At 41.0% G+C, this 121896-nt stretch overlaps 2 protein-coding genes and 1 long non-coding RNA gene across 3 annotated transcripts in view; 2 read left to right on the top strand and 1 right to left on the bottom strand.

Annotated features, from left to right (window-relative positions):
- Positions 1–725: 725 nt before the first annotated feature.
- On the top strand, positions 726–71000 carry nsmfa (NMDA receptor synaptonuclear signaling and neuronal migration factor a). The gene is made up of 15 exons (XM_030066103.1): positions 726–820; positions 18893–18954; positions 19259–20281; positions 21161–21227; positions 23130–23135; positions 36898–36950; positions 40070–40159; positions 55482–55612; positions 56436–56519; positions 56808–56841; positions 58224–58294; positions 58832–58911; positions 59484–59586; positions 65018–65093; positions 68763–71000. Exons 1-15 carry the CDS (start codon positions 750–752, stop codon positions 68858–68860), a joined length of 2049 nt encoding a protein of 682 aa, XP_029921963.1. The 5' UTR covers positions 726–749; the 3' UTR covers positions 68861–71000.
- LOC115369488 (uncharacterized) lies at positions 33938–40142 on the bottom strand. The gene is made up of 3 exons (XR_003929166.1): positions 40061–40142; positions 35358–35402; positions 33938–34072 (listed from the first exon to the last, which is right to left on the bottom strand). It is a non-coding gene; the product is annotated as an uncharacterized LOC115369488 (long non-coding RNA).
- A 49034-nt stretch (positions 71001–120034) lies between the features above and the next one.
- Positions 120035–121896, top strand: part of LOC115369451 (prostaglandin E2 receptor EP4 subtype-like) — a 2822-nt gene continuing 960 nt past the window's right edge. Inside the window, exon 1 of the mRNA XM_030066064.1 lies at positions 120035–121026. Within this exon, the coding sequence (XP_029921924.1) occupies positions 120250–121026 (777 nt within the window). The 5' untranslated portion in view covers positions 120035–120249. The remainder of the gene's footprint in view (positions 121027–121896) is intronic.

Below are 121896 nucleotides of genomic sequence, written 5' to 3'. Positions count from 1 at the left end.
CGAACAAAATCAAAAGGCTTTCTCCTCCCCTGTGGCTGAATTTTTCTGTTGTCCACAAGTGTGTATGTGAATGTGAGAAAGTGTGTGTGCGTAAGTGTGTGTGAGAGAGGAGAGAGACCTCATCAGAAATTTCATAAACTGAGACAGTAATAAGATAATAAGAGCACTCAAATGAACTGTGACTGAAACATATCCCACAGCATTAGTTAAGCTGTCTGCTCTGAGTCTAAATATGGAATTCACAGGGATGAAGGGGGAATGGGGGCAGTTACATATATGGCACTGGCTTCCTTGTTTATTGCCTCCAACCTACCCCTTCTGTACACACACACACACACACACACACAGGTGATGATAATGATCCCGCCACCGGTCCAACCCCCTACTGTCCTCCCATTCCATTTTCAGATCAATGAGAGAGAGAGAGAGAGAGAGAGAGAGAGAGAGAGAGAGAGAGAGAGAGAGAGAGAGAGAGAGAGAGAGAGAGAGAGAGAGGAGGTGCGTGTGTATTTTTCATCAGACTCCACGTTGACAGAGTGCCGCTACCTCACGTACACGCTCATATCCGGATAGAGGGAGACAGGTTGCACAGCTGTCCCTTGCATCACCGTCCAGCTTTCGGGTTCCCGTCGCTCTGCGGGCGTGTGGATTTCCCTTCAGCCTCTTTGTATTGTTTTCTTGTCGCATTCCTCGGTCCTTTGGGTCTTTGGAATGAGCTGTTTTCCTGCCTGCATCGTTTCCATGTCAGCATGGGAACTGCCGTGTCCAAAAGGAAGAATTTAAGAAACGATGCGATATCCTCTGTGGCAGCAAAAGTTAGGTGAGTGCCCTCCCTACACCCTTTAGAAGTCGCAGGAGACACCCGGGCATTGCAGCCCATACATTTTGAAGCCTTGACAGAAATCTAACCGGACCGACCCAAATGAAGTTACCATTTTGCACACCATCCCATCTATGCGCACACGCACAACTTGCCAGATTCTCGGCCGACTGCGATCCGAGTAATTATCCTGTATCATGCACGTAGCCTAGATTATTTCTGTAGTGCGCAGTAGTCTGTTGCATTTTTCGCACATCTGCCGACTGTCCCTCCAGGCATTCGGCAAAAATCAGCATTCGTGCAGCGTGCACTGGCTGTGGAGCAAATGTGTGCAAATTGCAATTTAATCCCTCCAAAATGCATCTTCGATCTAATCTACAAATGCATAAAGTGCAGTGGTGTAGGTATAGCCTCTGCTTCCCCCCCTGAGATTTATCTGTCTGGGCCAATTTAGATGCCAAGAAAATGCATTTAGCTCCATGGCTTCAGAGATCGGATTGATGCTGTGAATGAGGCATCATTATGTGATGAAAGTCATTCAGAGGCAGAGCCGCAGCTATACATTCTCTTAGTTTTTTTTTTTTTTTTTGCACAACCAAAATGTCTACCATCGTTCAGGCTATTAGTGCAGGATAGAGAAACAAAAACGTGGTTCTGTCTGGCCGCATCGACTAGACCGGGCAGGACAGTGAAGTGCTGCCTTCACACCCCGCCGGGCAACTCATCCGACTATCAATTTATCAATCAATCACTGCAACTGACTTGGCCGCACGGGCCAATAGAAAGCCTGTTGGTCCGCCGCCGTCATTTGATTCACTCTGCAAAAGCACGAGGACTGGCAGGAGTCCAGGGCTTCAAGTTAACGACTCGCACGAGCTAAATGTCACCTCGGCTAATAGGCTTCCAGTGTGGACTCCAGCCCGCAGCCCGCAGCCCGCACCCCGCAGCCCGCAGGCTGGGCGCACGCTGGCAGTGTGGAGCCCCGCAGACACCGCAGCGGCTCAGGGAGGCTGCTGTCTCCTCTGAAATGTGATTCCATCTGAGGCTGAGCTGAACCGCAATTTGCTGACAAGCATGTGTGGTTGTGTTTTCATCTGTGTGATTCAGTTAGGACGGAAAGCGCGTTCAGCTGCAGGCCTGTGTCTGCCGGGGCACAGGAGCGTCTCCACAGCAGGTGCTGTTGTTTCAAATGCAAGTCAATGGAATGACCTTGACTTGGACTTGTAGACTCCAGTATCCACAGATGTGTGGGGATGTGCTCTTACGTCATTCTGTCAGTGTGTAATGTATGTGTGTGTGTGTGTGTGTGTGCTCCTTAGGTTACATATGTGAGCTTTCTTGGTATGCAGTGCAGTGTGAGAGATTGTGTGCATCATGTGTGAATATGCGTGCGCCACCTTGACAGAGAAGCGAGAATGTGTTGCTCATAAGCAATGAGCAATGACTGAAAAAAAAAAAAAAAAAAAAAAAAATATATATATATATATATATATATATGTATGTATTAGAAATATAAGGCTGTCCTGTAGGAATTACTGTAGGAAAAGAAGAGAGAGACTGAGTCACTGACTGTTTCCTTCATGTGGATTGGCACAGGAGTAAATTTGTTATAATATATTAGACATCTGAGGCAACTGGGTTACTGAGATGGACACACACACACACACACACACACACACACACACACACAGTTATTCAAACACTTTTCTCTATACCATTGCCTGTGTCCATGTGTCTCCCTTTATCCTCCGCATTTTGTTGCTCTTTCTCTCTTTCTCTGACACACACACACACACACACACACACACACACGCACAGACACACACAACACATTTATCCAACCAGAGAAATTCAGCACAGTTTATTTTAACTTATAATTTCAGCACCCGCACCTGACCTCATGAGTGTCCAAACAGCATTCAAAAGCTCTTGTAACGCAGGTAGTCTATAGGGTCCAATGCAGAAACATTGCCACCTCGCTACTGGCCCTCTCTGCTCGGTAATTTATTGGACTTGAGACTTGTTCATTCTTTAACATAGTGGGTGCATTTGTTTCAAGGCCTTGTGGTATAACAAAGCTAAAATTGGTGTTGCATATATTTTAAGGCTGTAAAAGATGAAGATGAAGTTTGTTATGTGTAATGTTTGTTGGCAACATAGAGGTAAAAATAGACCAGTATGTCAAGTTATGATGGTCAAATGAATTTTTGACTACAGTGGGCCAGACAAGCAGGTAAGAAAACACTTCTCGGATGTACCTGCAGTTCTAGTCAACCATCTGGCTCACCCCCATGCTCCTGCAAGCTGGAGACTGTGTGGTGACGGAGACCAGCTGTGCCTGGCACTGGGTGACTCAAGCATTTCTCATCCGCGCCTGTAGTTTTCTTCTAGTTAGCGCCAGGATACACAGCATCACGTCAGAGTTCATGCTGTATTACAGCACATATCAAACAGTAATACTTGTCAAAAAGTAGACTCTGACTGAGAAGTCAGATTCAGGTGCACGGATTCACACTTTGTGTGCTGAAAAAGCTCCTATGTCTCTATCTTTCATTCCTCTATCTATGCTCTTGTCTTTCCTGTCTCACCCTCTACACACACACACACACACACACACACACGCACACGCGCACACACACATGCACAGTCACACATAATTAGTGGCTTAGAGGCACAGGACAGCCGGTGTGTGTCTAAATGAAAATCTGAGTCATCACTCTCTTACATTAGCCTACATATAACACCACCAGCGGCAAACAACAGTAATCATATCTATATCTTGTCTCTTTCACACACATGCACATGAAAATAGACACACACACAGACACACACATACACAAAATAACACCACACAGACATTTGCTACATTCTGCACAATTTCTGTAATCAGATTCTCTTGCATAGAACATTAGCCTCATGGAAATAAATGAAACATTTATTGCAAAAGCAGACTTGTTTGAGGAGTTCATGGCACAGACTCGTCAGCCTGTGTTTATCACATTGGGACTGTCTGGGCGAGCAGTGAATCTGACAACCAGTCTGAGTACAATAGACTGTGAAGTATCTGGAGGACACAGCAGCAAGACAGACACATAGGAAACACTGAAGAGACACCTGCTCCCCTTGTTTGTGTGTGGAGCCTGTGTGTGTCTGCGTGTTTATGGATTGCTGGTTATGAAACAGGTCACACTCTGCCCTTAGGCAGCTCATGAAAAATAGTGAGAGAGAGAAAAAAAAGTGAGCGAGAGATTACCTCCAATTTACAGCCCCTCCCTGTAAAATTCTGGGACACTGAGTGGAAAAGCAAACGCTTTGATCTTTCTATCACAGAGAGAGGGGCTGCAGCAGATCAGCTGAAGGGCATTGGACACAACAGCATTCGCCGAGCTGTGGGGATGTGACAGATGAGGTGAGAGATGAAAGGATTTGTTCTGCAGGCAGATGCAAATGAGTTAATGGGTCCTAGTTTCTGCAGGACAGTAGACAGGTGCGACTGTTTTTGATATAGGCCTACAGTGCGGAGTTACAGCTCTGTTACGTCATTGCTTTCATGATGTGCAAACAGTAGAGAGCACTTAACTGCAAGTCTTACATTTCTACAGTAGTTATATGTTTTGCAATTTGTGCTGCTTTGCTACTTCACAATATCTCTCGATCTGAAGATTTGGTCAATCTTTGCAAAAAACTTGTTTGTATGTTCTCACTCCCATATTTACCTTCTTATTTCTTTATTTACAATAATGAAATTCTACCCAAGCATTACTTTGAACGTATTTTGAAAGATTGGCTGCTATAGAGAAAGTGTGGCATGTACTGTGTGTCTGTGAGTGTATGTGTGTGTGTGTCAGTGTGTGAATCGGCTGCATCACTCAGCTTTGAATGTGGTGGTGGTGGTGAGCCTTTAGTGTGCTGGTGTTTTAATCAGCTTCCTGATCAAGCGTTTTGGCCCCAGATGTGCCATCATGCACAAGATGCTGCAAATGACATTCCCAAAGTCCCATCAGGCCCCAGCGGGCACAGCAGTCCTCACAACAGGTTCTCATTGCCGTATAAGTGTGTGTGTCTTGGAAAAAAAAAAAACAATTTAATTAGTTCACGAGAAGAAAATTCAGTTAAGCAGCGTTAGGAGTGAGGAATGCCTTTACTGGCTAGCCCGTTGTTTGCGATGGAGAGAGGACTGGCGAGAAATCACCTCAGATGATATTTAGACTAATGGGAACACTGCCAAGGAGGTGATGTCCTGAATTCAGATATGAGCTGCTTGTCCTCAAACGATACAGGGTCACATCATTTAATCGCATTGAAATTCAAAAGTGAAATGTCATGGGAATGATAAGATATGGTTCGACAGTGGAAGGAGAGGAAAATACTCAGTGAGCTTAATAACAAGCACCTCTCTGCGGGTGACTTGATAAAAAGGACTGCACAATATTTTCATCTATAGCCATTAGCAGACATGGAGATAATGTGTTTAATGTGTGTTAATGGCTACAATGAAAGTGCAAAGAACAATGAGTTGTTTTGTTAAGTATTTGCTAGTTCTTGCTCCTGTGTAGTACACAAAGTGGCAGCTGGGAGGACAACATGTTGACCAGAGGTCCATCATCAGGTCTGAGCCATGGAGTCATGGTTGTATGGTGTGTGGCTTAGGAATGAATTGTTTTGCCTTTGATGTCGAGGTTTTTTTTTTTTTTTTATGTGGAATTTTTTCATATTGCTATGTGTGTTTTTACCAGCTGTTCTTTTTCTTAACTTTGTATTTCTTGAGATGTAAAGGCTGAAGGCTTTAATGAAGACTTTTAGAGAGTAAAAAAGTAAAAAAAGCAGAAAAAGTAGAAAAAAAAGCTGAACTGTCAGCCTTAGGGTTAGGGTTACTCACAGTAGACTGTTTAGCACAAACTGGAAATTGAACCTAGTGTACCAGAATTGAACTTTATTATATCCACCCACCACAGCACAGTATTTAATTGTCAAACTACTGTCTGTTCCTATTCATGTCTCTTTTATGTAATCCTTTTGCAGTGGGAAAACGTTTTTTCCCTTTTGAAAATATGCTCATTTCACAAATTATGGGAGATCAGTGTCAATGAGATACACTGAGCTGCAGGTGTGGAGAACCACCACAGATTTAGACAGCCGCTTAAGACAGAGCTGAAAATGGCCCTGAACCAAACAGATCTTTACCTCTTTACCTTGAGCAGAGAAATGCCTAAATGTAACTATCTCTAACCAGTTTAAAATGGTCACAACGAAAACGCGGTTTGGTTCAAAACCCTCACTGTACCTGCAGCTCGATGATACTGGAGCTCAGTGGCCCGGCTCCTTATTAGGCGTGAGCCACATTTTGCCTGGCAGAGCAGCTCCAGTCCTGCTTTGAATGCTGTCAGGGAGTCCTGTGTGTGTGTGTGTGTGTGTGTAGTTTGAAAGAGAGAGGGAGAGAGCAAGAAAGAGGTATGGATTTAGCTTAGCTCCAGCTTTCTACAGGAGTTCACTCAGCATGCCTAGCTGTTCAGCACAGCATCATGATGCAACCTGCCTCAAGAAGGAGGAGACAAGATACAAATGTTAAAATCCTGCAACACACCGCAACACACTGATCTGAGCCCCAAACCTGCCGACTGTGCCACGTATTTTACTTCTCTGCCTCCATTCTGCTACTTAGTAAACACGTGAAGGCTACTACTAGTTTATATAATTTGCACAGATAGCATGTTTGAGTTACTATGAGGGGTATTTGTTGCCTGCCTTTTATTTGTTAACTCTTCTATCATGTACAAATTGCAGTTGCTGTGCATGTTAAAACACTGAAATACATGATTGCTGCTTATTGGGAAATTATTTAGCTCCAGGGTATTTTTTCTTCTTCAGTTACAGATATCATGATGTATTATAGCTGATTACCTTAACAATATACTGCATATTTCAGAATCACCTCTAATGTGATTCCATTATTACTGTGGGTAAAATATTATGATGGTATTGTATAGCCAGTTAGCCGGTGACCCCCACCCCTATCTATTTGTTAGAAGAAATCTGAAGAGACAGAATGCAAGAATAAATGGCTTGTTTACATATTTGTAATATTCTCATCTGCCAGGTATCCATTAATGCATTGTTCCCTGTAGCTCCACTGCAAAGAGCTGAAGTGCTGAGGTGTTATCTGCCTTTCGTTGAGGATCTATTTATGTGGCTGTGTGTGTGTGGAAGTGGCTTACAGAGTTGGTGGCAGAATGAGTTCAGGATGTGGTGTGTGTAATTGTGTCTGGCTCACTCATTTTGTGAAATGCTAAGTACACCATTTCCTGGACCAGCAGACACACACACACACACACACACACACACACACACACACACACACAGGACACAATGTTAGCATATATTCACTTACTTGCTTGTTCACTTACTCACTCACTTACTCATCTCTCTCTCTCTCTCTCTCTCTCTCTCTCTCTCTCTCTCTCTCTCTCTCTTGCTGCCTCCATCACTGTCAAAATGTCTAATGCATTCTGTTTGTGCAGGACCCTTACCTGCTCATTCTGTGTCAATCCCGTCTGACCGTAGTGCTGACATCACCAGCAAAATGTGTAAAATCGAAATTCATCTGCAAGATATTTCACCTCCATTGACAGAATCCCACATCATGTATGCATAATGCACTTAATGTACCTGTAGTGACCTCTGAGAATCTCGCAGGCTCCTGAGAGGAAGACTGCATTAAGACTGCACTGCATGTTGCTCCAGTTACTCTGGAGTTATAAATTAAACAGGTCAAAAGAAACTGAGTGATGGGGAAATGAGGCCTGAGTTGGTTTTCAGCGGTTGCAGCCCCCCCCTAAGGAGCAGATGGAGACGGCTGCTGTCAGTTTTATGTCTTCCTTCCTCACTGTCCTGACTGTGGTCCTACTGCCTTGTGCTCTCGTTCACTCTTTCTCTCAATTTTCAGTTCATGTGACATAGGCTATGAGGTATTCGTAAAACATGGACATATTTTTCATGTAATTATACCTATGTTAAAGACAAATTCAACGAACTAATCTACACAACAGTGGATATCTACAAATAAATGAAATGAGTGGAATATACCATAGAAAACTATGATATTGCTTATACTCTGCATCCTCACCTTGAACTTTTGCCAATGCTATAGCCTAAATTTATCTTGATCTTTATTTATCCTGTCCTAAAATAGGAGGGAGGCAGAAGTTGGGTATTAATGATGCAAAGTGTGGAAAACAGTTGTTATGAATATTAACATGCTTGGGGCAAGAAATTTATTAGGCACTATAAGACTTAGCTTACACAAACTGCATTTTTAAATTAAAGATGCAACCCTCTGGGTTTCCCTACCTGCCATTTTAAAGCATATTCCTGATCTTAAAAACATTTTCCACAACAGTCAGTTTGGTTTAAACTCGGACAGAACTGTGAGCATCACACCAACTAGTCATCATTTGTGTGGGCTGCTTGAACTGATGATATAAATGTTTTGTGTTTTATTATGTTTTGTTTTGTTTGTCTCTTTGGTGTTCTCTGTTTGTGTGTTGTCATGGATGGTTGTCATTCCGATTTTATTATTGTATGCACAGATTTTAAATTCTAACATGTAATTGTAATGATTGCTTGGACTATCATTTCCCATAAAGAGGCTGGTGTTGGAAATTTAGGCTATCCACACACGTACAGTAGATCTGACACTGCTTTTGCATCTGCCAGTGTTCTTTATATCTGTCCCTTACAAATAACCTGATGAAATAAATAAATAAAATAAGATAGAAGAGTAATTTCAGTCGTTGGCTCCGGAAGTCACATATTCTCTTGTCCTGTGGCAGCCAAGATTTGAAGTGCCTCTGCCTTTCAGTTTCCAGGTTGTGATCACACAGATAGAAGTTTCCTTTCTTTAAGATTTTGAAGTTCTGGGTATTTTGCAAAGTCAACCTTTCTGTTTGAAATTTGATAACAGAATAATGTATCTTTATTTAATTTCAGATTCCCATCTTTTTTGTGTAGTCTTTTTTCTCTCTCTCTGTCTCCTTTTATCTCCAAATTTACTCTACCCTTCATTTTTAATATGTCCTCATCCCTCTCTGTACACTTTCTCTCTGCTGTAGCCGCACATTTCCTCAGATACTCACCCTCCCTGATGGGTTTCTTTCCCAAACCCCCCTCACATGTTTGGGAGCATGCAGCATGCATTTCAAATCTGACTGTCAAGTTTTCCTTTTTTTTTTTTAAATGTTTTTTTCTCCATTACTTTCTCTCTCACCGTCTCTTGCTCTCTCTCACTTCTGCCTGTTGCTGATCACTTTCTTCTTCATCGCTATCTTCTCTCTCACTCTTCTCTCCCTCCTCCAGCTGGCTTCACATTCCCCTCGTATCACTTCACACCACTTGTACTGTATCTCCTCCCCACTGTGTCACTTAACTGTATCCCACATGTGCCGTATTCACATATCACTCTCTTGGGTGCAAGGGGCGAGAGGAGACCAAAGAAAGAAAGATGTATTACAGGGAGACAGTGAGGGCCGTGTATGTGTGTGTGTTGGGGGGTCACAGACAGACAGAGTGGGTGTGTGAAAGAGAGTATGAGACAGAACACAATGCCGAGAGAGGGGGCTTGTTTAATGGATGGACTGAGAGACATTTTGCTCTATCCCTTTCCAACTCAGTTTCCTCTCATGTATAATGGATGAAGCGAGTCTCTTTCACCATTGTTTGCTGATTCTAATCAGAGTGCCTGGCCTCTTGAATAATAAAACAGGAGGGCAAAATGAAACTGTCTAAAAGCTTCAGAGGGACACCTGATGATTAGCTAGGACTAGATTAATCCAAGCAGTCTTCGTGGACACTGGTTTATGCCATGGCCACAAAAACACACGCACATGCACACATGCACTAGCACAGGGACACACACATATACAAACAGCTGGTCTCTTCCCAGTCTTATCTCTATTTTTAGTTCTGTCTTTTCTTCGCCCTCGGACATATGCACAGACTCAGACATGCACGTGCCCACGCACACAGTCTCTCTCTTGCATTTACACAAGTGCACACAGATTATCATAAGAGGGAAAGCATCGGAGGATTGCCAGGGAGGAAGGTGCAGTGACAGAATTGCAGTGACATGCATGGTGGGCTATTTTTAGATGTGTATGGGGGCTGGATGGTGGCGCAGCACGTGCTGAGTCTCCCCGTAGTCAGTAACACCCCCAAACTCTGAGGGAGTCGAGCTGACTTTGGCTGTGTTGTGCGCCAATAAAATCGAACACGAGAGGACTCTGGGTCCTCTCGTGTTTGTACAGGCACATGCTGTCACTTTCAGATTTAACTATTGGCACTACAAAGAAATAGAAATTAGATTGATGTAAAACTTCCAGCAAATGTTCTCAGTTTGTCTCGTCTTCCAAATGGAACAGATTAAAAGGATGGGCTCCAATCTTTTATTGTGAAATGATCACAGCTTAGAAGGATAGTTCAGGTTTATTGGCACAAGGTGGCAAATGAGTAAGCAAGTAAAGCTTTATTTCTATTGCACTTTTCAAAACACACAGTAACAAAATGCTTCACACACATGGAAAATGGAACAAACATAATAAAAAAATATATTAACAAAAAAGGTGCACAGACGGAGAAGACATATAGATCCTAAGTCACTCCAAGATCTTCCATAGAGATCTATGGAAAGGTTTACCTTTTAAAATGAGTCTCAAGAAGCTGCTTAAAACAGTCCAGGGATTCAACAAAATGAATTGGTTGGGGAAGATTATTCCACAGAGTTGGGGCTTAAACTGTCGAGGCGCAGTTACCTTTTGCATTTGGAGTTGGGGCTGGATAAAAGATCTGATGATCGGAGTGGTTGAGAAGTGGTATGGGGAATAAGGAGATGGAAGATGTAACTGGGGCAATGTTATGTAGTGCTTTATATGTAATCAATAGAATCTTGTAGTTTATTCTAAATTTTATGAGGAACCAATGGAGGGAAGCTAGAACAGGGTTTATGTGGGACCTATAACTAGTTCTAGTTAATGATCTGGCAGTGACATTCTGAATGAACTGTGAACAAATTACAGTGTCTTGACTTAGGCATGTGTAGAGGGAATTACAATAATCTAGATGAGAAAAAATGAAAGAGAATTAAAAATTCGAGGTCCCAAGAAAACAAGATTTTTCTGATTTTTGCGGTGTTTCTTAGTTGAAGAAAACAGGACTGGACAAGCCTAGCAACATGGAGGTCAAAAGACATACACTGCCCAGGGTTTGATATTAGAGTGGAGTGGGCCAATAAACAGATCTATTGAGATGGCATTAACCAATTAAATTCACTTCTGTTTTATCAGGTTTAACGTGGAGGAAATTAAGGGACATGCAAATTTTGGTGGCAGCTAAGAAGTCATAGAGGGAAGATAACTGATTCAGGTTATTGGGTTTGACAGAGAGATAGATCTGTGTATCATCTGCATAATGGTATGATATGTCTTGAGCGCAGCTGAACAGATGACACAGAGGAAGAATGTATAGTGAGAGGAGGGCTGGTCCAAGGACAGACCCCTGAGGTACTCCACACAGCAGGGCATGAGGACATGTAATTATTCATACAAACATTAAAATATCTATTTTTCAAATAAGAATGAAACCAGTTTAATTTTGTACCAGAAATGCCAACCCAGTGTTCTAACTAAGCAAGATGGCATAGCCGATGGTATCAAAGGCATCAGTTAAATCAAGAAAAATTAGGATAGAGAATTCACCTTTATCTGCATGCATAACAATGTTGCTGGTCACTCTTAGTAAGGCAGGCTCAGCACTGTGGTTGTGGCGAAAGTTGGATTGAAATTTGTCAAAAAATATTAGGTTCAGGAGTTGGTCCACAAGATTTTTCAAGGATTTTGGATAAAAGAGCAAGTTTGGAGATCAGTCTATAATTCTCTAATTTTGCCAGATCGAAGGAGGTTTTTTTTTTTTGAGGAGGATGGATACTAACAACTTTAAAATAGGTACAGAACCCGATGTGAGAGAGTAATTGATGACAGATAGCAGCTGGGACCTAAGCCAGGGAAGAAGGATTTTAGAAATTTAGTGGGAGTTACATCAGTAGGAATGTAGGAGGGATGCATATGCGCTACAGTATTAAAAAAGAGGTAGGGTGAATGGGAGAAAATTTGGACATTAAAATAGGATGGCTGAAAAGGGCTGAGGGTAAAACAGTGGAGGTGAAACTGGACTACATAAACCTCGGTTTGTGTTTTATTATTATTATTAATGAAATTGGAAAAATAAGCAGCTTAATTCTAAGACACAAAAAACTCACTAACAAAATTTAAAGCTCCCCTCCAGAGGTTTCATGACCTCAGTTCTTTTCAATACTCTTACTTCAACAGTTCAGTGATTGATATTAACTTGACTAGTTACAGTTTCAAGCAAAATGACTATCATCTCTGCAACAGGTGCAACATCACCCTTTCGTTTACTGAGTAAAATGGGAGTAACAACTATTTACAGACAGCTGGCACAAGCTGTTCAGGCCTTATCAGCCCATTGCACATGTAAGACTCACTGTGATTGAAAGAGATAATCATACATCACTTCCCGAGATTAACATTTCAAGAAAGGTTTCAAAAATGATTGATGTCGCCTTAACATCGGGTATTCACTATCATTACCATCTTCCAACTTTTAAGTAGTGTTCATGTTAATGTCCTACTAATGTCCAATAAGGAATATTGTATTTTTCTGAAAACTGTGATGCATAACACGTACGTATCTGAAAAATGGCAATGGTTAATGCAAATAAACCTAAATGTAATGCAGCTTTTAACCATCAAACCAATTCTACCTGTCATAAAACCGAGCATCTTTTGTTAAATTAACGGTTTAGTAGTGTTACCTTTTTATGTGGACTTGAAGGGTAATGTATAAAATTTTGAAAAGTCAAATCTTTACTTCTCTGAGTAGACTAGGCTCTGCTAATGTTGAAATGTGTCAGAAATCTCCTGTACATCTCCACTCTCTCCACTCCAATCTCCACTTTTTTTTTTTTTTTTTGCATATTAACATGTAAAATAGTGAATTGATCACCTTTTTGCAAGAGAGGACTACTGCTACACTGTCAGCTGGCAGTTGTGTAGTTCCCAGTCTACTTCTTAGTCAGGATGGTGGTCCCTAGTAAACCCTGTCTTTAAACATTATTCAGTGACCAAAATAGTTCCACGATATAAGCTTTAGAATCCATTATTGTCATTGCATATTATTGTGGAGGTTTTAAACCAGGGGTTTCCAAAGTCTGAGACTGTGGGCCTCCCCTCAAAAGAAGATTATAAAAATGCCCTGTGCCCTTATCTCAGCTAGAAGCTACATAATCCCATAGACATCCAGGGATTAAATATCCGGTAAGCGCCTAATATTTCTCTGCAACATAAAGTCAAATTGCATGCAAATACATGCAATATATGTACATATATATATATATATATATATATATAAACAGAGCTGAGTGCAAAGGCATCTAATCAGAAAGCTGATGATCTCCAAAGGTCAGAGCAGACAGGTGAATTGCTGTGGCCAGATTTCTGACCACTGAGAGAACAGTTGATTGCACATGGCAGCTTTGGATGGCTGTTGAATGTTGCACTAATGAATCATGGGACAAATGCGTCAATTGTAGCATGCAAGCCCCTGAATTGGAACAAAACAAACGAGCCTGTGTGAAAACAGCCAAACCTATTGTGCAGCTTTTGATCATTAATAAAAAATCATTCATGAAATTTTCACCTTAACTGCCTGTGTGTCTCCTGAAATTGTTTGGTACCCCCCTGAGGAGGAATGCACACACTTAGAAAAACTCTGGTTTAACACATTTTTGCATTTTTTGTGGCTTTAAGTGTTAGCCATTAGCTGACCCTGTTGACAGCTATTAATTAGCTGCAACTCCAAGCAAGAATCGCCCCGAGATAATGTCCATGCATCTCTATCACTAGCACCTTGTTTCAATAAATCCAGACTATCCCTTGAAGGTGTGGTCTCTCAGTAAAAGATTGGAGACTTGGTTCTCTTCTTTCTACAGCTTCGGGAGAGACTTTTGTATATTTAATACCGATCGACCTGTGTTACATAAAAGAAAAATCATTTGTGACTTCTGTTTAATGTTGTGGTTCCTTTTAAATTTTAAAGCAGCTTTATTTATACAAGATGTCCCCGGAAGAGTCCCACTGAGATGAGAAAAAAAAAAAAAGAAAATAGACGCAAGAGAAGAAGACAGAGACAATATGGGTCAGTGTTTAAAGAGGAGGACAGCAAGTGAGATGATAGAGAGAGATGGTGGATCAGAGGAACGCTGGGAAAAAAAAAATCTTATTATGTTGTCACTGCTTTTTCTCTCTCTTTCTGTGTGTGTGTGTTTGCCGGCCATGTTGGCTACGATTTAATAATTGAGAGAGCTGCCAGGGAGGAGGCACACACCCACAGATTCTCCTGTATACAAGGGATTCCTCTGCACAGATAAGTGTGTGTGTGTGTGTGTGTGTGTGTGTGTGTGTGTGTGTGTGTGTGTGTGTGTGTGTGTGTGTGTGTGTGTGTGTGTGTGCGTGCGTTCTTCATTGTGTGTGGGTGAGCAGTCACCATCAACATTAGCTGCAGTGGAAACAACAAACCAGCAGGAGCATCAGGCTTTTGTACCTGAATGCAAACTACTAGTTACACCACAAAGACTGCAGCTGTGGACACAGGGTCACATCAGGTTTAATTTGATGAAGTACAGTACAGGCCAAAAGTTTGGACACACCTTCTCATTCAATGCGTTTTCTTTATTTTCATGACTATTTACATTGTAGATTCTAACTGAAGGAATCAAAACTATGAATGAACACATGTGGAGTTATGTACTTAACAAAAAAAGGTGAAATAACTGAAAACATGTTTTATATTCTAGTTTCTTCAAAATAGCCACCCTTTGCTCTGATTACTGCTTTGCACACTCTTGGCATTCTCTCGATGAGCTTCAAGAGTTGCCCTGCGTTATCCAATACCCATACTACCATACTATTTAGTAGGGAAAAAAAGAATTAGTATGTCCCAATACATACTAAACTACAAACTTTTTAAGGGCAGCTGCAGTACATACTAAAAGTAAAAAGTATAAGTATGCGATTTGGAACGCAGGGGTAGTCACCTGAAATGGTTTTCACTTCACAGGTGTGCCTTATCAGGGTTAATTAGTGGAATTTCTTGCTTTATCAATGGGGTTGGGACCATCAGTTGTGTTGTGCAGAAGTCAGATTTTTAGACCAGGTTTTTCAAATCAACACAAGAATGTGAAATGCCGAGATATTGTGGTCAGCCACTAAACCTGTAGACCCACGAGCTGACTTTCATCAAGCCACAAACTCTCATTTGAGGTTTTGGTTTGTGTTCAGTTTAATTATCATAGCTGAATACTGACAGATAGATTCAAAGTGGTGAGATTAAACAGGCCAGTATCAGGGTAAAATGTGTAGTAGAGCCGCTGCTCCACCAGAGGAAAGTGTGTCAGTGTGACTGTGTGTGTGTCTGATGTGTGAAAAACAGACGGTTGTGTGAAAAAGCAGTAACGTGACGGAGTGTAAAGGGAGCGGCAGAGTCTCCAGAATGAGGCAGGTAATTTACGGTGGTGGACTTTACCATGAGAAACCTGAATTCAAATCAACGTCCAAGCATAACCCACTTGTTTTTAGTGTGTTTGCTAATGTCTGCTAACCTTTACCTTAACTGTAACCTCAACCTCATTAGTGTTTTAGCTAATATTAGCTAACGAGCTAAGAAGCTAACGATTAGCTAAGAAGCATTCACACGTGCAAATGTTACACTGGACCTGATAAATGACGTGTGTAGTGTAGGCAATGCAAAAGTGACACTGACAAACAAAATAATCCCTTTCTTAAATTTTGTTTTTTTATTTCCTCTTATAAAACAGAGAAATTACGACACATTTGTTTACAAAATGACTTCCCTGTGTTAGCATGAGAAAGACTATAGTGTAAGAAAACTGTAGAACGACACCTGCTGCGTGAGGTTTGGAAACCAGCCTCACTGTTTTCAGCGCAAAGTTCGTCTCTCATGCAAGGTACATTTATTATATATCAGAATATATACATCGGGTAAATAAAATGATTTAATGAGATATACAATGGACTGGGCTGGAGAGGAGGGTTAGGGTCACTGAAGAATGTCCCACTGTCTGGTGCAGAACATAGCTCTGCTGAGGTGAGCAGGGGGGCTGGCTGATGGCTGGGCGCTCTGTCTGGGCAGGTGGGGAGCAGGTTGGGTAGACTCGGTGTGGTGGAGCCGACCTGGGCAGCTCATTCTGGTTCTGGGTGGTCCGCTGGGCTGGTGCTCAGTGGATCTGGGCCGTATGACTAAGCAGCACCACTCAGGGCCCGCTCTTGGCGTAGGCGGTATAGGCGGTCGCCTAGGGCACCAACATGGCTAGAGCCGGCCCTGGCACGACTCAAAGATATGATGGAAACTACTTTTTTGGTGCTTCTCTGGATACCACACTGGCTTTGGTGGTGTTGTTTATTTGGTTGCCATGCAACAGGATGCATGCTTCAGCTGGATGAGAGACATCATCAGGGCAAAAAAAAAAAAAAAAAATTCTAAAGAAAAAAGAAAGCAAGGCCTGCTCGCTTCTCTCTATTAGGATCTTGGCAGCAGCTGAATCTCCTCTGCTTTTTTTCCTGTTCAGTGCACAGAACTAGACAAAAGGGTCCAGACAAAGATGAAGCTGGTCCTTTCAAAAAAAGTGCCATTTTGTGGGGGCCTCCTCTTTCATTGAAGCCTCTAATAACTTAAATTGATTGTAGCTGTTCTAACTAGAACAGTTAGAATGCAGAATACGTCAGGTGAGCAGGCTGAAACAAAGTCATATATTGAAGGCAGGATACACAGGAGCACAAAAAAATACAAAATTCAGAAACTAGACTGGCAGACATAAACAATGATCTGACAACGGGTACTGGCAAGACCTCAGGTACACAGGAGACAAATGGCAAAAGTAGAAACACCTGGTGAAGGGGTTGGGTCAAAGACTGGAGGGACAAGAGGATTGGCTGAATGTGGCTTACAAGACTAATGCAGGGCAGGTGTGCAACAACAGCAAGCTAACAAGACTATGGAAGGACATGAGGGACAAAAGAGCTCAGACTGAGGGGGCAAAAATCTCAAACTAAAAACCAGAGCATAATGAGCCACACACAGCGCAAATACAGAAAACCAAAACATAACCAAATTCCATACACCATGAACCCATCTGTGAACACAAAAGTCCATAAACCACAGAACCATAACAAAATTAGTCATGATTTATGCTATCAAATAACATCAAACATGAGACACTGTCCAACCCAGCCTGAGTTATTAAAACACCGTATAATATTCATCATACAGGTGACAAGCATAGTTAAAATGCCAAATCATATTAAAATGAACGTGGAAGTGATTGCAGCACATATGATCATGTAGTTCCCCATGTTAGTGTCTTTTCTGTGTCTTTGTGTGATGCCGCCTTGTTGAGCTGACTTTTATGGAACCGTTTTGAGTGCCCAAACCTCTCAGGAATGTGACTTTATTTGGCGGTTTGGTGCTAAAAGTGTCACTCGAGGTTCTGGGTGATGTTGTCAGTTGCGCGGTGATTGGAGCTGATGTGAGATCTGCAGGTCTCCGTAGCTCCTAGAGCAGACATTCAAAGGTGTTTTGTGTCTCTCCACGGCTGTCAGCCACACATGGTGGTTAAGAGTTTAGCAAACACAATATCCCGTTTTGAGTACTTTCTGTGTGTGCATGTGGGTGTGTGTGTGTGTGTGGAGAGACAGACAGACAGGTAGGTAGGTCGTGGCGTCCAATGAAGTTAAATTGGCTAACAGTAACAGTAATTTGGGAAAGTGTTATCCCATCACGATCCTTGGCATCTTCATGAAAAAAAATCTCTTTTGGAAACGTTCACGTGGTCTCTCGCTCCTCCTTTTCTCTCCTCTTGACATTGACGGCATGCCTTTCAAGTTTTCCCATCTTTTTTTTCTCTCTCCACATTCTCTCTCTTTTTGCTCTTTTATCCACTCCACTCCAGTCGCGCAATGACGACAAGTACATCAGAAGGTCGGCGTCATTCAAGTGCTGAACCTAGAGCTTTTTTGTTTAGAGGAAAAGCTTTCTGTGATATTGAGTCTTTTGTGGTTGGATGTGTGTTGACTTTGTACAGTATTTTACAGTATTTATGTTAGTGTAGAGACCTAATCATTTTTATTTGTACTTTTTGCTGTGTTATCACTGCTGTTTATTTTGGCAATACCATATTTGTGTACAGTCATGTCAATAAAGCCACACTGAGCTAAGCTTTATTGAACTAAGAAAAGGAAAAGAGTGAGAGAAAGAGCACCCAGCATACTGTACTGTGGTTATGGATCATACCTATTTTCAGCACATCTGTCTACGCTCAGTTGTCATGAGTGCTAAATGTTTCTTTGGCACACAGATTCATACACATACTTGAAATATATTAATTTATTGCCTCATTAAAAGAAGTAATTCTTTTTTTTTTTTTTTTTTCAAAATTGTCTCACACACAAGTAGTAAATGCATTTACTGCACTCATTCACACACATGCACACACACACACACACACACACACACATATGGTGTGCTGGCTTCACTGACATCTAAGATTTCCGTTTATCTCCTCCTCCTACAGTACTTACCTCTCTCTCTCTCTCGCTCTTTCTCTCTCTAACTCTCTCTCTCTCTCTCACTGTCTCTCTCTTTCTCTCTCTAACTCTCTCTCTCTCTCTCACTGTCTCTCTCTCTGAGACTGCCTGGAGTATGAAGATAAAACAGCTGCATCTTAATCTGTGGGTGGCACAGTGCTACAAAGAAGGCAATTAAGTGTACAATTCCCTTATCCTCCCTCCCTCCCTGTGCCACTCCCTCTCCCTCTTTCTCTCTCTCTCTCTCTCTCTCTCTCTCTCTCTCTCTCTCTCTCTCTCTCTCCCTCCGACTCTCCCCTTTCCACCCATAACTTAATGTCTATATGTGTGTCATGTGTCCCTACAGAGCAGCACGTGCATTTGGAGAGTACCTGTCCCACACACACCCTGAAAACAGAAACGGATCAGGTCAGCGTCAATGCCATCCCGTCATCACTCCATCTCTCCACCCTGCTCTGCATATTCTCTAGTGGTGTTTAATCCCTCCTTCACTCCTCCACCACCTGACCTTATCCTCTGCTGAATTGCCAGGCTGCGGTTATTAGCCTTTTATCATAGCAGCTGGTAACAGAAGAAAGAGTGATACGTTAATCTGCGTCATCTTCTACTTTGCTCCTCTTCTTCCTGTTTCTCATGTACTTTAGCACTTCTGTCTGTCGTCCTTTAATACTCTCTGTTTCTCTCTCTCTCTCTCTCCCTCCTCTGTCCCCAGCTCACCTCCTGTGTGAAACATTGGTGGGTCCAGACCCGGAGTCACCAAGCGGCACCATTGGCCCAAACAACAACAACCACTTGCATCCCTTCTCCGATCACCACTCCAGCACCAGCAACACCAAGGGCTTGGAGGCCGACCCGGAGCCCAGTCTCGTGAAACCCGCGCTGGGCTTGCTGCAGCCACCTCCCCCCTCTATCACTGTCACCACCAAGCCAGCCCGGCTGTCCTTGGAGCGCAGCTTCTCTGCGGAGGAAGACCAGCAGAAGTGCGTCGAGTGCACCCTGCAGCCTGCCCGCGTCTACACCATCACCACCCAGCACGGCATGCTGATGAGCGGCGGCCGGGAGAGCAAGGAGAGTGTAGAACTGGATGTCCTGAAGGAGAGGTCAGGGAGCGGAGCCGTTGGATCCAGGAGCAGAGGTGGCGGCTCAGGCAGCGGCGATCCACACCTCCAGACCACGCTGATCCAGCCCTCAACTTCCCCTACCTCCACCTCATCCTCTCCGACCCAGTACCACCAAGCCAGCAGTGGCCGTGGAAGCAGCGGCTGTGGCGGCGGCCACCACCACAGCAACCATCACCACAGCAACCACCACCACTCCGTCTCTGGCACCGGTGCGTCCTCGAGTAGCGGAGCAGGCAGCAGCAGCAGCGGTGGTGGCAGCAGTGGCAAGAGTGGTGCCAGCGGAAGCAGCAGTGGCGGCAGCAGCAACAACCAGCACCAGCATGCTGTATCTGTCAGTGGGTCCCACGGCCATCACGGCTCCCACCATCACGCCCACCACCATCTGTCCCAACCCCCGCTGCAGTCCTCCGTTAGCGCCCACAACATCCGAAGCTGGGGCGAGGGGGCGAAAGGGGAGCCGGAGTGTAGTGGCCTGGCCTGTGACTCGTGCAGCGGCGCCCCCTCACGCAGCCAGGGCTCCCTGGACCTGGAGAGCACGTCCCGTGAGGCAGGCAAGCAGCACCGACGCCTAGAGCGGATGTGGAGTGTGGACCGGGTGACTGGGCTGGAGAGAGGTGAGAGGGCGGAGGACACAGAGAAAGGGAGAGGCACTGCAATCCAAACAGGGGAGTTTGTTTCTAATGTGCTGTGGGCGGGTGCGGGTCCAGACCAAGGTTGAAATACCATTTGAATATTTTCAAGTACTTGAGGAAAAAAATATGTACATGTTTACTCTTATAGAGTAAACATGGGGCAATGAGTTTACAGCTTGTAGTGTTTAATTTTTTGCTTTTGTCATTTTGACAGCAGCATCTGCTGTTCTTTTGCCTCATCATTATCTTCTGATGTAAAATATTTAGTTTGTGAATGAGTTTCCAATACACAGGATTCATTTAAACTCACTTCTCCATTAGTCTGGGAAATTAAAGAGGCACCTCACTGAAAAACAAGTAACAAACTACTTTATTTCACAAGCTACTATTTGGAAAAATTAGCATGTTTTACAGTTATTATTTCATTTTAGTAAGTTGTCTTCTTCATGGGGGTGAATTAGACTTTTTAAGGATGCAGTTGAAAATATTAGTACATATCTAAAAAGATGAACAAAAAAGGTTGGATGTACTAAAATACAATTGCAATACTATTGGTTGAACTATTTGGAAAGTTTTTCAAATGTATTTCTTCTAGGTCTGGTGGGGATTGGTGAGGGTTTGATGTTGGATGTGACGTGGTGGTCTGTATTTCTGACTCTTCGTCTCTCTCATCTGCTGTCTCTCCCTGTGTGTCTCCCTCTCTCCCTTTGTGGAGTGGTGGACTGTGGAGTGGTGGTGCTGTCGCTGGTTTTGTGCTCTCATATTCCTACTTTATTCATGATGACCTTTGACAATACATATACACCTTTTGTTTTAACACGGACTTTAACTTGCAATCAATATCTTTCTCTCTCTCTGCAGAGGACAATAACTGGTTCCCCAAAGAAAATATGTTCAGCTTTCAGACTGCCACAACAACTATGCAGGCGTGAGTGTCCAAACACACAATTGCACTAAACACGTACAAACACAGTCACAGCCAGAGTGCATGTATTGCCTGAAAGGATGCAGGTGTGTTGAAAGCCACAGTAAAAGGAATATCTAATTCTGGTATATCTTAGCTGCACTATACATGGTTTTCAGCTTGAAATATTTTAATGGAGTAGACAATTCTGAATAAAAGGTGTCTGTTTATTTTGATATCTGAAGATGATGTGGATGATGCAGAGCAATGACAGTTTGAAGTTAATTACTAATTGGTGATGTTATACATAGTGCCTGGGAAAAAAAATGAGTCCTCTATTGATAGTTACTGGTAGCTTAAATAGCAAATTAGGCCATCAAAACAGTTAGGAGCCAGAAAAAAATATTTAATTGATTTCCAAATTGCTGTAGTTAGTTTATACTTCAGGACTGTTAGTTTGGACAAAGACTTGAAAATGAATAGGAATGGATTGGAAATTTTGAATGAATGGAATTACACTTCCGTACCATTATTTTGGACAAAGACTAGAAAACAAATAGAAATGGATTGGAAATTTTGAATGAATGGAAATGGATGGAAAGGGACCAGGAGAAATGGTGATACTGACAACAGAGAGTCATTAGAAACTTTTGAATGTGTTTACATTGTGGAAAGCGTGATAAAAACTAAACAAACCAATTATTTTTTGTATCATTTACACACCCAATAGGATGACTTGAATTTCTGATATTGACTTGGTTTCAGAGCCTCATGCCTCACAGAGAGCAAATTTACAAGTTGGCAATGTTGACAAACAGCAGAGAAAAAAGATATGAAAATGTCTGTTCCAGATTCTCAGAATCTTCATGCAGCATAGTGCAAGTGTCAGTGCTCCATTTGTATGTTCAGCATGTCTTGAAACCAGTGTCATTGAGGTAAAACGGTACCACATAAACTTTTTTCAGGAAAATGCCTCATTCACCGCCACATGTGTGCAGCTGGCCTGTAGGTCCAGCTAACTGAAGATCTGCCTCTGGTTGGTTCATTGACCTTCCACAAAGTGGCTTATTCAACAATATTTCACCATAATTACATTGGTTTGGCGCATACTGAGCACACAAATGGAAAGTCAAGGCTTGAATTATGTTGCACAATAAGTTTTAGAATTTGGTACAGATTTTTTGTTTGTTTGTTTGTGTTTTTTTATCCTTTTTGCAGTTGTTTGTGGAGATTGCCAGTCTTTTCCATTTGAACAGAAATGGTGTTTGGGACCTTTGTTCTCCGTGAGGCATGCAATTAAATTATGTCAGATACAGAGGGCAACTCAGGTGTGAGTAAAAATACAAAATCTATAGTTTATGAGTGAAGTTCTTCTGTAAAGTGACTTAAGAGAGCAGCAGTATGTGTGCATATGGTAGGTGTGTGTGTGTGTGTGACCTGAGGCTATGTCTCAGTGAACACCTTGGTCTGTTTACGAATGCATCCAAATTCAAAGCCTTTCTTTTTTTTTTTTTTTCCAATTTCTTGCAATCTGTTTCTGCCTAATTTTCACTGCCTTTGTACTGCCTTTTTAAAAACAATCCTTTGTGCTTTTGTTGTCTCTGCGTCTCACCTTTTATTCCTTCACATTTTATCAGATGCTCATTAGACTGTGTACAAAGTCATACTCAGTCAATATATGAAACTGGATGTTCCCTCAGCCCATTAAATGAGCTCTAAATGAGCGGTAGCATTTGTCATGTGGCATTACAAGTTGACTTTATTCATGGAGGTCAAACAGGGACTGCAGAGACTGTTTATGTCTTTGTCAACCCTCTCAGTGTTTTTCCTCTCTGTCTCTTCTCCACTTACTGCTTACTGGTGCCTAAATTATGTGTTTCTTCTCCTTTCTTATTGCATGCTAATTAATCTTGGGACGCTCAACAGGATATCGTGAGTATCGTCTCCTGCCTGCATTTTTTTTTTCTTGCACCTCTCTCTCCTTAACTGCCGTTCCTTAACCTTTGATGTCTAACATTTAACTTTCATCCTTGGGCTGGGTGTTTGAAGTTACAGCTGAAAACAAACCGATCATAACGAAGCAGATCCAGGAAGCATACAGAGACATAGAGCATAGAGCTAACACCGGTGTATCTGTCTGTGTGTGTGTGTGTGTGTGTGTGTGTAGGTTGAAGGTGAGGGGGTTGGGGTGGAAGTTTCAACCATCAATGTGAAACTTGCTCAGAAACAAACAGCAAGTGCAGTGCTGTATTTGGAGGAAAATCCCATATCCAAAAAATATTTATCCAGTAATATTTATTTGTAATATGGGTCTTTGAAATTACACAGTAGCTTTGAATGGGTTTTCATGGCTCTTGGTCCTGAAAGCTACTCAACACAAATGACCAGTTTTTCCCATTCAAGTTCAAAAGGCAAAGGGGAAAAAAGAAAATTGGAGTTATAAGATTTTCATGCAACAGCAGAGATAAAGTCCCGTGGTAATCCACTGCAACAAAGTTATTCTGCTAAACTGAAGTCACAGAAATGGTGTGTGCTGTGTGTGTTGACTGGCCTAAGCTCTGTCTGTACGGCTAAACCCTGTGCTAATCCACCCCGGAGCTCCGTTACTTTGGCACCAATCATAGCTTAGGACAGAGCAACACATAGAGTAGACTTTGGCCATTTAAGTTTTCAGTGGCACCTTCGCTGCCCAATCCTGCTCCATGGCTATTGCTTTTCTATCACTGAATATGCGCAAGCTTACTTTAACAACATTTAGAAGCTTACCATTTTCAATGTTTTGGAGAGAATTGTAATATATTTGCTGGTAATTATATGCTGATATTTGCTGATATTTATAAGTCCATCTGCTCCAACTATTTCACCATTAATTCTATTTTAACAAGAGAGGTGGGTAGTCAGTGTCATTACAGGGGTCTGACACTTAAATGTGGTACTCGTGCACATGCATTTTTAGTTTTATAGTCAATAATTTTAATAGGTGAATAAATTTCCACTGAAAATGTGTTGTATGCTACTAGCTAACGACCCTCAGATCCTTCCTTCTTCTCTTAGCCTGTAGCTCAGAACTAGGCTTAGTAGTCAGATTAATGCTAACAGTGACAATGGTAATGAATTATGAGCATAATGAATTACAACTAAATCAGCCAAGCTAAGCCAATGACATTTTGCACTGCATTCCCCCCACCCTGCCTAACTAAACCAAACTAACCCAAACTGCTTTAAACCCAGACCTTTTCAAGTTCCCCAATGCTATGTTGATCTAATTAACCTTTAACTACAAGCTCAAATCACAGTGTAAATGCAAGGGATTTATTCAGATGTCTTCCAACAACTGCTGCTGGATGAAAACCATGTAGCTCCAATTTTGGGTATTTTCTTATTTAAACTGAAATTGTGGTTCGCATAGTCCTCTATAGCATTGTAAAATCGTGTAACTCTTGTTCTTATGAAATCCTTTCAAAACCAATTGGATAAACCTAAAATTGCATGGCCACAAAGCTAAAGCTAAACCAAGCTAAACAAGGATGATTTTTTTGATCTGAAAATTTCATTAAAGGCTTTTTGGAGATACAAGGTTTTCACCTGACAGCAGCAAAATAATAATTAAGAATTTCTGGTCATGTTGCAAGACCAAAAACACAAACCCGTCATATGCAAGATGCTTGACATCGTGCACTATATGGACAGAAGTATTGGGCCACAGCTCTTAATCATCGAATTCAGGTGTTTCATTCAGTCCCATTGTCACAGGTGTATAAAATCCAGCATGCTGCTGTATTAGTAATGTAACAGGATGCTACCAATGCAACAAGTCAGTTGGTGAAGTTTTTTCCCTCCTAGATATTCCACTATCATCTGTAAGTGGTATTATTGCAAAGTGGAAGTGTTTAGGAACCACAGCAACTCTGCCACCAGGTGGCAGCACCACGTAAAGTCACAGAGCAGGGTCGCTGAGCGCTGAGGCTCATAGTGCGTAAAAGTGGCCAACGTTCTGCTGACTCAGTAACTGCAGAGCTCCAAACCTCCTCTGGCATCAACATCAGCACAGAAACTGAGCGCCGGGAGCTTCATGGCATGGGTTTCCATGGCTGAGCAGCCGCACGCAAGCCTTACATCACCAAGCACAATGTCAACCATCAGATGGAGCGGTGTAAAGCACGCCACCACTGGACTCTGGAGCGGTGGAAATGTGTTCTATGGAGTGACCAATCACGCTCCTCTATCTGGCGGTCTGATGGACGAGTCTGGGTTTGGTGAACGCCAGGAGAACGTTCCCTGTCTGACTGCATTGTGCCGACTGTGCAGTTTGCTGGAGGAGGGATAACACTGTGGGCTGGTTTTTCTGGGCTCGGCCTCGGCCCCTCAGTTCCATTGAAGGGAAATCTTAATGCTTCAGCTCACCAAGACATTTTGGACAAGTCTCTGCTTCCAGCTTTGTAGGACCAGTTTGGGGAAGGAAGGCCCTTTTCTGTCCCAGCATGACTGAGCCTCAGTGCACAAAGCAGCTCCATAAAGGCATGGCTGGCTGAGTTTGATGTGGAAGAACTGGCCCACACAGAGCCCTGACCTCAACCCCATCCAACACCTTTGGGATGAACTAGAACGTAGATTGTGAGCCAGGTCCTCTGATCCAACATCAGTGTCTGACCTCACAAATGCTCTTCTTGATGAACGGGCAAAAATTCCCACAGACACACTCCAAAATCTGGTAGAAAGCCTTCCCAGAAGAGAGGAAGCTGTTCTAGCTGCAAAGGGGGGACCTACTCCATATTAATGCCTATGGATTTAGAATACGATGTCGTAAAAGCTCCTGTAGGGGTAATGTGTAGGTGGCCCAAATACTTTTGTCCATGTAGTGTATGTGGAGTGTAGACTGTCTCACACCGGTGAACAGAAATCAGATTTGAGCTGGTGGCTTGAATTTACTTTTTGGTCAGTAGTCAAAGCTAGCTGCGCCCTACCCGCTACAACAGAGTTGCTCAGAGCCAACCAAACCCTGCAGCTAAAGGGCCTGGCATCAGCCTCCCTGCACTGTTCTACCCCATGCTAAGCCAACATTCTCCCTTTCTCATCCCTTTAATACTGTGCCACGTCCTGGCAGGGCTTTCCGGGGATTTGTGGAGAGAAAAAGGAGAGAGAGGGAGCTGGAAACGGCCGAAGTCATTCAGAGGTACGGAGTGTTCCTGCCCGAATGTGCTTTGCCATGGTGCTATAGTTTGCAATCGTTTCCAATGCAACAGACCAGCTTTGTTCACACTTTTTTGCAGCCACGTCTCCTCCAACTAAGCAAGTGAGAGAGTTGGAACATGGCACTTGGAAGTGCAAGGAGGTCTGCAGCACTCAAAAATGACAGCATGTGATTTGTTAAGCAACATTTGGACTGCTAGTCAAATATGATTTCTCACTCATAGTAAATGAATAAATAAATATGTTTTTTCTGTTATATATATATAAAAAAAGAAACATTGTTTAATCAGATTTTTGTCCTTAGATAGCACTGAAAAGATCAGAACAGTACAGTGTTGGGTGGTCAGAAAAACATGATGAGCCAGCAGTGTAATTTCCCCCTTAAGTTCTCCTAAGTCATTCCTAGGTTGGGTCTTTTTTTTTTTTTCAATTATAAATTCATACAATAAGAGAACAGTTTTGTAAAAGTTTTGGAAGTTGAGTTGAAGGATTGTTATATGAAAAATAAGAGATTTCATTAGCTGCAAGGTTCTGACCAGACCATGTGTTCATGGTTTGGATTGTTCTGTAAAGCCCAAGGCTGTTTTTTTTTTTTTTTTTTTTTTTTTTTTTAAATATTTATTTATTTGGTAAAGGACAAGGACAAGTACATTGTACACAAGTGTGTAGCCAAAGTAATCAGTCCCATAGGTTTGTCTCTAATATAGTTGTCCCCTCACAAAGCAGGGTACATGTTGATAGCGTCCCCTAATTATTCAAAAACCGTTTTGGACAAGAAGAAAGACACATTTTGTAAATGTAGGTACTCACAAACAGTATTTGACATCGGGAGTCAAATTCTGCTGCACAGTGACACCAGTAACAATTATAGTACCAAAGCAACTAAAACAGCCCGCTAAGGGCCAGATGCTCTGTGGCACAAGGGCAGATGGTGAATGTGACACCGTGCCATACATCTCCTTTCCTGTGACATCTCTGTGTCATCCATCTGCAGTGTCACTTTATTATACACTCTGTAATGCACCATGTTGCTGATCAAAATTAGCACACAAGAAAAAAAAAATACTTGGAGTTAAAGTCTTGGGTCATATCATTTCAATAATTTAAAACAATGGAAAATGTTATATATTTTACCATTTTTGCACAAAAAAACTGCTTGAAAAATAATAGTGATCCTGCTTTAAAATTTTAAACTACTGTCATGGCCCATAGACATGCAGATTTTTTTCATTTCTACTAGGATTTAATAAAAATTGTATTTGCAGCTTACCTCTACTATTCTATGTACATGTGTGATTATATCATCGAGAGAGGCTTGGAAGTACAGTAAAGCTTTATTTTCCCCCATACTTCTACCTGGAATTGTCAGTCATAACGATACATTTCTTTATTTTTAGCAGGTATAATCCCCCACCTACCCACTGCGCTGAATGTTACCACTCTATTTAAAAATAATGGCTCAGCCAAAATATTTTAAGCCATTTTTGCCTCTTTGGAGCAAAGGGCTGTTATTTACCAGAAGGTCAGTTCTACCTCAAGGCACAGCAAGAACAAAGAACAAAACGCATCATACACAGAACACTACAGAAATGATTATCCTCAAGTAGTAATCCTGCTCTTCGGCAAGTGTTGTTTTCATTAAGTAATGATCGCGACAGAAGATCCTGCCTCATCCTCTTGCAGATGACTCCTGCTGTGTTCTACCAGTCAGTATTGGTGGACAGATGTGACGGTCCTGTCAGATGGCTAGAGCACAGATAGATGTGTCCCAGAATACCTGGCTGCTGCAGCAGACAGTTGCTGTGACACAAAGTGGACTGGTTGATGGAGCAGCAATAGTGCAAAGCTTTCTGTCGGGGCATACTTTAGGAAAGAAGACATGAAGAGGGGGGTGCATAAAATATTAGAGTCAAGATGGTGTCAGGGCAAGGAGTGAACCTTGGCTGAGCAAAAGGGCATGTAGGAGAGGGTGATAAGAAAGAGAAGTGTGCTTTCTGCTGTAGACTTTATCAGAGAAAGGCAAAGTCATGAGAGAAAGGAGGTAAAGATATACGTTACATAGCTACACCAGTAGTGATATCAGTGTGTGTGTTGATATGTGCCTTGTCTTATTATCACAAAACCAAATCCATTAATGCAGACTAGCTGAAAATTGGCAACTTTTAAGCACTGTATGCCATGTCTGCATCACTATTCTTCCTACCTTCTCATTTTGGAAAACAATGCTGAAATACACTGTTTTGATTACTGATAGCAGCTTTTCTTTTTCCTTGGAAATTCTGGCAGTGATGAAGAAAGATAATGGGAAGAGGGAGAGGAGGGAGCAAAACACAGAGATGGGATGTGAGCACAAACAATTTGTAGGGTAGAACGTGGGTGACAGTAGTACTGTATCCCAAATGCCCAGATCTGTCTGGAAAATCTGGGTGAGGGAGGTAGTGCTGTCCCTCCAAAATTTACTAGAAACTGCAAGGCAAGACATGGTAGCATCAAGTGCTCCAGTGGAACCTAACAGCTCCTAAAATAAAGTCTGAAGCAGCATGTTGCTGAAAAAGAGCACAACACTCTTAGTTGCACACAAATAGAAAGACCGGCATGTGTAAGGCTTGGTTACTTGTTCAAACCCTGGATGGTGCATCTGTTTTGTAAGGGCCCTTGGGAACAACTCCAAACCTTATGCACTCCTTCTTCCTTCTGAGAGAGCCAAGATCAAAGAGAGTCATATTGACCTGGACATCGTCCGGATTAACAAGATCCATATCAAGATCCAACAACTACTTGACTGAGACTGTAATGGGCGAGAGCAGAAAACCTGGGGGCGTATGTATTAAGGGTGAAAAAGATGGCAAGCAACAATCTACAAAAGATCGGTATGAATCAACGGGAAACTTGACGTGTGAAGGTGGTACCTCTGCTCACACTCCACAGGTGGCGCACACAGCAGCTGCGTACTCGGAGAGATTATGCAGGAACAATTCCAAATGTGGTATTTTTACCGTTCTTACTCACAGTCTGTGTTCTGTGTCCAATAAATTTCATGGCAACATTGATGTTTGTGCGGTTTAAATCGCTGTATTTTGCCCAAGATCAGATACGATTATATTAATTGCTCATTATATGTGGCAGAAATGTGGCATTATGGTAAAACAGACAGTTAAAACACACAGTTACTGCAGGGTGTTTGTGAAAAAAAAAAAAAAGTTTTTGGACGTTTTTATTTTAGAAAATTCATCAGAACCACAGTGTCCCAAAACATATTGGTATCTATTTTAGTCTTTCAAAGTCATTTAAGTAGCGTGACATTTTCACTCAGCCATGCGATGTCAAGTTCATGCCTTGTCTTTCCCTCATCCAGACACAGAAGATGTGATCATTTACAACAAAACCAAATGTTAAATGCCAAGATGCCAGAATTAAATTCCCCAGTGCTCATTACGGTGCTGTGGATAGACATAGCAACAAGTCACTGTTTAATTCAGCTCAGTGTACAGTCTACTGCATCATCATGGAGCCTGGATGCGCTGCCATCTCTACTGTCACTCACTGTCAAGTCCACTTCTGGTTTTATTGTTTTTGCACTACAGACTGTTCTCACGTTGTGGCATAGAGTTTTTAATAGCCCATTTTATTTTAGATATTTTATATGGTCTGTGGGTGAGGCAGCATAAACCACGATGAGGGGGATACATTTCTGTGCCCACCAAAGATAAAAATAATTCAGCAGAGGGTGGATGTGTAGACCGGAGGGGAGGTAAATCCCTGCCATCCCCCTGGCAAATTGCAATCATACAGATATACATCAGATATTCAAATCTGAAATCCAAATCAAATTATTATGAATAAATAAGTCGTTAATTAACTTTGGGTGTCTAGCCCAAGATGCAAATGTGTATAGGCTTCACTAATGTTAATAGTCATATAATGGAAGGTGTCACTTATTCAAATGGAGAATATCTCATTTTGAAATACCACGTCATAAAATATACAGTGTAGGAAATCCAAAGCAGCAATTACAGTAGGAGGGCCTGGAGTAGAGCAAGGGCAAGCAGATTAAATGAAATGTAGAAATGAAAAGGAGAGAAAATGAGGCACAGATATTAAACTAGATAAAAACAAAAGAATGGCAAGAGAGAAAAGAGAGAGGGGGCTGGAGTGAGGTACAGGGAGATAGTGTCAGACTTTCTCAACGGGTGAAAGTGGATTCTCTCACTCTTTCTCTCATCTCATTAACTCTCCGCACCTCCTCTGTGGGATAAAAGGACAGGGGGATCAGAGAAGGGAGGTCTTTCTGAAGCCAAGTCGAAAGATGGTTTTTCAGACATTTACTCAAAAGGATGAGTTTACTCTGGCTCTCTTTGATTATGCACTGAGTTACAGTATGCTCCCTGTTTATTACAACATATTTAGAGTTCAGTTGTGAGACATAAAGAATGTGTTTGTACATGATATGAAACTGAGTGTTTAATTGGCACATTAATTAGCCAAGTGCAGTGAACTTCAGTGCTTGGCATTGCACACTGAATCTTGTTCTTCCTACAACAACTCAGCCTGACAGATTTCCATAGCCAGGGTGTCAATGGCTGACATGACAATAACCAGACCCACTGGCCAATATAAATCCTTAGGAATAAATTGGAGTCCTTAAAGCATCTTCAGATTAATGAACTGTGCAGTTATACAAGCATGACACCTATGTGTATGCGTTTTACTGTATCAGGGGCCTATAGCACTCTGCTGTGCTACAAACCTTATGAAGGGTAAACACAATACTGTACATGTTTAGTTAAACCACTTGTTCAATGTTGCTTTTCTTTCTGCCCTGAAAAGAATAAACATGCCACCACCAAATCAACACCTAATTCATTATTTGAGGGGATGGTAAGCCCAGCTGAAATGCAGTTTTAGGGGCTGCGATTTCTACAGTAATACGTTCTAGCAGCACTGGGTGGGCTTTATTTCCCTTTGCAGGGTAATGATAATGTATAGTCCCTGGTAAGACCAACCAACTGCCCAGCAAAGTGAAAATATCCCACTTATTGGAAATGAAATAGCGATGAGTCTAGAGCTCTGCAACAATACGTCAGCAATTGGTTTCATAACTAAGATCACTGTGGAACTCACTTTCTAAAATCTTAGACTTTGGAGGCTTGTAGTTGCAGGGTTGATGTGAGAAAGTCCATTACTGATGCCATCACTAGCAAAGAAGAGCACAGCCTCATTTATTCGATAGAAGCTCTTTGCCAGCTCCCACCTTTCTGATAAAACGTTAGAGCGGTAAAACAATCCTTGGTATAATGGTAGTTTTATTTCCGGCAACAGCGTAAAATTGGCATTCTGTGCCCTCATTCTTACATGTGGAGGAAGCGTTCTAGTCCCTCCCCGGCAAAACCACCGATCTGATTCAGGAGAAATCAGCCATCAGGCCTCTCTCTCTGCAGAAAAAGGACCTCAGATTCTTGCAGTTTTACAATGTTTTTGACACCCAGTAATGACAATAAAAGTATTTATAAGGAGAAATTACATATTTTAGTTTCCTTCTCTGTAAGGAGATAGGGGAAGTAAGATGGATGGAGGAGGGCCTACTTCTCTGCCTTAGGGCCCAAATACATCACCTGGGATGTCAGGAGCAGGACTCGTGTACAGTGCCCTTGTTCCCTAAAGGCAGAAAGGCGCAGGCAGCAGAATGTTAATGGCTGCACTTGCGCCACTAATTCCTGCCGACCTATATTCTTAACAGTAGTGTTTTTAAAGTCTCGTGCGGACTTTTCCCTGGGAATGCCACTGATTGGGCTATGTTTTCATGCTTAAGGCAGCACTGAAGAGAACATTTATTAAGAGTTGGGCTGTGTGTAATAATTTTGCTGAAATGAACGTCATCCACCCCACAGCAGCTCTGCTCACTGTCTGTAGTCACCTTTCACGCCACCTTTACTTTAACTGAGTAATGCGACACAAAAATAGTACAATAATTTCTATTTTATTACAGTAGGTGGAATGATTCTAGATGAAAATGTGATTATCTTATAGAGCAAAGAAAAACAACCCCTAAGAACAAGTTAAGGCTGGTACATTACATAACCTGTTGTACTGCCTCTCCGCCCAGCCTAGACCACACTGTCACTCTCTGACTGTTCCTAGAAAAGCACCATATGTCACAGTGCTGTGTTTTGACTTGTGTTTTTGGACTGTGGTTGTGTTCCGTGTGTTGGGTGTAGTTTCCTTTGCCCTGCCGTGTCACTCACCAGTGTTTTCACCTGGGTCTTGTTACTCAGCCTTCTATGCCCCTCCCACTTCCCACACCTGTCCTGAGTTGTGTATCAGCTCTGATTGTTCTGATCCCTCCTAGTGCTTCCCTCGGCCTCTCCTCTGTGTTCTCCAGTGTGGTGTTGCAGCCCCTTCCCCTGGTGTGTCTTGTTTCCTAATTGGTTCCTAGAGTATTTAAGGCTACGTTTACACGTAGTCGGGTATTTTGAGAAACGAATATTTCCCTCCCTCCGTTTTCCAAAATAACAGCGTGCACACGGCATCGTTTTCAAAAAAAGTTTTCGTTTTCATCAACCCGCATAAATACGCCGTCGAGCGCCATCATAACTACCCCAAGCCTATGGGCGGTGGTGTAGGAAGAAGGAGAAAACCATGCAAGCCAATCAGAAGCCAAACCTGACAGCAGTCTGCCCAGGTCGGACCCAAGCGATGCTGGCGGTGCCGCTGACTGGCTCTTTGTATTGGAGGGAGGAGACTGACCTCCGAGCCCTCATTCATCTCTGCTCCTCGATATAAAAAAGCTGCTGTATTTGAAAATGCAAACATATGGACAGAAATGCGACTGCTACTGTGAATGCATCCATGATCATCACCATTATAGACATAATATACGTATATCATGTCTATGATCACCATAGCCAAATGTAAACACTGCGCGCACTTTTGGCGCATAATGTGACGTCGGCTGCCTGAAACTCTGTATTTCTCCGTTTTTCTCAGTTTACATGCAAACGCGAAACAGGAGTTTTCCTAAATCTCCACTTTGGCCGGAGTTTTTAGAAAGAATCGTTTTCAGAGGCGAATTCGCCGTTTGCGTGTAAACGAAGGGCACAAACGAAGGGAAATATCTCCGTTTTTAAAAATACCCGTGTACGTGTAAACGTAGCCTCAGTCTGGTTTTCAGGTCTATCTTTGTCGGTTCATTGTGTGTGTCATCCTAGTGCTCTCTGTGCCTCTAGTGTTCTTGTATTTGTGGTTTAGTCATTAAACACTGCTACTCTTAAAGCCTGCTTACCTTCCTGTCTTCTAAATTTGGTTCCTCCTGCTCCTCCACATGTGACACCATATGTCCTATTTATGCATATCTCTAACTCGAACTCTCTAAAACCTACAACTGTCCCTCCTGTTACCCTTTGGCTTGCTTTCAGCTTCTGCACAAATCTGTTTTCTTTGCAGCTGAGAACAGAGCTTAAGGTCACATAAGTGTATGTAGATAGGAGCAGTTTATTTCACTTGTTCCGAGAAGAATGGTTATTCAAATGTGCCTGAGATGCTGTGATCTCCATGTTGATGTCCCATCCCAACATAGTCTGCAGATTCTCTTTAGATGGTTTTCTCATTTTCCTCGACTGATGGCGAACAGCAGGGCTTCTCCTTGTTGTTCTGCTGGTAGGACTTTTGGATCCGCACTCCGTCTGAAAAAAAATGTACAGGATGGCAACGTGTTCCCTTCAGTCATTAACTGGCCAATAATGTTTAGGAGCGAAATTGTTTGTCAGTGTGCATTACATAACTGGAGGAATAATTACTGCATATGTATTGTTTTTCATTCATGGATATAAGGAAGGAGCTTGCTTTAAATTATGTTGGCCAATGAATGATTTAGGGGAACATGATGCCATCCTGAACCCCTCTACCCCTGTTTTTAGATCTCTATTCATCCTCATGATTTGTAGAAGCAAATGAGGACAAGGGGCCTCTAGAGACTCTCTCTGGCTTTTCTCACACTCTTTATGTTTTTGTATTTCTATACAGATCTGCATCCCCCACACACACACATACATACATACATACATACATACATATATATATATATATATATATATATATGTATGTGTGTGTGTGTGTGTGTGTGTGTGAGGACACATGCAGAGCTGACCACATCATCATTATCATCAATCATCAGACGACTGGTAACTTGGTGTAGCAACACTGTGCACTGGTGAGACACACGAGGGGGCACAGAAGAATAAAAGGTTGTTGTATCTAGGGCACTTGTGAAGGATATAATGTAAGTAGTGGGCAGCCAATCAGGGACAAAAACACTGATTCTTTGTTGCTGATAATTCCATTCGATGACAGGGCCAGAGCAAGTTTTTTATTTATTATTTTTAATGTAAAATTTACTTTGTGGTAGGAGTGAAGGGACCACATGTGAACCCACAACATGTGACCCAGTTCAGTGAGTCACCATCACACCCGGGGGATTCTCAGATTTATTGGTTCCATAAGTCAAAAATTGGGTCGCATTGTTTTCCTCTTTAACTCTGAACATCCAGCCCAAGAGGTGAATGAATTGCATATGGTGAATATCTATCTATCTATCTATCTATCTATCTATCTATCTATAACAAAAATGTGTTCATTTACCACACAACTGGTGAATGTAGACATTTCACATGGTAAATCCTGTACACATTTCCTGTTGAATGTAAGTGGCAAACAGTATTCACGGCAAAGTGAGGCTCTGTGCATTGTCCAAAATTACTGTTGTGTACTTTTGAGGAATTTAATCAGATTAGGATATCAGCTGTGGCATGCTTTTATTAACAGCTCATTGGCTTTATCATGAAAATTTGCTATGCTAGATTAATTAAAAACCACATTCAAAAAATGTAAATGAGGCATGAGGCATGTTTTGCATACATTCATCTTTTAAACACATGGATGGAAATGAGCAATATAACTCTGTGTACTCACCATAATTTATAATCAGTCAGGCATCAATTTTTGGCCGAACTGCATCTACATAGAATAGCAAAATAAAAGAGCAACCTCTTATCAGCGCACTAGAGGTAAACATAAATAAATGTAAGTAGTAAAAAAAAGTGGAATAACTCATAAAAATAATGTTTTGTTTTCTTTCCAGCATCTGATTAAATAAATGAATAAGAGAGTAAAAACAGGTATATGCTTATACGACAAACAAGCCAGTTTGAAAAAAAAAAAAAAAAAAGGGAAAAAATGTCCTCAGATGCTCTCTGTCCTCACCGAGTGATGAAGGTTAAATGCAGGCATCGTAAAAAAAAAAGGACTTGTATTTGCCTTTTGTTGCATGAATGAGTCTCCCACACCTCACAGTTTAGATGAAGACTTCAACCTCATGATGCGATCCGATTACACTAATTCAGCCTGATTCTCACACAATTTTGTCATGGCTGTCAGATTCCCAGCATTGTGGCTGAATATGAAATATGTAAATGAAGTAAGAAAATGCAGTAGGATATGACAAATGGGGATACGTGAACCCCCATGTGAGAACCACCACGGGTATGTTGGAGTACTGCACGGGTTACGTGAGATTTTATTTTCAAAATGCTAAATTAAACAAGTTTAGTCATTAGTCATGCATAATTTAAAAAAGAATTCACCTATCTTATAATAAGATCAATAAAAAATGTCAGTGTACTACATTTTATATTCAGTTTTCCCTCGGGGTTTCCTGAAGGTGTCAAATGTGTGTGGTGGTGGTTTAAATCTGCTGGGAAGCCGAGACAAAAACAAAACAAAACAAAACAACACAAAAAAACCAACAGAAAATAGATTAGTGTTTGAAACGTAGCAGCGTCACGGATGAAAATAAGGAGAAAAAAGAGAAAAAGAAGCGGAGACAGAGACAATAAAATCTCCTCAGTATCAGGTTGTTGTTGTTGTCTTGGCTGAAAAAAAAAATAGAGGTTACATTATTGAAAAAAGTTTGAGAACCACTGGATTATGACACGTTCCAAGAACTGAAATTTGTAATCCTGGACGGCCCAGCGTAACGTCTAGCATGTCAGCAAGTCGTGTTTTTTTTGGCTTTTGTTGACTAGTGTGACAGCATGACATATGTACTTGATTTTCATATTGCTAATTATCTGACGCTCCCTCCACAATCAATTATGGCCGTTGCACTAGTTGCACTAGATCGTGAAAGACACCATGCAGAGAATTTATATTGGTATAAATGCCTAATCTGACATGATTAGACCATTGTCTCTGATAGAAATATCATGTAATCTGATTGCAGCATTAACCAGGAAATGCATGGCCAGAATTACCTTGGGAAATGTGCACATTTATCATTATCTCATATATATTGTTATCAGGCTCTCTTTTATGAGGACACTTGTGGCTAAACACTTGCCTCACTTTCTTACTTCCTGCCCACCCCCTCTCTCTTTCCCCTGTACCGTCTTTTTCTCACGCTTTGGTTTTTTCCTCTGTTGTCCTTCCTCCGCTTTGATTTCTCTACCCACAGGAACTTCCGGAAACATCTTCGGATGGTGGGCAGCAGGAGAATGAAAGCACAGAGTGAGTCAGAGATGTGTGTGTGTGTGTGTGTGTGTGTGTGTGGTGTGTGTGTTTGTTCAAAGTTATTGTCTTGTTGTTCACCCCCCATCGTCATCTTTTTTCTGTTTTCTTTATGTGTGTTTGTGTGTGTGTGTGTGTGTGTGTGTGTGTGTGTGTGCAAGTGTGTGGTATCATATGCTGCTACTTTCCTGGTGTTTACTGTATAAGTGCTGCATTGCATTATTTGAGCACCATTTTAAGATTATATGTGCGCCAGCGTGTGTCTGATTAGCCAGCTGTATGTGTTTGTGCATGTGTGTGTATGTGTGTGCACATGTACGTGTGCATGTGTATGTATGCAAAGCTGTAGGTGTCTTATGCAAATTCCTGCTGCACTGCTTGGAATATGTTTTTTTTTTTTTAAATTTTTGTTATATTTGTGCAATTTTGAAAAACATAGGTGAAGAGACAAAAAAATATATATATCAAATACACAGTGTTAACAGAACAAATTAGCAGTTTGTCAAGATGAGTCAAAGAAAGAAATCCCAGATGATGTCCAAACAAAGAAATTAACAAATAAATAAAACAACAGCAAAATGACATTAAAACACAACATGGTGGGAAATGAGAGCTACAAAATGCCACAGCACATCAAAATCAAATCAAATAGCCCTGATGCATCAATCAATAAGCTAGTGTGTTTGTTATGGTGGGCAAGCTTGTGTGTGTGTGTGTGTGTGTGTGTGTGTGTGTGTGTGTGTGTGTGTGTGTACATTTGTAACCATTTCCTGAGGCAAAACACAAAACAATTAGGATTGGAATCAAGGAATCTATGGAGAACCTCTAGAAAAACCAATGATTTGATAGCTTGTTTGGTAAGGATTAGGATTGGATCCAGATTGAGTAGCAGTGAAGTAGAAGTGTTCCAGCTGAGATCTTCTGTTTCCAGTGGAGAAGCAACACATCAAGTTGTGTTTGAATCTGTGAAGCTGCAGGATGTTGGCTTGTCTGGTGTTGTATAGGGCTGGGATTACATGTTTATCTCCTGAGTCGATACCATGACAACACTCGGGTGCAGATTTGATATGTATTGAGATTCTTAAGTATTGTGAATTTACAAGTATCACGATTTGGTATTACAATTTATTGCGATTTTTGTTTTTTGAATGATCCTCTTTTCTGGGAATTGCTCAGAAACTCCCCCTTGTTGTCAGCATACCTTGCAAAGCCGTACATCCTCTGCACTAGGTCTCTAGTTTGTGGTTGAAAAGTTTCACGAGGCTATGATTATCTTAAAGGTCACATTTTATACAGAGGTGTCAAGTTTGAAAAAAATGGTCTCAATAAAATGAAATGGCTACTGTGGGGGCCAACATCATCCCACATGAATCAAATGTGGCTCATTGAATCCACAAGAGTCTCAGCTTTCCAGTCAAAGCCAACTGATGCAGCTCCAAGACTGTTTAGGCCCCAGTCTGCACACACACACCATTTTACAACAGGCCACAAGAACACATGTGGACTGCAGGCTTTGGGGCCCAAACTGCATGGGATTAGCAGAAGGTGGGCATGTCTGCAAATAGATATCTACATATATCTGGAGGTCAGAGGTCAAGAGACCTCTTTGAAAATAGGCAAAATTTAGCCTAACTTTTGAGCAATATTTTGGCTGCTTGTTGACAACCTAAGATGACTTGGTATGGATCCCGTAGGTCATCTCGTTTCATATACCAGCATCTTTACTCTGGAATTAAAAGAATTGATTTAAAAATTTAAAAAAAAAAAAAAAAAAAAAAAAAAGAATTTTGATGCTTAATTGATTTTTTTCCCCCCACACCTCTAGTGTTGTACTGTACGAGTCACTTTGTAACAGGGTGTTAAAAGGTGCCTTGCATGAACAAAATCACTGCTTTTTGATGATACGTATCCACATTGTGGCAAAAAAAACATATGTGGTTTTTGTACTACTGGTTTTAGCAATCATGACAACCAGAAAAACTCTCATAACTTGGTTCTCTGTAATGGAACTATAGATATGTGGTTTTGGTTTGAAAAATGTCCTTGCTGTGAACATTGTACAGTTCTTTAATTCAATCAGGAATAATTTGCTTTAGCTGGAATAAATTCTGTCAGTCCAGTATTTCCTTCAGCTTGAACTGAAGACTTTTAACATCGCCATCTTCAAGGTCAAAACAATGCCAGACATGACTTTATGTGGTGTTGCTACTGCTTGCTGCCATTTTCTCTCAGAATTTTTCGCAGCCAGCTTTAGTAGCTCAGCCTAAATTTAAATACAATTTCAAAGCATTAGAAAACACTTTTCTTTTTCATTGTCAGAAGACATAAATTATGTATAATATCAGATCGAAACTGAATTCTATAAGTAATAAATGTTTTCTTTGATGACAAGAGTCCCCAGAGTGAACACATGTAAACGGTGCCGTCCACAGTGGAGTGTTGTGTTTTTCATCATGGCTGGTCACAGTAATATGATCATTGCTGTATCTGATGTCCGTCCAGTAACGACTACAAATTGTTGCCTGTCAGGAATATAATTGTGGCGCCAACTGTGAGGCTGCACATGAAAGAATAGTATAGTGTAATGTTATGATTAACAGTGTCAAACGCTTTTGATGAGTCTATAAATATTCCAAGAGCACACTGATTGCTGTTCAAAGCCGAGTGGGTTTAATCAACAAGTCACAGGGAAACCAAATCCGAGGCTAGTCTCTCTAAATTCATGCTGATGATAATACAGAATGTAATGAGCATTCAGGTGCCTCAGATGCTGCTAAACATTAAATTTTAATCTTTGAAAAGCATGGGAGGACAGAAATAGAGCTCATTTTCGTGGATTCTCTAGTGTGTGTGCGTATGAGTAACTGTATGTGCACATTTATTTGTAATTATAGCTATACTTGTATTTATTTGTCAGTGAGTGTGTGTGTTGGGGGCATAGGGCTGGGGTGTTGTGTGTGTGTGTGTGTGTGTATTTATGTGCCTTTGCGCTTGCATTTGCCTTTGCACTAGTGTGTTATGGGTGGTGGGTGTATATAGGTCACAGCCGATGTGTGTGCCTGTCAGTGTGTACGGTGTGAGTGTGTGTGTGTGTGACAATCTCTCCTCACCTGCACTAGCGTTTGCCGAGCGTAGATCGAAGAGTTTCAGCCGCTCCTGGAGTGACCCCACCCCTGTCAAGACTGACTGTCCTCATGAGCCCAGAGACAGTGAGTTCACACAGACTCACACACCTGCACGCACACACACACACACTCACACACACACATGCAATTGCAGACATACAGAGTTTTGTACAAAAAGACACATCAAATATGATAGTGTATGTAGACCACAGCCATTGACTGCTGTGAGATGGAAAAAAAGAGTGCAGTACAGACATTGGGGGCAGTGGTGAGTAATAAATAGAGTAGAGTATATGGCAGTCAAAGGGGCTTTTTGATTTTTTATGTCTTTTTAATTGTAATAATAATGACAACTAGACTTTATAAAGTTTCTGAAGAAACTTTGATGTGCTTGCCTTGCGACCGCCTGGACATGTGCTAAATCACCAGCCCTGTGCTGTTTGTGGGCTGTGTAGTGTTGTGGCTCTTGCCCAGGCGGGGAGTTGAACCCTGGTCTCCTGCATGGCAGGCAGAGACACTATCCACTGAGCCACTGGGGCTTGTGTGGGCGGAGCCAGAAATGAGGCTCTATGAAGCACACAGCATGAGTGACAGTGCTGCTTCTGTGAAAAATCACCTAAAAGTAGTGGTCAAACAAATGCTTTTTCATCAATGATAGTAAGTCCGAGCAGAAAATAAAAGGTATCATGAGAAAGGCAAGGCTTTGGGCTTTCAAACTGTGTCAAAATTATTTTTCAACTCCCAAAAATGCCCACCTTAGAGCGAGTTGGAAAAGTGTGTCATTCTGCTTCTCTCCCGAGACTTTGCATTCCAGATATAATGGGAGTCTATGGGGGAGAGAGCTGGCACTCCTGCCTCGTTAAGGGTCACAGTTTAAAAAGTTGAAGCTACTTTGCTTTTGTATTTACATTTTTCAAAGCACAACTAGTTGTCCTACTACTTTCCAAAAAATTATGCATGTGGAGTGAAAATTGTGGCCAGGAGAGCAAGTTAAAGACAAAAGTTTTAGGCGAATTTTCAGGGCTGCTCCACTCTAGCCCTCAAGAATGCCACTCTAGCTCACGCAATACACACTCATTCAAAAGTCAGAGGCGGCTCAAAAATAACTCCAAACTTAAACTGTGTTTTATGGCAAACTAAAGCAGACATGAAAAATTGAAGATGACACATATAAAGTTGAACATCTGCTGAGTCATTAAAGCTTTGAATGGAGTCTGTGGGCCAAAGAATGAGGGAGCTGTGAGGCTTTGAAAATGCATGAGTGTCTGCCGATTTCCCATTCTTTTTCTATGAGGGCAAAATCGCGATTTTAAAATTGAATTATGAGAAATTGCAAGGTCCGATCGGTTTGAAAATTGACACACCTCTTCTTCTCCACAAGATGCACATTTTTCGTATTTGGTGCGTGGACGCAGGTCCAAAGCTCTGGGCCCTGGAGCCTTCTGAAGTTTTGGCCATTCATTTCGGATGGCCAGAATTTTCAGGAAAATTGGAATTTTGAGAATTCCGTGGGTCGGATTCCTTATAAAAGTAATAGCACACTTCTCCCAATGGGGCCGCACATTTTCCCAATTCATTGTGGGGGCCTAAAACCAAAGCTGTAGGAGGAGTAGCGCGCCGAAAAAAGAGTGGAATAATAAACTATAATAAAAACTAGACTTTATAAAGTTTCTGAAGAAACTTTGATGTGCTTGCCTTGCGAGCGCCTAGACATGTGTAAAGCGCCAGCCCTATGCTGTTTGTGGGTTGTGTAGTGTTGTGGTTCTTGCCCAGGCGGGGAGTTGAACCCTGGTCTCCTGCATGGCAGGCAGAGACACTATCCACTGTACCACCGGGGCTTGTGTGGGCGGAGCCAGAAATGAGGCTCTATGAAGCACACAGCATGAGTGACAGTGCTGCTTCTGTGAAAAATCACCTAAAAGTAGTGGTCAAAGAAATGCTTTCTTCTCAATAATAGTAAGTCCGAGCAGAAAATAAAATGTACCATGAGAAAGGCAAGGCTTTGGGCTTTCAAACAGTGTCAAAATTATTTCCCAACTCCCAAAAATTCCCCCCCCTAGAGCGAGTTGAAAACGTGTGTCTTTCTGCTTCTCTCCCGAGACTTTGCATTTCAGATATAATGGGAGTCTATGGGGGAGAGAGCTGGCACTCCTGCCTCGTTAAGGGTCACAGTTTAAAAAGTTGAAGCTACTTTGCTTTTGTATTTACATTTTTCAAAGCAGAACTAGTTTTCCTACTACTTTCCAAAAAATTATGCATGTGGAGTGAAAATTGTGGCCAGGAGAGCAAGTTAAAGACAAAAGTTTTAGGCGAATTTTAAGGGCTGCTCCACTCTAGCCCTCAGGAATGCCACTCTAGCTCACGCAATACACACTCATTCAAAAGTCAGAGGCGGCTCAAAAATAACTCCAAACTTAAACTGTGTTTTATGGCAAACTAAAGCAGACATGAAAAATTGAAGGTGACACACATAAAGTTGAAGGTCTGCTGAGTCATTTAAGCTTTGAATGGAGTCTGTGGGCCAAAGAATGAAGGAGCTGTGAGGCTTTGAAAATGCATGAGTGTCTGCCGATTTCCCATTCTTTTTCTATGAGGGCAAAATCGTGATTTAAATTATGAATTATGAGAAATCGCAAAGTCTGATCGGTTTGAAAATTGACACACCGATTCTTCTCCACAAGACGCACATTTTTTGTATTTGGTGTGTGGACGCAGGTCCAAAGCTCTGGGCCCTGGAGCCTTCCAAAGTTTTGGCCATTCATTTCGGATGGCCGAAATTTTCAGGAAAATTGGAATTTTGAGAATTCCGTGGGTCGGATTCCTTATAAAAGTAATAGCACACCTCTCCCAATGGGGCCGCACATTTTCCCAATTCATTGTGTGGGCCTAAAACCAAAGCTGTAGGAGGAGTAGCACGCCGAAAAAGTGCAGAATAATAAAATACTATAATAATAAGAAGAAGAAATATGCAAGATAATAAGATGTGTTGCCTTTTCAAGGCAAGCACATAATAAAAAGTATGCAAGATTTTAAGATGTGTTGCCTTTTCAAGGCAAGCACATAATAATAATAATAACTAGACTTTATAAAGTTTCTGAAGAAACTTTGATGTGCTTGCCTTGCGACCGCCTGGACATGTGCTAAATCACCAGCCCTGTGCTGTTTGTGGGCTGTGTAGTGTTGTGGCTCTTGCCCAGGCGGGGAGTTGAACCCTGGTCTCCTGCATGGCAGGCAGAGACACTATCCACTGAGCCACTGGGGCTTGTGTGGGCGGAGCCAGAAATGAGGCTCTATGAAGCACACAGCATGAGTGACAGTGCTGCTTCTGTGAAAAATCACCTAAAAGTAGTGGTCAAACAAATGCTTTTTCATCAATGATAGTAAGTCCGAGCAGAAAATAAAAGGTATCATGAGAAAGGCAAGGCTTTGGGCTTTCAAACTGTGTCAAAATTATTTTTCAACTCCCAAAAATGCCCACCTTAGAGCGAGTTGGAAAAGTGTGTCATTCTGCTTCTCTCCCGAGACTTTGCATTCCAGATATAATGGGAGTCTATGGGGGAGAGAGCTGGCACTCCTGCCTCGTTAAGGGTCACAGTTTAAAAAGTTGAAGCTACTTTGCTTTTGTATTTACATTTTTCAAAGCACAACTAGTTGTCCTACTACTTTCCAAAAAATTATGCATGTGGAGTGAAAATTGTGGCCAGGAGAGCAAGTTAAAGACAAAAGTTTTAGGCGAATTTTCAGGGCTGCTCCACTCTAGCCCTCAAGAATGCCACTCTAGCTCACGCAATACACACTCATTCAAAAGTCAGAGGCGGCTCAAAAATAACTCCAAACTTAAACTGTGTTTTATGGCAAACTAAAGCAGACATGAAAAATTGAAGATGACACATATAAAGTTGAACATCTGCTGAGTCATTAAAGCTTTGAATGGAGTCTGTGGGCCAAAGAATGAGGGAGCTGTGAGGCTTTGAAAATGCATGAGTGTCTGCCGATTTCCCATTCTTTTTCTATGAGGGCAAAATCGCGATTTTAAAATTGAATTATGAGAAATTGCAAGGTCCGATCGGTTTGAAAATTGACACACCTCTTCTTCTCCACAAGATGCACATTTTTCGTATTTGGTGCGTGGACGCAGGTCCAAAGCTCTGGGCCCTGGAGCCTTCTGAAGTTTTGGCCATTCATTTCGGATGGCCAGAATTTTCAGGAAAATTGGAATTTTGAGAATTCCGTGGGTCGGATTCCTTATAAAAGTAATAGCACACTTCTCCCAATGGGGCCGCACATTTTCCCAATTCATTGTGGGGGCCTAAAACCAAAGCTGTAGGAGGAGTAGCGCGCCGAAAAAAGAGTGGAATAATAAACTATAATAAAAACTAGAGGATAGAAAGTTTCTGAAGAAACTTTAATGTGCTTGCCTTGCGCATGTTGGGTTCCACGCCAAATCGCCAGCCCATTGCTGTTTGTGGGTTGTGAAGTCATGGCTCATGCCCAGCCCGGGGTTTGAACCGCGGCTCTTCTGCATTTCAGGCAGCCTCCCCTACCGCTAGACTATGGAGGCTGCCGTGGGCGGAGCCCGAAATTAGAATCTATGAAGCAGACAGTTTCACTGACACTGGAGCTGGGGGATAAGATCGCCAAAAACTACTGGTCAAACTATCGCATTTTTCTCCGCGATAGTAAGTCCGAGCAGAAAATGGATTGCACCACGAGAATCCTAAGGCTTTGAGCTTTTAAACCATGGTTAAATTATTTTCCAACTCCCGAAAATGCCCAGGAAATGGCGAGTAGAAAACGTGTGTGTTTCTGCTTTTCTCCCGCGACTTTGCTTTGCTGATATAATGGGACTGAATGGGAGAGAGAGCTGGGACTCCCGCCTCGTTAAGAGTCTCAATGAAAAAAGTTGAAGCTATTTTGCTTTTGTCTTTACATTTTTCAAAGCACAACTATTTTTCCTACAATTTGATCCCAAATTTATGCATGTTGAGTGAAAATTGTGGCCAGCAGAGCAAGTTTAAGACAACATTTTGAGGCGATTTTTCAGGGCTGCCTCCCTCTAGCTCTCAGGAATGCATGGAATGACACTGTAGTGCAACTCCATTAGTGTGTATTGCGTGTGTAATTCCGACTTTAAACTGGAATTGCGGAAAAACGGAATGTCGGATCGGTCTGAAAATCGAAACCCTGCTTCTTCTCAATAAGAGGCACGTTTTTCTAATTTGGTGCGTGGACGCAGGTCCAAAGCTCTGGGCCCTGGAGCCTTTCAAAGTTTTTGCCCATTCATTCGAATGGGCCAAAATTTGCCACAAAAATGGGAATTTTGGGAATTCCAGATGTCGGATTCCTTAGAAAAGCAATAGCACACTTCTCCTAATGGGGCCGCACATTTTCCCAATTCATTGTGTGGGCCTAAAATGAAAGCTGTAGGAGGAGAAGCGCGCCGAAAAGTGTCCAGAATAAAAATAATAATAATAATAATAAGAAAAAGTTTCTGAAGAAACTTTAATGTGCTTGCCTTGCGCATGTCGGGTTACACGCAACATCACCAGAGCCTGTCTACTGTATTAGAGTTTCTCTGATATCACGTACCTCAGCTTCAAAACAAACTGCTGCGTGCTGCTCTCTCTCTCTCTCTCTCTCTCTCTCTCTCTCTCTCTCTCTCTCTCTCTCTCTCTCTCTCTGTCTCTCCTCGCCGCTCTACACACATCCGTGATACTCAAAGACACGCGGTGGTTATGTCATGCACAAGCACATGCACGGTCGGGCACGCGAACGTGGATACAACGTAAATCATGTAGTCCTCCTCCCTCCGCAAAATCGTTTAATGCGAACGGCGGCATTGCGCAATCAATAATCAACCGATAATAATAATCAACCAGATCTGACAGGTGCGCCGCGCACACAGACTGTCATATAGTGTAGCACACTTGCAAAGGACGACGCTTACAAGGGCGTTGTGGTCGAGACGAGTTTACTCTCCATCTGTCAATCATACATAACAAGACACACACATTGCAGCCTGGTTCATAATGGCACGTGCAGCTCTTCTGATGATTACAGCCGAATGTACAGAGCACGAACACAACAGGGGATCAACATAAAAACAAAGACGACCGTCATGTGCACTGTGCTACGACATCAAGTAAAGGGGGCAGACTATATTAGTTACATTTTGCACTCCATAATAATAAACATCACCCACCGTCTGTTGACGTTAGCTCCGGGTCGCGGGAGCAAGCTAAGGGTAATTAGCGCTTAGCGAGCGAGCTAGCCATAACAGTTAGCTTACTCACGTCATCAAATAAATAATATATTTCCTTCGTGAGTCTCTTTGATATGTCTCGCTACCCCACTCACATACACTATTTCACACACACACATTTCCATTAAACTAAACAGTCTGCTTACCTGTCAATCATACATCACAGAAGACGCACACATTGCAGCCTGGTTCATATCGGACGCAGCTCTTCTGACGATTACAGCCGAATGTAGCCGAGCACGGCGTCTGGACGGACTGTAATTCTTGTCTTAGCGTGCCCTCTTGTGATAAGAACTGGTGTCACCACAATAGACAGTTCTCCCTTTCCCACAATGCACACTGAAGGTAAGTTCCACAATAAGAAGTATTTCTTATTATGAATCAAAAAATAAAAATAAAAATATAAAATAAATGGGGGCTCCGGCTGTCAGTTGGACACAGACGGAGGAAGTTAGCTCTGAAACTGTCAAGGTAAATAAACACCCCTTAAATGAAACAAAACGTCTGTTAGTTAAAAGGAAGACATGATGAATGTATGTGTGTATTTCAATGTGACGTGCATACCGGGGGCAGTCGCGCTGGAGCGCGTTTGGGCTTGATAATGTGAGTGCAGGCCAGCAGGGGACTGGGGAGGGGGGAGAGAGGGCGGGACACAGCCACAAAGTTAGTTTTCAAATTGATAACCCATCATAACCCTTGCTTTCAATATTAAAAAATGCCCCAAAAAATCCCAAAAGAATTATATAGATAAATAAAAGGTTGTTATGCTACCTGACTATTACTGAAGGATATTAGAACACATCTCAAAAATGTTCATAATTTTTTTATTATTATTTTAATATTATTAACTATAATAACATCTATTTTGTATATATTTACAGGGCTGCCAGTAGAGGGAGCTCACGCTCTTTGGATGTAAATGTAAATACAGTCACTGCCAAGTCCAGTATTTTGGGTATTGATGTGGGTAAACAGAGTTAAGACTGGAGATCAGTAGAGTGGGTGAAGACTGGAGATAAGTATCACATTCCAGCATATTTATTTATTTATTCATTTATTTATTAATTCATTTATTTATTCATTTAACTACCGTAAATCAGTCACAGTCACACAAATAGGCTCCATATTTTTTCTTACCTTGATGCAGAATTAGTGTTGAAAGTTGAAAGTTCATAAGCAGCCAAATGTTGCCAAAAGCAGCCCAATTTTGAAGTAGACGCCCAACGTGATTGTTCCCTGCCCAACGGAATTTAAAAATAGCCCAATCTGACAATCCTGGCAGGAGGAGAATTGAACTCCGTTCTCCAGCACGAGAGGCTGGAGAGGTTACCGCTGCGCTACTGGAGCTCAGGGGGGCGGGGCCCGAAATTACTCTCTATGAGGCAGACAGCAACAATGACACTGGCGCTGGTGACAAGATCGCCGAAAACCACGGGTCAAACTACCGCATCTTTCTCCGCGATAGTAAGTCCGAGCAGAAAATGGATTGCACCACGAGAATCCTAAGGCTTTGAGCTTTTAAACCATGGTCAAATTATTTTCCAACTCCCGAAAATGCCCGATTTATGGCGATTTGGAAACGTGTGTCTTTCTGCTTTCCTCCCGCGACTCTGCTTTGCCGATATAATGGGACTGAATGGGGGAGAGAGCTGGGACTCCCGCCTCGTTAAGAGTCGAAATGAAAAAAGTTGAAGCTACTTTGCTTTTGTCTCTACATTTTTCAAAGCACAACTATTTTTCCTACAATTTGATCCCAAATTTATGCATGTTGAGTGAAAATTGTGGCCAGCACAGCAAGTTTAAGACAAAGGTTTCAGGCGAATTTTCATGGCTGCCTCGCTCTAGGTGCTCAGGCACGTCGCTCTATTTCCTACGTACCACTTGAATCCTCGGCCATTTGTTGTATTTCGTGAGCTGTTTTTCGTGAATTGCGAAAAAACGGCATGTCGAATCGGTTTGAAAATTCGCAAGCAGCTTCTTCTCCACATGATGCACATTTTTCGTATTTGGTGCGTGGACGCAGGTCCAAAGCTGTACGATCTGGAGCCTTTCAAAGTTTTGGCCCATTCATTCGAATGGGCCAAAATGTGCCACAAAAATGGGAATTTTGGGAATTCCAGATGTTGGATTCCTTAGAAAAGCAATAGCACACTTCTCCCAATCGGGCCGCACATTTTCCCAATTCATTGTGTGGGCCTAAAATGAAAGCTGTAGGAGGAGTTGCGCGCCAAAAATGTCCAGAATAAAAATAATAATAATAATAAGAATAAATATGCACAACAATAAGATGTGTTGCCTCTCCAAGGCAAGCACATAATAACTAGACTTTATAAAGTTTCTGAAGAAACTTTGATGTGCTTGCCTTGCGAGCGCCTGGACATGTGCTAAATCAGCAGCCCTATGCTGTTTGTGGGCTGTGTAGTGTTGTGGTTCTTGCCCAGGTGGGGAGTTGAACCCTGGTCTCCTGCATGGCAGGCAGAGACACTATCCACTGTGCCACTGGGGCTTGTGTGGGCGGAGCCAGAAATGAGGCTCTAAGAAGCACACAGCATGAGTGACAGTGCTGCTTCTGTGAAAAATCACCTAAACGTAGTGGTCAAACAAATGCTTCTTTGTCAATGATAGTAAGTCCGAGCAGAAAATAAAATGTACCATGAGAAAGGCAAGGCTTTGGGCTTTCAAACTGTGTCCAAATTATTTTCCAACTCCCAAAAATGCCCACCTTAGAGCGAGTTGGAAAAGTGTGTCCTTCTGCTTCTCTCCTGAGACTTTGCATTCCAGATATAATGGGAGTCTATGGGGGAGAGAGCTGGCACTCCTGCCTCGTTAAGGGTCACAGTTTAAAAAGTTGAAGCTACTTTGCTTTTGTATTTGCATTTTTCAAAGCACAACTATTTTTCCTACTACTTTCCAAAAAATTATGCATGTGGAGTGAAAATTGTGGCCAGGAGAGCAAGTTTAAGACAAAAGTTTTAGGCGAATTTTCAGGGCTGCTCCACTCTAGCCCTCAGGAATGCCACTCTAGCTCACGCAATACACACTCATTCAAAAGTCAGAGGCGGCTCAAAAATAACTCCAAACTTAAACTGTGTTCTATGGCAAACTAAAGCAGACATGAAAAATTGAAGATGACACACATAAAGTTGAAGGTCTGCTGAGTCATTTAAGCTTTGAATGGAGTCTGTGGGCCAAAGAATGAAGGAGCTGTGAGGCTTTGACAATGCATGAGTGTCTGCCGATTTCCCATTCTTTTTCTATGAGGGCAAAATCGCGATTTTAAAATTGAATTATGAGAAATCCTAAAGTCTGATCGGTTTGAAAATTGACACACCTCTTCTTCTCCACAAGACGCACATTTTTCGTATTTGGTGCGTGGACGCAGGTCCAAAGCTCTGGGCTCAGGACCCTTCCAAAGTTTTGGCCATTCATTTCGGATGGCCGAAATTTTCAGTAAAATTGGAATTTTGAGAATTCCGTGGGTCGGATTCCTTATAAAAGTAATAGCACACTTCTCCCAATGGGGCCGCACATTTTCCCAATTCATTGTGGGGACCTAAAACCAAAGCTGTAGGAGGAGTAGCGCGCCGAAAAAAAGGTGGAATAATAAAAATAATAATAAAAAGAAGAAATATGCAAGATTTTAAGATGTGTTGCCTTTTCAAGGCAAGCACATAAAAAGTATGCAAGATTTTAAGATGTGTTGCCTTTTCAAGGCAAGCACATAATAATAATAATAATATATTAAAGGCTATGAAATGACCAGTTCCAAATATTTTCGAGTAACTGGACTATTGACCTTGAGCTTTGAGCCTATCTATCTATCTATCTATCTGTGTGTATGTGTGTATGTGTGTGTGTGTGTGTGTGTGTGTGTGTGTGTAAACAACTTATGATTTAGAGAGCTGATTTTTTGGAAAAGTTCAATTGACCACTGCTCATTTTTCTCTGTTTGGGCCGTTGCTCTGCATTGCCCCCTGGACGTAGCCTTACATATTCCTGTGGGTAGATTATCTCCCTGTATGGACTCTCTGGTAATACACTGCAGGCGACATTTTGTTATCAGGGTCTGTGACGTGTAAAGGCTGAATTGAAAAGCAGTACGGCAAAATTGATCAGTGTTCAGTAGCAAAGACAAAAAGGAAGCACTGCTGGACCGAGGAACACTCTGATGATTAAAACGGCCTTTAATGGACCAGCGTAGTTGAACGCTGAAGACAAGTCAAAACTTTGGTCGCATGCCATCTTCAGAGGATGTAAGAACCTGATTCAGTTTCATTGTTCGATAGAACTGTGCCCATCCACTAAAGACAAATTTAATCACAGAGAGAGTGCCTCAGTCTTTTTGGTTTGTTTTAAGCGCACTAAGAGGTTGTCAAGGCTAGGCAGTCACTCCACCCCACAAGGAAACTCCTCATAAGCATTCACTTTGCCAAAGCTGTGGTTTTGCACAGTGTACCACTGCAGGTTGTCCCTGGTTTACCCAATGTGGTGTAAACATATGGAGTAATTAAAACACAGTGATGTCCTCCCAGAAACAGAACAGAAAGGCACAAAAGCATGTCCCTATTTGCTCTCAACAGGAAAGAGCTACATATTGTATGGATCAATGTAAATCACTTGACATGGTGCTTTGCATTTGCAAAATCCACACGAGACACATTAGCTTTACCTGTCTGGATAGCCCTCATCTTGTTCTTAAAAAAAAACAAACAAAAAAAAAACATTAGGTCATTTCAACCGTTTAACACATTAAACTGTGTAAACACAAATATGCCCATTTTGCCTTGCAGTTGTGGTGCTGTTTTGCTGGGACCCAAATCTAGTCCACATTCAGTTCCCTTGTTATCATGGAGGGCTGTCTTGTGACAGGTCAGATATTCCCTTGGCATGTACCATAATTTATTTTTTTGCCGCAGAATCTTTAATCCTGTAAGATATTCTTTCAAAAGTCGGAGTGCTAAATAGGCTCCTCCTTTTCATATTTGCAATGCAAGTGTTTTGGCAGGACACTAACCCTAACCGCAAAGATAACACTCAGTATCTCTGAATCAGAACCAGGCAAAGAAGACATACATCATATGGACAAAAATATTGGGCCACAGCTCTTAATCACTGAATTCAGGTGTTTCATTCAGTCCCATTGCCACAGGTGTATAAAATCCAGCAGCGAGCCATGCAGTCTGCCTTTACAAACATTTGGGAAAGAATGGCTCGTTCTAAAGAGCTCACTGAGTTCCAGTGTGGTGCTGTAATAGTAATGTAATAGGATGCCACCACTGCAACAGTTGGTGAAATTTCTTCCCTCCTAGATGTTCCACCATCAGCTGAAATTGGTATTATTGCAAAGTGGAAAGAACCACAGCAACTCAGCCACCAGTTGGTGGCGGTGTAAAGCACGCCACCACTGGACTGTGGAGCGATGGAAACGAGTTCTGTGGAGCGACCATTCACGCTCCTCTATCCGGCGTCTGATGGATGAGTCTGGGTTTGGTGAACGCCAGGAGAACGTTCCCTGTCTGACTGCATTGTGCCGACTGTGCAATTTGCTGGAGGAGGGATAACACTGTGGGCTGGTGTTTCTGGGCGCGGCCTCGGCCCCTCAGTTCCAGTGAAGGGAAATCTTAATGCTTCAGCTCACCAAGATATTTTGGACAATTTTCTGCTTCTAGCTTTGTGGGACCAGTTTGGGGAAGGAAGGCCCTTTTCTGTCCCAGCATGACTGAGCCCCAGTGCACAAAGCAGCTCCATAAAGGCATGGCTGGCTGAGTTTGGTGTGGAAGAACTGGCCCACACAGAGCCCTGACCTCAACCCCATCCAACACCTTTGGGATGAACTAGAATGCAGATTGCGAACCAGGTCCTCTGGTCCAACATCAGTGTCTGACCTCACAAATGCTCTTCTTGATGAACGGGCAAAAATTCCCACAGACACACTCCAAAATCTTGTAGAAAGCCTTCCCAGAAAAGTGGAAGCTGGTCTAGCTGCAACAATGCTGTTGTCTATATAGGGTGGCTATCTGCTTCTGTTTGGCATGTTAGATGAACAGCAGAGAGCCCTGCATTCATTTTATGTCTTTACAGTGGAATTATGTGCAGGCGGTGAACAATTTGTTATTAAATGGTTAGATAGTGCATTTTTTTTTTTGTTTTGCATTTGTTGGATGCTAGTTGCAGTCAGTATATATGGTTACATCTGCCTAAACCTGCAAAGATATCAGGGTTGAAACTTCCTTTAAAGTCGTAGGCAAAGCTATGGCTGCTGGCAAATTTAGCTAAGTATAAAACAGGCAGACTGTGCACACTGACTGTGCTAGAGATAGCTGTGTACTAATTAATGACACCTTAACAAGAAGTCAACACACAGAGCTAAGAAAAATAATGCAGGCAAAGAAAAACTCCCAAGGAAAGCTTAATTCAAACCTCTACCCGGGTCTCTAACACAAGTGGTGCGATTCTGTTGACCTTGTCCTCTCGTTTCAGACAAAAGAGGTCAGAGAACACAAAACAAATCAAGACTGAGCACAAGGTGGGCTGTGAGTAGGCTCGTGAGGCATGAATACTCACAGATGCTTTGTAGTGGCTTCATAGTGCTAATTTTGTGTTATGCAAACTTGGGTTTACGTGTTTTTTAATTGTTACGATGTTTTAATGTTCTTTGTACAGAATCTTAAATCTACTATGCCTCTGTGTATGAAACATGCTTTCTAAATAAAATTGCACGTTACCAGTTTGCAAACTGAGATTTGCATTTTTGAAAATGGTACTGAAAACACAATCTGGCACATATGGTGACATCATCAGCCTATGATGAGATCTGAAACGTGATCGCCGCCAATTAAAACATTTTCTGCTGAATTCCAGCAGACAGGAAACTGTGTTTGTTTGTAGAAAAGTCTCTAGATGTCACATTGTTGTGTTTAGGTCTGGCCTTGTGAGGCTAAAAGAAGGATGGTGGGAATAGCTTTTTTAATATTGGCAATACCTACAGACACACACACACACACACACACACACACACACACACACACACACATACGCAGACTCACACATAAATGGCCATATAGAAACTGACATGTGCAAACTTGCTGTCTCTGCTGTTGATTCTGACCCTGTCTGTCTGTCTCCCAATGACCATGGGTCTTTCTTCAACTTTGTGCTGCTCTCTTTCTGTGAGTATGTCGTTCAAAATGGAGTGTGTGTCTCAGTCTGAGTGTATTAGCTTGTATGAGCGTGTTGGCGGGTAAGGATGGATGACTGTGGACAAAGGCCAGGATATAAAACAGCTCAAACTGTTTGCATGTGCTGTCTGTGTGTGGTGTCTCCAGTCCGATTTTGAATATCTGTGTTTTTGTGTTTTCTCCTCACCTCCATCCTCAGCGTCTTTGTGTCTCAGAGTGTGATAAGAGATACGTGTTGATAAATTCTTGATGACAAGTGAATGGTATGTTTTGTGCCTTGATTTTCTCCCTTTCCTGAGGGACGGATACTGACATCTTTATTTTAAAGAGTGATGTTTGTTTTTGATCTTGAGTGTAATCTTCCCTCTTTTCTCAAATTTCTCTTCCATCCATCACCAAAATGCACTATTGTCTATTTTGTATTTTCCTTTGCATCCTTTTTGGTTTAGCCTCCAAGAAAGATGACTTAATATTTTTTTGGTTTGTGTTTGTGTTAGTGTTTTTTTTTTTTTTTTTTTTTTTTTTTTTTTACTAGATGCTGTGTAGAACCTTTTGATGAACCCTTTGAGCATGTGAATTGTCCTCACTGACACCAAGCCAACACCAGCATGTACCAGTGATGATGGTCCTGTATATCGCCCAGTACTTCAATATAAAACCAAATTTTCATGTTCTTGTAATTTTCCCATGAGGGACAGCTATGGTGCTTATGATAAAGTAATAATCACCCTTAGAATTATTGTTGGTTCTATAAGCATTTGCCATATTTTTATTGGTGATACCTAGCTGATATTTTGTGTTAGGTGTCTGTCTTTTAAATTGCTGGAACTCAACACAAATACAGAATGCGATGATTAAATAGAGAGTATTAAAGCATCAAAAGCAAGTCCATACAATTTCACACAATTTGTTCAGCTGTGGGAAAAGATGCAGCAGCTCACAGGGCAGTCAAGACTGAGGCCAAGGTGAAAACGGCTGACGAGAGTTCAAACTTTATGCAAATTAGAAGCCGGCAGTCGCTTTTTCCATGACCAGTCGAGTGGCTGTCTGAGCACAGACTGTGTGAAAAGGCAACTAGTTTTCAGTTCTGCCTGAAATTTATCTTCTGTTTTCACTGCAAAAAGTCAAATCTTACCAAGATTATTTGTCTTATTTCAAGTCAAAATGTCTTATTTCTAGTCAAAATATCTCATTACACTTAAAATAAGACATGATCAGCTCAGAAATAACTTGTCTTTAGACAATTTTCACCTGTTTCAAGTGAAAATAAACTTGAAACAAGTGAAAATTTACTTGTTCACTTGTGTCACAAGTAAAAATTTGCTTGTTCACTTGTGTCACCGGCTAGGCTGACTATAGCTGACTTAACACCATTTGTGATCAAAAAATGTTTTTCTTTTACTTCTGTTTGATTCAGTATTATATTTAGTCAGTAACATTGTCTGATTTGGTATCCTAACATCAACAGTTCATTATCTTATCAGCGATATTTTGCCTTATGATTATGTGGAAATGAAAACATTGTTGACACTGACTGTGTTAGAAACAGCACAGTCAGCTGACAGACAGGTGAAGAGGCAGAAACCGGCAGAGTGTCGCCTGGTATTGACTCCTTCCTTAGAATTCACGTCCTCTAGTTGGGTTTTCACAATTGTTACACACATCCTGACACACATCCTGCCACTCCGCTCAGTATCAGTCATTATTTCCTTCTCCTTCTGCCTGCTTTCTCTTCCTTTCCCGTTTCCTTCTGTCACTTCTTTAGCCATCAGCACTAACAGCCCCGTGCTTCTCTCTCACCTCCGCACTCCCCATCTCTCCACTTCCTGCCACCTCCTCCCCTTTGGCCTCACTCCTCGTGTGTCTCCCATGTTCTCTCTTCCTTCCTCTCCTTCCCTGCTCCCCCTTCTCTCCACCCCGATTCTCTCCCAGCCTTTCTCCTCACCAATGTTATACCTTCTTCTAGGTGGGGACCTGCAGGCTTCCTGCGGCACCCTGGATGAAGGAGGTCTGGACGAGCCAATGGACTGGGAGGAGGAGAGAGAGATGGAGAGGCTGGCCTGCGAGGGAGACGACTTTATACCTCCTAAAATCATGGTGAGATATCAACAGTGCAATGCCCTGCCATTTGTGACTATGTGACTGTGACTATTCAAAATTGCCAAAGGTCAATTCAAGTGAGGAAAAAATGTGGAACAACTTTTCAACTGTTTTTAAATATTTAATTCATAAATGTAAAGTGAATGGAGACCTTATGACTTTGTAAACTCACAACATGTTTAATTTTCGGGACTTCCTTCGGGAAAATCATATATTATTTCATGCAAGACTTTGGTTGCACTTCCAGGGTTTAGGGTCGCAGAATTGCAAACACTCGCATAATCATAATGTCTTGGTGGGTAAAAATCTTCATGGCCGAGAATCAAATGTTGTTTTACGGTTGGCTATCACTTTAATCATGAATTGACGTATGGAGTGCAAATGCGTATTAACTCTCTGAATTGATTTGATCTATATCCATGAATCAGGAATTCATGAAAAGCATCTGTTTTAGGTTTATGTGCTGTCATATTTCTGGTTTTTGTGTATTTATTTAAAATAGTGCAATCAAAAAATGCCTATCTTAACACTTTGTATTGATGACTGCACTGTGCTCAAATGCATTTTATTTCAGAGCAGACTGAGCACAGATACAGACCCTGAAATGCATGTAAGCTGTTTACTATCACAGCATTGTAAATAAAACATGTGCAGTTGTATATTGCCCTGCAGGCACTGGACTGTGATCGAGTAAAGTTTAGATCCAGCTGAATGATTTCTCCCCTCCCCTCTCCTTTCCTCTCTGCCCTTTCCTCACATCATTTCCCAATCTGTCCTCTCTCTCCTCTCCTCTTCCTTCCCATCTATCTTTCACCTTTAGCTGATCTCCTCTAAAGTCCCTAAGGCAGAGTACGTTCCCACTATCATCCGCAGAGATGACCCCTCCATCATCCCCATCCTCTATGTGAGTTCAGCGCACGCTGACACACACCAGCACAGACAAAAACATGTCCACATGTCCACACAGACAAAAACATGTCGACATGTGCACATGTCCACACAGACAAAAACATGTCGACATGTCCACATGTCCGCACAGACAAAAACATGGACATGCCACATATATACAAACTGTTTCATGCTATTTTAACATCTCATATTTGCCAGATTGCAGTGTGGACTATACCTCGTTATACTGATTATTAATTGATATTAATGATGATATTTTAACTGGATATCTGTTTGCCCTCAGGACCATGAACATGCCACTTTTGATGATATCCTTGGTAAGTAAATGAGTGTTGCCTATGTCATCATCATCACTTAGTTTTATAATGATGATAACAGACACAACAACAACAAACAATAATAATAATAAACAAATAATAAACAAATAATAACAATAATAATAATAATAATAATAATAATAATAAACAAATAATAATGATGATAATAATAATAATAATAATAATAATAATAATAATAATAAACAAATAATAAGTAATCAGGGCAATACATTGATACAGATACAGATACAGCCATACAAAACCACACAAAGCCATACAAAAAGGATAAGAGCCATACACATGAGCATCTATCCAATATGAGCTGACCCCTAAAAACACAGAAATGAATCAGTTAATAACACAGATAACTGAAGGAAGAAGAAAGAATAGAAGAAATGATAGAGATACATACTTCTAAGCAGAAAATAAAACACTAGAGGTTCAAATACAAGAGCAAGAGCAGTTTACATAAAGGCTCATCTGTAAAAGTATTTCTTTAGGAGTCATTTGAAATGCGTTGCAGACTTTGGCAGCCTAACCTCCTCGAGCAGGTCATTCCACAGTCTGAAGGCACCTCTGGCCCTGTGGAGAGACTGTGCAGCAGACAAAAGGCTGCAATCTTGCCTGAGGATCTGAGGCTGTGCTCTGGCTCAAATATGGGCAAAAGTTCAGGAGCAGAGTTAGGGGCTCACCGGGGGCAGGCCATGCTTTCCATATAATCAGGTTGGATCATTAAATCAGGTCTGCAACCAAAGAAGGAACTGGCACTGACACCTGCAGCATTTTAAACAAACTGGAAATGTGAGTGTGATTATTGATTTAGACAGGTGGAACAAGAATTGCATAAATCTTCACAAGATGAAATAAAAACATAAATTACCTTCTCTTCTCTAAATGGGAAGATGAAGATAAAAATGGCTTAATTGTTGTATCTGAAATTGGTTCATTTCTAAAATGGAGTCTGATGTTGCTCAGCATAGAGTTCCCCAGATACCATCAGAGATGAATTCTGCATGAGATAACGCTCACATTCAAAGTGATTGAAGGGATTTCAATGAATAATTTACTCTTATCTGGATCTTATCTTGTTTTTTCATTGGGTTACATTAACCTGTAGTTATTTCTTAGATTTCTGTGAAACACCTCACGTTACCTCAAGTGCAAACTGTTGAATTAGATTTAAACTAGAACTCCTTTTGCTATAAATATCTCGGCTATGTCTGGCATTACACATGTACCTAGTCTCCAGAGATTCTCTTTTTGTTCATTGTTTATCTGCCTTCTCGCTCACCTTTTCATTTGTCTCTTTTCTCACTCTGTCTGTCTGTCTCTCGATTCCTCTGTCATTCACATCAATCCTATCCTTTCTTTCTAATCCACAGAAGAAATAGAGAAGAAGCTTACAGCTTACAGGAGAGGCAGCAAGTTTTGGAGGATGCTCATCTTCTGTCAGGTGAGCTACAAAGAGGAGCAACACACAGAGCAGAAAAAAAGAAAAAAAAATGATTATGTGAGAAATGAGTGAGTCAAAGAGCAGTTGCAACATTTGAGTCATGTCTTATAAAATACTGTACTCTCTGTAGGTAGGTTCTAGGTAACAGGGTGTATAACCTACTGAGGCTTATACAAGAGCAAGAAAAAAGCATTTGCTATATATTCAGTTTCTGCGTAAGATAAGATGCATAAATTAACAAGTGGATGAAAACAAGTGGATGGAGCAAGAATTACATAAATCTTTGTTTTGGTTTGTGCGTGTTGATGTAACACAGGCATAGGCAGCGTCAGGTATCCTATAGTAAACTGCAGCAGAGAATTCCCTTAGTACCTTTTTAGTAATCAGTATGAATGATTTATCCTCCTTTGGGATGCTGAGCTCTGAATTAAGAAGAGGCAATTAGCAGAACTTGCAAGAGCAGTCACCTATGTCATTCTGGCACAAACATGTGTGTGTATGTGTGTGTGTGTGTGTGTGTGTGTGTGTGTCTCATAGGGAGGTCCAGGTCATCTGTACTTACTGAAGAATAAAGTAGCAACCTTCGCCAAGGTGGAGAAGGAGGAGGACATGAGCCAGTGAGTTCCTTCAGCAATTTTCATTAAATTACAATGTTTTCAGTTCCCTGAGATTATTGTCATCAAGTGACTATCACTGCTCCCTCCCACCACTATAAATAAGAGAGAAGTAAGCCTCCCAACCCCAGATTTGTGATACCATGACAATGCACATCTTCCTTTTAGAGAGATACTTATATGAGACTGTAATTTGATGTTACTAGAGATTGTTTATTGAGTCATTATAAAGATTCTGATTACAGGTTGCATCGTTGCATATATGCAATCATCTGTAAATTGAGGTTGGATCTCTCGGTTGGATCTCTCTCTCTCATAAGGGGGGAGGAGGACAGAGAGGGAGATGGGGTGGAGGAGGCGTGAAAGGCAAAGCACAACTGCATTTTATTCTCTCTGTATTTTTGGAACTTGTAGTTGAAAACAGGGGGATCCTCATCTTTCGATATTATAACTCCATGTTGTGTAGCTGACTTTGACCTCTGACCTTGTCGGAGGGCGGGCAAGAGAAGAGATTCTTGGCAGGGAACAAAAAAGTGTTTTCTCTTTAGAACACTATGACTAATGTCTGTGTGCAGGTTCTGGAGGAGGCTCAGTCGCTTCATGAGTAAAGTCAACCCAGAACCCAACCTCATCCACATAATGGGATGCTACGTCCTGGGAAATCCCAACGGAGAGAAGGTATACATACACACACACACACACACACACACACACACACACACACACACACTATAGGAATTATAGGAATACTATTAGTATAGTATTCCTATATCAGTATGTCACTGTGACAACTAACGTCCAAGAGAAACACTTGAAATGAGCTTAGGTCTATTTAACAATTTATTTGTTTATATTTCCATATTTAAAAATGAAGAAAATAAGTCAGTTATAAGCTTCATTTAACCAGACATACCCGTGTGCTGTCTCAAGATTCTGTCTTACTCTTTCAACAAAGCTGCACGATCATTCAAACTGGCCCGCAATTACAGTCAAATTTTTATACAACTGACTGATAGTTTAAATGCTCAGTCATGTTTGTGTGGCTCTGTTGCATTTGATTCTGAGTGATTATAAATTGCCTTGAATATTATAAATGTGGTCCGTCAACACTGAAAGTTGTGTCATTGCATTTTCTGATTGCCAGGGGAAAAAAGAGAAAACAATCTGTTGTAGGTAATGGCTGCATCCAATTCGACTGTGGGGGTTCAGAGCCTGAGCGCTACTCTTTTACCTCTAATCCAGATTTCCATCAGGCAGGACTGAGAACAGGAAATCTCATCTTGAACACCACTAAAAATTCAAGCCATATCACACCCGCGTGATGCACACTGCAGCCTTTGTGTGTCAGTAAAATGTAGCTACAGAAGTAACCATTAGCCTGTTGCTGCAGATTCACCTCATTAGACCGTTGCAGGGACAGGGTGATGTTATATATGTGAGCTCGTGTGTTAGCACATTCGGACCATATTAATCATCACAACTATCATCACGCCTCGGTTTATTTTTGCCTGACTTTGCTCCAGTTTCGGTTAGCTCATGCAAGTTCACTATGTTTATGAGTGCGAGATCTATTTGAAATGAAGCCCACACAAGAAGCTGAGCAGAGGGTCATCTTCAATAAGACCTTGTTTATTCTAAGCACTGCACATGTTTTTCCTTACTCGAAATATCGGTGGATGGTTCATGTGACAGTTACATGAAATATGATAGTAATAAGCATTTGCATTAGACTCTCTTTGCTTTCAATACATGTAGGTGCATACGAATGCTGGCACAAGACCACAAACACACGTACACGGCAGCATGCACAAATGCAAAAACACACGCTTTGCACAGAACCATCGAGGACTGTGATGCCAGCACAAATAACTCAGCAGTCTGCATCAGCTTTACCAGTGTAATCCTGCATGTCATATGTATGTTTTTTGTCATGCCTAACAGTAAACACAGTATAGTCGTGTGGTATTTGCTCACTATTGGAAATTGCTCCTGTGGTATTTTTAAGATCACATGCCCGGGTGGCTCGCTGCCCAGAGTTTATGGAGATTTGTTCCCACATTTCTTCATATCCTCTCAATAATCACTTCCTCATCCTCCCTCCAATTTTCTCTGTCTGTCTCTCTTTGTCCTCTCTGTTCCTCTCCCTCCCCATGCATTTCATGCCCATATTCATGGTCTCCCGGTCCTCAGTTCGTCTCACTGAGAGGAAAAGAGAGAGATCCGCCCACTCTTATAGGTAGCTCCCAATAATTTGGCAAGATGATGTTTGGATTTCAGAGAGATCTTCATCAGGCAACGTTAACACAGATACAAAAGAAAGACTCAATGAGCGTGCATATTTGAAACCTCATGATCATCCACAGTTGTTATTCCACACATGTAGATTCATTGTTTTAATGGGTGTGCATACTACACCTCTCTAATCTGTTTGTCTCATCATCGCCATCTAATACTGCCTGCCTACCTTCCTCCCTCTCGCTTTCTTTCTTTCTTTCTTTCTCCTCTGTCCCTCCCCTCCCATCTCTTGCCCCTCCGACTATTATCTCATCCTGAGTAATGTTTCTGGATATAGCAGAAGTGCAGAGGCCAAGCGTCTGTAACAGGGGATAGGATGCTACACCTTTCTTCACTTAAGACACACATACAAACACACACACATGCTCACGCAAAGGCACACATGCACACACACATGCACCCAGACAATCAAGCAGGCACACACACGCACACACAAACACACACGCTACACCCAGGGGGCCATGTTTGACCTAACTGTGTCTGTTCCAGTCATGTCTGCCAAAGTGCTTGGTTACATAAAGCGGAGCTCTCTGGAGTTGACTGGCAGTCTGGCAGTCTGCAGAGCAAACTGCACATCAGAGATATCTCCACCCCTAAAGTCAAATACACACATACAGTTGGTGTCCTTCGGAAACACTGCATCCAAAAAGTCATCTTTCCAGGACTGGCAGAAAACTGGTTGGTTTTCTCGCTCGTGCCCATGAGAAAGAAGTCTGATGGCGATGGCCATCGGCTTGATTTGGCAGACTAGTCTTCCCAAATCCCTGTTCGACCCCTGTTCCTGTTCAGTAAGTTTAACACTGCCACATTTTACACTCCAGGCCACAATTAAAATGCTTAAAATGAACTGACAGGACGTCAGTTAATAGCAGCCAGGAAGTAATTTAACATATCATAATACTTGCAGGGCTAAGGCTTCCTGACTGCAAAGTTGAAAGGAATCTAAATATATCACTAATTTCTTGGGATATATATTTTAATATAGCAGACAGTCACTCGCATACGTGTGTATCTGTACACACATACACACAAGAGTATACCTGCTTAATTCCCTGTGATCCTGAACAGGATGTGTGGAAAATAGGTACAGAAAATGAATTAATAACATGTACATAGACTTGCATTTACAGCTGAGTGGGCAAACAGCAAGTAAAAACATAATGATCATCAAGCAGGCAGGAGATTAACTCAGCATCAAATCCAGGAAACGTTAATCATATCATTTAGTCAGTGTGTTAAATAAAAAGCTATTATCAAAGGGATCTAGTGGTTAAAGTGTAACAGAAATAGGCTACGCAGGTCAAGTTGTTATCCTCATGTCTTGTGTGCTGTGACACACACTTGAAACTCTAAGAATTCATCATTTTTTGTGTTTCTGTCTGTGGATTCAAGAGGAGCTCTGTACACATTATGGAAAATGGAAATGATTTTAATCTCTGTGCTTCAGTAGGTTAATTGTCCATCAATACAGTAGCCAATAAGCCAAATGTTTTTGTTAGCGTTTCCCAGACTTGATGAATTTGGCCCCTGATGCCCACATCTTGTGTAACCATAACAAAATGCTCACATTTCTACAAATGCAAATGCAAACTGTCAGCCAGCATCCCACACCCTTCTCATTTACAAATCAGTTCATTCTTTGAGTTTTCTTTTTTAGCAATGCTACTACTAGTGAGGAGTAGAAGAAGAGGAGAGCAAATGAGAAAAAAACTGAAGAATAGGCTTGGTTTGAAATAAATGTCTTTATAGGCATTTATGTTCCCAGGCATACATGCCAAAGTCATAACTGTCCATGTCATCAATATGCAGTTGCATGTGCTTGGTCAGCGTGCCATGCTAAACATTTGAAATTGAAATGGAGCTCGCACTGCTGAGTGAGCTACCATGTAAAGTTATCAGCTTCTGGCAGTGCCACCTATGGGCCAACTACCACCAAATTTGACATGGTCCCTCATGGTACATGCATGCATACTTTTTCAAATGTGCATATGCATGTAAGTTTGTTTAAGATAGAATAATGTGCATAGTTCATGGCAATTTTTGCAAATTAATCCCCGCCTACACATTTTGCCAATTAGAGTCCACTTATGGCCTGTTACTGAGATCCAGATATTTTTATGCTGTGTGATGTTTATTTATATATCACTTTTCATAGCAAAGTTTAAAGTGCCTTACAAAACATAATAAAGCAATAGACAATTCAAGATAAAAAACAGTTTAGTGATCATTAAGCCTGAGGAAGGAAACACACAAGGTGCACAATAAACAGAAAGAGCTTCCTTAGTTTTGACCAAAAAGATTAGTTTTACTGCAGTGTGAGTACAATTATAACCACTAATCACTAATATCAACATCTTCAAACAAAATATTACACACAGACAACAAATGTGACCTGCCTGAGGATGGACTCTGTGGTTGTACATTTATAGAGACTGAGGTTGTGAAAGTACTTGTACTTGTACCTCAAAAAAACAAAAAAAAACAAAAAAAAAAAAACAAACAAACAAAAAAAAAAAACAAAGAGAAAACTTTATTTTTTTTGTGCTAAAACTCTAAGGAAGCTCTCCTGTTTATTGTGAAATACGTAGCCCTGTTGAGCCTTCTGTTTCCACCGTTCCTGAAGATACTGTTGCACAAGGAGCTTCATATGTTGTGAAAGATGTTTCTTAAAAAAGGGGAGAAAATGAAAATAAATACAATAAAATTACATAAAATAAATAATGATTGAATTTGAGTTAAGACAATTGCTTTATGGGTAACACTTTATGAGTACAACAATTAATGTTAGTTAACGTTAGTTAATGCCGTAATGGTTAATTAACTGTTAGTTAATGATTATTATGGCATTTACTAATGTTATTAATATCTACAACAACCCTTCAATAACATATAAATTAATACCTTAGCATGAACAGCATTAGTACATGATTCTTAGACACATTAGTTAACGGTTAGTTAACTGTTAATGTTTAGTACCTGTTACTTAATGTTTATTACAGCATTAACTAACGTTAATTGTTGTACACTTATTGTAAAGTGTTACCGCTTTATGTAAAAGTAGGCCTTAGCAGTTTCTTTTCCTGATCTTTCACTGCAAGAAAAAGTCATTCATATCATATTCAGTGTAAAATCTTGTTTTTCTTAAAACGTGAAAAACTGCCAGTGCGAGAAGATCAACCCATTTATTTCCGGGGCTTATCAACGTGTTTCTAGAATGTTCTTGTAGCATCATTTTCAACACATATTTTCAATAAAAGTGTGATGATCTGCCTTATTCTGCCTTGTTTCAACATATTTATACTTGTTCCCCAAAAAATTCCCAAAATTAGTGAAAAAGCATTGGAAACAAATGGCATTATCTCAACCCACTGACAGTGACCAAAAAAAACCCAAAAGATTTTAATGGTGAATCTGATACTAATTGAATTGTTATGATGGATATTTCTTGCAGTGTGGGACTATTGTAGGATATGAAAGGGTGCATTCTGATAGTGAACCTGTGAGAAGTCAATGTTGCACCTTGAAAAGACTAATAAGGGGCCTGGAGAGGAGCAGGAATTCCTGTGCAACTTGCCCTCCAATCTCATTTCTGTCCTTCTTTGTACCTGAACAGGAAGAATGATCATGTCTCTGTGGCAGGAATGAGGCAGGAGGTGTGTGTGTGTGTGTGTGTGTGTGTGTGTGTGTGTGTGGGTGGGTGAGTGTGTGTGCATGTGTCAGCACAATATGTCTGAAGATCTGGGCTCCCCTGCCGAGAGTGTGTCCAAGTGCAGCAGGATTAATTGGTATGTGTTTTCTTATCTCGGTCCAACAGCTGTTCCAGAAGCTGAAGAATCTGATGAGGCCTTATTCTGTCGAGTTCGAGTCACCACTGGAGCTGTCTGCACAGGGTGGGTCCAAACACACACACACACACACACACACACACATACATCCATACACATGGTAATGCACATGTACATACACATAGTGATGTAGACATTCATTCCAAGTGACACAGACAAATCTATATGTTCTTCTAGAGGAGGAATTCACTGAGTCATCTGATCCCGGAATTAAAATTGTCATTTCGTCAGCTGCCTCTGTCTCACATCCCCCCGTCTCCCCTTCCTCTCCTCTGTTTTGATCTATTTATATTCATCGCCTTCTCTTACTCCCTCTCTCTCTCCCTCTGTCTTTCTTGTCTCGCTCACCTTCTCTATTTAAGTAATGGTTTGATATGTTGGAGTGAATTCGGTTCTTTGTTGCTGAAGTTATGGATGTTAAATGCTAGATAATGACTCCAGCACTGTTCAGACCTCAAACTCCACTTTCTGTTGCTCTTGCCAAACGCACCATTTTGGGAGAAAGCACAGCATAATATCACAAAAGCTGCAGGGCATGACGGATTCCCACCTATAATCCTCAGACAGACAGTGTGCCTACCTGCTGGCAGTGGTGCTCATCAGCATCTTTAACTGCATCCTGCCAAGAAAAACCCCCATCTACTGTACTTCAAGCTATCCACTATTGTTCCTATGCCCAAAATCGACTAGATTACCTGCTACAGCGACTACAGTTCAGTAGCACTGACCTTTACTTTCCTATGCAGGAGACGTTTGAGCACCTGTTAATGTCTTATTTTTTCACACATCCACTCTGTGGCCCCCTGCAAGGTGTTGGGAGCAGGGAAGGTCAGTCCAGTCAAGTACCACCCGTCCTTCAAGTTTCTGTGCCACCTCAACTTTTGCACACCTCATCCACACCCCGCTTCATTCACAGGCTACTTCCATCAGTGTCTTTGGAAAAAAAATAAGGATGACTCAGTGGTTAAATTCACCTGTATTGAATGTAAAAGTACATGAAACCTATTTGTATAGGCATTTTGTGACAAAAAGGGGGTGAACCTAGGAAAAATTGTAACAGAAACTCTTTCAACTTTTTTAGTCTCATAAGTATGTTGGTTATAACATATCAAAAGTCCTAAGAAATCCCAGTGGTGGAAAGTATTGAAAAATGCTGAAATAGGTGATGTCTCAATTTCCCATTGACACCCATGTTAAAACAATCATTTATGTAAACTAGGCAAAAAGTTCTGCACCGCTTTTTCAGTCTATAATTTCTCCCCTTTATTTATACCCAATAGTGTTGTATCTTGTACCGTTGTAAAGCCTGATTCGTCCTCTTTCCAATGAGATACAACTTGTAAGGATCCTGCATTTCTGGAATGAGTGACACCGGTAATTGTGTGGCAAACAACCAATTTTTTTTTGGACAAAATCCCCTGCAATATTTTTTCAGTTGATCATTTCTCCCATTTAACAATACCGATTGGTGTTGTCTTTTATACTGTTAGGAAGCCTGATTAGTCCCCTTTTCATTGAGAAATAAGTTGTAAGGATTGTCAATTGATTGGTATGACCAACATGGCTAAACATGTCCCCTCCCCCCCTTTTTGAGAGGAGCAAAATCCTATTCCATGTGTTTTCAGTTGATCATTTGCAATTTTTCCTAGGTCACTTTGCATAATGCCCATACAATATTGTTTGAGCAACACATTTTATATATGTGTAATCTCAAAATCTAATCTCACAATGCAAAATGCTCATGGTATGAATAGTTAACATTAGCTTCATACATGAGTCTCACTATGGGCAGCAGCACCTGATATCAAAATCTGACCACAGGAAGTTGTGCTCTCTCACCTGCTCTGCTCCTGGTTCAGTAACTACCTCCTGCCACCCGTCTGGTGACTCCACTGACATCAGCCCCTACACCCTTAATGGGCCTTACCTCCAACAATAATGAATCCATGTACAGGACAGAGGTAGACCAAGTCACATCAAGGTGTGCTACCAATCATCTGGACTTGAACACACTTGCTTGAGACAAATGGTTCATTTCAAAAGGAGCCCAGCTGCCTGTCAGCCCCTGGAGATCTGTGCTCAACCTGTGATCTCAAACCATTAACTAAAGTTTCCTCAGTTCACCGTCTCTAACACTCTCAAATGAAACTGAAACATCTACTTATATCAATATAATTTTTGTACTTAATTCACCAGGTGAATGAACAGACCTGTTTTTATTTATTCATCAAGTAGGTAAGTGTGTAGCAGATGTCAGTGCTTAGTCAGAACAGACGGAAAAAAACAAACAAAAAAACATAAAAGCAGTCAAAAATCATGGTGGAAAATAGTAGATAAAAGAATTATTAAGGAAAAATCAAGGTAAACAAAAAGCTACAGACAGAGATGGAAAAGACAAGCTAAAGTATGCCTAGTCTTGCACTGTCCACAGAGCTTAACACCATCAGACGAGAGTTCCAGAGTCTAGACGCCACATCCTCAAATGCCTAATTACCTTCAGGTCTCAGCGTGGAGTGGGGCACAACCAGCAAGCCCTGTGTTGGCACAGGGATGAAGTAACTCACTAAGTGGGCGCCTGACCATGCAGAGCTCTAAATATGAAAAAGGGAATTTTGAGTTGAACTTGACGGAGAGCCAATGTAACAATATCAAAATGGGTTTTATGTGGGACCTTTGAGCGGAAGCCTAGTGGTGGCATTCTGGACCATTTGTATAGAATCCAAGACGTGCTGAGGCAAGTAAAAACACAGTTACGCTAGGTGTAATGGAAGATAATCTGCCTCGAAAGATAATATGGGCCTAAGTTTAGCAATATTATTTAAGCAGTTAAAACAGGAGCAACTCAAAAACTTGACATGCTGGTTAAAAGTCAAGGCTTGGTCAGCAATGACACATAGATTTGTGATGTAGATAGATAGATAGATAGATAGATAGATAGATAGATAGATAGATAGATAGATAGATACTTTATTCATCCCGAAGGAAATTCACAGTTTTTCAGCAGTATCCACAGATTACAGATTAAAAAATTAAAATAAAGAATAAGATCTAAGTACAACAGAATAAGATCTACACTGCAAAAACTCAAATCTACCAAGATTATTTGTCTTATTTCAAGTCAAAAATGTTTTATTACTAGTCAAAATATCTCATTACACTTAAAATAAAACATGATCACCTCAGAAGTAACTTGCTTTTAGACAATTGTCTCTTGTTTCAAGTGAAAATTTGCTTGAAACAAGTGAAAATTTGCTTGTTTCATTGGCAAAATTTGTTTCTTGTTTCTAGCTAATTTTCACTTATTTCAAGTGAATTTTCACTTTTTCCACTGGCAAATTTTGCCAATGAAACAAGCAATTTTCACTTGTTTCAAGTGAAAATTCACTTGAAACAAGAGACAATTGTCTAAAAACAAGTTACTTCTGAGGTGATCATGTCTTATTTTAAGTGTAATGAGATATTTTGACTAGGAATAAGACATTTTTGACTTGAAATAAGACAAATAATCTTGGTAAGATTTTGCGTTTTTGCAGTGTAAGTACAGCCCAGCGTGCAAAAAGCAATATGCAAAAAAAACGTGTGCATAGGTGTATAAAATGTGCATAGATGTAGGTCAATGTGCAAATTTAGAAGATGATGAAAGACCCAAAATATTCGTAGGGTAATGATGTGATTCTGATTCTTAAACTTTTCCTTTTTCATGCATTCATTCAGGAAAAGAAATGATTGAGATGTACTTCGACTTCCGCCTCTACCGACTTTGGAAAACACGCCAGCACTCCAAACTCTTGGACTATGAGGATCTGTTGTGACGGTGAACCTGGCTAACGGTACAGCGGAGCCTCCACAGCCAGGAGGAACTTCTCCAAACTGAACATGACTCCACTGAATCCCCCTGTGTAACAACCAGTCATACCTGCTTTCATCCTAGAGAGGAGAGGGAGAGGAGGATCGGGGATGAGAGGACAAAGAGGTTGGATGCTTAAGAGAACGGAGTTTTAGAGTAGAGGAAGAGGAGAGTGAGGAGGCTGGCACCAAATTAGATCATGCCATGCTTCCTGTGTTAATGAATAGGAAATGAATGAATAACAAAAAAGAGGGAAAAGTAGAGAGAAAGGGATTGTAAACATTAGAAAGTCACCAACTCTCTCCACCTCTTGAGTTTGAAAGCAACAAGGAGCATCTAAAATTGAAATAATGTAAACAAACAAAACACATTTTGTAACATCTCCGTTGGAAGGACATACTTTTTGAGGCTGATGTGCTTCAGAAATTGTTGAAATTCATGCTGTCATAATATCATTCTATGTTTTGACTGGACCTCTCAGATAATCTCAGACCCCAAGAGATATGCATAGATATAAATCCATATCTATATGTGTGTATATATCACATGAATATATAGCATAGCTTTAGTCATGCAAAGAATACTATATATGATAATAATGATACATCATTTATTTTTGATGTGTGTTGTTGTGCAATTTCATATGGAAATACTTTTGAATAACTCAGGTTTTAGCCATGAAGTAATTAATCTGTTTGTCGGGTCTATTCTATCAGATATTGTAATCTTCATCGCCATCGCTTGGGATGAATGTATTATCTCTCCAGAAATTTGTCTTCAATTTGAGGAGTTGAACTTTGTGTTTTTGGTAAAAAAAAAAAGAAAAAAAATGGAAAAAAAAGGAACCTGTACAGTATGCCAATAACGTGTATGTATGTGTGCGTGTGTGTGTGTGTGTGTGTGTGTGTGTCTGCCATGCTTGTATACAGTACATGCTGGTGTGTAATTTCTGTTTCTGCTCCTTCGTCAAGTTCAATTATCACCTCCCAAAGTTAGATTTCTCTCTCTCTGTCCCTCTCTCTGTCTCTCTCTTTCTCTCACAAACACACACACACACACACATACAAAGATAGTTTAGTATGACTCATGATGTCAAGTTGGATGTAACAGCCAGTCAACTGTCCCAGGCCCCGTATTGTAGGAGCTGCCCTATTGATCCCTCCTGCTCTCTGCATCAGAGGTGAAGCCACTTAGCTGGCCCCTGTCAGAGGAGCTGGCTGCTCTCGCTGTCTGCTAGACACTGTCGGCTTCCAGCGCGGCGGCCAAACGAGCTCTGCCACCTCTCACTCCACTGGGCTGGGATCCAGTCAGAAAATCGGAGCTCTATGAATTGAAGTGATCTGCCAGGAGTTGAAGCTCGCTATTAAGCAGCCATCTGCTGCCTCTGCCAGGTGTCGGCTAGTTGTGTACCAGAATTATGCACTTGAGGGTGTGTGTGTGTGTGTGTTTGTGTGTGTGTATGAGTGTGTGCATGCGGCCTCTCGGTTTGTGTCTGTCTCTGACACTATTACACAACCTGAGGTGTCAGTTTAAGGATAGTAGAGTCTGTAGATTAAGAGAGCAGCTGCTGAGCTTTAGTCCTGGACAGCAGTCAGAAACAACATGCACGAAACACACACATAGATGCATAAACACACACACACACACACACACACACACACACACACACACACACACTTACACTCACAAACTGAACATAGGCTCTTCAAGCCAAGATATTGTATATCTGTGTATGGGAAATGCTTTTCCGTTCCATTTTGTTTGGACGTGTTATTTGGAGCATTATGTGAAGTTTTTTTGGGGTTGAAGTAGAGCACTCTCACTCGAGTGGCCTCCCCTCCATCTCTCATCTTGTAGTAATGGAGGCACTGATATAACCGCCACTCCAGTTCTGTGTATGCCCTTGCCCTCACTGACACTGCAATGCTGATTGTCTGGCACAGATAAGTGATCTGTGAGCCTGAGTCACATCGCACTTGTTTTCACTGCAGCTTTAAAAACAGTTGGGGAGCCTGTTGTGTTGTTAACTCACTTTAACTCACTTTTAAAAAAAAAAACGCTCTTCAAAGCTTCTTATGCAACCGAATATTTCTCTGAACCTTACCCAGATATCATTGTAAATCACAAAGCGCAAGACTTCAGTGTAAAGCAGGGATGTTCTGTTGATGTTCAGTCGATGTCGTGTCGACTGTTTATTCTTTGGTTCTTGGTCGGTCTGTTAGTTTGGTCCAGACGGCCCCATCATGGTTCTTCACCATGACATTTAGTGAAAACAATCATGTTGATCACGTTCATGATCATTCAATTTGTCCATTCTGGTGACCCTATGACCTTCCCTCTAGTGCTACCAACAGGTCACATTTTCATTTGGCACACTAATATCTAAAAAACTAATGTAGCGTTGCCGTGGAATTTGGTGACAGCATGCACGTTGGCTAGAGGATGGAACCTGGCGACTTGGGTGAATCCATGACCTTCACACTAGCACCACCAGCAGGCCCATCAGGGCATTAACGTCATAAATACCGCGCTTCTTTGATGGAGAGAGGACTGTCGTATCCAGGCTGTAAAGAAATGACTGGCAGTGGATTTAACAAAGCCAAGCCATAATGTAAAGAGCACTCAGGAGTTGGAGACAGCTTTTCTCTTCTCCTTCCTCCCCAAAAAAGCATTTCACTGGTAATCTAATTAAAGATGCAAATGTGTTTTTGTCTTTCTCAATCTGTCAGATTATTCACTTTTTCATCTTGTTTGACATATTGAAAATTTGAAGAGAAAAAAAAAAACATGTTGAAGGGCAATGTGTATTTTTCTGTTGCAGAGGATTTTCTTCTATCCATTAGCTCAAAAATAATGACTTAGGGCGAACTTGAGCTCTGACTCTGACCTTGTGTTCGATGAGGACTAACAGATTAAGGAGGCAGACCTTGGACTATATTAAAACACATATTGATGTCATCCATTTGAGACTTTCAAACCATTACAAGCTTTAATGGCAGAAACTTAGTTTGACAGGACTGCACTTAGAGAAAAAAAAAAGGTTTGAAAGTGTGTTTCAGCTCAGCTCTCCCTCTCTGTAATGACTTCCTCTGCCAGTTATCTCCAAGAATATAGAGACATAACTCTTTGCTCCGCTATCACCCCTTCACCACGACTCTCTGTACTACATACCTGTAACTGGAGAGGAGACTTGACGGAGCCTCTGCACCTAGAAAACCTGCCTCATTTAAAACAGTGCTGTGAGATCAATTTGAGTGTGACTACCTGATAAAACCTGACAGCTACTTCACCCGAGTCCATGTTTCCTTAGGCGACGTGAGGTTCCGGGTTACATAAAGTCTTGGAAAATATGTGTTAAATAATTAACTTTATCAGACCCATCAGGCATGGGGTTAGCACATATGTTGGAAACTGCGTCAGTTGGGTTCCACTTGAAACTGATACACAACTCCAGTTTTTAAAGGTCTTTTAAAGGTTACATTTTAATTTCCCAGTGGATTACATTGGCACAAGAGGGCTATATGGGAAAAATCCATGATCTGTGCATTATATAGTCCACTTATGGTCCACGTCTCGTTGGAACAGCATGGTTTTACTGGATGGCTTTATAGGATGTACATAATTTTCTTTGCATTGCCTTCCGGCTTGTTTTTCTTTGACTGCAGGAAAATATCCAAACGCTGTTGATAAACTATAAGCCATCAATGACATGCAGATGGGGGAGTGTGTGCAATGTGATAATTGTTTCTTATTTTCTATTTTCCCTTTTTTCTTTTCTTTTTTTTTTTTTTTCAAGCACTCCACCAATTGTCAATGTGTTTCTATGAGGTAGGTAACTGTAGTTACAAACAATAAAAATGAGTCTATTGATTAAATCTCTGTTGGTGGTAAGTGTTGGTTAAGGGCATAAACTGTGTCAAAATTGGGGAAACAGTATGAAAACACTGTACTGTATGTAAACTGACTTTCTAATAAAAAAAACATATTTTCCAGTAAAAATGTTCCAAGTAGAGAATCAAAATACGCCTCATTTATTATGACTTTATTTCCGTGATTTATTATTATGTCGGACTAAATGTCTGACTAGACAAAGCAGAGATGATTTGAGCTACAGAAACCATATAAAGACAATAACTTTTTGAATTTTTCAGCTCTTCTCTCCCCTGTTGCATCACACACTACAAAAAAAAAAAGAAAAAAAAAAAGGTGATTTTGAATGTCATGCACATTTTACATCACAACAAACCATTTTGCAAATTATGCAGGGGTACTAGAAATTTCCCAGCATATCCCTCAATTTTTTAATCGGGAAGTTTTTAGTTGAAACACCCACCTTTTAATGTTCTCTGTGGCTGAGTAGTCTCCATTCATAAACCATGGAACTGATGATTGGCTGTGTAAAGCAAGCGTTTCCCTGGGGACTCCTCTCTGGTGGAGGGACCGTTTCACTTTGTGTGCTGCTGCTTTTAGGGAAATTAAGATGGATGACTTAACTGCAGTGATGGAATACTGGTGTGAAGAAAGTCTGAAGTCTCTGAAAGTTCATTTTCATATCTAATAGTGGAATGAATAGAAACAAAAAGATACACAGAAATTTGAATGTGATACTTGTTGTCTACATTACACTAAAATAAAATCAATCTCATATCTAGTATGTATCAAATCTAGTATGATTTGATACATAGTATTAGTATATATTAGTATAGTATAAGATGTGTGTGTGTGTGTATGTATGTATATATATATATATATATATATATATATATGTGTGTGTGTGTGTGTGTGTATGTATGTCTGTATATATATATATATATATATATATATAATTTTTTTTAATATTTATATATTTTTTAATCCCCATACCCTTCCCCAGGGGGCCGCTACCCCCACCTAGGCCGTTATTAGAAATAAGAGTTTGCTCTTAATTAACTTGCCTTGCTAAATAAAGGTTGATGATGATGATGATGATGATGATGATGATAAGATATTAGTAGTATTAGTATTAGTATATATTTGTCATCTAGTCAAATATTTAGTCTTAAAAATCTTGGTTTTCTTAACAGCAGCACAGTATAAATATGTCGTAGCCCCTCAGAATAAAGCAGATCAGCCCACTAGTATCGAGAAAATCACACTTTTAGAAAATTCAAGAAAAAAATGTATTAGTGTGGATTATCTTATCCCAGAGGCAGATATGTTTTTCTTCTGTTGTGTAAGAAAAACATACCTCTGAGACTGACTGTGAGACTAAATGACTTGACATATAATAAATTCCACTGACCCCTGCAGTCAGCTAAGGATTAATGCAGCAGAATCAGTGACTGACTGCGTGGAAAGCAAATATGCTCTTTGCACAGGCCGAGAATGCTGTCGACTCGTGCGCAGTGGAAAGCTTTGACAGAAACTGAAAGAGGTGGCTAGATGAGACTGGTCTGAAACCAACAAGGACAGAAAACATCCAGCATGAAGGGAACAGGGGCTTTCAAGTACGGACTTCTTTATGTCTCAAATAAAAGCAGTGTGTGGAGCTATCATTTCATCCCTGTGACGGATATGTCTTTTGTCCCTTTATGTGACACTTTTCACATCCTCAGTACCAGACAAAGAACTGGAAGCACAGAAAGTTGAGAGACGGGAAGACAAAAACAAGTCTTACTCTGAATTTTTTTTTTTTTTTTTGTCGTGCAAGTTAATGTAGGCAAACGCAGACGAGGCATTCTAGTGGCGGTGGTTTTATTGAGCATCAGTGTTGTTTTCAGGTACCTTATCTCCCCGTCCCAGAAATGCCTCTATCCCTAATCTCCATCAGCCTTTCATGCTCTCCCTCTCCATTCTCTCTCTCCCACTTGACTTAGCATGGAGGTTTGATATGCAAACAAGGTTTTCAAAACATGATAAACACTGAGAATATTCAGGTGCGTTCCATTTTGCAAAACCCATGTCTTGTTTGTCTTAAGATTCAAAAGTCCCTCTTTAACCTCTCCCCCCACACTCACATCTGCCTTTGCAAATCTCATGCCTGTCTCGCTTTTGTCCCTCCTTCCCTCTGATCTTGCATGTGATAGAGAAAAATGAAACGAGGGGAGGATGTGAACAAGGACACACAAGCAACAATGTGTGAGCATGTTTGTGCACACTCTCAGAAAAAATACTGGTTCTTAAATGGCTCTTCAAAAAGCTCTCTGGTTCTACAGAGAACCATCACCAGTTGAAGAACCTCTTCATTTCGGGTCTGGTTCTTCACACACTTCCTGTGGTTCTTTAAAGTGCTAAAGGTTCTTCATTTTTATTGGAGTTATTTGGTAGTGGCAGCATGAAATTAGGACTGCAGCAAACAATTATTTTCATAAGATTCATCTGCACATTATTTTCTCAATTAATCTATTAATCATTTGGTCAATAAAACATCATAAAGCAGTGAAAAATACCCGTCACAGATGCCATATGTAGGAAAAAGGGACCTCGTGCTAAAAGGTTTTTTGTGGAACCAAAAATGGTTCTTCTATGCCATAGAAGAACCATTTTTGGTTCCAGTTAGCACCTTATTTTTTCTGTGTGCAAGAATGTGTGTGAAAGAAGGACACAAAGAGGACAAGAGTGAAAGACAAAGAAAGGAGATAAAGTGATTGTGGCATTAGGACAGACAGAATGAGGTGAGAAAAAGAGACAGTGAGAAAATCAGTTCAGTACTGCATCACTTTCAAAGCTATGAATATTACAACAGAATAAAAATAATTAAAACGTTACATATAAATATAATCAGACAGACAGCTCATGGCACATGACACCCCACACTTTGAACCTGTCCTCTAGTCATTGTCTGCAGTTCATGAGGGCGAGTGAGAATTGGGCCGATAAATTTCTCCCCGGCTCAGCAATCACAGCCCGTCAGCCTTTCCTGGGAAGAAAGACAGCCGGAGGACGATCTCTCTGAGAAACCGTTACTCTCCCTGCGATGTCCTCCGGAGTGCCTCAAGGTCAAAGAAGCCTCCCTGCGACGCACCTCCTTGCAAACTGCAGGGCACAAATCAGAGGCTGTGTTTAACACTGACAAAAATGGCACTCTGGGTAAATTTTGCCCAGCAGTGAAAACAGTTGCACCAAAGTCTGTATTTACATGTACAACTGGTGTTTTTGTCACCAACAGATAAACACAGAAAAATTGTCCTTGCAAGACACTGTATTCTGATGCAAAGCCTGTCCTGTATGTCTCGTCTGAAATAACCTTGTTGCATCTTACCTATTTATTTAATATACATTACATTGTGTGACGTGGATTGACAGGTGGATACTTTTTCCCTATGTGATTTGCTTAAAATCTGCAACAGCTCTGTTTTAGCACTGCGTGTGTTATCAAAAGGGTGTCGGCCTATTTCGCCTCCTTTCAAACTGCTCCTTGACGTTACATAACACAGGGCACTGGACCAAAAAGGACACTTAGGTCATGCAGGAGCAGAGAATAGCTGGCTTGCTGCAGTGGCTCGGTTTTCTTCACAGGGCTTCCCAGCAGTCTAAGACACATCATTAGTTATTTTGTGGTTAAACACTGGGTCACAATGTGTGGATGCAACCCTGACAAAAGGCATTTCTTAAGAGCAAACACACCTGCACAACTTCATTCGAGTGCACGGCTGCAAGAACGCTGAGCAGACTCCTTTTGGTGCGCTTTGTCTGTGTTTCTGCTTTCTTCTTGATTTTTCCACAGCCTCCAGTTGATAAACAATTAACTGTTCATGAGGAGTGAAGGCTCACATTCTCCCACAATCAGCACTTCCCAGCTGCTGATGTGGGCCTTTTAGGCTCCCTCATGTGGCCCTGCAGGAGGTATATCACCACAAGTCAAGACGTGAACTAGCCTTTCAGCTGCGTTTCCTCTCTTGCATGGAAAACTTCACGTTGTTTTGAGGTGAGCCGAGGTTCTGGTAAGACTGAGACTCAGCAAATAGGGTCATGATTTATGTTTTCTGCAGATGGTTTCATGTTCAAGTCTTATTATTATTTTTCACACAAATAAAGGGATTTCAGGATCGTTTGATCGTTTGATCGTTTGAGCTACTCTTAAATATTGGATATTTCAGATATATACAAGGATACAAGGAAGTTTATTGGTCATTATACAACAGGTTGTATAATGAAATTAAAATGTGGTTCCCTCTTGATTGATTAATTGATTGTATAAAAAGTAAAATTATTAAGCCTGGAGGAGTGCAGATGGTGCATTTAGTAGTCTCACAGCCTGAGGGAAGAAGCTGCTCTGTAGTCTGGTGGTACGGCAGCGGATACTTCTGTATCTTTTGCCTGATGGCAGCAGGGTGAACAGGCTGTGGCTGGGGTGGCTGTTGTCTTTTAGGATCTCGCCTCACCTCCCCAATATCACTGGTGCTTGGTAGATGGGTGCCAATGATGTTTTGGGCAGTTTTAATCACTCGTTGCAGAGTCTTCCTGTCCTGGGCCGTGCACATCCCATGCCAGTTTGTGATGTTTCCAGTCAGGATGCTTTCAATCGCTCCTTTGTAGAAGTTGACAAGAACGCATATAAATATGCACAATGAGTTCAGACATTTTCCAATTTGGAAAACACCAGTTCTTTGGCATGGTTTGTCTGAATACTATGAATAATTGAACAAGGATTTGACATCCATATTTGCGCCACATATATTGCATGGGAAAAAGTGCAATGAAGGTTTTCAATTCATCTGCAGACATTTTGCACATTTCATGTCCGGGACCTTGTGTTGGCCCTCATCACACTGTTGTTCTCAGGGCGTGTGACTAATCATGTGTGCAAAATTTGTTTCTTGATGGCACTTGATGGCTTGATGATTGGGAAAAACTGCACCAGCCTTTTAACAGTGAAGGGACTGTCACTAACATGCATCTTCTCCAAATCATGTACAGACACCATTGCTTTATCAACTCTTATCCCCCAGCTCACACACCACACTGTTCAGAATTCCCAGCTTGCTGAGTCGGGGATGAATTGCATCATTCATGCCATTCCTTTCAACAAACTGAAGCTGATTGGTCCGTCTGAATCTTGGATAAGCCCATCTCTTCTTCACGCCACCAATGCACTGGGTCGCCAGAATCATATCACTGTGTGTGAGACGTTCACCTGGCTCGTGAGGCTTCCATTCTGTTGTGCTGGTTTTCGAAAGCAGCCAAGATGGTTTCACGTAGAATGGTGTGATCAATAAATCACAAGAAAAAAGTCTTACTTGGTGGTCACCCAGATTATCCGTATCCACATATATTTTTCATGACATGCATGTTTGCTTATTATTTGTCGCTGACTTTGATTTTCCAACCACATAGAGTGTGTCTGCAATGCTGTTTAGCAGTCTAGATGTTGGAGTTTCCCATCAGCACATGAACACACCACAGGACATGTAGACCTCAAACCAAAATGGGGATTAAACTGAATTACCATACAACAATAGAGTAACTGACAAAAATAAACCCAGGCAGGATGTTCAGTGTCGTCCATTATCTCAATTTTCAAGTCTGTGAAAGCAGCTTTTTTTGTTCAGAATGGAAATGAATGGCTGTCTGAGGGTTAGGAAACATCTAACAAAAGAGAATGGTATGCTTTGGACAATGGTCAGCAGTTAATATAATGTATGAATAAATTGTACTGAATGGACTAAATGATGCAAAAACATCAGCATGGCCCTTTAAGTTCCAGCCAACCACTGTACATGGCCCATTCTGTGGCAATATCTGTCAGCTGCTTCCAGTCTTTAGTGCACACCATTGACAGAGCTGTAAATCCTCTTCCTCCAGGCTCCCTCTATTACAGAGAAAAGCAGGCAGACAGTTGGCAAGGGCTTTAGGGGGCTATGTGTCGAATGTTAATGCTGTGTCAACCCTTGTAAAGAGAAGCAGGGAGCTCTCACAAGACTGCTAAAGAGAGGAATGATCCTCGACCGCCGCTTTGCCACACCTGTGAAGGCAATTACCACAGTGTGAAACAATTGCTGTTTACCACAATGTGAGTAATTTACAGCTTTAACATGCCATTTCAGTTTTTACCGACAATGATTTCTATTATGCTTGTAAGTAATGTAGACGCATTCCTCAGGACATTACACCAAAGCCCAGCACTGTCAAGATCATTAACATCAGCAGTAAATATGATGTATTCGAGTGGAGAAGGGAAAATGCAAGTATAAACCATTTCAGCACGGCTATAGAGGGGTCATCACACAGCTCAGGGGAGATGAAGCCAAGATGAAATATCTGGTATAGAAGCAATAGGTGGGATAATGTCCCATGCTGCCTCATGAGGCCTGGAATAAGCTTCTGTCAGCTGCAAGCCCAAAAAACAAAAAAAAAACAAACAAAAAACAAACAAACAAACAAACAAAAAAAACCAAACGTCATCAGCCATATGCTTTGTGATTGGTCTTTTACTATTTTACCTCGCCACGTTGTGTTATTGTTTTATTTTGATATTTTCCTTTATTTGTGGTCGTTTGACTGTTTTAGGAACACTGTTCTTGCCCTGCCCTGCCCTGTGTATGTGCAGCACTTTGTAAACCCTGTTTTTGAAAAAAAAAAAAAAAAAAAAATGGTGTTAAATTTATTATTATTCTGTTTTTTTCCCACCAGTTTTTGTCTCAGTGGGAGAAAAAAAAAAACCAACCAACCAACCAAACAAGCACACAAACAAATCGATGAGGCTACAAAGAAACCCTTGCAGACTTTTTTTAGGGGCCTGACACTGAATCCTGACTAACACGTTTGTTTTACATTTTTTTTTTATTTATTTATTTTTTTTTTATCTGGAACAGTCTTTGGAGCACCACCTATATCTATGTCAGTCAGAAGGAAACTTCTTTCTCCAAATATCAGTTAAATGAAATTTATTCATTAAAGCTCTCAAGGCTGACTTGTTAGACCTTTTTTCTTTTTGGTGGCCATGTGCACCAGCATGTTTAGCCAGTAAGAGATTCTTTATTCCAGAGTGGCCAAAATTATGCCATTTTGCTAAAGGGGAACTATAGATTGACAAGAATAACTGTGTTATGCTTGCATTTAATAACCAGTGGGCAAAAATGATCCACATCAGTCTCTAAAATGTCCCCATCAAATCTATTTTTTTAAAGTGGCTGCACCACCTGAATGCTGTGATCCTTGTTGTTGTCCCACTGAGCTCGCAAAAACAAGTATCCTTAATATTAAAAAAAAAAAAAAAAGTCAGTTTTGTAAATGCAAATAAAGTCTTACTGAACAGCAAAGTGTTTGTGGAGTATACATGCTATTTGCTTAAGTGCTGAAAACATTATAACAGAACATCAAGCGGTGTGTTTTATAAAGGTATTCTAAATCATCATCGGCAATTTCTTCAGTTTACCCAGATGCTCATCTTTTTGCCCTCCAAACTTTGCTTTACAAACTGAGCGAGTGAAGGAGAAATTTCTATCTAAAAAGCAATGGCTCCCTCTAGAGGATAAATATAGCGGAACATTTCTCATAGCCAGGCTCCGTTCATGTTTTCATAGAAGAGGAGCATTAATATCAACCATCAATAAATATGCTCACATGCTTAGGTATAAGAGTATATAACAGTTTTGTGACATAAGAATGGAAGCAGGCTGGGTGCTGGACTGACTCAATAAACAGCACCGTTACATATTCACAAAACTAGAGATCACATTTGTTTTCATAACCCATCCATATTAATTTGTTTACTACTGCACAGGCAAATGTGGAAAAAAAAAGCTCTCTCTGGCCCTGTGTATACATGAGACTCAATTTTTAAGACTCAAATTGATCTCAAATTTAGAAAAACAGCCTAAAAATGCAATCCGAAAATGGTGGCAGTGTCAGTTTGCTGTAGGTTTGGGACTTGACACCTGTCAGCCTCCAGAGCACAGGAAACTATTGCACTTGAAATCATGGACACTCATGCCTCTGGGTGGGCTGCAGTGACATTATTCTGGCTACTGCCAATGTTATAGAAGAATGATTGTGTGTGAGGCTGGCTGGTGGTGAGGTGTATTGTGGTACTATACCAAATATTGATGAAGAGACATTGCCACCAAAATAAAACTGATTTAGAAAATAGTGAATTACACACCAGGGAAAAGCAGGGTAGAACGGCAATAACTGTAGCAAAAAAAATAAAAATGGAAGTAAGCACATGTTCAAAAGCACTTACTGGGTCCCCATTTCCCCCCCCTTTTAATTTATTTATTTATTTGGATCCCCATTAGTCACTACTAAGGTTGCAACTACTCTTCCTGGGGTCCACCATGCAAGTAAACAGTGCATTATTGGACTAAACATTACATTCTAATGCACAACAATCCTGTAACTATGACTCAGTGACTACAAGAAGTAACTCGGTGACTCAGCATGACATTGTTGGGTTACTCACAAAAAGAAGAAAATAAAAATCCTTGGTTATTATAACATACACTTCCTCTCTGATTCTCATTTAACCCCCTAAAACTTGTCATTACCTGAAATGGAAGAACAGCGTGTGGGATTTGTCAATACCTTCTTATCTCTCCATAAAGAGGAGAGAGGGGAGAGAAGAAACATTTTCAGGCAGCATGTTAGCTCTATTAGGTGTGGTTTTTGCACCATTCTAGGTTTTCATAATCAGCCCTTGTCTAGTTTTTTTTTTTTTTTTTTTTTTTTTTTTTTTCCCCCCAGATGCACAGTTTACTATAAAGGAGAAATTTGAAGGACTTACTGTGAATACCTCTTATCATTTGAATTGCTACAGTGGGACATAATCTGTCATTAAAATTCATCCAGAGTGAGGCGCTCTGGAGCCATTACAACAATAAGGGAAAACTACTGTGTGTGTGTGTGTGTGTGTGTGTGTGTGTGTGTGTGTGTGTGTACCCTCATTATACTTTGTGTACCCGTCTGTTTCCATTTCAGCGAGGGCATAAAGAAAACACTGGGCTAACAATAAATCCACTAACACCATTTCAAATGTCTCTGGAAATACTTGGCTCTTGCGACAGTTTCAGACACACTGTGTGGCAGAGCGAATGGCTCAGAGAATCAAAGAAAACTAAGAAAACAATTTAGAGAATATCCAAGAAAAAACAGGGACTTACTTGTTGTATAGTTTCCACAACCAACTGATAACTAAAGCCAATAACTAAAAAGCAAAATGTTCTCCGTAGAGCAGCATTATATTTATTTATTTATTTATTTATTTATTTTTATTCATTTCAGTAGGAGATCTGGTTTTTCGTTATTCAGCATAGGTAGGAGAAATGACACAAGAGGAATGTAATGCACTGAACACTTAGATATTCTCTTATGCACTTTGCAGAGAGGCATAAAAAGGTTCTTGAATATTGCAGTTTAAATCCAGATTTTCCATTGATGGGAAAGTGAAGCCCCAGAGAGCTTTGTTTCGTATGACCATCACAGACGTTCACTGGCATTTCACTTTCCAGTGAACAGCAAGGCTCTTCCCTTCCCCTGTATCAGAGCAGCTCTTCCTATGACCCGCTCTGTGCATGCTCAAGCTCCGATATTACTGTTGACATGTGTTGCTCAGTGCCGATGGGTCACGTTCCATGCAGTGGAAACTCTGACATCCTGACACTGAGCTGTGTTCTGCTCACTGGCTCTGTGTTCTGGTTCCTGGTAGTTAAAGGCTCAGTCTCATCATATCTGCCTCCTTAGATTTGTGCTATCTTCCAGCTGACTGATGTTCATTCAAAGCTGTCGCTCAAGTTAACATATGCATGCCTGAGTGCGCACACACACACACACACACACACACACACACACACACACACACACACACACACACACATTCTAACTCTTGCCTGGAAACACTGAAGTACTATTTAGACAGGGCCAGTGGTTTGTACATACAGTGCATGATCTCTGATGGGAAGATTGCTGCAACTGGTATGAGTGCTAGGACTGATGTCACCTGTGCGGATGCCACATTACCACTGTGTGCACCACTGAACAAGACACTTGCCCTCTAGCTATGGTTGTTCTGTGACTGACATCGTGCTGCTGCCAGCTCAACAAGTCTCCTCGGTGTCTTTACTACATTTTACCACCTAAAGAACTATGAAACACCTAATTGTAACAAAAGAAAAACTAAAGAGCACAGAATTGTAAACTGTTGCAGTGACTGACATAAAATGGTATAGTCTACCTGCTGTAATGTTACTCGTCAGTGTTTTCTTAGGTCATTTTGTTCTGACTGACTGTGTTCTTGATAGGAGAAAACTGATATGTGGGGAACAATGCTGTATTGATATGTTGCATTGCTGTGTGTATTTAATTAGTGACTAATGTAAAATACAGCTGAAGGTGTCTGTTTACATTGTTCTTTCTGCTGAACCACAGGGTGTTAAAATGTGGCAAGTGTACGAATGCAATGGTTATCAACCTTTTTGGTGTCAGGGACCCCCACAGTGCGACACATCAGGGTGTGGACAAGCCAACACAGCATCCATATTGGTGTCTGACGAGAAATAGAAATTGGCTAATACAACGGGGCTTGTGCTTGTGTTCTGGTTGAATTGTTTGATTTTGAGACATGCATGCAGTGTTTTGGAAGTTTCTGGGCATTTTGGGCATGAAGGTACCTGTTCAGCAAAGTGGTGTCTGGTGTAGATAGCTGTATGGAGAGTTATGAAAAAATTACCTTTGTACTGAAAAATGCATGCAATCAATTAATAGAAAACAACCTCCCTAACAGCTACTTCATTTTTTCTTAGTACATTTTCAATGCATTTATTTGCAAATGAATGAATGAATATTGTGGGCCTATGCAAAATACTTGTGTGTTTACTATATGTACTGTGTCAATGGGAATCTGTAATCTAGTACCAAGAAAATATGTAAAAACCTATTCTTTTTATGGTCCCCTATGCTGATGAATAACTGGTTTTCACACTTACTTTGTTCGCCAGAGGACACTGGGGGTTTCTGTGGTGTTCATATTCATATTCAAAGGCATGATCTGCACAGACACAGACACCGTTTTTATCAGAACTAGACGGAACGTCCCCCCGCTTTGATGTGCATTTTACTGCATGCAGTGACATCACAGCGTGCTCGGGACTCATTCAGATGCTGACACATTACAGGCAGAACTGTGTCACCGAAAGTAACAGTTTCTCTGGAAATGCGCATCACAGGAAATGAACCCCTTAGAAGGGTTCTTAAAGAGACGTGAAAAAATACTGGTGTACATGCACACACACAAACACACACACACACACACACACACACACACACACACACACACACTCATGCAAAAAAGATCACCATTACAGTTAGTGTGCAAATGAATATTTATATGGCATATTCACATGAACATGTCAAATAATTGTTCTCATCTTATCTCAGCCTTTTAAGTTAAGTGTGGAGGGGAAGAAAAACTAGTTGCATGTACTGTAGTCACTGTGTGTGGCTTTGAAAATCTGAACTTTTACCTGTGCTGTCATGTGTTTACTGTTTACTGTATTACTCTACCTTTGCCAAGAAGGTGAAGCCTCTGCATGTATTGTATGAAACTTGGTGGGAATATAAAGAAGTAATCAACTTTATAGGCCAATCAGTGTCAAGGGGGTGTAGCAAGGGGCGGGGACATCAACTAACACTGCGGGGCGGCCGGTCATGGGTCAAGGTGGCACTGACCCACTTTCCATGCTCACTGGCCAACAACAGCATTGCTGAAGGAGGATGTCGCTCAACACAAACAGGATCAAACCTCCAGCTGTGATCTTGGCATAAGTCTGCCCTCTGCTCACTACCTTCTTTTTAACTAATACTTTCACATTAATAAGACTTATTTTTAGTCAGTGCACCTAATGTAATAATATATAGCATATACAAATTGCCTTCTGAACATTACCTGCCTGGCACTGAAGAACAAAAAATAAAATTCTAGACAGGAAATGCCATTTCATAACACAATGTGGAACGCATAATTACTACCGTCAGAACCAGTGGCTAATTCCCACTGAATCTTACTAAAGATGTATGCATTCATGGTATTGTAAAATGCTTTTCGTGCAAGTGTCCATCACATTGCATGTTTCATCCTGGTGACCTTTTAGCCTCAAACTGTGGCTGAATATGCCTGTTAAATTATTTGCAATACGCCACGGCTAAGGTCGACCAAAAAGAAAGAAAGAAAGAAGCAAACAAACAAAAATCTACTCTGGTTATTAGTGTTGTTTTATGTTTTGGCATCTCTCCATTTCATTCAAGAGGGGGGATCATACTTTTGTACTGAAAAATTAGTTTAGAAAAAAATTAGTACATCAGTATATCATGATGTCTACTGTGTCCTGAAAAGAAGGCCTTCACTCACTGCAGTTTCCAGCACAATGCATGCTGCTGATGCCACAGTGTTGTACGGTCACAGGGGGACACTTTTCTTTTTTGTTTCAGCCTATATCACCAAGCCACTTCCGCCCGCATTTACTGGAAATCTTAGGAATGGACAGCTTCAAACTTTCAGACTTGACGGTGTCTGTCTTTGAAAGGAAGCATACATGGCTAAGAGCAGGTAGAGACTGGAGGACGAGATGTCATGATGCCTTCAGCTTTGTCATCAGAGGAATCACTTTCACGCTGCAGGGGAGGCCCCTCCTCTGTAAAAGATCTTGTACAAAACCACTTCCCAAAAACATCTGGAGACTAAGGCTAGAGGGTAATCCATACTGTCATCCTCACCAAAGCTTTTGTGTCCTGTTGCTTCTAATTCTGCGTATCTGACTGTTTTTCCTGCCCCTGACAATGTTTTTTTTTTTATCCCTTTACTGACTGCTTATGTCTTGTCGTTAGAATTATTGCTCATTTTACTACACTCGAATTTTTGTTGAATCTCAGCAGGTTTTTTTCTGTGTGTTTTCAGTTCCTCCTTCTCGGTGAACAAGGAAAGGAGCACTCTGGTCAATTTCCTCCTTTGCTGATGACAAATAGTGATCTATGACACACACGAGGGTAACCAAGGAGTAGACACTGTTAGCCTTGTAAAAAAAAAAAAAAAGAAGTGTTTAAAAAATGTGTGGTGTGAGGATGATGTGGTCTGTTCTTTCTCAGATTGGAGGTGCGATAAACTACTCAGAGAACCTCCCTACAGAAAGCTTAAAGTGCAATAAATCCAAACCAGGAACAAGAATTATTGCTACACAAGTTTGTAATAAGTAATAGAATCTGTCAGGGTTTCCCAACTTTAACATAATTTATATCATCTTCCATAAAATCTGTAATACCCTCTGTGTGCACTGCAAAACCACCTCTTCGTAACAGTTTTCAGATCTCTTACAAGTGAATATGTAAGATGATGATCTTATTTTTCTTGTGCATAATCTTCATATTCTCAATTCTTCAATAAAAGGCACACAAGGATCACAGTTGTGATGGATGATAATCTGATTGCTAGTCTGAAGAACGTATCAGCACACTACAGCATCACTACTCAGCAGTCCCTGGAGATGTGCCTTAACTCGCCGTAATAAGCAGAGAGGCTTTGACTCAAGTGAGTAAAAAATGAAAGATTTTACATGTCAAATGTCCCCCGTTCACCAGTTTGTCTCAGCAAATCTGCTATGAGCCTGGAGTCTCTGTTAAGCGTGCTGTGGCTCGCGAGGAGGCAGCGGTCCGGCCTGGCTAATGTTACCATCCTCTGCCAGCTGGTTGCCAGCTTGTTACTGGTTCTCCTTCCAAGACCACAGCATTTTTGGGCAGACTGTTTACAAAAGCAGTAAGGCCAGTGTTAAAGGGGCCAAGGGAAAGGCTTCCTTGGGAATGTTTTTGAAATCGTCAGAGCAGAGCGAGGACGCACATTAGGGTCACATGGGAGCAAGTGCATTGCCGTACAGAGTTGATCAAGTTGATCCCCAAACAGAACCATCTAATCTCCTAATCTCTCTTTTCATCTGTTCCCGCCTAAAACTGAAGGGAGCCACCGTGAGTTTTAGTGAGTTTTAGTAATAGTCACTCAGTGTATTATGACAGACTGTAGTTCATATCTCTGGGTAATCTGAGCACCTCTAATTTCCTCCCCAATTAAAAACTCTGTGTTGTCTTATTTTTAGCAGCCACTGTTCCTGTGGTGAGAGAGAATAATTTACATGGCACAGCAAGGCTTTTCCAGGCGAGCACTAATGAGAAGTGCAGCAAAAACTCCACATCGGTGCCACTGCGTTCGCTTCCTGTTCTTCTATCTTCTTGACTTGAGCTGTGAGGGATCGAGGAATGAATGCAAGAACAGGCATGCAGCAGCGGAACAAGCAGCTCTCTGGAACTCTCTGGAACACCGTTGCCGGGATGGAGCTGCATGTGCCTGTGCACTGTGTCCAAACTGTTTTGTTAGCAATTATAAACAAAATAGCTTTAGGCGGTGAGGAAAAATATAATATAATCAGACATAATGGCAGTCAACTCCATTCAAAACATAACACCAGCCGCGAGGGTTTGGATTATGGTTAGGGATATCCTGAAAGCAAAACAAAGATGCACAATAATGCTGGAAAGCAGGCATTAGTTGATCACAGCTGAGTCATCCAGCAGGGACAGCATATGGTGCACTGTGGAAAAGCAAATGTTAGAGTGGTGGTTGTGTAAGACAAGTGATGGTGAAGATCTAGTTATCTCCTGACAGCTGAACATACTGAACACACATGAACCCCTAGATGCATAAGTGGGTCAAAAATGACCTGTGTTGGTTGATTTTTGGAATAGCTTTCCCATGAAAACATTTCATCTTTTCATGTTCTATGTATTCCTCGTGCCATCCCATTCAAAATTTATATTTACTTTCTGTACTTTTTAAGAAAATAGATGTTTTGTATTGCTACCCCAAGTTTCCACATGAGTGGGTTGAAAATGATCCATATACATTTCCTGTGGTATCTTATGAGAACATTTGATTCTTATTAATTATAAAGCCTGTTTACTGTTAAGCACATTTCAAATATCAGTAGTGTAACAACTTTTCAAGGCTATTTTACACGGTATTTAATTAATCATTAATTACATTGTTGTTTCATTATGTACATTGAAAAGTGCCTTGAGATAACTTTTTGTTATGATTTGATGCTATACAAATAAAACTGAATTGAACTGAATTATTTTTATGTAATCTTATGTGATATTTTCACTGCATGACCTCTTTTGTGACACTAAATTGAGAACAATTGCACAACATTACACAGTTATTACCACAGGTTGTAGAAGCATTTTTTTTTTTAATCATCAAATCAAACTTTTCGATAGTAGCTAACAGCATGAGTTAGCTGAGTTAGCTAGTTAGTAATAGTAATGGTGGTAACTTTACTCATATTAAGCTCATACAAGAGGTTGGCTGCTAGATTGACTTGATGGTAAGTAAACCTGTTATCCATTGGTTTAATGCACTTAACGTGTTACATAAATAACTGAATTTTAAATTATGAATCATTGTTGTGCACACCAAATATGTTTATTTAATCAGGTTTGGCAAAAAGGATGAAAATAATCAGCTTAAATTATTGAGAAGTACATTGAATCTAACATGGGTCATTTTTTGAGTATAGCGTCCAGTCACTTACACATCTAAGGGTTAAGCAGTGGAACCACAGATTTGGACAGTGAGACGCCTATTATCACACATATCCATAAACATACACACAGCCGTGGAATCAAGAGAGGCTTTAAGCGGCCCCACTTTCTCAGGGGAAGTCTTGGCTTAGCCCTACACAGATCTCACACTAATTATTTGAGCCGGAGTACATGAACAGCTTGCATCTCCATCAAAGACGCAGTCGGGCCAGCAGGGTCACTCAGAGTGCTCCCTGGCTCTCCCTCCTTTCCCACGGAAACAAGGAACTTGAACTCAGGAGAAGGCAGCGTCAGTCAGGTCCTTGGTTTTGCGTACTGCCATCATAACAGATGTTGACAAAGGCAATATAAATGTCTTTTGCGGATTTTTTTCCCACCGTTCTGTTGCACTGTCAGCATCATGAATCAGTGTAATCTGTGGTTTCTGTCCTGTGCCAGCACTGAAACATCGAGAAAGAGCTCAATCTCCTATTATAGCCTGCCATTCATTTGAAACTCGAATGCTTTTTAACTGCATTTTAACACTTTGTATTCTACAGGCCCACCCTTAGGGGCTCCAAGCGTCACAGACACTAAAATCCCTAAAATTGTTCATCTTTTTCTTTTTTTTTCTTCCTCCTCCTTTTCCTCCCCATCTTTTCATTTGGTGGACAGGTTTTAAAACTCCCTCAATACACAGTCAAATGGAAAAATGAATGAATGAATGAATGGATAGATGAATAAATGAATAAATGAATGGATGGATGAATGAATGAATGAGTGAATGAATGAATGACTAAACAATAAAATAAAATAAAAAAAAATAAAATAAAATAGTCCTGACTGACCAGATAGTGGTGCTGCAACAAGAAACATTATAGTGCATGGCTAGTTCCTTCACTCTGTATGAATCTGTTACACTTACTGCACAGTGTCTGCCTTCATCACTTTTTGAATTTCAGATAAACAGTTTTTGCCATTTCCCGCATAATAATGACCTTTATTATTATTATTATTGTTATTATTATTACAGTACAGTATTAGTATTATTCATTATTTAACTTATTACGACTTTCTAGATTGCAGCTAGGGAAGGACTGTGGAAGTGTTTCTCTACAGTGCCACCATCAGGCCAACTTTGCAATGACTTCTGTTTTTTAATTACATCTCAAAACATATGCGATGGGTTTCAGGTCACATTTTATCATGTGTTTGTTTGATATCATCATATTTCACCAAATGCTGTGCTGTGAGAGCTGTTCTTGAGCTCCATTTGACTTGGTGAACAAAAGCATGGAAATATGTGAAATTCTGCAGCGTTTTCACTCAGTTCAGCTAAGCTTTATTCTCACAGGCATAGCAAGGGACCTTTGTGATCACAGCTGATGATTTGACCTGCAGCCTTCACATTTTTGGTCTTGGTCCTGCCATTGTTAAACTGCTCGGCCACTTGTATAACCACGCAATACAGAAAAAGAGACAGTATGGCCTATTGCATCTGTGAATCACTTTGAAGACACAAACTCCTAATTTCTGAATAAATGACACATTCCTATTTTAAACGTAGCTTATAGCCCTTCTTGCACAGTATCACAGGATGTCTATACAAAGGCCGAGGAGAGGATCAAAGGATTCCTAAGTTGATAAAAGACAAAAACATATGGGACAGGAACCACTTCCTATGCCAAAAGGAAATTCTAATTCAGGCCCCATGACATGCTTGCAACTGTTAGATACAATAAATACTTTCCTGTTTGCATGAGAAGTGGTTCTCTTCACTTTATTTTATCTGTTTATCACTACACTTCATACCATCTGCTGTAACATGTCCATAACTTACACTCACACATCTTAGACATAAAAAAAATCCCTTTCATATCCCATCCTTGAATCATGACACATGCTTTTCAGGGTTTCAAGATGGCTTGTATAACGGTGACATCAATTTAATATGAGCTGGTAAGTGCTGGAATACACACATAGCGACGTTGAGCTATGTAGACCTCAGCTGATTTTTTTTTTTTGCTCAAATGAAAAACGGCCAGATATGCATAGCATTTTTTTTTTACGATCTCACCAGAGCTCACCAAACATGTGCAAACTCAGTCATGTGTCAGATGAGTTGAGCAGACAATCGCAGGAAGATACGGCGCTCAACTGTTTCCACGTGTCTCCCATGTATGTGTTCCTCCAAAAAATAAGTAGGATATTGTCAGAAGATGGTGATTTGAGATAAACTGAAAGAAAACGGGGTCTTTCCCTTCGGGCTGTTAACTGAGAAGTGCACTCCTCCGTGCTTCAACAGAAAGGGCACGGCTGGTCAGATCACACTGTACATCATCATGATCTGCTCATTTTGTCCAATCCAGTGCCAGCGCACACCAGGCTCATCTATTCACTTTTGCTCTTTCCCTTGCCCTTGACACTTCTTCCATCCTCACATCCTCCTATTTTCTCTCTGTCTCTCTCTCTCTGTCTCTCCAGTTTCCATCCCACTTGTTAATACAAGTTGCAGCTGTTCAAACTGAACATCCTGTCAAATCAGCAGCTCACTGAGGATCTCTGAAAGATTTCATCTCTTTAGCGATTCCCAGCAAAGTGTCTCGAGTGTGGAATGCCCTGGGTGCTCATCAGTCTTACTAATTAGCCCTGCTTTAAAATGTCTGTCTGAACTGAAATTCAGCACAACTGGCTCTATGAAGTAGCACTTCTAAATTAGGGTCATCCAAACCAGGGCCCGTACGCCTAATTTGGCCACGATTAAGTTATTTTTTTGCCGTCTCATGTGGGCTACAGAATAATAAGATATTATTTTTGGTTTATTTTAATGAAATGAGTGTCACATGCAGGCAGGCAAGTGGATCCAAAGGCAGGAGCACAAGCAGGTTACAGTGAGGAATACATGCATTTATTAATGAACACTGGAAACACAAACCATGACGAGGACAATGAGCAGACAAAGAGCTGGACTGAGAGCAAGACTTAAATACGAAGTGAAGTGACTGAGTAACTAGACTCAGGTGGTGAGACTGAGAGGGGCTGATTGGACGGGGGACACTGGGCGCTGAGACTGAAGTCAGGGCAGGTGAGCAGGAGCAAGGCAGCAGGACGGAGTCTAGTGAGAGACACAAGACATGCACATACACACACACACACACACACAGTCCAAGACAGCGATCAAACACAACTGTGTCAATGCGCTTATATTTAAGTCTTAAGATTACGTTAAGGCCTGGTTTTGAGGAAATGTGTTAATGACTTACCAACTTGTAATATTCCTAATAATTTATGTGCTTTTGCATTTTCATAGCCCCTTGCACATTAGGCCTACATTTTAGTATTATGATACAGTACCTTTAGAGATTTATTCCCCCTTGTGTGTGCACCTCTTGCCCATATGCTGGCTGATTATCTCTGACACACTGTTGTCTGCTGCTGTTGTAAGTTGGTGTTTGTGTTTGTGCCCCGGTAGACTGGAGAAACTGAATTGCCTTTTTTTTTTTTTAGGACAAATAAAGTCATCTGAATCTGAATCTGAATCTGAATCACTTCCACATTAATTCAGATAGAGAAGAGGAGCCATAGAGCTGGTAGGGTGACAGTGTCTTGCTCCAGGACACTTCAGCAGGGCTGGAGATTGTAGCAGGTCCTCTGATTTGAGAGTGTCTCCCTTTTGGATCCGGCACCTCCAGTGTTATCACTCTGAATCTTACACATACAACTATCAGTAGAAAGAAAACATGTGTTTCACAACATATTTTAGCCTTTAAGACATTTCAAACAAACACAGTCATAGCTTCAGTTTAAATTATAGGCTACTTTACTGATATACTCTTGATATGTAGATGTGGCAAACATAGACATTCTCCTATTTCTAGCAGTGACAGGAATTTGATTTACTTTAATAGAAACTTTTATACTGTTATAGAAACTAGAATACTTATATAGAAACATTTTATCATCTGACTGAAGTCTGCATACATTTTTTTTTTTTGATACATTATGTGTGGTGTCAATATTATAGGATTGGGAATATACTTATTTCCTTAGCAGGGAGAGAGACATTGTCCCAACATGGCTTGATACATATTGTGCACCAACACAAATTGTGTAGTGCTGTGGAAAACTCAGCCAAACTCGACAAACACCAGTGAGCAAAGAGACTATTGAGACAAAAAAACAAACAAACAAACAAACAAAAAAAAAAAACAGCAATGCAAGCACAGCATTGCAGTATTATCTATAATATTGCACACTGTAACATGGGTCAGTATTTGTGCCTAAAAATCAGGCTTACATAAATTATAAGTATCAATTGTTCAGTATGCTCTGAAACGTCATATCACCCGACATGAAATAACTTTTTTTTATCCAAAGGAATTGTGTCAAGACTAACTCTGCTGCTCATCAGTTGTGGCACAAGGAACAAGGAACTATCATCTTGTTTTACGAGGCACAAACGCACATATCTGCATGAAACCAGGCACACTGAAGAGGTTTAAACAAAACATTGATACTGAATCTATCTATGTCAATCAAGTGCACTACATTGCAGCCCCAAAAATACTTTTTCTTTTATAATGACTCTGAAATACTGTTCATCTAAAACACTTGGGCCTTTCCATTATTCACTGAGGAATGAGTAAGTGTAACATTTATTTGTCAATGACTAATACACAATCAAGCAATTATTATGACATCATATTTGTTGCATTTTTAAATTCAGACTTACCAGTTAATCTGTTTACGGTCCTTTGGGAGAGCAGTTCTTTCCGTTGCACACTTGCCTATAAACACGTACATCCCTCTAAACAATTCACACAAAGGGACATTAGGCGAACCCGGCGGGTGGTCATATCTCTGTGTGTACAGAGATCAGACACGCAGAAGCAGCCATGTGCCAAGAAAAAGCATGCTTTCATTTTTTTTAGAAGCACCTTAACCCCAAGTAGACCTGGCAGCCCCCACGGAGAGCGGTTAGCTCCACTGAGAAGAAACTATTCGATGTTACGCTTAATATGAAATCTGATCTGTGGAAGTTATATTGTGAGAAAAGTGGAGCGCGGTTCTCAAGGTTTTGTTGTGTGCCAGCAACAAAATTTTTAAGGCAGACCAAATTTTGGATTGCATGAAAATAACACACATTACATTGCATGTTTACACAAAGAGGATGAGCATCATAAAATTGGTGTCACTGGTAATGTATTTTGTGGTACTGCTTTTGAAAGCCAAATATGCCCAAAAAGAATAACCAGATGTTACCATTATGGTCTGGGACAATGTGGACCAAATTTATTTTTGTATTTGAGTCTGATTCTCTAGTCTCTACCCTTAAGAGTATATTTTTCATGTTCAAAAAATTATAGACTTCAGTGTCCACAGTAAATGGAAAAACATGACTGGTGGGAGTGGATTTTCTCTTCAACAAAAGTGAAATTGAAAAACAAACACATACTTCGTGGCACGCCGCTTTTGTACAGAATATGACAGAGTTTGTGTCTACAGGTACAATAACTACATAAATTTCATCCATAAACCTGTCCAGGCAGCAGGTGACCTTCAGCAGGATGCTGCCCAGTGATGGGAATGCTTGAAAAAAGTGTAAATATGCATGTAATAAATCAGCCTTTTCAGACAGTGTAGGAAATAGGGATAGAGTTTGTTCATCTGTCCAGCAAAAGCCTGTCTGTTTCATATTTGGCAAGATAAAGTTGAAGAAAACTGTATTTGCAACAGCAAAACACAACTTTCTGTTCAGTATCAGCAGTACTGGTATGTGCAATGCTATGTGATGAAAAGACACTTTTTGTGTTTTAAAACATTCAACCTAGAAACCAAATGCAAATTATTTTTAAAGGAGGACAAACGAGAAAAAAATGTAATTGATGAACTAGATTGATGTACATTTGAAAATTGTGTAAGAGGTGTTTTCTGGGGGTGGGTTCTATGCATTTTGTTTTATGTATTGTTTCCTCAAAGAGGATAATAAAGTTTACCTTGATCTTGACCTTGACCTAAACACAAGCAGTAAATGCAAAAGTTGGTGTCAAAGATGGTTTTTCTGGGATGCAATGTCAAAGGAAACATATTTCTGTGTGGTTGCACAGGCTGACAAACACTTTTAGAAAGGAATCACTTTATTGACATAACATCATCAACCTTTATTTGACTAGGCAAGTTAATTAAGAGTAGACTCTTATTTACAATAACAGCCTACACTGCAAAAAGTCAAAATCTTACCAAGATTATTTGTCTTATTTCAAGTCAAAAATGTCTTATTTCTAGTCAAAATATCTCATTACATTTAAAATAAGACATGATCAGCTCAGAAATTACTTGTCTTTAGACAATTTTCAAAAAAAAATTAGCCTGAAACAAGAAACAAATTTTGCCAATGGAACAAGCAAATTTTTACTTGTCACAAGTAAAAAAATGTCCTTGTTTCTGAGCTGATCATGTCTTATTTTAAGTGTAATGTGATATTTTGACTAGAAATAAGACATTTTTACTTGAAATAAGACAAATAATCTTGGTAAGATTTTGACTTTTTGCAGTGTAGGTGGGGGTAGGGGCCCCTTGGGGGGTGGGGGTAGGTGGGGGTAACGCATGAAAGTTGTGCAGAAAAGCTTTGGAATGTTCTCTTATAGATGGAATTTGGGCTTTCATTAAAATGCATAATCTGGAACTAGCTGACATATATGGTAATAACCTCCTTTTAAATGTTGGAGGAGCTGATGGCACCCCTGTGCTGAACATGGCACAGGCCAAGAAATTAACAAATTAGTGGAAAACTACAGCTTTGGCAGCAGGTGGGAGCTACATACTGGGCTTTGGCCATTGCTGCATGTCGCCGCTCCCTTCTCACTCTACTGTGGCTGTCCAAGAAATGCTTAAATGCTTAAAAAATCCTAAAAAAAGAATTGCCGCCTGTTGCTGTCACGTTGATGTGCTGTCTGGAAGGGCACTCCATTCACAGTTCAGAATGCCCCACAACCTCCATCAAAGCAAGATGAGCTATTTTACACATACACACACATGCACACGTAGACACCATAATGAATATCTCAGTGTCGCCTGATTGCATTGAATTTTCAGCACGTAACACTAATATCTGAAATGATTATGAATTAAGTCATTATATTAAAATGAATAGTCAAAGTTGGACAATATGCATGATCTAAATTGTCTGAATGGGAACACATGCACTTTTAGTCTTAGCTATGGTGGCCTAAGCATTTTTTTTTTTTTTTTTTTTTTTTAAATATTAATTATTTGTCCTGTCTCTTTCGGTGGTCTTTTCTCTGAGCTGCGCTTAAATTTATGGATGAACTCAAGCACAAGTACAAACTAATAAATCACACTCTTTGCTTAGAAATGGCCCTGCACATTGTTTACACACACATAGTTGTACATACGCAGCATTGATAAACGAGGGCCAAGGTTTCTTAGGGCTAGTGCATACAGGCATGATTTGACATCAAATTCAAACAACAGAAAAAAAAGAAGTTCATGTTAGATTTCTATACATAGAAAAAAGGACTTGGCATACAAATATGTCTCACAGCCATGCAACATACAGTATCATAGCTTTCAGCATCAGGAAACTGATATCAAGACAAGGTGGTTTCCCCTCAGATTCACAAGTGGAGATAAAACAGATAACCGGAACAAACTGACTGAAAGGAAAAAGAAAGTGTAGACTAAGAATGTTATAAAAACACAAGCAAAGCAAACATGCATGGAACACGGCAACACCCTCAGAAAGAGGGAAGCTAGCAGTGGAGCAAATACACCACCAAGAGGAAATGAAGCTGGGAAAGTAGAGGAAGAAGTTTGAGCGCAGAGACTTCTAGGGTTAGATTCATTAATACCTCAACTAATGACTAAGTGAAAACCCCACATTTCCTCTCTGTTCAGACACAGTAATGCTCAGATGTATCCTGTCAGGAAGCCTGAAAATGAGAGCAAATACAAAAACGACACATGCAAAATTACAATAAGGGTAAAACAGGACACGAAAATGATTAGAGAAATGTTTGCTTGTACAGGATGATATACTTGGCATCATAACAAAGTCCTAAATCCCTGGCAGCAACCTCTGATTGTAAACAAACGACAAATTAATTCTTTACCCATAACTAAGGAGGCCTTTAGGTCAGGGGGAGTTGATTTGTTTCCTATAAACTGCGGGCCAACAAAGTCACGTGAGATTGTAACGGCGATTAAGGGCTCTAAATAAACGTGAACTTCAACTTGACTCTATACATCAAATTTTCATTTTTACACAAAGTTATACAATTCAGGAAAAAGAGATATGGAAGAGACACAAGCCAAAGCAGCTAGAGAAGGGCAGCAATGTGAGTTATTGTAGGTCAGAAACCGACTGTATTATTACTTTATTATTAATAGGTGAAATGTTGTGAGTTACGTGAGTATCATGTCACGTAAGAGTACGAGATGAAATAGAGTTTTTGTCTGGTTATGGAGACCAGATGTGACATGTGTTACTGGGAGTGTTTTATAAATCATTTGAGCCTTCCAAGAGCACAAATATTAAAGTGTGTGTGTGTGTGTGTGTGTGTGTGTGTGTGTGTAATATCAAGTGAGCGAGGGAAAGAGGATGAAGAGATGCTTGTGACTGTAATTGCCATATATTAAAGATACACTATATGCAGAGGGTCAATTTACATGAGGATCATTTAGACTTTCCTGACAAAACTCCCCTCATGGTTAAATTATGTGGGTTTTCATGTCAATTTAATCTAATAGTCCTCACTTCAGTCACCCCTCAGCAATTTTGCGTAGTGCACCTTTAAAGTATGCTTTATTACCATATTTCCAGTGAAAGCTATTCATGTAAGGATGTGGTGAGTTCATAAGCTTTTTAACAAATTTTTCTTACCATCTGTAAGACTTATGGACAGGCAAGTGTTCTGGTGTGAGTTTGAGAACAGCTGGCCTTCGTGGACATTCATTCCACCATGCTGAATAATGTGTAGGGAGGCAAACGGGGAGAGATTTACAAATGATTGGGTAAGCTGTGGAGGTCGGCCAGGCTCCAGTGGGTCTTGTTCATATGGCCCAAAAAACAAAGAAAAAAGGAATGCTGTTTGCTACATTTAATATATACCGTAATTGTTTCCTTACAAACGTATAGAGATCAACATTATATAAAGATTTATACTTGAAACAGAAGAGGTACACAGACAGAGCTCTCTTTCTGCAATGTTGCATTTACAGCCAAATTACGAGAAACAGAGAGAGAGAGACAGGTTTTTCGATGGACCATGACAACACACACTACTCAGCAGCCAGCCCTGGACACACATGAATGCCTGAGTGAAACAGGACTGGCCACTTCTTTTCATGGATGTATTGCTTGTTTTTGTGTTAATGGCACAAGGAAGATGGATGACATTGTGCTCAACCGATCTCTGTTTACCTCTGTCTCAGCATGACCGCTAAAGAGGCTATAGCCCATTCAGTTGCAAACAGAAGAACCTGGCCAAGCCGCTCTGACACACAGGAAGCCTCCTGTGCAAGCTGCCTGCCTCCAACAGGAAGTGCGGTGTTATTCTCTACAAATATTTCATCACTCCGTATGCAGGCCCCAACAGCCCCTTGCTGTGGCAAAAAAGACAGAAACAGAAATGCACACGTACTTCTGCTTTATGTATTGTAGTGATGACTGACATAGTAGTAAGCTGGTAAGAGGATGTGGGTAATGTGTTTCTCCCACCCTACTGTGCACCTAGTTTGGCCCCACCTACTTTGTTGAGGGATATCCAAATGTCATTGTGCTCAGTTTTCTAGTTTGCTAGACTCTGAGGCAGCATTATTAGGCACTTCACCTCATCTTCTCTGTTTATCGGCTTTCCCATCTGGATAAATACTCAATCTACGCAAAATTGCTTTATTGGCTCAGTTTGTAAATAAGATATGACCTGACATATTGATTCATAATGTGGTAAAATAAATAAATTAGCAAAATACAATCTACACAGTCTGTTCTATACTAAATAATGTCCAATTAATAAAAAGAAATTTAAGTTGTACTGCTGTGAAAATTCAACCTCAACTATGCATTGTCGCATCTGTTTTTGCCGAGTAATCCTAAATCCAGAATCCCTGGTGAATTTTAATGATGTCACCTAACAGGAGAAAGTACTTCTGATTCGCTCGTTGATCAGCTTGAATGGAGTGATGTATGGTAACATATAACACATGAATAACTGTTTATGGCATAATCACAGGATAACACACTTCTAGTGTTTTATAATAAATTACAATATTGTTTAAGCAGCTCTATACAAATGATATGTCATAAGATATGTTTAGTAAAGGTTCACTTTTAAATGTTAACTGGTAAACCAAGAGGCCTAGAGAGGATACTGTATAATTCTGGTACATAATATCCTGCATTAATTAAAAAAAAAAAAAAAAAAAGGAGTAGAATGGTGCTTGTTAAAATCTGAGCTCAAGCAATACTACAATACTATCAACCCCTTCTATGTAAAATGCCATCCTAAAATTCAGTGACATTGTGGAAGTGAAAACATTTGACTCAAACTAGCGCCAGTTCTCAAAAGCTTTTACATTTATTTCACGCCATAAACACCTATGAGGAATGTCCCCTACGTCTCTTTCTTGGGAAATACACTTTACCGCACTCAAGACATGATGTACTTTATGTTTTTAAATTCATCAAATTACAATTTACATTGCTCTTTAACTTGCAACATTTACAACTGAGATAGTCATTTGTTTCAAATTGGTAGTAGCCAAGGGAAGAGAAACCAAAAAAGAAAAGAAAAGACATCACTTTTCACTGATGCTCTTTGTCAAATGCATCTTAATATGAATGCACTGCATGTTTTTTTTTTTGCGTAGATACATGTGATAAGTTCTAGTTTGATTTTATTGCAGGAGCATGTATGTTGATTATTTTCTTAACAACAAAATATCGCTAACACTTATTATCCCAGGTTTTTGTGTTAGGTCTTCAGTTACATCTCTATCATACACATCATAGATTTTGGCTTTCTTTAATAGATTTGTAAAACATCTGCTATATTGGCAATAGTTTAAATTTTACTGCTGATACATAGGCGTCTCGGTGGTGCTGCTGGAGTACTGTGGGGAGGGCTGCCCTGCAGTTTCACATCTTTTAAGGTTTCAATGACATCATGAGGGAACTACCATGGATTGTATTCTTTCCATGTCTTGATGAATGTATATAATGTATTTTTCTGAAATGTAAATTAATCAGTCTGCATCTGCATTAATCAGTCTGGTGAATTGGATCAGATGGTGGGGGAGGCGGCCAGACAGACCTCGTAAACCCAAGTGTCTAATGTAGGTGAACTGGGAACGTCTGGTTGAGAACTCTGTCTGTAAGGTCTTCAACTCAAATGGGCAGATCTTGACCTCAACTGAGAATGTGGTTGGGAGGTGGAAAGAACACTTCGAGGAGCTCCTAACCTGGCTGGCATGCCCTACATGGAGGAGGCAGAGCCGGAGGACTTGGGCGGTTTGCCTATTTCCCTGACAGAGGTCAATTAAGTGGTTGGGAAACACGTTGGCAAGGCACCGGGAGTGGTACATCCTGAAGTGCTGAAGGCTCTGGATGTTGTTGGACTGTCATGGCTGACACATTTCTTCAACTTTGCGTGGAGGTTGGGGGGGGGATAGTGCCGGTGAGGGCCAGACAGGGATGGTGGGCACCTTTTTCACCCTTGCACGGATAGTGGAAGGATCATGGGAGTTTGACCATCTGGTCTAGATGTGTTTTGTGGATTGGGAGAAGGCTTACAACTGTGTCCCTCAGGGGGTCCTATGGGGAGTGTTGCAGTGTGCCAGGTTTGCTGCTGCAGGTCATTCGGTCCTTGAATGACTGCAGTGAGAGCCGTATCCATATTCTCGGCACTAAGTCAAGCTTGTTCCCAGTGGGTGTTGGACTCCACCAGGGCTGTCCCTTGTCTCTAATTCTGTTTGTGATCTTCGGCCAGGATTTCAAGGCACAATCAGGGTGGGTGGGTGTCCAGTTTGGTGACCACAAGTTTGTGTCCCTGCACTTTGCGGATGATGTGGTCCTGCTGGCCTCATCAGGCTGGGACTTTAAGCACGCGCTGGGGTGGTTTGTGTCAAGCGGTTGGGATGAGGATCAGCGCCTCCAAGTCTGAGGCCATGGTTCTCTGCTGGAAAAGGGTGGTTTGCCCTCTTTGAGTGGGGAGCGAGTTATACCTCAAGTGGAGGAGTTTAAGTATCTCAGGTTCTTGTTCAAGAGTGAGGGTAAAATGGAGCGGGAGCTTGACAGGTGGATCGGGACGGCGTCAGCAGTTATGTTGTATCATGGTGAAGAAGGAGCTGACCCAAAGGCAAAGTTCTCAATTTACTTGTTGATCTTTGTTCCAACCCTCACCTATGGTCAGGAACTCTGTGTAGTGACCAAAAGAATGAGATCGCAGACACAAGCGATGCACACAGGTTGGCTGTCCTCATCCTATCATAGCTCAGACACTCTGCGAGGAGCTCAGAGTAAAGCCACTCATCCTCCGCATTGAAAAGAGCCAGTTGAAGTGGTTCGGACATCTAGTTGAGATGCCTCCTGGCCACCTCCTGGTGGAGATGTTCAAGGCACGACCAACTGGGAGGAGACCCTGGCTGGCCTGGAAACACCTTGGGATCCCCCAGGAGGAGCTGGTGGATGAGGCCTTGGAAAGGACCATCTGGGCTGACCTCTGCAACCCAGCCCTGGATAAACGGTGGAAATTAGACCAAACATGATAGGGAATGATGCAGATGAGTTTTTTTTTTTTTTTTTTTTTTTTTAACATTGGCTATCTATAATTAAGTTGGGCTAGACTGCAAAGCAATGTTTATCACTGCTTACCAGGTATTGCCAAAGGCTAGAAAAGATGCAAGATGGCGGCATATGCTGGTGCTGCGGCTGTAGGCTCTCCATTTTGGTGCCACTATATGTGTTTGTCATGTAAGTGTCTCGCGAACTATGTGTATGAACGAAATCGTTCTTGTATGTGTGTGTATGTGTGATGAGTGTGAATACTGGTTGAAGTCTATGTTTTTTATTGTGTTTTGCACCATTCTCTGTATGTGTGTATGTGTGCTAAGTGTGAATGGTGTAAGTGTGATGAGTGTGAATAGTGGTTTGAAGTTTATGTTTTTTTATTGTGTTTTGCACCTCTTGGAGTAGCATCTCCAATTTCGTTGTGTCTAAATGCAATGACAATAAAGGCCTCTATTCTATTCTAAAAACAATTGCAGTTTTATTAGTGTGAAGTACATCCGTACACGCCACCGCCTGAGCAATGTTTCTCTTTGGCCCAAAGCAAATTATTTCTTCCTTGTTTCTTACAAAGCTCAGTACAATGCATACAGACAGAAAAATTTGTCTTGCCTTCCCTTTCTCTTATGTCCCCCCTCTTTTCATCCATCTCCTCCTCCCTCCCTCCCTCCTCTCTTTCTCTCACTTTTTCACTGATGATGGCTACAGACTGGATTGCTAGGAAGCATCACCCCCCCGGTGAGTCTGCTAACAGCCAAAATAAAATATCCCTCTCACTTTGTACTTACATCCTTTTCCTCTTATTTGGTGTGGTGTGAAAGATTGATGTCTGAGCAGAGGTATCCTGAAGGACAGTGGACCTTTAGCTGGATACAGGTGGACAGGAAATACACCTGTGTGTCAGGATATGTGGTCGGAGAGCAACGGAGTGAACAGGCCAGCAGAACATTCCCTCTCCATCACATAAACAGCTTCAACAAACAGGCAGGGCAAAACTCACGCTACAGACGTATCCTGTCCTTGGATGTAAACACCAGATTGTGAGAAACCCATTATCAACATAGATTGTGAGTGTATGTAAGTATGTGAGTGATTGTAAACTGACTGAGTCATGATACGAATTATGTATATCTATATATCTATATATGTATATATATATGTATATATATATAGATATATATATAGATATAGATAGATAGATAGATAGATTTTTTTTTTTTTTTTTTTTTTGGAGCACATTTGAATCACTTTTCAATCACTTTCATCCAGCTTTGGCTCCAAACAGTGAGATAGGAAACACATTTCTATAAACACCTAACATTAGCCCAAATTTAGCTCAATTTTATAGCTATTATGGGAGTTTTTTAGGTTTGTGTAAATGCAACAATTGCAAGGATAGGGTTTGGAAGCAAAACAACGGAGGTCATTATTTCATTATTTTAATAGGAGAGACAGAAAATGAATGAATGAACGAATGTTTTAGTGTTTTATACTCCATTATTGGCAGGGGGGCTTGTAAGCAGGACGGCCTCATCACAATGTACAGCACACTATTTCTCACACACCTGGATTACTGTGGTAATACCTGGCTTCCAGCGCTGCTTCAATACAACAAAACTAGACCAGCTGCAATGAGCTGTTAGTAGAGCTGCACGCCTCATCACAGGCCAGACCATTTTAAGACTGATACTAATATAACTACAGCAGACTGAATCAAAACTAGAAGAGTGCACTCAGGAGAGTGTAGATCTCTGCCAGGTGTGTTGTCGTACCTTCACATGCAAATCTGGACAGGAACCATTCAAAAAGACCAGTGATGTAAAATGTCCTTTTCAAAGTGAAAGTGTGAAATGCGAAAAAAAAAAAAAAAATAATAAAAAATACGTGTTTCATATCGCAACTGTATGCTTATCATACAGGGATTGTCTCTGTATCGCCCCTTCTCTGATGCACAGACTTGAAAAATGGCGGGGGAGTTTGCAGTCAGCTGCAGTATAAAACAAGTTTGCTGTGGACAGATACATGCACACACAGATAGACCCACACAACTAAACAAATGATCCCCTCCAGGCTGCCACCCAGCAGAGATAACAAGTGCATGATCATGGTGTTCAAAGCTGTAAATATGAACATATTATGATACTGTGTTTGATAACTCTGTCACTGTTTTTTGTGTTTGGCATTTACTTATTTGTTTATTTATTTTATATATGAGTTTTGAGTGTATGCAGGATAGTGTACATGCTGGTATATTTTCATGAGCTGAAAATGTATTGTTATTTACTCTCTTATTTTACTCATGTATGTATATTTTGCTGCTGTAGCTGTTTTACTTATTGGGTAGGAGGGTGGGAGTGGGGTGGGAGGAAGAGGCACAGTTATATTATCAACATGACACTGACACAGACATGCATATTCATTTTCACAGCTATGCAATGTTTTATTATAATGTTTTTATTGTATGTACCTAGGACTCCTTGGAAAACAGTGTATTTTTATTGAATGAATTATCCTGGTGAAGTTGATGACGATGATGATGATGATGATGATGATGATGATGATGATGATGATGGTGATGATGATGATTGGCTTTTGGCATTAGATAAGATAAGATAAGATAAGATATTCCTTTATTAGTCCCACGGTGGGGAAATTTGACGTATTACAGCAGCAAAGTGGATAGCAAGATATGAAGCATAATTTACACTATAAACAGTATATACAGATAATAAGTACCAGAGAGCAATATAAACATTATAAACAAGGAATGTAGAAAAAACTATATGAACAATTTAAACAATAGAAGCAAATAACCTAAAAAAAATAACCTAAGAAAATAACCTAAAAAATTAGACAGACTTGATCATGTGATATTAATGGAATACTTTCCCTTGGGCTTCAATCAAGAAAATCAAGTTTGTTGACGCAGTAAACTTGACATTTCTTTGTTTTTTACTCTTTTCAGTAGATCTATTTAAGATTTACTGGAGTCTGTCTACCTACCAAAAACAACAACTACGCTCATTTGGCAAGAAAACACAACACAGTTATGAGTCAAATTAAGTGTAAAAATCTACTGTTGATTAAACTTATAGCTATTAAGGAGAGCTATGTTGTTTGTTGACAGAAGCGTAGGGTTTCTTTCTTACTTTGCAGGGTAATGAGTGTGTGTAACAAGACAAATGCCTTAGGCAAGCTGAGCGGGAAAAATATGAAAGTGGAACGATCATGTTTGTAGGGAGAGACTGCATTCATTTTAGTCTGCCCTTGTTTATTTGCACTAAAATATAGTTATGTCCTTGTAGGTAGTAGCTGGTTTGATATTTTGTTTTGATTTCATCCGTGTGTGTTAGATGCCTGCGAGCGAAAAAGGTGGAGAGCACCAAAAAGAAAACATTAGAGCAGAAACAAATGAGTGAGAGAAAGAAGATATAAAGAGCAAGACAGAAGGGGGGGAGGGGGGCAGAACTCTACTCGATGCCATGTTTGTGGTCCAAGAAGATATTTTTGTGGAGTTAGATTCTGATGTTTATCTTAACCTCATCTAATTATAAGTAAAAATGTCATAGAACTTAGCACACACAACACCCAGCAAACACACACACACACACACACACACACACACACACACACACACACACACACCACATAGCACAAATAAACACACACATGCACAGACATGTGCACACACATATAAACACACATATTTCACTGCAGTCAGTCTAATTGGCATTTGCAGCAAAGCTTTTAAGTACATGCATCATCATCATCAGAGCACATTTAATGTTGAGGAATGCAGTAGAAGACAGGTGTGGTGCTGCAGTATCCTGACAGATGCCAGGACCCACTGTTGAAACACAGTTTGTCTCATCAAATGCTAAAATGAAAAACAAGTATGTAAATCTTTCACACTTGCACAGACTATACTGTATTGCCCAATGCCATGTTTGCTCAGAGCAATTGGCTCCATTTTCTAATGCTAGTTTCCCGTTAGGACGTGCTATGTCATTGTACCATGCAAAGTACGGTCTACACCTCGGCAGTGTGTAAACAGCTGTGCCAGAAAAGGTTTATGCAGCTGGTGACTACTGACGCCTGTCTTATTCTGGGCCAAATCGAGTAATGCATCAACATATAACTGTTAGCTGTTTGTGTGTTGGCTGACATATGTGGAATGTACTGGGGTGCACATTAATTAGCAAATTTATACAGTGCATCGCTCCTTTTCTCACTGTCACTCACTCACACGTACACACACACACACGCACAAACACACACACACAGTGAGAAAGCAGTGGGACATGTAGAACTTGATATTTGTTCTCTAAGCCGCCTGAGGGAAATAGTTTGCAATTGTTCAGACTTGTTCCTCTAAAGCTTATGTTAAAACCGCACCTGAAAGTGTAAAGCTGATGAACATAATTACAGCCATAACTGTCTTGGGGTCTTTATGAGCGCGCTGATTTGGAGCGAAAGCTTTGGCATCGGTTAAAAACAACGTCCAAAACAATGCGGAGAACACATGTACGTGAGGGGAGTTGCTTCACAGGAGCTGTTTCTGATCAAACAGTTTTTGTTTGTGCCGCAGTCAAACTCTCAGGCTGAAAGCCAGAAAAAAGGTGCTCTGCAGATACCTTCTGTGATCCAGACTCAGGTCGCATCCTTCTCCATCTGAGAGAGCAAGTGCAGGGTTGCGTGTTTGACCGCTCAGAGATGCCTGTTGCATCTTATCTCTAATACACACACACACACCCCAGTGTAATGGCCCTATTTCACCAGACAGGAGCTGTAAGCAAAGATAAAATTCCGCAGTCTCACTTTCAAGCATGCTCTGCCAGACAGTACAGAACATGCAGTGTGTTATGTTCCACCTACAGCATGAGACTTTTTAGGCAATGAGTCATGAGTGTCTGTTTGGCTTTGACAACTGGTAAAACATGTAGGTCACACAGCTATTACAGTTGTTTTCTCGTGCTAGAATTACAATCAGTATTGGTTGCATAGTTAAGATTTAGCTGTGGGCTGGTTCTGTTTGTACTAAAGATAAACAGCTGTGACGGTGGGTATCCAACATTAATATTCAACTTTGTATCAAAGTAGCGTGACCCTAATCCCGGCATCACTCTATTTAGATGGTCCAACATTAATATTCATCTGTGGTATCCACTTTGTTTCACCCCAAACCTAACCATAACCTAAACCTAACCTAAAATAAAAAGTCAGGTGAATGGCTCCTGATAAAATCAGTATTTACACTGGTCGGCTTGATATGAAGTTAATTGTCCACTTTAACCCAATTGTGAAACTCAGCTGATACAAAGTTGATACATCAATGTTCAGTATTTACATTGGACAGTCCAAACAGGGTGCAACCCTGCTTTGTAATTGTGGCAGTTACAAACATTTTTGAAGCCCTGACATGTACCTAATGCAGCATAATTTCTCAAAATGATCTGATTCATAATTGAATGGCTTTAGAGAAACAATGTTTTGTTTTTGTTTTGATCTGTGACAGCGGAATGGGCTAAATACCTCCAAAGGAGCCGTTCTAATGAAGTGAGTTTGGCAAGTCTTATTGTTATTGTGGTAATTGTCTTGGAAAAATATATATCTTGATTTTTTAAGCTTATTTTTCAATAGAGGTTGAAAGACAAATGATCATTTATGGGAGGTTGGTGCACTGTCACATTTGTTAGGCAGCTCTTCTTTGGCCCATAACCAATGCCCCCACCAAATTTGGTGGAAACCAGAGCATCCATTTGTATGTTTATTTTTTGGGGTAAAAAAAAAAAAAGTTAAAATATATGTAAATCCTAGTATACTCAAAACTTGCTTCCAATGTGGTCTTCAGTGGAAGACAAAACAACACATAGAACATACAATATGACAATAAAGCTTCAGTTAAACATTAAGTATAACATAAACATAAATCGTAGTTATTTTCAGTGTATGTGTGTGTGAGTGGGTGAGTGTACTCGTGCTGTGCGTGTGAGTGAGTGCGCCCTTGTGTGTATGCACAAACGTGTTCTTTGTCTAATTTATGACACTGTGATGAAACAAACAGATGCATCCATGGTGGTGGTGGGCAGATGATACAGATCAGCTGTAATCAACAATAGCAGAAAGCTGGATTGGTGGACAGGTGGCTAACACGGGACAATCACATGTTGGACCCTGTGCCACCTGCCTGCCAGCTGAGCAGCTTGAGCCACACACTCAGCTGGCCTGCTGCCTTGGTGTTTGGACAGTTAGAGTCCCGTGGTGCACGACTGTGTATCCAGTTTGCTCTTCTGTTGCGTGAAGCTGAGACTCCTGGGAAATGAAGGGATCCCGTCACACTGCAGGCCAAGCCACTTCAATCTCTGGTCCAACTGGAGTTTGTTTTTAACATTGGCTTGCTAGCTAATGTTTCATAACGTTAACCATAACCAACTTTACTAAATCTAACCTTAACCTAGCATTAGCTATTGAGCTAATGCACTAATGCAGGGGTGTCAAACTCATTTTAGTTCAGGGGCCACATACAGCCCAATCTGATCTCAAGTGGGCTGGACCAGTAAAATAATGGCGAAATAACCTATAAATAACGTCAACTCCAAATCTTTACCTTTGTTTTTCAGTATTTCAGTATTATGCCTTAATTTATCATTTAGCCTACACATGTGCATTATAACTCACAGATTACAGTGGATCTACAAAGGCACAAAACATTTATTCACAGATAGGCCTATGGAACTGAAAAAATAGTATTTCACTTTGATTAAAACAACTTGTTTATACAGTAGATACATTTCCGCCTCTCTTTCTCTCACTGCGGCCTACCGGCTGCTCCTGAAACTTGGCATCTTTTAGCCTTCACGATTGCATCAATATCAGGTGTCAAATCCTGAGTAGCAGCCAATTTCAGAATGTCATTTAAGTGCTTGTGTGTTAGCCTTGAGCGCAGCTTTGTTTTATTGATGTTCATTACAAAGAAAACCTGTTCACAAAGATAGGTAGTCCCAAACATGCATAAAACCTTTGCAGCCAGGGCTGTTAATTTGGGGTACACTGGCAAGAGATACTGATAAAATGTGTCCAAGCCTACCGAGGCAAATTTGTCCTTCATATCTGAATCACACTGCAAGTCAGTTATTTCGAGTTGGATGTCAGCGGGCAGATCAGAAGCCTTGACTGTAAATGACGAGTGAAAAACAGCGAATTCTGTTTCAAGGTCACCAAAGACATGAAACCGTTGCTCAAACTCCCAGGTACCACCTCAAGAAACTCCTCGGTGACTGTCAAAGTCTCATCAACACCACGAATGAATATGGCCAATTGAGGAACATCTGTAATATAAGTGCTCTCATCAATTGCAACTGAAAATGCAACAAATGACTTGACTTTGTCATTTTTTTGTCTGTCTGAGTCTGCCAAGAGATCTGAAATCCTGATCTGTTTCTAGCTGTCTGAATACAGAGGTATTACAAATTGTCAACTGCTCCCTCCAGTCTGGTGTTTTCCCGAGCACTCTCAAAACTGCTGTTATAAAACCGTTGTTAAAAAAGAACAGTCTAGATCCCTCAATCCTATGCAACTATAGACCCATCTCAAATCTCCCTCTTCTTTGCAAGATCCTCCAAAAAATTGTGTACAGTCAACTGAATAACTACCTGACAACAAATGACCTGTTTGATGTTTTTCAGACTGGCTTTAGATCCCACCATAGCACAGAAACTGCCCTTGTCACATGGACTCTGGCAAATGTTCAATCCTCGTTCTACTAGACCTCAGTGCCACATTCGACACTGTCGATCATGAGATCTTATTAAATAGACTACATAACTGGGTGGGTCTGTCTGGTCCTGTTCTAAACTGGCTTACTACTTTACTTACTTAACATAGACTTCTTTGTCTCCATTAATAATTTAACATCTGACAAAGTTGCTGTAACCTGTGGGGTTCCTCAGGGCTCAATCCTTGGTCCACTTCTGTTCAATTTATATATGCTTCCGCTTGGGCACATCATAAAGAATCACAACATACAATACCATAATTACGCGAATGATACACAACTCTACATCTCCCTGTCTCCCGATGATTTGAGCCCTGTGGAAACACTAGTTAAATGCATCAAGGACATTAACACATGGATGAACCAAAACTTTCTGCAACTAGACAGTGGCAAAACAGAAATTATCAGGATTATCAGAATAACAGGAAATCGCAGCCAACCTCGGTTCCTTCTCTCTTGAGAGCAAAGAACATGCCAGAAATCTTGGTGTCACTATTGATGCTGATCTTAATTTTCACTGTCATATCAATAATGTCACAAGATCATCTTTCTTTCATCTTAGAAACATCTCAAAAATCAGAGGCTTTCTGTCCAATTCAGATGCTGAAAAACTGGTGCAACCATTTGTAACAAGCAGGCTTCACTACTGCAACAGTCTTTTTTCTGGACTCCCTCAAAAGACTATCAAACGGCTGCAGCTTATCCAAAATACTGCTGCACGCATCTAAACCAGGGCCAAGAAAAACTCCCATATCACCCGTGTTCTTAAGTCCTTGCATTGGCCTCCAGTATATGCCAGAATCAATTTTAAAATTCTTCTCATTGTTTATAAGGAACTGAATGGTACTGCTCCAAATTACATTAAGGACCTGCTTGTCCCATATGAGCCAACACGAAGCCTCAGATCATCAGCCAGTGGTCTCCTTGTTGTCCCACGTATTCGCTCTAAAGCAGAAGCTGCTTTCAGCTGTTATGCTCCTAGCAGATGGAATGCCCTTCCAAATGCACCAACACTTAGCTCCTTTAAAACCAGACTGAAAACATTTCTTTTTACTGTTGTGTTCAACTAGACTGTGAAGCTGTTCGCTCCCATATTTTATTTGTTGTTTTAAAGTACTGCCTTTTCTTTTTGTTTGTTTGTTTTGTTTTGCCTGCTTGCCTGTTTAATTGTTTAACTGTTTTATGACATGTATGTTTATTTATTCTGTATTCTCACATGTGAAGCACATTGTGCTGCTTTTATGTATGAAATGTGCTCTGTAAATAAATCTTCTTCTTCTTCTTCTGATCTGCGACACTGTTCCTCGTTAGACTAATGTTAGCGAAGGCCTGTCGCTTTTCAGGGCACACGATTTCTGCAGCCTTCAGCATGCAGCATGTTTTCACGAACTCACCCTCAGAAAATGGCTTGGATCCCAACGCTGTCTCGTTAGCAATAAGGTAGCTAGCTTTCACCGCTGCATCACTGACCTCTCGGCTACGAGTAAAAACAGACTGCTGTTTCTTCAGACCCGCTAACAATTCATTTATCTTCTCTGTTCTCAGTTGTCCTCGCAAATGGTTCTATTTTTCACCATCATGAGTCTCATAGTGGCGCCAAATATTATATTCCTTGAGCACTGAAACTTGCTGATTACACACCAAGCACACAGGTTTCCCATTCACCTCTGTGAATAAATAAGAATCAGTCCATTTTTCTTGGAAAACTCTGCGCTCTGTGTCCACTTTTCTTCTTTTTGACAAAGACATTTTGGCAATGAGGGTGCCACCGTGGGTAATTTTGACAACAAGGTCTTAATCAGATGGCGCATTCTGGGCACGTTGCTCTCACGTGTATTTCTGGATCTCTTGTTATGTCAGTGCGATCTCTGCTGGACAAATTTGGAAAATCTGTTCCTTTTTTTAAAATTTTGGACGTCGTCTCACGGGCTGGATTGAACCATCAGGCGGGACGGTTTTGGCCCACGGGCCGTACGTTTGACACCCCTGCACAAATGTGTGAATGTGGCATAAAGTCTGCGCATGGACAGCATCTGCTGTCCATAGAAGTTAATGGGAAGGACTGGTGTATCAACTACATGAAAAAATTGACTTTTGCGTTTGCACTGTGCATAATTTCAAAGTGTAAAAGTCTTGTTTTTCCTACACAGCTTGATCAGATCGGGGAGCAGAAGTCACTGAGGTCACTGAGATGATCGAAAGAAAACAACTTGATTTGCTTCAGAGATTTTTTCTGAGCAATGACTCCACCACTGAAAACACAAAATATTTTTATTTCTTTCATCCCTATGATCTTATTCTAATTTGTTAGCCACTATTACACTTTTTGCATCCACAGGCTCAGAAATATCAAGGAGATGATGGCCAGTGTGACTGTTGTCAAGCAGCTTGCACTGTTACCATCACTGTTGACTCCCAGTGTTTATGGAATTTCTTTTTCATGTCTTTAACAGCGGCTGATCCCACTGCTCTAATAATATTAGGAATGTTTATAGGGGTTAAAACCATGAATTAAACGTTGTCCCCAGTGTTCCACCTTTAACCCCTACTGGGGGCAATCAAATCTTCAGACCTGACTCCCAAGGGTTTACTCCTTAGTAATCACATGGGAAGTTTGTGTGGGAAGTGTGATGAGCTGCATTTTCTCTGGAACACACACAGGCATGCACATGAGCACACACACACACACACACACACACACACACACACACACACACACACACACACACACACACACACACACACACACACACACATAAAGCCATTCATTGTGTCAGCCTCTGCTCTATTTGGCAGTTTCAGAATTGTGCAGTCAGGATCCCGAGTGTTTTATGGATTAATTACAGTGATTGAAGAAGTGCAGGAATTAAAAAGGGGTGCATGAACAAATCAGGACCTGCCTGTCAGTGACTCCCTTGCATCTTGGATATTTACAACAAAGAAGGTCCTTTTAGTTTTAACAAGTCTCTCAAAGAGTTGGCACTGAAAACTAAGTGACAGAACAACATGCACAGTCGCAAGATAGAACCCTAAAATAACCAACAAAAAGTGCATGTATGCTAGCAGAAAACACAAAGTCACAAACAGAAAGACACACACACACACACACACACACACACATACAGTACAGGCGAAAAGTTTGGACACACCTTCTCATTCAGTGCGTTTTCTTTATTTTCATGACTATTTACATTGTAGATTCTCACTGAAGGAATCAAAACTATGAATGAACACATGTGGAGTTATGTACTTAACAAAAAAAGGTGAAATAATTGAAAACATGTTTTATATTCTAGTTTCTTCAAAATAGCCACCCTTTGCTCTGATTACTGCTTTGCACACTCTTGGCATTCTCTCAATGAGCTTCAAGAGGTAGTCACCTGAAATGGTTTTCACTTCACAGGTGTGCCTTATCAGGGTTAATTAGTGGAATTTCTTGCTTTATCAATGGGGTTGGGACCATCAGTTGTGTTGTGCAGAAGTCAGGTTACTACACAGCCGACAGCCCTATTGGACAACTGTTAAAATTCATATTATGGCAAGAACCAATCAGCTAACTAAAGAAAAACGAGTGGCCATCATTACTTTAAGAAATGAAGGCCAGTCAGTCCGGAAAATTACAAAAATGTTTTAAATGCTTTAAATGTGTCCCCAAGTGGAGTCGCAAAAACCATCAAGCGCTACAACGAAACTGGCACACATGAGGACCGACCCAGGAAAGGAGGACCAAGAGTCACCTCTGCTTCTGAGGACAAGTTCATCCGAGTCACCAGCCTCAGAAATCGCAAGTTAACAGCAGCTCAGATCAGAGACCAGATAAATGCCACACAGAGTTCTAGCAGCAGACCCATCTCTAGAACAACTGTTAAGAGGAGACTGTGCGAATCAGGCCTTCATGGTCAAATAGCTGCTAGGAAACCACTGCTAAGGAGAGGCAACAAGCAGAAGAGATTTGTTTGGGCCAAGAAACACAAGGAATGGACATTAGACCAGTGGAAATCTGTGCTTTGGTCTGATGAGTCCAAATTTGAGATCTTTGGTTCCAAGCGCCGTGTCTTTGTGAGATGCAGAAAAGGTGAACGGATGGATTCCACATGCCTGGTTCCCACTGTGAAGCATGGAGGAGGAGGTGTGATGGTGTGGGGGTGTTTTGCTGGTGACACTGTTGGGGATTTATTCAAAATTGAAGGCACACTGAACCAGCATGGCTACCACAGCATCCTGCAGCGACATGCCATCCCATCCGGTTTGCGTTTAGTTGGACGATAATTTATTTTTCAACAGGACAATGACCCCAAACACACCTCCAGGCTGTGTAAGGGCTATTTGACCAAGAAGGAGAGTGATGGAGTGCTGCGGCAGATGACCTGGCCTCCACAGTCACCGGACCTGAACCCAATCCAGATGGTTTGGGGTGAGCTGGACCGCAGAGTGAAGGCAAAGGGGCCAACAAGTGCTAAACACCTCTGGGAACTCCTTCAAGACTGTTGGAAAACAATTTCAGGTGACTACCTCTTGAAGCTCATGGAGAGAATGCCAAGAGTGTGCAAAGCAGTAATCAGAGCAAAGGGTGGCTATTTTGAAGAAACTAGAATATAAAACATGTTTTCAGTTATTTCACCTTTTTTTGTTAAGTACATAACTCCACATGTGTTCATTCATAGTTTTGATTCCTTCGGTGAGAATCTACAATGTAAATAGTCATGAAAATAAAGAAAACGCATTGAATGAGAAGGTGTGTCCAAACTTTTGGCCTGTACTGTATATATATATATAAACAATCTTGCTCTTTTTTTGAACCCAAGTAGCCATTTTAATAAATGCTGCTGGGCCACTGAATTGAATGGTGGTCTTATGAAGCAGAGGTGCGAGCATCTTTCAGTGGCCAATAAGGTCCCTGAGTAATGCTATTTTATTTATTTTTTTTTTTTTTTTTTCCAGTTACACGGGGAGGATTTCACTAATGGCCCTTTTCCAGTGCATGGTACTGGCTTGACTTGACTTGACTCTACTTGACTGTAATTGCTTTGCTTTTCTGGATTTCGTTTTCCTCCACAGATAGTGCCGTGAAACCTCGTCAGTCACTTGGGGGCGTAGTTTCCCCTCCCTTTCCTACCAGCGCCCCATAAGTGTTATATTTTCCAAAACATTGACAAGACCAACTCGAAATGGCTGCTTCAAACAAACAATACCGGTGTAACTAAGATTTTCTGAAAAAAAAAAAAAAATGCATGGATAGATTAACAATCGTGATACAAGTTTCACAAGTCTCACCTTGGTGTTTCCTGGTTGAAAACACAGCTGTTGAATTTCTCTCTGACCAATCAGTGATCTTCAGTGTTTTCATGTCACCCTATTGGCTCAGTTTACTTGGAACCTTAAAGGAGGAAGTATCAGCAAAAGCACCAGGCACCAGGTACTATCCACAACTTTCACTCAATGGAAAACCAAACAAAGAGCAAGTTGTGTCGAGCTGAGCTGGTACCATGCAGTGGAAAAGGGCCACAATATGGACTTTGAGGTCATGGGTCTCGTCACATGACCCGACTCACACCAAGTGGACCTGAGTTGAGAAGTGGGGGCTGCTCACTACACCTCCCTGGGGAGCAAAACAATTTCTCTGGTTTTCCCAGGCTGGGATTGGACTTCTTGTGATTGTTTTCTTTTTGTAAAGTCAGCATTTCTTCTTGTACAACTTGTACATGCACAACATATGCATGTTTGTCTGCTGTAGCTTATCTTGGCAATCGCACAGGCCTCATTTGTGGAAGTCCCTAATAATAAGTACTGGTGACTCTTCATTGTTTTGCATAGACCTCTGCATATGTTTTTAGGCTTGTGTTTATATCAGAAAAAGGATGCGTGGCCCCTGTTATGGAGAAGACAGGAACCCCTGCAAATGTGATACTGTTTCTGTAGAATTGTATTGGTGTTTCTGAACTGTCTTCCCAAAATGATGTTTGCTCCAGTTATTTCCAGGAAAAAAAAAGCTTATCCCAGTGACACTACTGAAAGCCAGCTTTCTGTGGAAATGTTTTTGTTAATTCACATTCAAAATGATTGTTAATCAAAAAATGGAGGTTTTCAGGTCTCCATAGAGATCCCAGGGCTCTGGATGACGTTTAACTTCAGGGAATATGGGAAATGTTTCATGAAACAGGAATGCATCAGCAGCATGTGGAGCTTGTAATGGCGAGAGTGGTCATAGTCTGCACCATGACAATTACTAAAAATTGGAAAGCTATCAGAAGGTGAGTCATTGTGTTTGAAACCTCTCTTTGTGAAGCCTTTGTAAAACTGGCCTCTAATGATTGTGTTTTGCCACTGTAAGTGATTAAGAAAAGGAAAGAACTGCGGGACTTTAACTATTCTGTTTATGTTAAGAAAAAAATAATTACACATACACAGTTGTTGCTAAGGGTTGGCCATCCTGTCATTAAGGGTGTTTGTTTTTGGGGACCCTCAGCTCGGCCATGGGCTCCACTTCAGTGCCTCGGGTCACTTTCCTGTCCAATCTGCTCTGAGCCGATTATTTTCTATTATTCCCGTTTCTCATGCTTGTGGAGAACCTACGAAATTTTTAACTCCATACATACATTAAAACAGAGAGTTCATGTTAATAGCTCACAACAATTAATAGTTGCACAAAGACAACACTGTGGTCATGTGGAAACCTCGCAGCTCCAGTTTTGGTGATGATCATGTTTTAACTTCAGCTGAAGGGTTACATGCTCCTCTGTGGGTGGAGAAGTTTGTACAGCCCCTTGGAAACATGAAACCCTTTCACCTCAAAAATGTACGATGGTAAGTCTGAAAATGAGCCTTCCATATTTCCTGAAAAGCTCACATTTTGTAGATAAAAGCCTCTCATTTGACAGTAACAATATGTATATTTGCCCATAAATGCATTATTAGCTCAATTAATGAGTTAATGAGTTATGGGGTGTTTGATAAAAAAAAAAAGAGGCACAATTAGATTTTTGAACAGTCATTAGTAATGGAGATATGGTGACTAAGCAGGCAGAGGTAAATGACACAACACAAAATCAGAGGACATCACTTATATCATATCACAATATTATGATATCCAAAATCCCACACAAGATCTAGTCTCATATCACAATGTAAATATAAAATCAATATATTGCCCAACCCTAGGAGGGGTCCTATATGTATGTAATTACATGATGCATTTAATTTTGCAAAACTGCTGAGTTGTACGCAGTGTCATTTACAAGAAAGGATATTGCTTACAACAAAGTCATTGTAGACCGAGGGGAATTTGAACGCTGATGTTCAGGTGGGTGATTTCCCCCAGACCTTGGATACAGGAAGAGGAACGGCATCTCTGCAGTGTTTAGAGGAGCCAACGTGGCACAACATATTTTAACAAAGATCACTAGACTGCTTAGACCTCACAGAAGATACTGTTGTGTTTAGACAGTAAGCAAACACGAAAGCTAATTGACACTAACATCCTGCACTAAAGACGCAGCGTTTATAGAGCACTGATAGCATAGGATTGCTTTGTTTGTCATTACATGTTTGGTCCAGCAAACCTAACAACATCTACATATTTATCTGTTGCAGCTGCTTGTTGTGCAAATGAAGCAAATGACTCAAAGTGAATCAAGAAGTGACTGCTGACTAAGACAACAACAACAAAAAAACTTGTTGCAACTTATCCTTATGAAAGTATTACATAAGAGTGTTTAATGCAAGACATGCAAGAGACACTAGAGTAAACATAAACAATTTCCCTTAAATGGAACATGTCCTGCAGCAGATGTTTGCAAAAGTAAACAAAAGCTTATTGTCAAAGTCGAACAAGGTGTTCTACCGAGGTGTGAAAATGTTCTCCGTGGTAGGAAGCACTGGTGGTTATGGGCTACGCTGACATTTATGATACTCAGCTGATGAACAAGAAAAAAAAGGGTCACGTACCAGATGTTCGTGACCTTCTGTGAACTTTTACATCATGTGCCTACTTCTGCTTCTTGTGGTTTACGGAAAAAATGGTGTGGCATATTTTGCCCACGTCATATATGTATTTGTTGTCCTGTAACACTTTCCATGCCTTTTGCTGGTCTGAATGTAAATTCAGAAAAAAACCTTCTTTAGTATATGACTGCCCTGACTCTTGGTAGGACTCCTGCATACATGCAATTGTTTTCTTTCTCAGTGTTCATCTATAGTTTGTCCGTAGGGTAGTTCAAAAACAGCATGTTTGTTGTGAGTCACCTGTTTGTACAAATATGACCATCCAAGAACAAGAGCAAGTTTAACTAGTAGATAAGGAGAATAGAATAGAAAAAAAGGACATTTAAATGAAGTCTTATTAAAATTGACAGGAACAGATAACGCTTGTGAAACTGCATGCACTAAAAATATGCTGCGTTCTAGCTCAGTGCATCATTGTGCTTTGTATGTATGTGCATGTGCTCGTGTGTGTGTGTGAGAGTATGTGTTTGAGACAGATAGATAGAGAAAGAGTGAGAGAGAGAGAGAGGGAAAGAGAAAGAGAGAGAGAGAAAGGGAGAGAGATCATGTTTGAAGGGAGAGACTGCATTCATTTTAGTCTGCCCTTGTTTATTTGCACTGAAGTATAGTTATGTCCTTGTAGGTAGTAGCTGGTTTGATATTTTGTTTTGATTTCATCCGTGTGTGTTAGATGCCTGCGAGCTAAAAAGGTGGAGTGCACCAAGAAGAAAACATTAGAGCAGAAACAAATGAGTGAGAGAAAGAAGATATGAAGAGCAAGATAAATCAGTGAGAGAGAGAGAGAGAGAGAGAGAGAGAGAGAGAGAGAGAGAGAGGGAGAGAGAGGGATGCCACATGTACCTGCTGCATGCTGTCTGCAGTTCTGCAGCTGCACACACCTGCTTGTACAAAAATGGCTATGAACAGTCATGATAATTATTGTATCTATCTACCTATCTCCACTACCTATCGTCCATTTTATTAAGTTCACCTGTACAGTCTAATCCAATCCAATCCAACTGTTGTGCCATAAAGTTTCCTTTCCTGCTGCCTATAATGCTCAGCTTTTCTTTTTGTCACAGTAATAGAGGTGTTCATTCAGTTCTGTGTTTGGCATTGAGCTCATAGTGCTGCTGTTGGACTGGACTGCATTTTATTGAGAGCTGTTTCTAATATTCTGCCCCCCCTCATGTATATAAATAGGGAGGCCAAAAAAATGGAAACACCTCTCAGTATAATGTAGTCCAGTACAAATGTACACATTCTCCACAATGTCAACACAAACTGAACTTTATAAACTTTGTTAAAAGGTAGAATCTGTGGCAGAGCTGTTGACCTGAACTGCATTAGATTGTACACATGGTGGTGGGGGCGGAGAGCCCCCCCCCCCCCCCCCCCCCCCCCTCCCCCGGTGCCCCCATATTTGAAAAAGCATTGCTAAAGTGCTCTCTAGAACCGTGGTCCCCAAACACCGGTTCACGAGACATTCCAGATCGGGCCGTGCGGCGCTACTGTAACCCCACCCCCGGTCTGTGCACGAATGGCACGTGGAATGATATCTCTCAGCACGCCCCCTCCCAACCCCGCTTCCTGAGTTCGCCACTGTTACCATGACAAAGAAGATGATAATGGCCTTAATCAGACATGTGACAGTGAGGTTCTCTGATATCAGACTCAACTCAACTCCTGTCACCCAAACTGCCAACAGCAAGACTGATTACTGCACAACTCAAACTTGGCTTGACTTCTTGACTTTGTGATTTCTTTTGATCTGCTCAGATGGAACCTCATTGTTTTTTCAATTTTCTGTCAATGCTGAGTTTCAAACACTTTTTAATTCCTTTTTCAGAAATTAACCCAATAATGAGCAAAACAAATCAAAATGTTGCTATGTTGTTGGTATCTAACAACCACTTCTCTCTGTGGAGGCGTAGGTCAGGTGGTAGGCCAGAGGTCATCGTTCATGACTCTCCCTGCCCTATGACGACACTTCATACATGTGCAAGGCTACAGAGCAGCGGTGGTTCTCACCCTCTCCCTCCTGTGGTGAGGAGAACTACAGCCACAGGGCCACAGAGCAGGGACGTCCATCGGCTTCCCCTTACTGTGAGCAGGCCCAGCGCAGGCATGACGCAAAAGAGAAGGAACATGAAGGTCATCTGATTACGACCCCTCATATGTGAACAAGCTGAGGTGTGCTCAAAAGAATTTTTCTCCCATAAATTTGTGACTTTATAATCTCAGGATTTTGGAGTTTTTCTCTCATAAATCTGAGTTTTTTTCTCATAAATTATCAACTTTATTTTTTCTGAATATGACCTCCTCCCCTACAATGGCACTAATATGTCACCGTACAAGGCTGAACTACGCAAATCAAATTTTACACAATTATTTGTAGCAAGACAAATATTTGTTGATATGAAGTTATAAAATATTGTTGGTGTTAGATAAGCAGTCTCTGAACCTGATAAAGACAAAACATCAAATAAATGTGGTTTACATGGGCTTGATGGATCCCTTACAGTTATGAATGAAGTCATCAGCGGGCTGCCAGTGTGGCTGTCTCAGCCGAAGAAGCAGTCATTAAAGGTGAACTAACAGATCTGCAGTTTAAATCTTACTTAGTCATTACTCCATGACTAACTGATCATTATTGAAGACAGCTAAATTTGGAGCCATCATAGTTACTAATGATAGTAAACCCATGGGTATCCCCTGTGAAGAGGAACTGATTATTGATTAAGTGATGTGTTCCTTAGTCTTAACTCCATATAGTCACATAGTTAAGACTAAGACAGGACTATGAGCCCCTGCATGGAGCTGGTGACTTGCTGGCGCTCTGTTCTCACCCTGCACAGCTACTTGACTACACCAAGCCCATCTGAGCCTGGCTCCTCAAAGCTCACTGGCTCAAATGCGCAGTGGAGGAGGAGTTGCTCTCAGTTGCCCAAGAGGAAACTTCCCTGTCACTCTACTGCTTGATAACAGCGTGGAACGCGGCTCACACCAGACAGATCATCATTTACACAGCTGAGTCAACAGAGTGAAGAACTTTTTTTTTCTTATCTCGCTGATGCAAAAAAAGAAGTGTGCGGAATATAGACTTTTAATCCCATGCGTAAAATGGAAATTTGGAAAATGTGGATTTGCGCATTGTTGAAGAACTTGGAGAACGAGCCCAAATGGAAAAGGTTACCACATCCGAACTGAGAGGAGAAGGTTTGTTTAGTGTGAAACAGTGAAAGAAATATCTGCAGGTATGAACAGCACGGAAATGGGCCAGTCCCGTCAGCCCACTATCCCGGTAATAATGTTTATATTCGGGGTAGCAGGAAATGTCATTGCCATAGTGGTTCTACGGATTTCAAGAAAGGAACAAAAGGAGACGACTTTCTACACGCTGGTGTGCGGGCTGGCAGTGACAGACCTGCTGGGCACGCTGCTGGCCAGCCCTGTCACCATCGCCACCTACATGAAGGGCTCCTGGCCGGGGGGAGAGCCGCTGTGCCAATACTCGGGATTCATCCTCCTCTTCTTCTTCTTGGTCCAGCTCAGCATCGTGTTTGCCATGTCCATTGAGAGATACCTGGCCATAAACCATGCATACTTCTACAATGAGTACGTGAACCAAAGACTGGCCGCGCTGACGCTTCTGGCCATTTACGTTTCCAACATTGTGTTCTGCGCGCTGCCCAGCATGGGGCTCGGCCAAGTCACGCTCCAGTATCCGAGGACCTGGTGCTTCATCGACTGGCAGAACAACAACACCACAGTCGTGACATTCAACCTGATGTACGCAGGGGTGAATTCGGTCATTGTGCTGGCCACGGTCGTATGCAACGTGATGGTGTGTGGAGCTCTGATCCTGATGCACAAGCGCTTCATTCGCCGCACGTCTCTGGGCACAGACCAGAGGCGCATAGCGGAGCTGAGGCGCAGACGGAGTTTCGGGCGCTTGGCTGGAGCAGAGATCCAAATGGTGATCTTGCTGATAGCAACATCTGCTGTGGTTCTCATATGCTCCATACCTTTAGTGGTGAGTATGAACAAAAAATGAACAGAAAGTCAGTCCAGCGCCTTTTTTTTGTGTGCACTGGCTGTTGCGCAATACTCCAGTCACCTGCTTGTACAAAGATGACTATATAGGAACAAAAGTAATTTCAAGAGCAATTATACTATAATGAAACATCATATAATAGATCGTTTAAATAAAACCTTAATAGAATGAATAGCAACAGGCTGCGAAAATATATATAAAATGTGTTACAGGATATTTTACTTAACGAAACAAATGGGAGACAAAGGTTGGTAGGGATGTGTGTCATCTTCTCTTTTAACCAGTTTGAAACTTAAAAGTTGCAGCCCTGTTTGCAGTCCTGGTGGTGAGGTGATGTCCTGAGCCTGGACTCTCACTGAGGCACACCCCCACACAGATTGTGCTGACTTCATAGTGTGGCATCCCTCACCAAACAGCATGTACACAAATTATTTTTTTTTAAACAGGAAACACCTGTGAGTCACTGCGTTGCGGAAATTGATTGGTATCTAATTCCATGGATTTTCAAAAACATCTGAATTTCTTTTATATTTCGGTGTTTTGCCACGCTGAAGCAAATTTTTGACACCGTGCAGAACGAAATGCAGAAGTTCTTAGATCTGTGTGGCTACAGTAAATGAACCAAACACTTCATTCTCATGCTCCAGCAAAATATTTGACACCACCCACTGTAACCTCTCTTTCATCAGCCATTTCATGACTGCAGATTAGTTACGCTGAGTTTGTGAGAAGAATACTGACTAGACCCAAGGGAGCCCAACAGCCCCCTGCTTATCTATGATGTATTACTCTGGTGTTTTTATTGGTCTCTTGCCATTGCCTCTGTGCCGTGGTTTCTCAAAAGTTACA

Source organism: Myripristis murdjan, chromosome 12, assembly GCF_902150065.1.
Source record: "Myripristis murdjan chromosome 12, fMyrMur1.1, whole genome shotgun sequence".
Taxonomy (NCBI): Eukaryota; Metazoa; Chordata; class Actinopteri; order Holocentriformes; family Holocentridae; genus Myripristis; species Myripristis murdjan.
Note: the sequence above shows the minus strand (reverse complement) of the source record. Positions and strands in the feature narration are given on the sequence as shown.

What these genes read in the sequence shown, in the direction of transcription:
- nsmfa (XM_030066103.1), top strand. Translation starts at nt 750, where the DNA reads ATGGGAACTGCCGTGTCCAAAAGGAAGAATTTAAGAAACGATGCGATA. An exon ending in GGTGACTGGGCTGGAGAGAG is followed by an intron (nt 20,282 to 21,160) that starts GTGAGAGGGCGG and finishes CTCTCTCTGCAG; the next exon opens with AGGACAATAACTGGTTCCCC. An exon ending in GGATGCTCATCTTCTGTCAG is followed by an intron (nt 58,295 to 58,831) that starts GTGAGCTACAAA and finishes TGTGTCTCATAG; the next exon opens with GGAGGTCCAGGTCATCTGTA.